This window comes from Schistocerca gregaria, unplaced genomic scaffold, assembly GCF_023897955.1.
Source record: "Schistocerca gregaria isolate iqSchGreg1 unplaced genomic scaffold, iqSchGreg1.2 ptg000244l, whole genome shotgun sequence".
Taxonomy (NCBI): domain Eukaryota; kingdom Metazoa; phylum Arthropoda; class Insecta; order Orthoptera; family Acrididae; genus Schistocerca; species Schistocerca gregaria.
Window position 1 is genome coordinate 1,670,605 of NW_026061753.1, and position 144,179 is coordinate 1,814,783.

Genomic DNA, 144,179 nt, shown 5'->3' on the forward strand with positions numbered 1-144,179 from the left:
ACCAGATGACCCTGCTGTAAACAACAAACATTTACCCACATTTCACGAATCAAATACATTACTCCACTGTGAAATTGACGAATATAAGTGATAAAGGTATCAATCAAAGGAAGCACCTAGCAAAAGAAAACAGTATTTCTAATAACTCCAATCGTCAGAACGCTCGGAGTGGTGATTTCCATCCAACATAGTCACACTTGATGTTTGAATAAACATAGCAGTCATGAAACGGAATCTCCCTGTTGAGAGAGAAGAAACATGTACCACAATTTGTGCAGCACATTGATTATTTTTAGTGTCCACTGGAATATTATTCTTAATAATTTAAAGCAATCGAAGGAGATACGAAAACAAGAATAATTATCAAATTCCTAACATTTGTTATTCAGTAAAATGCAAGTGGTGTCCAATCTGCAGTAAAAACCCATTCAATGGAGAATCTGCTTTCTCGTCATACAACCAGATGACCCTGCTCTAAACAAAAAACATTTACACACATTTAACGATTCAAATACATTACTCCACTGCAAAACAGATGAATATAAGTTATAAGGGTAACAATCAAAAGAAGCACCTAGGAAAAGAAAGAGCTCTTTACTAATAACTCCAATGCTCAGGATACTTGGAGTGGTAGTTCCCATCCAACAAAATCACACTCCATGTTTGAGCAAACATAGCAAACATGAAAGAGAATCTCCCTGTTGAGAGGCAAGAAACATGTACCACAATTTGTGCATGTGGTGTCAAATATGCACTAAAAGACGACTGAATGGGGAATCTGCTTTCTGGCCATACAACCAGATGACCCTGCTGTAATCAACAAATATTTAAACACATTTCATTATTCAACTATATTATTCCACTGTGAATTTGATGAATATATGTGATGAGGGTAACAATCAAAACAAGGACTCAGCAAAAGAAAGAAGTCTTTCCTAATAACTCGAATTGTCAGAATGCTCGGAGTAGTGCTTCCATCCAACAAAATTACACTCGAAAGTAGAACATAGCAGGCATTAAACAGAATCTCCCTGTTGAGAGGGAAGAAACACGTACCACAATTTGTGCAGCCCATTTATTATTTTTAGTGACCATTGCATTAATATTTTAAAAAATATAAAGCAAATGAAGGAGATACCTCAACAAGAAGATTTATCAAATTCCGAACATTTGTTATTCAGTAAGGTGCATGTGGTGTCCAATCTGCACCAAAAGACCATTGAATAGAGAATCTGCTTTCTGGCCATACAACCAGATGACCCTGCTCTATACAACAAACATTTACCCACATTTCACTAATCAAATACATTACTCCACTGTGAAATTGACAAATATAAGTGATAAAGGTATCAATCAAAGGAAGCACCTAGCAAAAGAAAACAGTATTTCTAATAACTCCAATCGTCAGAACGCTCGGAGTGGTGATTTCCATCCAACATAATCACACTTGATGTTTGAATAAACATAGCAGTCATGAAACGGAATCTCCCTGTTGAGAGAGAAGAAACATGTACCACAATTTGTGCAGCACATTGATTATTTTTAGTGACCATTGCAATAAGATTTTTAAAAATTTAAAGCAATTGAAGGAGATACGAAAAGAAGAATAATTATCAAATTCGTAACATTTGTTATTCAGTAAAATGCAAGTGGTGTCCGATCTGCACTAAAAACCCATTCAATGGAGAATCTGCTTTCTGGTCATACAACCAGATGACCCTGCTCTAAACAAAAAACATTTACACACATTCAACGATTCAAATACATTACTCCACTGCGAAACAGATGAATATAAGTTATAAGGGTAACAATCAAAAGAACCACCTAGGAAAAGAAAGAGGTCTTTCCTAATAACTCCAATACTCAGGATGCTTGGAGTGGTAGTTCCCATCCAACATAATCACACTCGATGTTTGAATAAACATAGCAGTCATGAAACGGAATCTCCCTGTTGAGAGAGAAGAAACATGTACCACAATTTGTGCAGCACATTGATTATTTTTAATGACCATTGCAATAAGATTTTTAAAAATAAAAAACAAATGAAGGAGATTCCTAAACAAGAAGATTTATCAAATTCCGAACATTCGTTATTCAGTAAAGTGCATGTGGTGTCCTATCTGCACCAAAAGACCATTGCATAGAGAATCTGCTTTCTGGCCATACAACCAGATGACCCTGCTGTAAACAACAAACATTTACCCACATTTCAGGAATCAAATACATTACTCCACTGTGAAATTGACGAATATAACTGATAAAGGTATCAATCAAAGGAAGCACCTAGCAAAAGAAACCAGTATTTCTAATAACTCCAATCGTCAGAACTCTCGGTGTGGTGATTTTCATCCAACATAATCACACTCGATGTTTGAATAAACATAGCAGTCATGAAACAGAATCTCGTTGTTGAGAGAGAAGAAACATGTACCACAATTTGTGCATGTGGTGTCAAATATGCACCAAAAGACGATTGAATGAGGAATCTGCTTTCTGGCCATACAACCAGATGACCCTGCTCTAAACAACAAACATTTACCCACATTTCACTAATCAAATACATTACTCCACTGTGAAATTGACGAATATAAGTGATAAAGGTATCAATCAAAGGAAGCACCAAGCAAAAGAAAACAGTACTTCTAATAACTCCAATCGTCAGAACGCTCGGAGTGGTGATTTCCATCCAACATAGTCACACTTGATGTTTGAATAAACATAGCAGTCATGAAACGGAATCTCCCTGTTGACAGAGAAGAAACATGTACCACAATTTGTGCAGCACATTGATTATTTTTAGTGTCCATTGGAATATTATTCTTAATAATTTAAAGCAACTGAAGGAGATACGAAAACAAGAATAATTATCAAATTCCTAACACTTGTTATTCAGTACAATGCAAGAGGTGTCCAATCTGCACTAAAAACCCATTCAATGGAGAATCTGCTTTCTGGTCATACAACCAGATGACCCTGCTCTAAACAAAAAACATTTACACACATTTAAAAACTCAAATACATTACTCCACTGTGAAACAGATGAATATAAGTTATAAGAGTAACAATCAAAAGAAGCACCTAGGAAAAGAAAGAGGTCTTTCCTAATAACTCCAATACTCAGGATGGTTGGAGTGGTAGTTCCCATCCAACAAAATCACACTCCATGTTTGAACAAACATAGCAGTCATGAAATAGAATCTCCCTGTTGAGAGGCAAGAAACATGTACCACAATTTGTGCATGTGGTGTCAAATATGCACTAAAAGACGACTGAATGGGGAATCTGCTTTCTGGCCATACAACCAGATGACCCTGCTGTAATCAACAAATATTTAAACACATTTCATTATTCAACTATATTATTCCACTGTGAATTTGATGAATATATGTGATGAGGGTAACAATCAAAACAAGGACTCAGCAAAAGAAAGAAGTCTTTCCTAATAACTCGAATTGTCAGAATGCTCGGAGTAGTGCTTCCATCCAACAAAATTACACTCGAAAGTAGAACATAGCAGGCATTAAACAGAATCTCCCTGTTGAGAGGGAAGAAACACGTACCACAATTTGTGCAGCCCATTTATTATTTTTAGTGACCATTGCAATAATATTTTAAAAAATATAAAGCAAATGAAGGAGATACCTCAACAAGAAGATTTATCAAATTCCGAACATTTGTTATTCAGTAAGGTGCATGTGGTGTCCAATCTGCACCAAAAGACCATTGAATAGAGAATCTGCTTTCTGGCCATACAACCAGATGACCCTGCTGTAAACAACAAACATTTACCCACATTTCACGAATCAAATACATTACTCCACTGTGAAATTGACAAATATAAGTGATAAAGGTATCAATCAAAGGAAGCACCTAGCAAAAGAAAACAGTATTTCTAATAACTCCAATCGTCAGAACGCTCGGAGTGGTGATTTCCATCCAACATAATCACACTTGATGTTTGAATAAACATAGCAGTCATGAAACGGAATCTCCCTGTTGAGAGAGAAGAAACATGTACCACAATTTGTGCAGCACATTGATTATTTTTAGTGACCATTGCAATAAGATTTTTAAAAATTTAAAGCAATTGAAGGAGATACGAAAAGAAGAATAATTATCAAATTCGTAACATTTGTTATTCAGTAAAATGCAAGTGGTGTCCGATCTGCACTAAAAACCCATTCAATGGAGAATCTGCTTTCTGGTCATACAACCAGATGACCCTGCTCTAAACAAAAAACATTTACACACATTCAACGATTCAAATACATTACTCCACTGCGAAACAGATGAATATAAGTTATAAGGGTAACAATCAAAAGAACCACCTAGGAAAAGAAAGAGGTCTTTCCTAATAACTCCAATACTCAGGATGCTTGGAGTGGTAGTTCCCATCCAACATAATCACACTCGATGTTTGAATAAACATAGCAGTCATGAAACGGAATCTCCCTGTTGAGAGAGAAGAAACATGTACCACAATTTGTGCAGCACATTGATTATTTTTAATGACCATTGCAATAAGATTTTTAAAAATAAAAAACAAATGAAGGAGATTCCTAAACAAGAAGATTTATCAAATTCCGAACATTCGTTATTCAGTAAAGTGCATGTGGTGTCCTATCTGCACCAAAAGACCATTGCATAGAGAATCTGCTTTCTGGCCATACAACCAGATGACCCTGCTGTAAACAACAAACATTTACCCACATTTCAGGAATCAAATACATTACTCCACTGTGAAATTGACGAATATAACTGATAAAGGTATCAATCAAAGGAAGCACCTAGCAAAAGAAACCAGTATTTCTAATAACTCCAATCGTCAGAACTCTCGGTGTGGTGATTTTCATCCAACATAATCACACTCGATGTTTGAATAAACATAGCAGTCATGAAACAGAATCTCGTTGTTGAGAGAGAAGAAACATGTACCACAATTTGTGCATGTGGTGTCAAATATGCACCAAAAGACGATTGAATGAGGAATCTGCTTTCTGGTCATACAACCAGATGACCCTGCTCTAAACAACAAACATTTACCCACATTTCACTAATCAAATACATTACTCCACTGTGAAATTGACGAATATAAGTGATAAAGGTATCAATCAAAGGAAGCACCAAGCAAAAGAAAACAGTACTTCTAATAACTCCAATCGTCAGAACGCTCGGAGTGGTGATTTCCATCCAACATAGTCACACTTGATGTTTGAATAAACATAGCAGTCATGAAACGGAATCTCCCTGTTGACAGAGAAGAAACATGTACCACAATTTGTGCAGCACATTGATTATTTTTAGTGTCCATTGGAATATTATTCTTAATAATTTAAAGCAACTGAAGGAGATACGAAAACAAGAATAATTATCAAATTCCTAACACTTGTTATTCAGTACAATGCAAGAGGTGTCCAATCTGCACTAAAAACCCATTCAATGGAGAATCTGCTTTCTGGTCATACAACCAGATGACCCTGCTCTAAACAAAAAACATTTACACACATTTAACGACTCAAATACATTACTCCACTGCGAAACAGATGAATATAAGTTATAAGAGTAACAATCAAAAGAAGCACCTAGGAAAAGAAAGAGGTCTTTCCTAATAACTCCAATACTCAGGATGGTTGGAGTGGTAGTTCCCATCCAACAAAATCACACTCCATGTTTGAACAAACATAGCAGTCATGAAATAGAATCTCCCTGTTGAGAGGCAAGAAACATGTACCACAATTTGTGCATGTGGTGTCAAATATGCACCAAAAGACAATTGAATGGGGAATCTGCTTTCTGGCCATACAACCAAATGACCCTGCTGTAATCAACAAATATTAAAACACATTTCATTATTCAACTATATTATTCCACTGTGAAATTGATGAATATATGTGATGAGGGTAACAATCAAAACAAGGACTCAGCAAAAGAAAGAAGTCTTTCCTAATAACTCCAATTGTCAGAATGCTCGGAGTAGTGCTTCCATCCAACAAAATTACACTCTAAAGTAGAACATAGCAGGCATTAAACGGAATCTCCCTGTTGAGAGGGAAGAAACACGTACTACAATTTGTGCAGCACATTTATTATTCTTAATGACCATTGCAATAATATTTTATAAAATATAAAGCAAATGAAGGAGATACCTCAACAAGAAGATTTATCAAATTCCGAATATTTGTTATTCAGTAAGGTGCATGTGGTGTCCAATCTGCACCAAAAGACCATTGAATAGAGTATCTGCTTTCTGGCCATACAACCAGATGACCCTCCTGTAAACAACAAACATTTACCCACATTTCACGAATCAAATACATTACTCCACTGTGAAATTGACAAATATAAGTGATAAAGGTATCAATCAAAGGAAGCACCTAGCAAAAGAAAGCAGTATTTCTAATAACTCCAATCGTCAGAACGCTCGGAGTGGTGATTTCCATCCAACATAATCACACTTGATGTTTGAATAAACATAGCTGTCATGAAACGGAATCTCCCTGTTGAGAGAGAAGAAACATGTACCACAACTTGTGAAGCACATTTATTATTTTTAGTGTCCATTGGAATATTATTCTTAATAATTTAAAGCAATTGAAGGAGATACGAAAACAAGAATAATTATCCAATTCCTAACATTTGTTATTCAGTAAAATGCAAGTGGTGTCCAATCTGCACTAAAAACCCTTTCAATGGAGAATCTCCTTTCTGGTCATACAACCAGATGACACTGCTCTAAACAACAAACATTTACCTACATTTCACGAATCAGATACATTACCCCACTGTGAAATTGACGAATATAAGTGATAAAGGTATCAATCAAAGGAAGCACCTAGCAAAAGAAAACAGTATTTCTAATAACTACAATCGTCAGAACGCTCGGAGTGGTGATTTCCATCCAACATAATCACACTTGATGTTTGAATAAACATAGCAGTCATGAAACGGAATCTCCCTGTTCAGAGAGAAGAAACATGTACCACAATTTGTGCAGCACATTGATTATTTTTAGTGACCATTGCAATAAGATTTTTAAAAATTTAAAGCAATTGAAGGAGATACGAAAACAAGAATAATTATCAAATTCGTAACATTTGTTATTCAGTAAAATGCAAGTGGTGTCCGATCTGCACTAAAAACCCATTCAATGGAGAATCTGCTTTCTGGTCATACAACCAGATGACCCTGCTCTAAACAAAAAACATTTACACACATTCAACGATTCAAATACATTACTCCACTGCGAAACAGATGAATATAAGTTATAAGGGTAACAATCAAAAGAACCACCTAGGAAAAGAAAGAGGTCTTTCCTAATAACTCCAATACTCAGGATGCTTGGAGTGGTAGTTCCCATCCAACATAATCACACTCGATGTTTGAATAAACATAGCAGTCATGAAACGGAATCTCCCTGTTGAGAGAGAAGAAACATGTACCACAATTTGTGCAGCACATTGATTATTTTTAATGACCATTGCAATAAGATTTTTGAAAATAAAAAACGAATGAGGGAGATACCTAAACAAGAAGATTTATCAAATTCCGAACATTCGTTATTCAGTAAAGTGCATTTGGTGTCCTATCTGCACCAAAAGACCATTGCATAGAGAATCTGCTTTCCGGCCATACAACCAGATGACCCTGCTGTAAACAACAAACATTTACCCACATTTCAGGAATCAAATACATTACTCCACTGTGAAATTGACGAATATAACTGATAAAGGTATCAATCAAAGGAAGCACCTAGCAAAAGAAACCAGTATTTCTAATAACTCCAATCGTCAGAACGCTCGGTGTGGTGATTTTCATCCAACATAATCACACTCGATGTTTGAATAAACATAGCAGTCATGAAACGGAATCTCCTTGTTGAGAGAGAAGAAACATGTACCACAATTTGTGCATGTGGTGTCAAATATGCACCAGAAGACGATTGAATGAGGAATCTGCTTTCTGGCCATACAACCAGATGACCCTGCTCTAAACAACAAACATTTACCCACATTTCACTAATCAAATACATTACTCCACTGTGAAATTGATGAATATAAGTGATAAAGGTATCAATCAAAGGAAGCACCAAGCAAAAGAAAACAGTACTTCTAATAACTCCAATCGTCATAACGCTCGGAGTGGTGATTTCCATCCAACATAGTCACACTTGATGTTTGAATAAACATAGCAGTCATGAAACGGAATCTCCCTGTTGACAGAGAAGAAACATGTACCACAATTTGTGCAGCACATTGATTATTTTTAGTGTCCATTGGAATATTATTCTTAATAATTTAAAGCAATTGAAGGAGATACGAAAACAAGAATAATTATCAAATTCCTAACACTTGTTATTCAGTACAATGCAAGTGGTGTCCAATCTGCACTAAAAACCCATTCAATGGAGAATCTGCTTTCTGGTCATACAACCAGATGACCCTGCTCTAAACAAAAAACATTTACACACATTTAACGATTCAAATACATTACTCCACTGCGAAACAGATGAATATAAGTTATAAGAGTAACAATCAAAAGAAGCACCTAGGAAAAGAAAGAGGTCTTTCCTAATAACTCCAATACTCAGGATGGTTGGAGTGGTAGTTCCCATCCAACAAAATCACACTCCATGTTTGAACAAACATAGCAGTCATGAAATAGAATCTCCCTGTTGAGAGGCAAGAAACATGTACCACAATTTGTGCATGTGGTGTCAAATGTGCACCAAAAGACGATTGAATGGGGAATCTGCTTTCTGGCCATACAACCAAATGACCCTGCTGTAATCAACAAATATTTAAACACATTTCATTATTCAACTATATTATTCCACTGTGAAATTGATGAATATATGTGATGAGGGTAACAATCAAAACAAGGACTCAGCAAAAGAAAGAAGTCTTTCCTAATAACTCCAATTGTCAGAATGCTCGGAGTAGTGCTTCCATCCAACAAAATTACACTCGAAAGTAGAACATAGCAGGCATTAAACAGAATCTCCCTGTTGAGAGGGAAGAAACACGTACCACAATTTGTACAGCACATTTATTATTCTTAGTGACCATTGCAATAATATTTTAAAAAATATAAAGCAAATGAAGGAGATACCTCAACAAGAAGATTTATCAAATTCCGAATATTTGTTATTCAGTAAGGTGCATGTGGTGTCCAATCTGCACCAAAAGACCATTGAATAGAGTATCTGCTTTCTGGCCATACAACCAGATGACCCTCCTGTAAACAACAAACATTTACCCACATTTCACGAATCAAATACATTACTCCACTGTGAAATTGACAAATATAAGTGATAAAGGTATCAATCAAAGGAAGCACCTAGCAAAAGAAAGCAGTATTTCTAATAACTCCAATCGCCAGAACGCTCGGAGTGGTGATTTCCATCCAACATAATCACACTTGATGTTTGAATAAACATAGCTGTCATGAAACGGAATCTCCCTGTTGAGAGAGAAGAAACATGTACCACAATTTGTGAAGCACATTTATTATTTTTAGTGTCCATTGGAATATTATTCTTAATAATTTAAAGCAATTGAAGGAGATACGAAAACAAGAATAATTATCCAATTCCTAACAATTGTTATTCAGTAAAATGCAAGTGGTGTCCAATCTGCACTAAAAACCCTTTCAATGGAGAATCTCCTTTCTGGTCATACAACCAGATGACACTGCTCTAAACAACAAACATTTACCTACATTTCACGAATCAGATACATTACCCCACTGTGAAATTGACGAATATAAGTGATAAAGGTATCAATCAAAGGAAGCACCTAGCAAAAGAAAACAGTATTTCTAATAACTCCAATCGTCAGAACGCTCGGAGTAGTGATTTCCATCCAACACTTGATGTTTGAATAAACATAGCAGTCATGAAACGGAATCTCCCTGTTCAGAGAGAAGAAACATGTACCACAATTTGTGCAGCACATTGATTATTTTTAGTGACCATTGCAATAAGATTTTTAAAAATTTAAAGCAATTGAAGGAGATACGAAAACAAGAATAATTATCAAATTCGTAACATTTGTTATTCAGTAAAATGCAAGTGGTGTCCGATCTGCACTAAAAACCCATTCAATGGAGAATCTGCTTTCTGGTCATACAACCAGATGACCCTGCTCTAAACAAAAAACATTTACACACATTCAACGATTCAAATACATTACTCCACTGTGAAACAGATGAATATAAGTTATAAGGGTAACAATCAAAAGAACCACCTAGGAAAAGAAAGAGGTCTTTCCTAATAACTCCAATACTCAGGATGCTTGGAGTGGTAGTTCCCATCCAACATAATCACACTCGATGTTTGAATAAACATAGCAGTCATGAAACGGAATCTCCTTGTTGAGAGAGAAGAAACATGTACCACAATTTGTGCATGTGGTGTCAAATATGCACCAAAAGACGATTGAATGGGGAATCTGCTTTCTGGCCATACAACCAGATGACCCTGCTGTAATCAACAAATATTTACCAACATTTCATGATTCAAATATATTATTCCACTGTGAAATTGATGAATATATGTGATGAGGGTAACAATCAAAACAAGGACTCAGCAAAAGACAGAAGTCTTTCCTAATAACTCCAATTGTCAGAATGCTCGGAGTAGTGCTTCCATCCAACACAATTACACTCGAAAGTAGAACATAGCAGGCATTAAACGGAATCTCCCTGTTGAGAGGGAAGAAACATGTACCACAATTTGTGCAGCACATTTATTATTTTTAGTGACCATTGCAATAATATTTTAAAAAATATAAAGCAAATGAAGGAGATACCTCAACAAGAAGATTTATCAAATTTCGAACATTTGTTATTCAGTAAGGTGCATGTGGTGTCCAATCTGCACCAAAAGACCATTGAATAGAGAATCTGCTTTCTGGCCATACAACCAGGTGACCCTGCTCTAAACATCATACATTTACCCACATTTCACGAATCAAATACATTACTCCACTGTGAAATTGACAAATATAAGTGATAAAGGTATCAATCAAAGGAAGCACCAAGCAAAAGAAAACAGTACTTCTAATAACTCCAATCGTCAGAACGCTCGGAGTGGTGATTTCCATCAAACATAGTCACACTTGATGTTTGAATAAACATAGCAGTCATGAAACGGAATCTCCCTGTTGAGAGAGAAGAAACATGTACCACAATTTGTGCAGCACATTGATTATTTTTAGTGACCATTGCAATAAGATTTTTAAAAATTTAAAGCAATTGAAGGAGATACGAAAACAAGAATAATTATCAAATTCCTAACATTTGTTATTCTGTAAAATGCAAGTGGTGTCCAAACTGCACCAAAAAGCCATTGAATGGATAATCTGCTTTCTGGCCATACAACCAGATGACCTTGCTGTAATCAACAATCATTTACCCACATTTCACGATTCAAATATATTATTCCACTGTGAAATTGATGAATATATGTGATGAGGGTAACAATCAAAACTTGGACTTAGCATAAGAAAGAAGTCTTTCCTAATAACTCCAATTGTCAGAATGCTCGGAGTAGTGCTTCCATCAAACAAAATTACACTCGAAAGTAGAACATAGCAGGCATTAAACGGAATCTCCCTGTTGAGAGGGAAGAAACATGTACCACAATTTGTGCAGCACATTGATTATTTTTAGTGACCATTGCAATAATATTTTAAAAAATATAAAGCAAATGAAGGAGATACCTCAACAAGAAGATTCATCAAATTCCGAACATTCGTAATTCAGTAAGGTGCATGTCGTGTCCAATCTGCACCAAAAGACCATTGAATAGAGAATCTGCTTACTGGCCATACAACCACATGACCCTGTTGTAAACAACAAACATAAACCCACATTTCACGTATCAAATACATTACTCCACTGTGAAATTGACGAATATAAAAGATAAAGGTATCAATCAAAGGAAGCACCAAGCAAAAGAAAACAGTACTTCTAATAACTCCAATCGTCAGAACGCTCGGAGTGGTGATTTCCATCCAACATAATCACACTTGATGTTTGAATAAACATAGCAGTCATGAAACGGAATCTCCCTGTTGAGAGAGAAGGAACATGTTCCACAATTTGTGCAGCACATTGATTATTTTTAGTGTCCATTGGAATATTATTCTTAATAATTTAAAGCAATTGAATGAGATACGAAGACAAGAATAATTATCAAATTCCTAACATTTGTTATTCAGTAAAATGCAGGTGGTGTCCAATCTGCACCAAAAACCCATTGAATGGAGAATCTGCTTTCAGGTCATACAACCAGATGACATTGCTGTAATCAACAAATATTTACCCACATTTCACGATTCAAATATATTATTCCACTGTGAAATTGATGAATATATGTGATGAGGGTAACAATCAAAACAAGGACTCAGCAAAAGAAAGAAGTCATTGCTAATAACTCCAATTGTCAGAATGCTCGAAGTAGTACTTCCTATCCAACAAAATCACACTCAAAGGTAGAACAAACTTAGCAGGCATTAAACAGAATTTCCCTGTTGAGAGGGAAGAAACATGTTCCACAATTTGTGCAGCACATTGATTATTTTTAGTGACCATTGCAATAAGATTTTTAAAAATTTAAAGCAATTGAAGGAGATACGAAAACAAGAATAATTATCAAATTCCTAACATTTGTTATTCAGTAAAGTGCACGTGGTGTCCAATCTGCACCAAAAGACCATTGAATAGAGAATCTTATTTCTGTCCATACAACCAGATGACCCTGCTGTAAACAACAAACATATACCCACATTTCACGAATCAAATACATTACTCCACTGGGAAATTGACAAATATAAGTGATAAAGGTATCAATCAAAGGAAGCACCTAGCAAAAGAAAACAGGATTTCTAATAACTATAATCGTCAGAACGCTCGGAGTGGTGATTTCCATCCAACATAATCAAACTTGATGTTTGAATAAACATAGCAGTCATGAAACGGAATCTCCCTGTTGAGAGAGAAGAAACATGTACCACAATTTGTGCAGCACATTGATTATTTTTAGTGACCATTGCAATAAGATTCTTAAAAATTTAAAGCAATTGAAGGAGATACGAAAACAAGAATAATTATCAAATTCCTAACATTTGTTATTCAGTAAAATGCAAGTGGTGTCCAATCTGCTCTAAAAACCCATTCAATGGAGAATCTGCTTTCTCGTCATACAACCAGATGACCCTGCTCTAAACAAAAAACATTTACACACATTTAACGATTCAAATACATTACTCCACTGCGAAACAGATGAATATAAGTTATAAGGGTAACAATCAAAAGAACCACCTAGGAAAAGAAAGAGGTCTTTCCTAATAACTCCAATACTCAGGATGCTTGGAGTGGTAGTTCCCATCCAACAAAATCACACTCCATGTTTGAACAAACATAGCAGTCATGAAACGGAATCTCCCGGTTGAGAGAGAAGAAACATGTACCACAATTTGTGCAGCACATTGATTATTCTTAGTGTCCATTGGAATATTATTCTTAATAATTTAAAGCAATTGAAGGAGATACGAAAACAAGAATAATTATCCAATTCCTAACATTTGTTATTCAGTAAAATGCAAGTGGTGTCCAATCTGCACTAAAAACCCATTCAATGGAGAATCTGCTTTATGGTCGTACTACCAGATGACCCTGCTCTAAACAAAAAACATTTACACACATTTAACGATTCTAACACATTACTCCACTGGGAAATAGATGAGTATAAGTTATAAGGGTAAAAATCAAAGAAGCACCTAGGAAAAGAAGGAGGTCTTTACCAATAACTCCTATACTCAGGTTGCTTGGAGTGGTAGTTCCCATCCAGCAAAATCACACTCCATGTTTGAACAAACATAGCAGTCATGAAAGAGAATCTCCCTGTTGAGAGGCAAGAAACATGTACCACAATTTGTGCATGTGCTGTCAAATATGCACCATAAGACGATTGAATGGGGAATCTGATTTCTGGCCATACAACCAGATGACCCTGCTGTAAACAACAAACATTTACCCACATTTCACGATTCAAATATATTATTCCACTGTGAAATTGATAAATATATGTGATGAGGGTAACAATCAAAACAAGGACTCAGCAAAAGAAAGATGTCTTTCCTAATAACTACAATTGTCAGAATGCTCGGAGTAGTGCTTCCCATCCAACAAAATCACACTCGAAATTACAACAAGCAGTCATTAAACGGAATCTCCCTGTTGAGAGGGAAGAAACATGTACCACAATTTGTGCAGCACATTTATTGTTTTAGTGACCATTGCAATAAGATTTTTAAAAATTTAAAGCAATTGAAGGAGATACGAAAACAAGAATAATTATCAAATTCCTAACATTTGTTATTCAGTAAAGTGCATGTGGTGTCCAATCTGCACCAAAAGACCATTGAATAGAGAATCTTATTTCTGTCCATACAACCAGATGACCCTGCTGTAAACAACAAACATATACCCACATTTCACGAATCAAATACATTACTCCACTGGGAAATTGACAAATATAAGTGATAAAGGTATCAATCAAAGGAAGCACCTAGCAAAAGAAAACAGGATTTCTAATAACTATAATCGTCAGAACGCTCGGAGTGGTGATTTCCATCCAACATAATCACACTTGATGTTTGAATAAACATAGCAGTCATGAAACGGAATCTCCCTGTTGAGAGAGAAGAAACATGTACCACAATTTGTGCAGCACATTGATTATTTTTAGTGACCATTGCAATAAGATTTTTAAAAATTTAAAGCAATTGAAGGAGATACGAAAACAAGAATAATTATCAAATTCCTAACATTTGTTATTCAGTAAAATGCAAGTGGTGTCCAATCTGCTCTAAAAACCCATTCAATGGAGAATCTGCTTTCTCGTCATACAACCAGATGACCCTGCTCTAAACAAAAAACATTTACACACATTTAACGATTCAAATACATTACTCCACTGCGAAACAGATGAATATAAGTTATAAGGGTAACAATCAAAAGAACCACCTAGGAAAAGAAAGAGGTCTTTCCTAATAACTCCAATACTCAGGATGCTTGGAGTGGTAGTTCCCATCCAACAAAATCACACTCCATGTTTGAACAAACATAGCAGTCATGAAACAGAATCTCCCTGTTGAGAGGCAAGAAACATGTACCACAATTTGTGCATGTGGTGTCAAATATGCACCAAAAGACGATTGAATGGGGAATCTGCTTTCTGGCCATACAACCAGATGACCCAGCTGTAATCAACAAATATTTAAACACATTTCACGATTCAAATATATTATTCCACTGTGAAATTGATGAATATATGTGATGAGGGTAACAATCAAAAGAGGGACTCAGCAAAAGAAAGAAGTCTTTCCTAATAACTCCAATTGTCAGAATGCTCGGAGTAGTGCCTCCATCCAACAAAATTACACTCGAATGTAGAACATAGCAGGCATTAAACGGAATCTCCCTGTTGAGAGGGAAGAAACATGTACCACAATTTGTGCAGCACATTGATTATTTTTAGTGCCCATTGCAATAATATTTTAAAAAATATAAAGCAAATGAAGGAGATACCTCAACAAGAAGATTTATCAAATTCTGAACATTCGTTAATCAGTAAGGTGCATGTCGTGTCCAATCTGCACGAAAAGACCATTGAATAGAGAATCTGCTTTCTGGCCATACAACCACATGCCCGTGCAGTAAACAACAAACATATACCCACATTTCACGTACCAAATACATTACTCCACTGTGAAATTGACGAATATAAAAGATAAAGGTATCAATCAAAGGAACCACCTAGCAAAAGAAAGCAGTATTTCTAATAACTCCAATCGTCAGAACGCTCGGAGTGGTGATTTCCATCCAACATAATCACACTCAATGTTCTAATAAACATAGCAGTCATGAAACGGAATCTCCCTGTTGAGAGAGAAAAAACATGGACCACAATTTGTGCAGCACATTGATTATTTTTAGTGACCACTGCAATAAGATTTTTAAAAATTTAAAGCAATTGAAGTAGATACGAAAACAAGACTATTCATCAAATTCCTAACATTTGTTATTCGGTAAAATTCAAGTGGTGTCCAATCTCCACTAAAAACTCATTGAACGGAGAATCTGCTTTCTGGTCATACAACCAGATGACCCTGCTCTAAACAAAAAACATTTACACACATTTAACAATTTAAATACATTACTGCCCTGCGAAACAGATGAATATAAGTTATAAGGGTAACAATCAAACGAAGCACCTAGGAAGAGAAAGAGGTCTTTCCTAATAACTCCAATACTCAGGGTGCTTGGAGTGGTAGTTCCCATCCAACAAAATCACAATCCTTGTTTGAACAAACATAGCAGTCATGAAACAGAATCTCCCTGTTGAGAGGCAAGAAACATGTACCACAATTTGTGCATGTGGTGACAAATATGCATCAAAAGACGACTGATTGGGGAATCTGCTTTCTGGCCATAGAACCAGATGACCTTGCTGTAATCAACAATCATTTACCCATATTTCACGATTCAAATATATTATTCCACTGTGAAACTGATGAATATATGTGACGAGGGTAACAATCAAAACTAGGACTTAGCAAAAGAAAGAAGTCTTTCCTAATAACTCCAATTGTCAGAATGCTCGGAGTAGTGCTTCCATCCAACAAAATTACACTCGAAAGTAGAACATAGCAGGCATTAAACGGAATCTCCCTGTTGAGAGGGAAGAAACATGTACCACAATTTGCGCAGCACATTGATTATTTTTAGTGACCATTGCAATAATATTTTAAAAAATATAAAGCAAATAAAGGAGATACCTACACAAGAAGATTTATCAAATTCCGAACATTTGTTATTCAGTTAGGTGCATGTGGTGTCCAATCTGCACCAAAAGACCATTGAATAGAGAATCTGCTTTCTGGCCATACAACCAGATAACCCTGCTGTAAACAACAAACATTTACCCACATTTCACTAATCAAATACATTACTCCACTGTGAAATTGACGAATATAAGTGATAAAGGTATCAATCAAAGGAAGCACCTAGCAAAAGAAAACAGTATTTCAATAACTCCAATCGTCAGAACCCTCGGAGTGGTGATTTCCATCCAACATAGTCACACTTGATGTTTGAATAAACATAGCAGTCATGAAACGGAATCTCCCTGTTGAGAGAGAAGAAACATGTACCACAATTTGTGCAGCACATTGATTATTTTTAGTGTCCATTGGAATATTATTCTTAATAATTTAAAGCAATTGAACGAGATACGAAAACAAGTATAATTATCAAATTCCTAACATTTGTCATTCAGTAAAATGCAAGTGGTGTCCAATCTGCACTAAAAACCCATTCAATGGAGAATCTGCTTTCTGGTCATACAACCAGATGACCCTCCTCTAAACAAAAAACATTTACACACATTTAACGATTCAAATACATTACTCCACTGCGAAACAGATGAGTATAAGTTATAAGGGTAAAAATTAAAAGAAGCACCTAGGAAAAGAAGGAGATCTTTCCCAATAACTCCTATACTCAGGATGCTTGGAGTGGTAGTTCCCATCCAACAAAATCACACTCCATGTTTGAACAAACATAGCAGTCATGAAACAGAATCTCCCTGTTGAGAGGCAAGAAACATGTACCACAATTTGTGCATGTGGTGACAAATATGCATCAAAAGACGATTGAATGGGGAATCTGCTTTCTGGGCATACAACCGGATGACCTTGCTGTAATCAACAATCATTTACCCATATTTCGGGATTCAAATATATTATTCCACTGTCAAACTGATGAATATATGTGATGAGGGTAACAATCAAAACTAGGACTTTGCAAAACAAAGAAGTCTTTCCTAATAACTCCAATTGTCAGAATGCTCGGAGTAGTGCTTCCATCCAACAAAATTACACTCGAAAGTAGAACATAGCAGGCATTAAACGGAATCTCCCTGTTGAGAGGGAAGTAACATGTACCACAATTTGTGCAGCACATTTATTATTTTTAGTGACCATTGCAATAATATTTTAAAAAATATAAAGCAAATGAAGGAGATACCTCAACAAGAAGATTTATCAAATTCCGAACATTTGTTATTCAGTAAGGTGCATGTGGTGTCCAATCTGCACCAAAAGACCATTGAATACAGAATCTGCTTTCTGGCCATACAACCAGATGACCCTGCTCTAAACAACAAACATTTACCCACATTTCACGAATCAAATACATTACTCCACTGTGAAATTGACGAATATAAGTGATAAAGGTATCAATCAAAGGAAGCACCAAGCAAAAGAAAACAGTACTTCTAATAACTCCAATCGTCGGAACGCTCGGAGTGGTGATTTCCATCCAACATAATCACACTTGATGTTTGAATAAACATAGCAGTCATGAAACGGAATCTCCCTGTTGACAGAGAAGAAACATGTACCACAATTTGTGCAGCACATTGATTATTTTTAGTGTCCATTGGAATATTATTCTTAATAATTTAAAGTAATTGAAGGAGATACGAAAACAAGAATAATTATCAAATTCCTAACACTTGTTCTTCAGTGAAATGCAAGTGGTGTCCAATCTGCACTAAAAACCCATTCAATGGAGAATCTGCTTTCTGGTCATACAATCAAATGACCGTGCTCTAAACAAAAAACATTTACACACATTTAACGATTCAAATACATTACTCCACCGCGAAACAGATGAATATAAGTTATAAGAGTAACAATCAAAAGAAGCACCTAGGAAAAGAAAGAGGTCTTTCCTAATAACTCCAATACTCAGGATGCTTGGAGTGGTGGTTCCCATCCAACAAAATCAAACTTGATGTTTGAATAAACATAGCAGTCATGAAACGGAATCTCCCTGTTGAGAGAGAAGAAACATGTACCACAATTTGTGCAGCACATTTATTATTTTTAGTGACCATTGCAATAATATTTTAAAAAATATAAAGCAAATGAAGGAGATACCTCCACAAGAAGATTTATCAAATTCCAAACATTTGTTATTCAGTAAGGTGCATGTGGTGTCCTATCTGCACCAAAAGACCATTGAATAGAGATTCTGCTTTCTGGCCATACAACCAGATGACCCTGCTATAAACAACAAACATTTACCCACATTTCACTAATCAAATACATTACTCCACAGCGAAATTGACGAATATAACTGATAAAGGTATCAATCAAAGGGAGCACCTAGCAAAAGAAAACAAAATTTCTAATAACTCCAATCGTCAGAACGCTCGGAGTGGTGATTTCCATTCAACATAATCACACTTGATGTTTGAATAAACATAGTAGTCATGAAACGGAATCTCCCGGTTGAGAGAGAAGAAACATGTACCACAATTTGTGCAGCACATTGATTATTTTTAGTGTCCATTGGAATATTATTCTTAATAATTTAAAGCAATTGAAGGAGATACGGAAACAAGAATAATTATCAAATTCCTAACATTTGTTATTCAGTAAAATGCAAGTGGTGTCCAATCTGCACTAAAAACCCAGTCAATGGAGAATCTGCTTTCAGGTCATACAAGCAGATGAACCTGCTCTAAACAAAAAACATTTACACACAATTAACGATTCAAATACATTACTCCACTGCAAAACAGATGAATATAAGTTCTAAGGGTAACAATCAAAAGAAGCACCAAGGAAAAGAAAGAGGTCTTATCTAATAACTATAATGCTCAGGATACTTGGAGTGGTAGTTCCCATCCAACAAAATCACACTCTATGTTTGAGCAAACATAGCAAACATGAAAGAGAATCTCCCTGTTGAGAGGCAAGAAACATGTACCACAATTTGTGCATGTGGTGTCAAATATGCACTAAAAGACGAGTGAATGGGGAATCTGCTTTCTGGCCATACAACCAGACGACCATGCTGTAATCAACAAATATTTACCCACATTTCACGATTCAAATATATTATTCCACTGTGAAATTGATGAATATATGTGATGAGGGTAACAATCAAAACAAGGACTCAGCAAAAGAAAGAAGTCATTGCTAATAACTCCAATTGTCAGAATGCTCGAAGTAGTACTTCCCATCCAACAAAATCACACTCAAAAGTAGAACAAACATAGCAGGCATTAAACAGAATTTCCCTGTTGAGAGGGAAGAAACATGTTCCACAATTTGTGCAGCACATTGATTTTTTTTAGTGACCATTGCAATAAAATTTTTAAAAATAAAAAGCAAATGAAAGAGATACCTAAACAAGAAGATTTATCAAATTCTGAACATTCGTTATTCAGTAAAGTGCATGTGGTGTCCAATCTGCACCAAAGACCATTGAATAGAGAACCTGCTTTCTGGCCATACAAAAAAAAAATGACCCTGCTGTAAACAACAAACATTTACCTACATTTCACGAATCAAATACCTTACTCCACTGTGAAATTGACGAATATAAGTGATAAAGGTATCAATCAAAGGAAGCACCTAGCAAAAGAAAACAGCATATCTAATAACTCCAATCGTCAGAACGCTCGGAGAGGTGATTTCCATCCAACATAATCACACTCGATGTTTGAAAAAACATAGCAGTCATGAATCGGAATCTCCCGGTTGAGAGAGAAGAAACAAGTACCACAATTTGTGCAGCACATTGATTATTTTTAGTGACCATTGCAAAAGGATTTTTAAAAATTTAAAGCAATTGAAGGAGATACGAAAACAAGAATAATTATCAAATTCCTAACATTTGTTATTCAGTAAAATGCAAGTGGTGTCCAAACTGCACCAAAAACCCATTGAATGGATAATCTGCTTTCTGGTCATACAACCAGATGACCCTGCTCTAAACCAAAAACATTTACACACATCTAACGATTCAAATACATTACTCCACTGCGAAACAGATGAATATAAGTTATAAGGGTAACAATCAAAAGAACCACCTAGGAAAAGAATGAGGTCTTTCCTAATAACTCCAATACTCAGGATGCTTGGAGTGGTAGTTCCCATCCAACAAAATCACACTCCATGTTTGAACAAACATAGCAGTCATGAAACAGAATCTCCCTGTTGAGAGGCAAGAAACATGTACCACAATTTGTGCATGTGGTGTCAAATATGCACCAAAAGACGATTGAATGGGGAATCTGCTTTCTGGCCATACAACCAGATGACCCTGCTGTAATCAACAAATATTTACCAACATTTCATGATTCAAATATATTATTCCACTGTGAAGTTGATGAATATATGTGATGAGGGTAACAATCAAAACAAGGACTCAGCAAAAGACAGAAGTCTTTCCTAATAACTCCAATTGTCAGAATGCTCGGAGTAGTGCTTCCATCCAACAAAATTACACTCGAAAGTAGAACATAGCAGGCATTAAACGGAATCTCCCTGTTGAGAGGGAAGAAACATGTACCACAATTTGTGCAGCACATTTATTATTTTTAGTGACCATTGCAATAATATTTTAAAAAATATAAAGCAAATGAAGGAGATACCTCAACAAGAAGATTTATCAAATTCCGAACATTTGTTATTCAGTAAGGTGCATGTGGTGTCCAATCTGCACCAAAAGACCATTGAATAGAGAATCTGCTTTCTGGCCATACAACCAGATGACCCTGCTCTATACAACAAACATTTACCCACATTTCACTAATCAAATACATTACTCCACTGTGAAATTGACGAATATAACTGATAAAGGTATCAATCAAAGGAAGCACCAAGCAAAAAAAAAAAAGAGTACTTCTAATAACTCCAATCGTCAGAACGCTTGGAGTGGTGATTTCCATCCAACATAATCACACTTGATGTTTGAATAAACATAGCAGTCATGAAACGGAATCTCCCTGTTGAGAGAGAAGAAACATGTACCACAATTTGTGCAGCACATTGATTATTTTTAGTGTCCACTGGAATATTATTCTTAATAATTTAAAGCAATTGAAGGAGATACGAAAACAAGAATAATTATCCAATTCCTAACATTTGTTATTCAGTAAAATGCAAGTGGTGTCCAATCTGCAGTAAAAACCCATTCAATGGAGAATCTGCTTTCTGGTCGTACAACCAGATGACCCTGCTCTAAACAAAAAACATTTACACACATTTAACGATTCTAATACATTACTCCACTGCGAAACAGATGAGTATAAGTTATAAGGGTAAAAATCAAAAGAAGCACCTAGGAAAAGAAGGAGGTCTTTCCCAATAACTCCTATACTCAGGATGCTTGGAGTGGTAGTTCCCATCCAACAAAATCACACTCCATGTTTGAACAAACATAGCAGTCATGAAACAGAATCTCCCTGTTGAGAGGCAAGAAATATGTACCACAATTTGTGCATGTGGTGTCAAATATGCACCAAAAGATGACTGAATGGGGAATCTGCTTTCTGGCCATACAACCAGATGACATTGCTGTAATCAACAAATATTTACCCACATTTCACGATTCAAATATATTATTCCCCTGTGAAATTGATGAATATATGTGATGAGGGTAACAATCAAAACAAGGACTCAGGAAAAGAGAGAAGTCATTGCTAATAACTCCAATTGTCAGAATGCTCGAAGTAGTACTTCCTATCCAACAAAATCACACTCAAAGGTAGAACAAACTTAGCAGGCATTAAACAGAATTTCCCTGTTGAGAGGGAAGAAACATGTTCCACAATTTGTGCAGCACATTGATTATTTTTAGTGACCATTGCATTAATATTTTTAAAAATAAAAAGCAAATGACGGAGATACCTCAACAAGACGGCTTATCAAATTCCGAACATTCGTTATTCAGTAATGTGCATGTGGTGTCCAATCTGCATCAAAACACCATTGAATAGAGAATCTGCATTCTTGCCATAAAACCAGATGACCCTGCTGTAAACAACAAACATTTACCCACATTTCACGAATCAAATACATTACTCCACTGTGAAATTGACGAATATAAGTGATAAAGGTATCAATCAAAGGAAGCACCTAGCAAAAGAAAACAGTATTTCTAATAACTCCAATCGACAGAATGCTCGGAGTGGTGATTTCCATCCAACATAATCACACTCGATGTTTGAATAAACATAGCAGTCATGAAACGGAATCTCCCTGTTGAGAGAGAAGAAACATGTACCACAATTTGTGCAGCACATTGATTATTTTTAGTGACCATTGCAATAAGATTTTTAAAAATTTAAAGCAATTGAAGGAGATACGAAAACAAGAATAATTATCAAATTCCTAACATTTGTTATTCAGTAAAATGCAGGTGGTGTCCAATCTGCACCAAAAACCCATTGAATGGAGAATCTGCTTTCAGGTCATACAACCAGATGACCCTGCTCTAAACAAAAAACTTTTACACACATTTAACGATTCATAAACGTTACTCCACTGCAAAACAGATGAACATAAGTTATAACGGTAACAATCAAAAGAACCACCTAGGAAAAGAAAGAGGTCTTTCCTAATAACACCAATACTCAGGACGAATGGAGTGGTAGTTCCCATCCAACAAAATCACTCTCCATGTTTGAACAAACATAGCAGTCATGAAACGGAATCTCCTTGTTGAGAGAGAAGAAACATGTACCACAATTTGTGCATGTGGTGTCAAATATGCACCAAAAGACGATTGAATGGGGAATCTGCTTTCTGGCCATACAACCAGATGACCCTGCAGTAATCAACAAACATTTAAACACATTTCATTATTCAACTATATTATTCCACTGTGAAATTGATGAATATATGTGATGAGGGTAACAATCAAAACAAGGACTCAGCAAAAGACAGAAGTCTTTCCTAATAACTCCAATTGTCAGAATGCTCGGAGTAGTGCTTCCATCCAACAAAATTACACTCGAAAGTAGAACATAGCAGGCATTAAACGGAATCTCCCTGTTGAGAGGGAAGTAACATGTACCACAATTTGTGCAGCACATTTATTATTTTTAGTGACCATTGCAATAATATTTTAAAAATATAAAGCAAATGAAGGAGATACCTCAACAAGAAGATTTATCAAATTCCGAACATTTGTTATTCAGTAAGGTGCATGTGGTGTCCAATCTGCACCAAAAGACCATTGAATACAGAATCTGCTTTCTGGCCATACAACCAGATGACCCTGCTCTAAACAACAAACATTTACCCACATTTCACGAATCAAATACTTTACTCCACTGTGAAATTGACGAATATAAGTGATAAAGGTATCAATCAAAGGAAGCACCAAGCAAAAGAAAACAGTACTTCTAATAACTCCAATCGTCGGAACGCTCGGAGTGGTGATTTCCATCCAACATAATCACACTTGATGTTTGAATAAACATAGCAGTCATGAAACGGAATCTCCCTGTTGAGAGAGAAGAAACATGTACCACAATTTGTGCAGCACATTGATTATTTTTAGTGACCATTGCAATAAGATTTTTAAAAATTTAAAGCAATTGAAGGAGATACGAAAACAAGAATAATTATCAAATTCCTAACATTTGTTATTCAGTAAAAGGCAAGTGGTGTCCAATCTGCTCTAAAAACCCATTCAATGGAGAATCTGCTTTCTGGTCATACAACCAGATGACCCTGCTCTAAACAAAAAACATTTACACACATTTAACGATTCAAATACATTACTCCACTGCGAAACAGATGAATATAAGTTATAAGGGTAACAATCAAAAGAACCACCTAGGAAAAGAAAGAGGTCTTTCCTAATAACTCCAATACTCAGGATGCTTGGAGTGGTAGTTCCCATCCAACAAAATCACACTCCATGTTTGAACAAACATAGCAGTCATGAAACAAAATCTCCCTGTTGAGAGGCAAGAAACATGTACCACAATTCGTGCATGTGGTGTCAAATATGCACCAAAAGACGATTGAATGGGGAATCTGCTTTCTGGCCATACAACCAGATGACCCAGCTGTAATCAACAAATATTTAAACACATTTCACGATTCAATTATATTATTCCACTGTGAAATTGATGAATATATGTGATGAGGGTAACAATCAAAAGAAGGACTCAGCAAAAGAAAGAAGTCTTTCCTAATAACTCCAATTGTCAGAATGCTCGGAGTAGTGCCTCCATCCAACAAAATTACACTCGAATGTAGAACATAGCAGGCATTTAAACGGAATCTCCCTGTTGAGGGGGAAGAAAGATGTACCACAATCTGTGCAGCACATTTATTATTTTTACTGAGCACTGCAATATGATTTTTAAAATTATAAAGCAATTGAAGTAGATACGAAAACAAGACTATTTATCAAATTCCTAACATTTGTTATTCGGTAAAATTCAAGTGGTGTCCAATCTGCACGAAAAACTCATTGAATGGAGAATCTGCTTTCTGGTCATACAACCAGATGACCCTGCTCTAAACAAAAAACATTTACACACATTTAACAATTTAAATACATTACTGCCCTGCGAAACAGATGAATATAAGTTATAAGGGTAACAATCAAAAGAAGCACCTAGGAAGAGAAAGAGGTCTTTCCTAATAACTCCAATACTCAGGGTGCTTGGAGTGGTAGTTCCCATCCAACAAAATCACAATCCATGTTTGAACAAACATAGCAGTCATGAAACAGAATCTCCCTGTTGAGAGGCAAGAAACATGTACCACAATCTGTGCATGTGGTGTCAAATATGCACCAAAAGACAATTGAATGGGGAATCAGCTTTCTGGTCATACAACCAGATGACCCTGCTGTAATCAACAAACATTTACCCACATTTCACGATTCAAATATATTATTCCACTGTGAAATTGGTGAATATATGTGATGAGGGTAACAAACAAAACAAGGACTCATCAAAAGAAAGAAGTCTTTATTAATAACTCCAATTGTCAGAAGGCTCGAGTAGTGCTTCCCATTCAAAAAAATCACACTCAAAAGTAGAACAAACATAGCTGGCATTAAACAGAATCTCCCTGTTGAGCGGGAGGAAACATGTTCCACAATTTGTGCAGCACATTTATTATTTTTAGTGACCATTGCAGTAAGAGTTTTAAAAATAAAAAACAAATGAAGGAGATACCTAAACAAGAAGATTTATCAAATTCCGAACATTCGTTATTCGGTAAAGTGCATGTGGTGTCCAATCTGCACCAAAGACCAATGAATAGAGAATCTGCTTTCTGGCCATACAACCAAATGACCCTGCTGTAAACAACAAACATTTACTCACATTTCACGAATCAAATACATTACTCCACTGTGAAATTGACGAATATAAGTGATAAAGGTATCAATCAAAGGAAGCACCTAGCAAAAGAAAACAGTATTTCTAATAACTCCAATCGTCAGAACGCTCGGAGTGGTGATTTCCATCCAACATAATCACACTCGATGTTTGAATAAACATAGCAGTCATGAAACGGAATCTCCCTGTTGAGAGAGAAGAAACATGTACCACAATTTGTGCAGCACATTGATTATTTTTAGTGTCCATTGGAATATTATTCTTAATAATTTAAAGCAATTGAAGGAGATACGGAAAAATGAATATTTATCAAATTCCTAACATTTGTTATTCAGTAAAATGCAAGTGGTGCCCAATATGCACTAACAAACCCTTTGAATTAAGAATCCGTTTCTGGTCATAAAACCAGATGACCCTGCTCTAAACAAAAAACATTTACACACATTTAACGATTCAAATACATTACTCCACTGCGAAAGAGATGAATATAAGTTATAAGGGTAACAATCAAAAGAAGCACCTAGGAAGAGAAAGAGGTCTTTCCTAATAACTCAAATACCCAGGGTGCTTGAAGTGGTAGTTCCCATCCAACAAAATCACACTCCATGTTTGAGCAAACATAGCAAACATGAAACAGAATCTCCCTGTTGAGAGGCAAGAAACATGTACCACAATTTCTGCATGTGGTGTCAAATATGCACCAAAAGACGATTGAATAGGGAATCTGCTTTCTGGCCATACAACCAGATGACCCTGCTGTAAACAACAAACATTTAAATACATTTCATTATTCAAAGATATTATTCCACTGTGAAACTGATGAATATATGTGATGAGGGTAACAATTAAACTAGGACTTAGAAAAAGAAAGATGTCTTTCCTAATAACTCCAATTGTCAGAATGCTCGGAGTAGTGCTTACCATCAAACAAAATCACACTCAAAAGTAGAACAAACATAGCAGGCATTTAAACGGAATCTCCCTGTTGAGGGGGAAGAAAGATGTACCACAATCTGTGCAGCACATTTATTATTTTTACTGAGCACTGCAATATGATTTTTAAAATTATAAAGCAATTGAAGTAGATACGAAAACAAGACTATTTATCAAATTCCTAACATTTGTTATTCGGTAAAATTCAAGTGGTGTCCAATCTGCACTAAAAACTCATTGAATGGAGAATCTGCTTTCTGGTCATACAACCAGATGACCCTGCTCTAAACAAAAAACATTTACCCACATTTCACGAATCAAATACATTACTCCACAGTGAAATTGACGAATATAAGTGATAAAGATATCAATCAAAGGAAGCACCTGGCAAAAGAAATAGCATATCTAATAACTCGAATCGTCAGAACGCTCATAGTGGTGATTTCCATCCAACATAATCACACTCGATGTTTGAATAAACATAGCAGTCATGAAACGGAATCTCCCTGTTGAGAGGCAAGAAACATGTACCACAATTTGTGCATGTGGTGTCAAATATGCACCAAAAGACGATTGAATGGGGAATCTGCTTTCTGCCCATACAACCAGATGACCTTGCTGTAATCAACAATCATTTACCCACATTTCACGATTCAAATATATTATTCCACTGTGAAATTGATGAATATATGTGATGAGGGTAACAATCAAAACCAGGACACAGCAAAAGAAAGAAGTCTTTCCTAATAACTCCAATTGTCAGAATGCTCGGATTAGTGCTTCCATCCAAGAAAATTACACTCGAAAGTAGAACATAGCAGGCATTAAACGGAATCTACCTGTTGAGAGGGAAGAAACATGTACCATAATTTGTGCAGCACATTTATTATTTTTAGTAACCATAGCAATAATATTTTTAAAAATATAAAGCAAATGAAGGACATACCTCATAAGAAGATTTATCATATTCCAAACATTCGTTATTCAGTAAAGTGCATGTGGTGTCCAATCTGCACCAAAAGACCATTGAATAGAAAATCTGCTTTCTGGCCATACAACCACATGACCCTGCTGTAATCAACAATCATTTACCCACATTTCACGATTCAAATATATTATTCCACTGTGCAATTGAGGAATATATGTGATGAGGGTAACAATCATAACAAGGACTGAGCAAAAGAAAGAAGTCTTCTCTAATAACTCTGATTGTCAGAATGCAAGAAGTAGTGCTTAGCATCCAACAAAATCACACTCAAAAGTAGAACAAACATAGCAGGCATTAAACAGAATCTCCCTGTTGAGAGGGAAGAAACATGTTCCACAATTTGTGCAGCACATTGATTATTTTTAGTGACCATTGCAATAAAATTTTTAAATATAAAAAGCAAATGAAGGATATACCTAAACAAGAGGATTTATCAAATTCCGAACATTCGTTATTCAGTAAAGTGCATGTGGTGTCCAATCTGCACCAAAAGACCATTGAATAGAGAATCTGCTTTCTGGCCATACAACCATATGACCCTGCTGTAAACAACAAATATTTACCCACATTTCACGAATCAAATAAATTACTCCACTGTGAAATTGACCAATATATGTGAAAAAGGTAACAATCAAAGGAAGCTCCTAGCAAAAGAAAACAGTATTTCTAATAACTCAAATCGTCAGAATGCTCGGAGTAGTGCTTCCCATCCAACAAAATCACACTCGAAATTAGAACATAGCAGGCATTAAACGGAATCTCCCTGTTGAGAGGGAAGAAACATGTACCACAATTTGTGCAGCACATTTATTATTTTTAGTGACCATTGCAATAATATTTTTAAAAATATAAAGCAAATGAAGGAGATACCTAAACAAGAAGATTTATCAAATTCCGAACATTCGTTATTCAGTAATGTGCATGTGGTGTCCAATCTGCACCAAAAGACCATTGAATAGAGAATCTGCTTTCTGGCCATACAACCACATGACCCTGCTGTAATCAAGAATCATTTACCCACATTTCACGATTCAAATATAATATTACACTGTGAAATTGATGAATATATGTGATGAGGATAACAATCATAATAAGGACTGAGCAAAAGAAAGAAGTCTTCTCTAATAACTCTGATTGTCAGAATGCAAGAAGTAGTGCTTCCCATCCAACAAAATCACACTCAAAAGTAGAACAAACATAGCAGGCATTAAACAGAATCTCCCTGTTGAGAGGGAAGAAACATGTTCCACAATTTGTGCAGCACATTGATTATTTTTAGTGACCATTGCAATAAAATTTTTAAAAATAAAAAGCAAATGAAGGATATACATAAACAAGAGGATTTTACAAATTCGGAACATTCAATATTCAGTAAAGTGCATGTGGTGTCCAATCTGCACCAAAAGACCATTGAATAGAGAATCTGCTTTCTGGCCATACAACCAGATGACCTAGCTGTAAACTATAAACATTTACACATATTTCACGAATCAAATACATTACTCCACTGTGAAATTGAATAATATAAGTGATGAAGGTATCAATCAAAGGAAACACCTAGCAAATGAAAGCAGTATTTCTAATAACTCCGATCGTCAGAACGCTCGGAGTGGTGAATTCCATCCAACATAATCACACTCGACGTTTGGATAAACATAGCAGTCATGAAACGGAATCTCCCTGTAGAGAGAGAAGAAACATGTACCACAATTTGTGCAGACATTGATTATTTTTAGTGACCATTGCAATAAGATTTTTAAAAATAAAAAGCAAATGAAGGATATACCTAAACAAGACGATTTATCAAATTCCGAACATTCGTTATTCAGTAAAGTGCATGTGGTGTCCAATCTGCACCAAAGGACCATTGAATAGCGAATCTGCTTTTTGGCCATACAACCAGATGACCCTGCTGTAAACAACAAACATTTACCCACATTTCACGAATCAAATACATTACTCCACTGTGAAATTGACGAATATAAAAGATAAAGGTACGAATCAAAGGAAACACCTAGCAAATGAAAGCAGTATTTCTAATAACTCCGATCGTCAGAACGCTCGGAGTGGTGAATTCCATCCAACATAATCACACTCGATGTTCTAATAAACATAGCAGTCATGAAACGGAATCTCCCTGTTGAGAGAGAAAAAACATGTACCACAATTTGTGCAGCACATTGATTATTTTTAGTGACCATTGCAATAAGATTTTAAAAAATTTAAAGCAATTGAAGGAGATACGGAAAAATGAATATTTATCAAATTCCTAACATTTGTTATTCAGTAAAATGCAAGTGGTGTCCAATCTGCACTAAAAACCCTTTGAATGGAGAATCTGTTTCTGGTCATACAACCAGATGACCCTGCTATAAACAAAAAACATCTACACACATTTAACGGTTCAAATACATTACTCCACTGCGAAACAGATGAATATAAGTTATAAGGGTAACAATCAAAAGAAGCACCTAGGAAAAGAAAGTGGTCTTTCCTAATAACTCCAATACTCGGGATGCTTGGAGTGGTAGTTCCCATCCAACAAAATCACACTCCATGTTTGAACAAACATAGCAGTCATGAAACAGAATCTCCCTGTTGAGAGGCAAGAAACATGTACCACAATTTGTGCATGTGGTGTCAAATATGCACCAAAAGACGATTGAATGGGGAATCTGCTTTCTGGCCATAAAATCAGATGACCCTGCTGTAATCAACAAACATTTACCCACATTTCACGAATCAAATACATTACTCCACTGTGAAATTGACCAATATAAGTGATAAAGGTTTCAATCAAAGGAAACACCTAGCAAAAGAAAACAGTATTTCTAATAACTCAAATCGTCAGAACGCTCGGAGTGGTGATTTCCATCCAACATAATCACACTCGCTGTTTGAATAAACATAGCAGTAATGAAACGGAATCTCCCTGTTGAGAGAAGAAACATGTACTACAATTTGTGCAGCACATTGATTATTTTTAGTGACCAATGCAATAAGATTTTTAAAAATTCAAAGCAAATTTGAGAGGCAAGAAACATGTACCACAATTTGTGCATGTGGTGTCAAATATGCACCAAAAGACGATTGAATGGGGAATCTGCTTTCTGGCCATACAACCAGATGACCCTGCTGTAATCAATAAACAATTACCCACACATTAGGATTCAAATATATTATTCCACTGTGAAATTGATGAATATATGTGATGAGGGTAACAATCAAAACAAGGACTCATCAAAAGAAAGAAGTATTTCCTAATAACTCCAATTGTCAGAATGCTCGGAGTAGTGCTTCCCATCCAACAAAATCACACTCGAAAGTACACTCCTGGAAATGGAAAAAAGAACACATTGACACCTGTGTGTCAGACCCACCATACTTGGTCCGGACACTGCGAGAGGGCTGTACAAGCAATGATCACACGCACGGCACACCGGACACACCACGAACCGCGGTGTTGGCCGTTGAATGGCACTAGCTGCGTAGCATTTGTGCACCGCCGCCGTCAGTGTCAGCCAGTTTGCAGTGGCATACGGAGCTCCATCGCAGTCTTTAACACTGGTAGTATGCCGCGACAGCTTGGACGTGAACCGTATGTGCAGTTGACGGACTTTGAGCGAGGGCGTATAGTGGGCATGCGGGAGGCTGGGTGCACGTACCGAAGAATTGCTCAACACGTGGGGCGTGACGTCTCCACAGTACATCGAAGTTGTCGTCAGTGGTCGGCGGAAGGTGCACGTGCCCGTCAACCTGGGACCGGACCGCAGCGACGCACGGATACACGCCAAGACCATATCAGATTCCGAACATTCGTTATTCAGTCAAGTGCATGTGGTGTCCAATCTGCACCAAAAGACCATTGAATTGAGAATCTGCTTTCTGGCCATACAACCAGATGAACCTGCTGTAAACAAAAAACATTTACACACATTTAACGATTCCAATACATTACCTGCGAAACAGATGAATATAAGTTATAAGGGTAACAATCAAAAGAAGCACCTAGGAAAAGAAAGAGGTCTTTCCTAATAACTCCAATACTCAGGATGCTTGGAGTAGTGCTTCCCATTAAACAAAATCACACTCAAAAGTAGAACAAACATAGCAGTTATTAAACGGTATCTCCCTGTTGAGAGGGCAGAAACATGTTCCACTATTTGTGCAGATATTGATTATTTTTAGTGACCATTGCAATAATATTTTTAAAAATATAAAGCAAATGAAGGAGATACCTAAACAAGAAGATTTACCAAATTCTGAATATTCGTTATTTAGTAAAGTGCATGTGGTGTCCAATCTGCACCAAAAGACCATTGAATAGAGAATCTGCATTCTGGCCATACAACCACATGACCCTGCTGTAAACAACAAACATTTACCCACATCTCACGAATCAAATACATTACTCCACTGTGAAATTGACCAATATAAGTGATAAAGGTTTCAATCAAAGGAAACACCTAGCAAAAGAAAACAGTATTTCTAATAACTCCAATCGTCAGAACGCTCGGAGTGTGATTTCCATCCAACATAATCACACTCGATGTTTGGATAAACATAGCAGACATGAAACGGAATCTCCCTGTAGAGAGAGAAGAAATATGTACCACAATTTGTGCAGCACATTGATTATTTTTAGAGACCATTGCAATAAGATTTTTAAACATTTAAAGCAATTGAAGGAGATACGGAAACAAGAATATTTATCAAATTCCTAACATTTGTTATTCAGTAAAATGCAAGTGGTGCCCAATATGCACTAAAAACCCTTTGAATTAAGAATCTGTTTCTGGTCATACAACCAGATGACCCTGCTCTAAACAAAAAACATTTACACACATTTAACGATTCAAATACATTACTCCACTGCGAAACAGATGAATATAAGTTATAAGGGTAACAATCAAAAGAAGCACCAAGGGAAAAGAAAAAGGTCTTTCCTAATAACTCCAATACTCAGGATGCTTGGAGTGGTAGTTCCCATCAGACAAAATCACACTCCATGTTTGAACAAACATAGCAGTCATGAAACAGAATCTCCCTGTTGAGAAGCAAGAAACATGTACCACAATTTGTGCATGTGGTGTCACATATGCACCAAAACACGATTGAATAGGGAATCTGCATTCTGGCCATACAACCACATGACCCTGCTGTAATCAACAATCATTTACCCACATTTCACGATTCAAATATATTACTCCACTGTGAAATTGACGAATACAAGTGATTAAGGTATCAATCAAAGGAAGCACTAAGCAAAAGAAAACAGTATTTCTAATAACTCCAATCGTCAGAAAGCTCTGAGTGGTGATTTCCATCCAACATAATCACACTCGATGTTTCAATAAACATACCAGTCATGAAACGGAATCTCCCTGTTGAGAGAGAAGAAACATGGACCACAATTTGTGCAGCACATTAATTATTTTTAGTGACCATTGCAATAAGTTTTTTAAAAATTTAAAGCAATTGAAGGAGATACGAAAACAAGAATATTTATCACATTCCTAACATTTGTTATTCAGTAAAATGCAAGTGGTGTCCAATCTGCACAAAAACCCCATTGAATGGAGAATCTGCTTTCTGGTCATACAAAAAGATGACCCTGCTCTAAACAAAAAACATTTACACACATTTAACGACTCAAATACGTTACTCCACTGCGAAACAGATGAATATATGTTATAAGGGTAACAATCAAAAGAAGCACCTAGGAAAAGAAAGAGGTCTTTCCTAATAACTCCAATACTCAGGATGCTTGGAGTAGTGCTTCCCATCCAACAAAATCACACTCAAAAGTAGAACAAACATAGCAGTTATTAAACGGTATCTCCCTGTTGAGAGGGCAGAAACATGTTCCACAATTTGTGCAGACATTGATTATTTTTAGTGACCATTGCAATAATATTTTTAAAAATATAAAGCAAATGAAGGAGATACCTAAACAAGAAGATTTATCAAATTCTGAATATTCGTTATTTAGTAAAGTGCATGTGGTGTCCAATCTGCACCAAAAGACCATTGAATAGAGAATCTGCATTCTGGCCATACAACCACATGACCCTGCTGTAAACAACAAACATTTACCCACATTTCACGAATCAAATACATTACTCCACTGTGAAATTGACCAATATAAGTGATAAAGGTTTCAATCAAAGGAAACACCTAGCAAAAGAAAACAGTATTTCTAATAACTCCAATCGTCAAAACGCTCGGAGTGGTGATTTCCATCCAACATAATCACACTCGATGTTTGGATAAACATAGCAGACATGAAACGGAATCTCCCTGTAGAGAGAGAAGAAATATGTACCACAATTTGTGCAGCACATTGATTATTTTTAGTGACCATTGCAATAAGATTTTTAAACATTTAAAGCAATTGAAGGAGATACAGAAACAAGAATATTTATCAAATTCCTAACATTTGTTATACAGTAAAATGCAAGTGGTGCCCAATATGCACTAAAAACCCTTTGAATTAAGAATCTGTTTCTGGTCATACAACCAGATGACCCTGCTCCAAACAAAAAACATTTACACACAATTAACGTTTCAAATACATTACTCCACTGCGAAAGAGATTAATATAAGTTATAAGGGTAACAATCAAAAGAAGCACCTAGGAAGAGAAACAGGTCTTTCCTAATAACTCCAATACTCAGGATGCTTGGAGTAGTGCTTCCCATCCAACAAAATCACACTCAAAAGTAGAACAAACATAGCAGGCATTAAACGGAATCTCCCTGTTGAGAGGGAAGAAATATGTTCCACAATTTGTGCAGACATTGATTATTTTTAGTGACCATTGCAATAAGATATTTAAAAATAAAAAGAAAATGAAGGAGATACTTAAACAGGAAGATTTATCAAATTCCGAACATTCGTTATTCAGTAAAGTGCATGTGGTGTCCAATCTGCACCAAAAGACCATTGAATAGAGAATCTGCTTTTTGGCCATACAACCAGATGACCCTGCTCTAAACAAAAAACATTTACACACAATTAACGATTCAAATACATTACTCCACAGCGAAACAGATGAATATAAGTTATAAGGGTAAAAATCAAAAGAAGCACCTAGGAAAAGAAGGAGGTCTTTCCCAATAACACATATACTCAGGATGCTTGGAGTGGTAGTTCCCATCCAACAAAATCACACTCCATGTTTGAACAAACATAGCAGTCATGAAAATGAATTTCCCTGTTGAGAGGCAAGAAACATGTACCACAATCTGTGCATGTGGTGTCAAATATGCACCAAAAGACGATTGAATGGGGAATCTGCTTTCTGGCCATACAACCAGATGACCCTGCTGTAATTAACAAACATTTACAAACATTTCACGATTCAAATATATTATTCCACTATGAAATTGATGATTATATGTGATGAGGGTAACAATCAAAACAAGGACTTAGCAAAAGAAATATGTCTTTCCTAATAACTACAATTGTCAGAATGCTCGGAGTAGTGCTTCCCATCCAAAATCACACTCGAAATTAGAACATAGCAGGCATTAAACGGAATCTCACTGTTGAGAGGGAAGAAACATGTACCACAATTTGTGCAGCACATTTATTATTTTTAGTGACCATTGCAATAATATTTTAAAAAATACAAAGCAAATGAAGGAGATACCAAAACAAGAAGATTTATCAAATTCCGAACATTCGTTATTCAGTAAAGTGCATGTGGTGTCCAATCTGCACCAAAGGACCATTGAATAGCGAATCTGCTTTTTGGCCATACAACCAGATGACCCTGCTGTAAACAACAAACATTTACCCACATTTCACGAATCAAATACATTACTCCACTGTGAAATTGACGAAAATAAAAGATAAAGGTACGAATCAAAGGAAACACCTAGCAAATGAAAGCAGTATTTCTAATAACTCCGATCGTCAGAACGCTCGGAGTGGTGAATTCCATCCAACATAATCACACTCGATGTTTGAATAAACATAGCAGTCATGAAACGGAATCCCCCTGCTGAGAGGAAATAAACATGTCCCACAATTTGTGCAGCACATTTATTAACTTTTGGGACCATTGGAATAAAATTTTTAAAAATATAAAGCAAATGAAGGAGATACCTAAACAAGAAGATTTATCAAATTCCGTATAGCCGTTATTCAGTAAGCTGCATGTGGTGTCCAATCTGCACCAGAAACCGATTGAATGCAGAATCTGCATTTTGGCCATACAACCAGATGACCCTGCTGTAAACAACAAACACTTACACACATTTCACGATTCAAATACATAACTCCACTGTGAAATTTATGAATATAAGGGATAAAGGTATCAATCAATGGAATCACCTAGCAATACAATGAAGTCTTTCCCAATAACTCGAATGGTCAGAATGCTCAGAATGGTAGTTCCCATCCAACACAATGACACTCAATGGTAGAACAAACGTAGTCATAAAAAGAAATCTCCCTATTGAGAGCGGGGAAACGTACCACAATTTGTGCAGCACATTGATTATTTTTTGTGACCATTGCAAGAAGATTTGTAAAAATTTAAAGTAATTGAAGGAGATACGAAAACAAGAAGATTTATCAAATTCCGAAGATTCGTTATTCAGTGAAATGCATGTGGTGTCCAATCTGCACCAAAAACCCACTGAATGGAGATTCTGCTTTCTGGCCATACAACCAGATGACCCTGCTCCAAAAAACAAACATTTACACACATTTAACTATTCAAATACATTACTCCACTGTAAATTTGATGAATATAAGTGATAAAGGTATCAAAGGAAGCACCTAGCAGAAGAAAAAAGATTTTCTAATAACTCCCATCGACAGAACGCTCGGAGTGGTGATCCCCATCCAACAAAATCACACTCGATGTTTGAACAAACATAGCAGCCATGAAACGGAATCTCTCTTTTGAGAGGGAAGAAACATGTACTACAATTTGTGCAGCACATTGTCTATTTTTAGTGACGATTGAAATAAGATTTTTAAAAATATAAATCAAATCAAGGAGCTAGCTAAACTAGAAGATTTATCAAATTGTGAACATCCGGTGTTCAGTAAGGAGCATATGGTGTCCAATCTGCACCAAAAACCGATTGAATGCAGAATCTGCTTTCTGGCCATACAAACAGATAACCCTGCTGTAAACAAATAACCCATAACCGCATTTCACGATTCAAATATATTATTCCACTGTGAAATTGATGAATATATGTGATAAGGGTAACAAAAAAACAAGCACCTAACAAAACAATGAAGTCTTTCCTAATAAAACTCCAATACTCAGGATCCTCGGAGTGGTGGTTCCCATCCAACAAAATCACACTCGATGGTAGAACAACCTTAGCAGTCATGAAACGGAATCTCCATGTTGGGAGGGAAGAAACATATACCACAATTTGTGCAGCACATTGATTGTTTTTAGTGACCATTGAAATAAGATATTTAAAAATATAAAGCAAATGAAGGTGATGCCTAAACAAGAAGATTTATCAAATTCTTAACAATAGATATTCAGTAAAGTGCATGTGGTGTCCAACCTGAACCAAAAACCCATTGAATGGAGAATCTGCTTTCTGCCCATACAACCAGATGACCCTGCTGTAATCGACAAATATTTACCCACATTTCACGATTCAAATATATTATTCCACTGAGAAACTGATGAATAAAAGTGAAAAGGGGAAGAATCAAAATAAGCACCTAGCAAAACATTGAATTCTTTCCTAAAAACTCCTATATTCAGGATGCTCAGAGTGATGGTTCTCATCCAAAAAAAATCACACTCGATGGTTGAACAAACTTAGCAGTCATGAAACGGAATCTCCATGTTGAGAGGGAACAAACATGTACCACAATTTGTGCAGCACATTGATTATTTTTAGTGAACATCGGAATAAGATTTTTAAAAATATAAAGCAAATGAAGGAGATACCTAAACAAGAAGATTTATCAAATTCTTAACAATAGATATTCAGTAAAGTGCATGTGGTGTCCAACCTGACCCAAAAACCCATTGAATGGAGAATCTGCTTTCTGGCCATACGACCAGATGACCCTGCTGTAATCGACAAATATTTACCCACATTTCACGATTCAAATATATTATTCCACTGTGAAATTGATGAATATATGTGATAAGTTGAAGAATAAAAATAAGCACCTAGCAAAACAATGAAGCCTTACTAAAAACTAATACTCAGGATGCTTGGAGTGATACTTCCCATCGAACAAAATCACACTCGATGGAAGAACAAGCATAGCAGTCACGAAACGAATCTCCTTGCTGAGAGGGAATAAACATGTCCCACAATTTGTGCAGCACATTGATTACTTTTTGGGACCATTGGAATAACATTTTTACACATATAAAGCAAATGAAGGAGATACCTAAACAAGAAGATTTATCAAATTCCGTACAGCCATTATTCAGTAGGGTGTAAGTGGTCTCCAATCTGCAACAAAAACCCACTGAGTGGTAAATCTGCTTTCTGGCCATACAACCAGATGATGCTGCTGTAAACAACAAACACATAACCACATTTCAAGATTCAAATATATTAACCCACTGTGAAATTTATGAATATATGTCATAAGGGTAACAATCAAAACAAGCACCTAGCAAAACAATGAAATCTTTCTTAATAACTCCAATACTCAGGATGCTCGGAGTGGTGGTTCAAATCCAACAAAATCACACTCGATGTTTGAACAAACATAGCAGTCCTGAAACAGAATGTCCCTGTTGAGAGGGAAGAAACATGTACCACAATGTGTGCAGCACATTGATAATTTTTAGTGACCATTGCAACAAGATTTTTAAAAATATAAAGCAAATGAAGCAGATACCTAAAAACGAAGATATATCAAAATCCGAACATTCGTTATTCAGTAAAGTACATGTGGTGTCCAATCTGCACCAACAGACCATTGAATAGAGAATCTGCTTTCTGGCCATACAACCAGATGACCCTGCTGTAAACAACAAACATTTACGAACATTTCACGAATCAAATACATTACTCCACTGTGAAATTGATGAATATAAGTGATAAAGGTATCAATCAAAGGAAGCACCTTGCAAAAGAAAACAAAATTTCTAATAACTCCAATCGTCAGAACGCTGGGAGTGGTGATTTCCATTCAACATAATCACACTCGATGTTTGAATAAACATAGCAGTCATGAAACGGAATCTCCCTGCTGAGAGGAAATAAACATGTCCCACAATTTGTGCAGCACATTTATTAACTTTTGGGACCATTGGAATAAAATTTTTAAAAATATAAAGCAAATGAAGGAGATACCTAAACAAGAAGATTTATCAAATTCCGTATAGCCGTTATTCAGTAAGCTGCATGTAGTGTCCAATCTGCACCAGAAACCGATTGATTGCAGAATCTGCATTTTGGCCATACAACCAGATGACCCTGCTGTAAACAACAAACACTTACACACATTTCACGATTCAAATACATAACTCCACTGTGAAATTTATGAATATAAGGGATAAAGGTACCAATCAATGGAATCACCTAGCAATACAATGAAGTCTTTCCCAATAACTCGAATGATCAGAATGCTCAGAATGGTAGTTCCCATCCAACACAATGACACTCAATGGTAGAAACAACGTAGTCATGAAACGAAATCTCCCTATTGAGAGCGGGGAAACGTACCACAATTTGTGCAGCACATTGATTATTTTTTGTGACCATTGCAAGAAGATTTCTAAAAATTTAAAGTAATTGAAGGAGATACGAAAACAAGAAGATTTATCAAATTCCGAAGATTCGTTATTCAGTGAAATGCATGTGGTGTCCAATATGCACCAAAAACCCACTGAATGGAGATTCTGCTTTCTGGCCATACAACCAGATGACCCTGCTCCAAAAAACAAACATTTACACACATTTAACTATTCAAATACATTACTCCACTGTAAATTTGATGAATATAAGTGATAAAGGTATCAAAGGAAGCACCTAGCAGAAGAAAAAAGATTTTCTAATAACTCCCATCGACAGAACGCTCGGAGTGGTGATCCCCATCCAACAAAATCACACTCGATGTTTGAACAAACATAGCAGCCATGAAACGGAATCTCTCTTTTGAGAGGGAAGAAACATGTACTACAATTTGTGCAGCACATTGTCTATTTTTAGTGACGATTGAAATAAGATTTTTAAAAATATAAATCAAATCAAGGAGCTAGCTAAACTAGAAGATTTATCAAATTGTGAACATCCGGTGTTCAGTAAGGAGCATATGGTGTCCAATCTGCACCAAAAACCGATTGAATGCAGAATCTGCTTTCTGGCCATACAAACAGATAACCCTGCTGTAAACAAATAACCCATAACCGCATTTCACGATTCAAATATATTATTCCACTGTGAAATTGATGAATATATGTGATAAGGGTAACAAAAAAACAAGCACCTAACAAAACAATGAAGTCTTTCCTAATAAAACTCCAATACTCAGGATCCTCGGAGTGGTGGTTCCCATCCAACAAAATCACACTCGATGGTAGAACAACCTTAGCAGTCATGAAACGGAATCTCCATGTTGGGAGGGAAGAAACATATACCACAATTTGTGCAGCACATTGATTGTTTTTAGTGACCATTGAAATAAGATATTTAAAAATATAAAGCAAATGAAGGTGATACCTAAACAAGAAGATTTATCAAATTCTTAACAATAGATATTCAGTAAAGTGCATGTGGTGTCCAACCTGAACCAAAAACCCATTGAATGGAGAATCTGCTTTCTGCCCATACAACCAGATGACCCTGCTGTAATCGACAAATATTTACCCACATTTCACGATTCAAATATATTATTCCACTGTGAAATTGATGAATATATGTGATAAGTTGAAGAATAAAAATAAGCACCTAGCAAAACAATGAAGCCTTACTAAAAACTAATACACAGGATGCTTGGAGTGATACTTCCCATCGAACAAAATCACACTCGATGGAAGAACAAGCATAGCAGTCACGAAACGAATCTCCTTGCTGAGAGGGAATAAACATGTCCCACAATTTGTGCAGCACATTGATTACTTTTTGGGACCATTGGAATAACATTTTTACAAATATAAAGCAAATGAAGGAGATACCTAAACAAGAAGATTTATCAAATTCCGTACAGCCATTATTCAGTAAGGTGTAAGTGGTCTCCAATCTGCAACAAAAACCCACTGAGTGGTAAATCTGCTTTCTGGCCAAACAACCAGATGATGCTGCTGTAAACAACAAACACATAACCACATTTCAAGATTCAAATATATTAACCCACTGTGAAATTTATGAATATATGTCATAAGGGTAACAATCAAAACAAGCACCTAGCAAAACAATGAAATCTTTCTTAATAACTCCAATACTCAGGATGCTCGGAGTGGTGGTTCAAATCCAACAAAATCACACTCGATGTTTGAACAAACATAGCAGTCCTGAAACAGAATGTCCCTGTTGAGAGGGAAGAAACATGTACCACAATGTGTGCAGCACATTGATAATTTTTAGTGACCATTGCAACAAGATTTTTAAAAATATAAAGCAAATGAAGCAGATACCTAAAAACGAAGATATATCAAAATCCGAACATTCGTTATTCAGTAAAGTACATGTGGTGTCCAATCTGCACCAACAGACCATTGAATAGAGAATCTGCTTTCTGGCCATACAACCAGATGACCCTGCTGTAAACAACAAACATTTACGAACATTTCACGAAAGAAATACATTACTCCACTGTGAAACTGATGAATATAAGTGATAAAGGTATCTATGGAAGCACCTAGAAAAGAAAAAAGTCTTTCTAATAACTCCAATCGTCAGAACGCTCCGAGTGGTGATTCCCATCCAACAAAATCACACTTGATGTTTGAACAAACATAGCAGTCATGAAATGGAATCTCCGTGATGAGAAGTACGAAACATGTACTACAATTTGTGCAGCACATTGTCTATTTTTAGTGACCATTGAAATAAGATTTTTAAAAATTTAAAGCAATTGAAGGAGATACCTAAAAACGAAGATATATCAAAATCCGAACATTCGTTTTTCAGTAAAGTGCATGTGGTGTCCAATCTGCACCAAAAGACCATTGAATAGAGAATCAGCTTTCTGGCCATACAATCAGATGACCCTGCTGTAAACAACAAACATTTAAAGAACCAAATACATCACTCCACTGTGAAATTGATGAATATAAGTGATAAAGGTATCAAAGGAAGCACCTAGCAAAAGAAAAAAGTCTTTCTAATGACTCCAATAGTCAGAATGCTCGGAGTTGTGGTTCCCATCCTACACAATCACACTCGATGGTGGAACAAACATAGCAGTCATTAAACGGAATCTCCCTGTTGAGAGGGAAGGAACATGTACCACAATTTGTGCAGCACCTTGATTATTTTTTGTGACCATCGAATAACTTTTTTAAAAATATAAAGCAAATGAAGGAACTACCTCAATTGTGATATTCTGAACAATCGTTATTCAGTAAAGAGTATGTCGTGTCCAATATGCAGCAATAACCCATTGAATGGAGAAACTGCTTTCTGGCCATACAACCAGATGACCATGCTGTAAACAACAAACTCTTAACCACATTTCACTATTCAAATTCATTACTCCACTGTGAAATTGATGAATATAAAGTAACAATCAAAAGAAGCACTAGCATAACAATTAAGTATTTCCCTATAACTCCAATAGTCAAAATCATCGGAGTGGTGATCCCATCCAACAAAATCACACTCAATGGTTAAACAAACATAGCACTCATGAAACAGAATCTCCCTGCTGAGAGGGAAGAATCATGTACCACAATTTGTGCAGGACATTGATTATTTTTCGTGACCATGGAGTAACATTTTTAAAAACATAACACACATGAAAGAGATACCAAAATAAGAAGATTTATCAAATTCCTAACATTCGGTGGTCAGTAATGTGCATGTGGTACTCACTCTGCACCAAAACAAGAAGATTTATCAAATTCTGAACATTCGGTGTTCAGTAAGGTGCATGTGTTGTCCAATGTGCACCAAAAATGCATTGAATGCAGAATCTGCTTTATGGCCATACAACCAGATGACCCTCCTGTAAACAACAAACACATAACCACATTTAATGATTCAAATATATTAACCCATTGTGCAATTGATGAATATATGTGATAAGGGTAGCAATCAAAAGAAGCACCTAGCAAAACAATGAAGTCATTCCTCATAATTCCAACACTCAAGATGCTCGGAGTGGTGGTTCCCATCCAAAAAAATCACACTCGATGGTTGAACAAACATAGCAGTCATGAAAAGGAATCTCCCTGTTGAGAGGGAACAAACATGTACCACAATTTGTGCAGCACATTGATTATTTTTAGTGAACATTGGAATAAGATTTTTAAAAATATAAAGCAAATGAAGGGGACACCTAAACAAGAAGATTTATCAAATTCTGAACAGCCGTTATTCAGTAAGGTGCATGTGGTATCCAATCTGCACCAAAAACACATTTAATGGAGAATCTGCTTTGTGGCCATACAACCAGATGACCCTGCTGTAAACAACAAATACGTAACCTCATGTCACAATTCTAATACATTAATCCATAGTGGAATTGGTGAATATAAGTGATATGGGTAACAATCAAAGAAGCACCTAGCAAAACAATGAAGTCATTCCTAATAACTCCAATACTCAGGATGCTCAGAGTGGTGGTTCCCATCCAACAAAATCACACTCGATGCTAGAACAAACATAGCAGTCTTGAAACGGAATCTCCCTGCAGAGAAGGAAGAACCATGTACCACAAGTTGTGCAGCACTCCGATTACTTTTAGTGACCATGGAATAATTTTTTTTTTTTTTAAATATACAGCAAATGAAGGAGATACCAAAACAAAAACATTTATCAAATTCCGAACATTCGATGTTCAGTAAGGTGCATGTGGTGTCCAATCTGCAGCAAAAATCTATTGAATGTAGACTCTGCTTTCTGGCCATACAACCAGATGACCCTGCGGTAAACAACAAACACATAACCACATTTAATGATTCAAGTATATTAACCCACTGTGAAATTGATGAATGTATGTGATAAGGGTAACAATCATAAGAAGCACCTAGCAAAACAATGAAGTTTTTCGTAATAACTCCAACACTCAAGATGCTCGGAGTGGAGGTTCCCATTCAACAAAATCACACTCGATGTTTGAACAAACATAGCAGTCATGAAACGGAATCTCCCTGTAGAGAGGGAACAAACATGTACCACAATTTGTGCAGCACATTGATTATTTTTAGTGAACATTGGAATAAGATTTTTTAAAATATAAAGCAAATGAAGGAGATACCTAAACAAGAAGATTTATCAAATTCTAGACATTAGTTATTCAGTAAAGAGCATGTGGTGTCCAATTTGCACCAAAAACCCATTGAATGGAGAATCTGCATTCTGGCCATACAACCAGATGACCCTGCTGTAAACAACAAACTCTTAACCACATTTCACGATTCAAATACATTACTCCACTGTGAAATTGATGAATGTAAGTGAGAAGGGTAACAATCAAAAGAAGCAATTAGCATATCGTCGGATTGTAGATTATTCAAACTTATTTGTTCATAGACTTTCCATTTGGCATTTGTTTACTTTCAGGTAACGATTGTTTAAATTCACGTAGCTCGTTAGATTACATCCATTGTAGGTTCATTATCTTACTGATTTAAGAATATAGTTTGTTGTATTAAGAGATCATTGTTTAAATTTTATTACTGTACATTGCCATGAGTACTAAGTGTGGAAGCTGCCGTAAGGAGATAGAATCGGGTGTGGTATGTGGAGGATGTGGGGGTGTTTTTCATTGGGGCTCATGTAGCGGGAAATTTGACGAGATTATGCTTTTGGCTCTTCCATGGAACTGTAGGTTCTGTAGTATAGAAAAAAGATTCGTACAACAGGAGGAAAAGATGTGTGCCCTTCAGGCTGAACTAGATTCGGTAAAAACTGAATTAACTAAGTTAAAGGGGGAAAAAGCCTGCGGGAAATGGGAATTGGTAACAAGGAAATCGCAAAAAGGGACCAGCCATGTAGATGTTGTCGAAGTTCCAGTTATGAATAAATTCTCCTTGTTACCTGGAGTAGGAAGGGAGGAGCCAAAAACAGGAGTAGTTGAAAGTAGGGTGCAGCAGACTACTAAAATTGGTAACAGCAAATCTAGTAATAGGAAAAGAAAAGTCTTGCTGCCATGGAGCAGTCATGGGAGGGGTGTAGGCCAACTAGTGCAGGAGAAATTAGGAGCAGATTACCAGGTCACGAGTTTGTTTAAGCCAAGTGCTAGGCTTAGCCAGGTGATAGCAGAAATAGGACCACTCTGTAGGGACTTTGACAAGAATGATGAGGTGATAGTAATAGGTGGGGCAGGAAACAGCCTGGCTAAGGATAGGAATTATGATATTAAGAGTGACCTGGATAAAATATGAGCTGCAACAGGATGTGCGAATGTGGGTTTTGTTGAGGTATTGCAGCGTTACGATCAGCACTCGGTTAACCCTTCTGTGTGGCGAGTTAACAGAGAGTTGTGCGAGCAGCTGCTGGACGGTGCAAAAACACACATTTATACAGTGCCTGTTGGTAGCATTGGGAGATGGGGATACACTCGACATGGCCTGCACCTAAATAGTCTAGGGAAGGATAGATTAGCTGATTTAATTGTAGGTCGTCTAAAGGGGGCCACTAGCACTCAAGGCAAAACCCCTGTGACCCAAAAGGGCATAGGAGCACCTTTTTTTAGGTTGAACAAAATGTCCAGACGGGCAGCTCTTAAAGGTAAAAAAAATAAATGGTTCGAATAAAGGTAGAGGAAACAGTTATGTTAATATATTTCACCAAAATATCAGGGGATTAAGGAACAAAACAGACGAACTAATAATTTGTTTTGAGAATATTAAAAATACAACAGAAGTTGATGTACTGTGCCTGTCTGAACATCATATAACTACACAAATGGAAAATGGAAATATTAATGGGTATAAACTAGCAACTTATTTTTGTAGAGACAATATGGAGAAAGGAGGAGCTGCCATTTATGTTAAGGGGGAACATAGTTTTAAAAACAGAGAAACCGCAAAATTCTGTGTAGAACAGCACATTGAAGTATGCGCTTGTGAGCTTAAATTGGACAGTGGTAAATTCATAATTGTGACTGTGTATAGGTCCCCACTTGGAAATTTTCAAATGTTTCTTAAAAACCTAGATCTCTTGCTGTGTTATCTGTCAGAAAAGGGAAAACACATTATCATTTGTGGAGATTTTAACGTAGATTTTCTTAAACACTCAAGCAAGAAGAACGACCTTGAACTATTACTTTGCTCTTACAATCTGACATCAGTCATTGATCTTCCTACTCGTATTGTACAAGACAGTAGCACCCTGATAGATAACATTTTCATAGACCAAGATAAATTAAAAGAAGTAAGCACCTATCCTATTAAGAACGGGCTTTCTGATCACGATGCACAGCTACTTTCAATTCATGACTTTGCTCCATACAGTAATGTGAAAACAAACAAACAAAATAATACGCCCAATTAACCATATAACAATTCAACAATTTAAGGAAAGCTTGAAAAGGGTAGACTGGGAGGATGTTTATCGGGAACCTGATGCAAATGTTAAATTTAACTTATTCCATGATAAACTTGTGGGCATATTTGAAAACAGTTTTCCTAAGAAATTAGTGAATCATAATTCAAATAAACTTGATAAAAAACCATGGCTGACTAAAGGGATTAAAATTTCTTGTAGCCGGAAATGGGAACTATACCAAGACACTAGAATAAGTCGAGATGAAGAAAAGCTCAACCATTATAAGAAATATTGTAATATATTAAGGAAAGTTATAAAAAAATCCAGAAGTATGTGTATCAAGTCTGAGATTAGCACCTCTGATGACAAAACAATATGGAATATAGTTAAAAGGGAAACAGAGCAACCAAGGTCACAGGACAACAGTATTACTGTTAAGCACAATGAAAAGCTTATAAATGAAAAATCACTGGTTGAAAATATTTTTAATAATCATTTTATAAATGTAGTGGAAAATATAGGCACCAGCTGCTCACCAGATAGGGCAGAACTCCATATGAAAGAGGCATTCCCGGTGCAAACAAATGAAATTGAAATCCTACCCACCTCACCGTCTGAAATTAAGAAAAAAATAAATTCACTTAAGAATAAAAACTCACATAGAACTGATGGTATCTCCAATAGAATACTAAAATCTTGTCCACACCTGATAAGTCGAGTTCTTAGCCACATATGTAATAGCTCATTGAATCAGGGAATATTTCCTGACAGATTGAAATAGGCCATAGTTAAACCCTTGTATAAAAAAGGTGACAAGACAGACGTCAACAATTATCGTCCTATTTCGCTTCTGATATCCTTCTCAAAAGTGTTTGGAAAAGTAATGTACTCAAGAGTAACTTTACACATTAGTGGGAATAACGTTTCAACAAAATGTCAGTTCGGTTTTCAGAAAGGTGTTTCAACAGATAGTGCTATACACGCTTTCACTGATCAAATTTTAAATGCTCTGGATAGTAGAACATCACCAATTGGGATTTTCTGTGATCTCTCTAAGGCTTTTGATTGTGTGGGTCATGAAATCCTCTTAGATAAGCTAAAGTACTAAGGAATGAATGGTTCAGTACACAGACGGTTCACTTCATATTTAACTGGTAGAATGCAGAAGGTTGAAACAGTAAACCCACATAGTACACAAAGGGCAGCAGATTATTCAGACTGGGGATGTATCAAGAATGGGGTACCACAGGGTTCTGTCTTGGGGAATTTATTGTTTTTAATATATGTTAATGACTTGCCTAATTATATTCATGAAGATGCAAACTTGGTCCTCTTTGCAGATGACACAAGTATTGTAATCAAGCCTAGAAAGCAAGAATCAGCTGAGGAAAATGCAAATAATGTTTTTCAAAGAGTTATTAGGTGGTTTTCCGCAAATGGACTTTCATTGAACTTTGGAAAAACACTGTACATACAGTTCAGTACAGGGAAAGGCATACCACCGGAAATAAATATAGAGTGTGGGGGAAAATCTTTAGCTAAAGCAGATCGTTCAAAATTTCTGGGTGTCTGTATTGATCAGAATTTAAAGTGGAAGACACACATTGACAATCTACTGAAACGATTGAGCTCAGCTACCTATGCTATTAGTGTCATTGCAAATTTTGGAGACAAGCGCATCAGTAAGTTAGCTTACCACGCATATTTTCATTCGTTGCTTTCTTACAGAATCATCTTTTGGGGCAATTCATCACTAAGAATGAAGGTATTTATTGCACAAAAACACGTGTTATCAGAATAATGTCTGGGGCTCATCCAAGATCATCTCGTAGACAATTATTTAAAGAATTAGGGATATTGCCAGTAGCTTCACAATATATATACAGCCTAATGAAATTTGTTGTTAGTAACCCAGATCACTTCAGAATTAATAGCACACTCCACAGCTACAATACTAGGAGACAGGGTGACCTTCACTACAGTTCATTGAACTTGACAATGGCACAAAAGGGGGTCAATTCTACTGCCACAAAGATTTTTGGTCAATTGCTAAACAATATCAAAAGTCTGACAGACAAACAATCGGCATTCAAGAGTAAGTTAAGAGAATTCCTGAATGACAACTCCTTCTCCTCCATAGATGAATTTTTTGACATAGGCCAAAGAAATACAGTAAGCTTTAACAATTGTACCGTATATAAGACTAACAATGATTACTTGGGATAAATGAATCTTGTGTACCTTGACACGTTCCACATCATTACGAAAGAATCGTGTTCATGACCCATGGAACAAGTAATATAACTAACTAAAACAGAATCTCCCTGATGAGAGGTACGAAACATGTACCACAATTTCTGCACCACATTGATTATTTTTAAACACCATTGAAATAAGGTATTTCAAAATATAAAGCAAACGAAGGAGCTAGCTAAACAAAAACATTTATCAAATTCCGAACATTCGGTGTTCAGTAAGGTGCATGTGGTGTCCAATCTGCACCAAAATTCCATTGAATGTAGAATCTGCTTTCTGGCCATACAACCAGATGACCCTGCGGTAAACAACAAACACATAACCACATTTAATGATTCAAGTATATTAACCCACTGTGAAATTGATGAATGTATGTGATAAGGGTAACAATCAAAAGAAGCACCTAGCAAAACAATGAAGTTTTTCGTAATAACTCCAACACTCAAGATGCTCGGAGTGGAGGTTCCCATTCAACAAAATCACACTCGATGTTTGAACAAACATAGCAGTCATGAAACGGAATCTCCCTGTAGAGAGGGAACAAACATGTACCACAATTTGTGCAGCACATTGATTATTTTTAGTGAACATTAGAATAAGATTTTTTAAAATATAAAGCAAATGAAGGAGATACCTAAACAAGAAGATTTATCAAATTCTAGACATTAGTTATTCAGTAAAGAGCATGTGGTGTCCAATTTGCACCAAAAACCCATTGAATGGAGAATCTGCATTCTGGCCATACAACCAGATGACCCTGCTGTAAACAACAAACTCTCAACCACATTTCATGATTCAAATACATTACTCCACTGTGAAATTGATGAATGTAAGTGAGAAGGGTAACAATCAAAAGAAGCAATTAGCATATCGTCGGATTGTAGATTATTCAAACTTATTTGTTCATAGACTTTCCATTTGGCATTTGTTTACTTTCAGGTAACGATTGTTTAAATTCACGTAGCTCGTTAGATTACATCCATTGTAGGTTCATTATCTTACTGATTTAAGAATATAGTTTGTTGTATTAAGAGATCATTGTTTAAATTTTATTACTGTACATTGCCATGAGTACTAAGTGTGGAAGCTGCTGTAAGGAGATAGAATCGGGTGTGGTATGTGGAGGATGTGGGGGTGTTTTTCATTGGGGCTCATGTAGCGGGAAATTTGACGAGATTATGCTTTTGGCTCTTCCATGGAACTGTAGGTTCTGTAGTATAGAAAAAAGATTCGTACAACAGGAGGAAAAGATGTGTGCCCTTCAGGCTGAACTAGATTCGGTAAAAACTGAATTAACTAAGTTAAAGGGGGAAAAAGCCTGCGGGAAATGGGAATTGGTAACAAGGAAATCGCAAAAAGGGACCAGCCATGTAGATGTTGTCGAAGTTCCAGTTATGAATAAATTCTCCTTGTTACCTGGAGTAGGAAGGGAGGAGCCAAAAACAGGAGTAGTTGAAAGTAGGGTGCAGCAGACTACTAAAATTGGTAACAGCATTAGGTCGGGAAAATCTAGTAATAGGAAAAGAAAAGTCTTGCTGCCAGGGAGGGGTGTAGGCCAACTAGTGCAGGAGAAATTAGGAGCAGATTACCAGGTCACGAGTTTGTTTAAGCCAAGTGCTAGGCTTAGCCAGGTGATAGCAGAAATAGGACCACTCTGTAGGGACTTTGACAAGAATGATGAGGTGATAGTAATAGGTGGGGCAGGAAACAGCCTGGCTAAGGATAGGAATTATGATATTAAGAGTGACCTGGATAAAATATGAGCTGCAACAGGATGTGCGAATGTGGGTTTTGTTGAGGTATTGCAGCGTTACGATCAGCACTCGGTTAACCCTTCTGTGTGGCGAGTTAACAGAGAGTTGTGCGAGCAGCTGCTGGACGGTGCAAAAACACACATTTATACAGTGCCTGTTGGTAGCATTGGGAGATGGGGATACACTCGACATGGCCTGCACCTAAATAGTCTAGGGAAGGATAGATTAGCTGATTTAATTGTAGGTCGTCTAAAGGGGGCCACTAGCACTCAAGGCAAAACCCCTGTGACCCAAAAGGGCATAGGAGCACCTTTTTTTAGGTTGAACAAAATGTCCAGACGGGCAGCTCTTAAAGGTAAAAAAAATAAATGGTTCGAATAAAGGTAGAGGAAACAGTTATGTTAATATATTTCACCAAAATATCAGGGGATTAAGGAACAAAACAGACGAACTAATAATTTGTTTTGAGAATATTAAAAATACAACAGAAGTTGATGTACTGTGCCTGTCTGAACATCATATAACTACACAAATGGAAAATGGAAATATTAATGGGTATAAACTAGCAACTTATTTTTGTAGAGACAATATGGAGAAAGGAGGAGCTGCCATTTATGTTAAGGGGGAACATAGTTTTAAAAACAGAGAAACCGCAAAATTCTGTGTAGAACAGCACATTGAAGTATGCGCTTGTGAGCTTAAATTGGACAGTGGTAAATTCATAATTGTGACTGTGTATAGGTCCCCACTTGGAAATTTTCAAATGTTTCTTAAAAACCTAGATCTCTTGCTGTGTTATCTGTCAGAAAAGGGAAAACACATTATCATTTGTGGAGATTTTAACGTAGATTTTCTTAAACACTCAAGCAAGAAGAACGACCTTGAACTATTACTTTGCTCTTACAATCTGACATCAGTCATTGATCTTCCTACTCGTATTGTACAAGACAGTAGCACCCTGATAGATAACATTTTCATAGACCAAGATAAATTAAAAGAAGTAAGCACCTATCCTATTAAGAACGGGCTTTCTGATCACGATGCACAGCTACTTTCAATTCATGACTTTGCTCCATACAGTAATGTGAAAAAAAACAAACAAAATAATACGCCCAATTAACCATATAACAATTCAACAATTTAAGGAAAGCTTGAAAAGGGTAGACTGGGAGGATGTTTATCGGGAACCTGATGCAAATGTTAAATTTAACTTATTCCATGATAAACTTGTGGGCATATTTGAAAACAGTTTTCCTAAGAAATTAGTGAATCATAATTCAAATAAACTTGATAAAAAACCATGGCTGACTAAAGGGATTAAAATTTCTTGTAGCCGGAAATGGGAACTATACCAAGACACTAGAATAAGTCGAGATGAAGAAAAGCTCAACCATTATAAGAAATATTGTAATATATTAAGGAAAGTTATAAAAAAATCCAGAAGTATGTGTATCAAGTCTGAGATTAGCACCTCTGATGACAAAACAATATGGAATATAGTTAAAAGGGAAACAGAGCAACCAAGGTCACAGGACAATAGTATTACTGTTAAGCACAATGAAAAGCTTATAAATGAAAAATCACTGGTTGAAAATATTTTTAATAATCATTTTATAAATGTAGTGGAAAATATAGGCACCAGCTGCTCACCAGATAGGGCAGAACTCCATATGAAAGAGGCATTCCCGGTGCAAACAAATGAAATTGAAATCCTACCCACCTCACCGTCTGAAATTAAGAAAAAAATAAATTCACTTAAGAATAAAAACTCACATAGAACTGATGGTATCTCCAATAGAATACTAAAATCTTGTCCACACCTGATAAGTCGAGTTCTTAGCCACATATGTAATAGCTCATTGAATCAGGGAATATTTCCTGACAGATTGAAATAGGCCATAGTTAAACCCTTGTATAAAAAAGGTGACAAGACAGACGTCAACAATTATCGTCCTATTTCGCTTCTGATATCCTTCTCAAAAGTGTTTGGAAAAGTAATGTACTCAAGAGTAACTTTACACATTAGTGGGAATAACGTTTCAACAAAATGTCAGTTCGGTTTTCAGAAAGGTGTTTCAACAGATAGTGCTATACACGCTTTCACTGATCAAATTTTAAATGCTCTGGATAGTAGAACATCACCAATTGGGATTTTCTGTGATCTCTCTAAGGCTTTTGATTGTGTGGGTCATGAAATCCTCTTAGATAAGCTAAAGTACTATGGAATGAATGGTTCAGTACACAGACGGTTCACTTCATATTTAACTGGTAGAATGCAGAAGGTTGAAACAGTAAACCCACATAGTACACAAAGGGCAGCAGATTATTCAGACTGGGGATGTATCAAGAATGGGGTACCACAGGGTTCTGTCTTGGGGAATTTATTGTTTTTAATATATGTTAATGACTTGCCTAATTATATTCATGAAGATGCAAACTTGGTCCTCTTTGCAGATGACACAAGTATTGTAATCAAGCCTAAAAAGCAAGAATCAGCTGAGGAAAATGCAAATAATGTTTTTCAAAGAGTTATTAGGTGGTTTTCCGCAAATGGACTTTCATTGAACTTTGGAAAAACACTGTACATACAGTTCAGTACAGGGAAAGGCATACCACCGGAAATAAATATAGAGTGTGGGGGAAAATCTTTAGCTAAAGCAGATCGTTCAAAATTTCTGGGTGTCTGTATTGATCAGAATTTAAAGTGGAAGACACACATTGACAATCTACTGAAACGATTGAGCTCAGCTACCTATGCTATTAGTGTCATTGCAAATTTTGGAGACAAGCACATCAGTAAGTTAGCTTACCACGCATATTTTCATTCGTTGCTTTCTTACAGAATCATCTTTTGGGGCAATTCATCACTAAGAAAGAAGGTATTTATTGCACAAAAACACGTGTTATCAGAATAATGTCTGGGGCTCATCCAAGATCATCTCGTAGACAATTATTTAAAGAATTAGGGATATTGCCAGTAGCTTCACAATATATATACAGCCTAATGAAATTTGTTGTTAGTAACCCAGATCACTTCAGAATTAATAGCACACTCCACAGCTACAATACTAGGAGACAGGGTGACCTTCACTACCGTTCATTGAATTTGACATTGGCACAAAAGGGGGTCAATTCTACTGCCACAAAGATTTTTGGTCAATTGCTAAACAATATCAAAAGTCTGACAGACAAACAATCAGCATTCAAAAGTAAGTTAAGAGAATTCCTGAATGACAACTCCTTCTCCTCCATAGATGAATTTTTTGACATAGGCCAAAGAAATACAGTAAGCTTTAACAATTGTACCGTATATAAGACTAACAATGATTACTTGGGATAAATGAATCTTGTGTACCTTGACACGTTCCACATCATTACGAAAGAATCGTGTTCATGACCCATGGAACACGTAATATAACTAACTAAAATAGTATCTCCCTGATGAGTGGTATGAAACATGTACCACAATTTCTGCACCACATTGATTATTTTTAAACACCATTGAAATAAGGTATTTCAAAACATAAAGCAAACGAAGGAGCTAGCTAAACAAAAACATTTATCAAATTCCGAACATTCGGTGTTCAGTAAGGTGCATGTGGTGTCCAATCTACACCAAAAATCCATTGAATGTAGAATCCGCTTTCTGGCCATACAACCAGATGACCCTGCGGTAAACAACAAACACATAACCACATTTAATGATTCAAGTATATTAACCCACTGTGAAATTGATGAATGTATGTGATAAGGGTAACAATCAAAAGAAGCACCCAGCAAAACAATGAAGTTTTTCGTAATAACTCCAACACTCAAGATGCTCGGAGTGGAGGTTCCCATTCAACAAAATCACACTCGATGTTTGAACAAACATAGCAGTCATGAAACGGAATCTCCCTGTAGAGAGGGAACAAACATGTACCACAATTTGTGCAGCACATTGATTATTTTTAGTGAACATTGGAATAAGATTTTTTAAAATATAAAGCAAATGAAGGAGATACCTAAACAAGAAGATTTATCAAATTCTTAACAATAGATATTCAGTAAAGTGCATGTGGTGTCCAACCTGAACCAAAAAACCCATTGAATGGAGAATCTGCTTTCTGCCCATACAACCAGATGACCCTGCTGTAATCGACAAATATTTACCCACATTTCACGATTCAAATATATTATTCCACTGTGAAATTGATGAATATATGTGATAAGTTGAAGAATAAAAATAAGTACCTAGCAAAACAATGAAGCCTTACTAAAAACTAATACTCAGGATGCTTGGAGTGATACTTCCCATCGAACAAAATCACACTCGATGGAAGAACAAGCATAGCAGTCACGAAACGAATCTCCTTGCTGAGAGGGAATAAACATGTCCCACAATTTGTGCAGCACATTGATTACTTTTTGGGACCATTGGAATAACATTTTTACAAATATAAAGCAAATGAAGGAGATACCTAAACAAGAAGATTTATCAAATTCCGTACAGCCATTATTCAGTAAGGTGTAAGTGGTCTCCAATCTGCAACAAAAACCCACTGAGTGGTAAATCTGCTTTCTGGCCATACAACCAGATGATGCTGCTGTAAACAACAAACACATAACCACATTTCAAGATTCAAATATATTAACCCACTGTGAAATTTATGAATATATGTCATAAGGGTAACAATCAAAACAAGCACCTAGCAAAACATTGAAATCTTTCTTAATAACTCCAATACTCAGGATGCTCGGAGTGGTGGTTCAAATCCAACAAAATCACACTCGATGTTTGAACAAACATAGCAGTCCTGAAACAGAATGTCCCTGTTGAGAGGGAAGAAACATGTACCACAATGTGTGCAGCACATTGATAATTTTTAGTGACCATTGCAACAAGATTTTTAAAAATATAAAGCAAATGAAGCAGATACCTAAAAACGAAGATATATCAAAATCCGAACATTCGTTATTCAGTAAAGTACATGTGGTGTCCAATCTGCACCAACAGACCATTGAATAGAGAATCTGCTTTCTGGCCATACAACCAGATGACCCTGCTGTAAACAACAAACATTTAAGAACATTTCACGAAAGAAATACATTACTCCACTGTGAAACTGATGAATATAAGTGATAAAGGTATCTATGGAAGCACCTAGCAAAAGAAAAAAGTCTTTCTAATAACTCCAATCGTCAGAACGCTACGAGTGGTGATTCCCATCCAACAAAATCACACTTGATGTTCTAACAAACATAGCAGTCATGAAATGGAATCTCCCTGATGAGAAGTACGAAACATGTACTACAATTTGTGCAGCACATTGTCTATTTTTAGTGACCATTGAAATAAGATTTTTAAAAATTTAAAGCAATTGAAGGAGATACCTAAAAACGAAGATATATCAAAATCCGAACATTCGTTTTTCAGTAAAGTGCATGTGGTGTCCAATCTGCACCAAAAGACCATTGAATAGAGAATCAGCTTTCTGGCCATACAATCAGATGACCCTGCTGTAAACAACAAACATTTAAAGAACCAAATACATCACTCCACTGTGAAATTGATGAATATAAGTGATAAAGGTATCAAAGGAAGCACCTAGCAAAAGAAAAAAGTCTTTCTAATGACTCCAATAGTCAGAATGCTCGGAGTTGTGGTTCCCATCCTACACAATCACACTCGATGGTGGAACAAACATAGCAGTCATTAAACGGAATCTCCCTGTTGAGAGGGAAGGAACATGTACCACAATTTGTGCAGCACCTTGATTATTTTTTGTGACCATCGAATAACATTTTTAAAAATATAAAGCAAACGAAGGAGCTACCTCAATTGTGATATTCTGAACAATCGTTATTCAGTAAAGAGTATGTCGTGTCCAATATGCAGCAATAACCCATTGAATGGAGAAACTGCTTTCTGGCCATACAACCAGATGACCATGCTGTAAACAACAAACTCTTAACCACATTTCACTATTCAAATTCATTACTCCACTGTGAAATTGATGAATATAAAGTAACAATCAAAAGAAGCACTAGCATAACAATTAAGTATTTCCCTATAACTCCAATAGTCAAAATCATCGGAGTGGTGATCCCATCCAACAAAATCACACTCAATGGTTAAACAAACATAGCACTCATGAAACAGAATCTCCCTGCTGAGAGGGAAGAATCATGTACCACAATTTGTGCAGCACATTGATTATTTTTCGTGACCATGGAGTAACATTTTTAAAAACATAACACACATGAAAGAGATACCAAAATAAGAAGATTTATCAAATTCCTAACATTCGGTGGTCAGTAATGTGCATGTGGTACTCACTCTGCACCAGAACAAGAAGATTTATCAAATTCTGAACATTCGGTGTTCAGTAAGGTGCATGTGTTGTCCAATGTGCACCAAAAATGCATTGAATGCAGAATCTGCTTTATGGCCATACAACCAGATGACCCTGCTGTAAACAACAAACACATAACCACATTTAATGATTCAAATATATTAACCCACTGTGCAATTGATGAATATATGTGATAAGGGTAGCAATCAAAAGAAGCACCTAGCAAAACAATGAAGTCATTCCTAATAATTCCAACACTCAAGATGCTCGGAGTGGTGGTTCCCATCCAAAAAAATCACACTCGATGGTTGAACAAACATAGCAGTCATGAAAAGGAATCTCCCTGTTGAGAGGGAACAAACATGTACCACAATTTGTGCAGCACATTGATTATTTTTAGTGAACATTGGAATAAGATTTTTAAAAATATAAAGCAAATGAAGGGGACACCTAAACAAGAAGATTTATCAAATTCTGAACAGCCGTTATTCAGTAAGGTGCATGTGGTATCCAATCTGCACCAAAAACACATTTAATGGAGAATCTGCTTTGTGGCCATACAACCAGATGACCCTGCTGTAAACAACAAATACGTAACCTCATGTCACAATTCTAATACATTAATCCATAGTGGAATTGGTGAATATAAGTGATATGGGTAACAATCAAAGAAGCACCTAGCAAAACAATGAAGTCATTCCTAATAACTCCAATACTCAGGATGCTCAGAGTGGTGGTTCCCATCCAACAAAATCACACTCGATGCTAGAACAAACATAGCAGTCTTGAAACGGAATCTCATTGCAGAGAAGGAAGAACCATGTACCACAAGTTGTGCAGCACTCCGATTACTTTTAGTGACCATGGAATAATTTTTTTTTTTAAATATACAGCAAATGAAGGAGATACCAAAACAAAAACATTTATCAAATTCCGAACATTCGATGTTCAGTAAGGTGCATGTGGTGTCCAATCTGCAGCAAAAATCCATTGAATGTAGAATCTGCTTTCTGGCCATACAACCAGATGACCCTGCGGTAAACAACAAACACATAACCACATTTAATGATTCAAGTATATTAACCCACTGTGAAATTGATGAATGTATGTGATAAGGGTAACAATCATAAGAAGCACCTAGCAAAACAATGAAGTTTTTCGTAATAACTCCAACACTCAAGATGCTCGGAGTGGAGGTTCCCATTCAACAAAATCACACTCGATGTTTGAACAAACATAGCAGTCATGAAACGGAATCTCCCTGTAGAGAGGGAACAAACATGTACCACAATTTGTGCAGCACATTGATTATTTTTAGTGAACATTGGAATAAGATTTTTTAAAATATAAAGCAAATGAAGGAGATACCTAAACAAGAAGATTTATCAAATTCTAGACATTAGTTATTCAGTAAAGAGCATGTGGTGTCCAATTTGCACCAAAAACCCATTGAATGGAGAATCTGCATTCTGGCCATACAACCAGATGACCCTGCTGTAAACAACAAACTCTTAACCACATTTCATGATTCAAATACATTACTCCACTGTGAAATTGATGAATGTAAGTGAGAAGGGTAACAATCAAAAGAAGCAATTAGCATATCGTCGGATTGTAGATTATTCAAACTTATTTGTTCATGGACTTTCCATTTGGCATTTGTTTACTTTCAGGTAACGATTGTTTAAATTCACGTAGCTCGTTAGATTACATCCATTGTAGGTTCATTATCTTACTGATTTAAGAATATAGTTTGTTGTATTAAGAGATCATTGTTTAAATTTTATTACTGTACATTGCCATGAGTACTAAGTGTGGAGGCTGCCGTAAGGAGATAGAATCGGGTGTGGTATGTGGAGGATGTGGGGGTGTTTTTCATTGGGGCTCATGTAGGGGGAAATTTGACGAGATTATGCTTTTGGCTCTTCCATGGAACTGTAGGTTCTGTAGTATAGAAAAAAGATTCGTACAACAGGAGGAAAAGATGTGTGCCCTTCAGGCTGAACTAGATTCGGTAAAAACTGAATTAACTAAGTTAAAGGGGGAAAAAGCCTGCGGGAAATGGGAATTGGTAACAAGGAAATCGCAAAAAGGGACCAGCCATGTAGATGTTGTCGAAGTTCCAGTTATGAATAAATTCTCCTTGTTACCTGGAGTAGGAAGGGAGGAACCAAAAACAGGAGTAGTTGAAAGTAGGGTGCAGCAGACTACTAAAATTGGTAACAGCATTAGGTCGGGAAAATCTAGTAATAGGAAAAGAAAAGTCTTGCTGCCAGGGAGGGGTGTAGGCCAACTAGTGCAGGAGAAATTAGGAGCAGATTACCAGGTCACGAGTTTGTTTAAGCCAAGTGCTAGGCTTAGCCAGGTGATAGCAGAAATAGGACCACTCTGTAGGGACTTTGACAAGAATGATGAGGTGATAGTAATAGGTGGGGCAGGAAACAGCCTGGCTAAGGATAGGAATTATGATATTAAGAGTGACCTGGATAAAATATGAGCTGCAACAGGATGTGCGAATGTGGGTTTTGTTGAGGTATTGCAGCGTTACGATCAGCACTCGGTTAACCCTTCTGTGTGGCGAGTTAACAGAGAGTTGTGCGAGCAGCTGCTGGACGGTGCAAAAACACACATTTATACAGTGCCTGTTGGTAGCATTGGGAGATGGGGATACACTCGACATGGCCTGCACCTAAATAGTCTAGGGAAGGATAGATTAGCTGATTTAATTGTAGGTCGTCTAAAGGGGGCCACTAGCACTCAAGGCAAAACCCCTGTGACCCAAAAGGGCATAGGAGCACCTTTTTTTAGGTTGAACAAAATGTCCAGACGGGCAGCTCTTAAAGGTAAAAAAAATAAATGGTTCGAATAAAGGTAGAGGAAACAGTTATGTTAATATATTTCACCAAAATATCAGGGGATTAAGGAACAAAACAGACGAACTAATAATTTGTTTTGAGAATATTAAAAATACAACAGAAGTTGATGTACTGTGCCTGTCTGAACATCATATAACTACACAAATGGAAAATGGAAATATTAATGGGTATAAACTAGCAACTTATTTTTGTAGAGACAATATGGAGAAAGGAGGAGCTGCCATTTATGTTAAGGGGGAACATAGTTTTAAAAACAGAGAAACCGCAAAATTCTGTGTAGAACAGCACATTGAAGTATGCGCTTGTGAGCTTAAATTGGACAGTGGTAAATTCATAATTGTGACTGTGTATAGGTCCCCACTTGGAAATTTTCAAATGTTTCTTAAAAACCTAGATCTCTTGCTGTGTTATCTGTCAGAAAAGGGAAAACACATTATCATTTGTGGAGATTTTAACGTAGATTTTCTTAAACACTCAAGCAAGAAGAACGACCTTGAACTATTACTTTGCTCTTACAATCTGACATCAGTCATTGATCTTCCTACTCGTATTGTACAAGACAGTAGCACCCTGATAGATAACATTTTCATAGACCAAGATAAATTAAAAGAAGTAAGCACCTATCCTATTAAGAACGGGCTTTCTGATCACGATGCACAGCTACTTTCAATTCATGACTTTGCTCCATACAGTAATGTGAAAACAAACAAACAAAATAATACGCCCAATTAACCATATAACAATTCAACAATTTAAGGAAAGCTTGAAAAGGGTAGACTGGGAGGATGTTTATCGGGAACCTGATGCAAATGTTAAATTTAACTTATTCCATGATAAACTTGTGGGCATATTTGAAAACAGTTTTCCTAAGAAATTAGTGAATCATAATTCAAATAAACTTGATAAAAAACCATGGCTGACTAAAGGGATTAAAATTTCTTGTAGCCGGAAATGGGAACTATACCAAGACACTAGAATAAGTCGAGATGAAGAAAAGCTCAACCATTATAAGAAATATTGTAATATATTAAGGAAAGTTATAAAAAAATCCAGAAGTATGTGTATCAAGTCTGAGATTAGCACCTCTGATGACAAAACAATATGGAATATAGTTAAAAGGGAAACAGAGCAACCAAGGTCACAGGACAACAGTATTACTGTTAAGCACAATGAAAAGCTTATAAATGAAAAATCACTGGTTGAAAATATTTTTAATAATCATTTTATAAATGTAGTGGAAAATATAGGCACCAGCTGCTCACCAGATAGGGCAGAACTCCATATGAAAGAGGCATTCCCGGTGCAAACAAATGAAATTGAAATCCTACCCACCTCACCGTCTGAAATTAAGAAAAAAATAAATTCACTTAAGAATAAAAACTCACATAGAACTGATGGTATCTCCAATAGAATACTAAAATCTTGTCCACACCTGATAAGTCGAGTTCTTAGCCACATATGTAATAGCTCATTGAATCAGGGAATATTTCCTGACAGATTGAAATAGGCCATAGTTAAACCCTTGTATAAAAAAGGTGACAAGACAGACGTCAACAATTATCGTCCTATTTCGCTTCTGACATCCTTCTCAAAAGTGTTTGGAAAAGTAATGTACTCAAGAGTAACTTTACACATTAGTGGGAATAACGTTTCAACAAAATGTCAGTTCGGTTTTCAGAAAGGTGTTTCAACAGATAGTGCTATACACACTTTCACTGATCAAATTTTAAATGCTCTGGATAGTAGAACATCACCAATTGGGATTTTCTGTGATCTCTCTAAGGCTTTTGATTGTGTGGGTCATGAAATCCTCTTAGATAAGCTGAAGTACTATGGAATGAATGGTTCAGTACACAGACGGTTCACTTCATATTTAACTGGTAGAATGCAGAAGGTTGAAACAGTAAACCCACATAGTACACAAAGGGCAGCAGATTATTCAGACTGGGGATGTATCAAGAATGGGGTACCACAGGGTTCTGTCTTGGGGAATTTATTGTTTTTAATATATGTTAATGACTTGCCTAATTATATTCATGAAGATGCAAACTTGGTCCTCTTTGCAGATGACACAAGTATTGTAATCAAGCCTAAAAAGCAAGAATCAGCTGAGGAAAATGCAAATAATGTTTTTCAAAGAGTTATTAGGTGGTTTTCCGCAAATGGACTTTCATTGAACTTTGGAAAAACACTGTACATACAGTTCAGTACAGGGAAAGGCATACCACCGGAAATAAATATAGAGTGTGGGGGAAAATCTTTAGCTAAAGCAGATCGTTCAAAATTTCTGGGTGTCTGTATTGATCAGAATTTAAAGTGGAAGACACACATTGACAATCTACTGAAACGATTGAGCTCAGCTACCTATGCTATTAGTGTCATTGCAAATTTTGGAGACAAGCACATCAGTAAGTTAGCTTACCACGCATATTTTCATTCGTTGCTTTCTTACAGAATCATCTTTTGGGGCAATTCATCACTAAGAAAGAAGGTATTTATTGCACAAAAACACGTGTTATCAGAATAATGTCTGGGGCTCATCCAAGATCATCTCGTAGACAATTATTTAAAGAATTAGGGATATTGCCAGTAGCTTCACAATATATATACAGCCTAATGAAATTTGTTGTTAGTAACCCAGATCACTTCAGAATTAATAGCACACTCCACAGCTACAATACTAGGAGACAGGGTGACCTTCACTACCGTTCATTGAATTTGACATTGGCACAAAAGGGGGTCAATTCTACTGCCACAAAGATTTTTGGTCAATTGCTAAACAATATCAAAAGTCTGACAGACAAACAATCGGCATTCAAAAGTAAGTTAAGAGAATTCCTGAATGACAACTCCTTCTCCTCCATAGATGAATTTTTTGACATAGGCCAAAGAAATACAGTAAGCTTTAACAATTGTACCGTATATAAGACTAACAATGATTACTTGGGATAAATGAATCTTGTGTACCTTGACACGTTCCACATCATTACGAAAGAATCGTGTTCATGACCCATGGAACACGTAATATAACTAACTAAAACAGAATCTCCCTGATGAGTGGTATGAAACATGTACCACAATTTCTGCACCACATTGATTATTTTTAAACACCATTGAAATAAGTTATTTCAAAATATAAAGCAAACGAAGGAGCTAGCTAAACAAAAACATTTATCAAATTCCGAACATTCGGTGTTCAGTAAGGTGCATGTGGTGTCCAATCTGCACCAAAAATCCATTGAATGTAGAATCTGCTTTCTGGCCATACAACCAGATGACCCTGCGGTAAACAACAAACACATAACCACATTTAATGATTCAAGTATATTAACCCACTGTGAAATTGATGAATGTATGTGATAAGGGTAACAATCAAAAGAAGCACCCAGCAAAACAATGAAGTTTTTCGTAATAACTCCAACACTCAAGATGCTCGGAGTGGAGGTTCCCATTCAACAAAATCACACTCGATGTTTGAACAAACATAGCAGTCATGAAACGGAATCTCCCTGTAGAGAGGGAACAAACATGTACCACAATTTGTGCAGCACATTGATTATTTTTAGTGAACATTGGAATAAGATTTTTTAAAATATAAAGCAAATGAAGGAGATACCTAAACAAGAAGATTTATCAAATTCTTAACAATAGATATTCAGTAAAGTGCATGTGGTGTCCAACCTGAACCAAAAACCCATTGAATGGAGAATCTGCTTTCTGCCCATACAACCAGATGACCCTGCTGTAATCGACAAATATTTACCCACATTTCACGATTCAAATATATTATTCCACTGTGAAATTGATGAATATATGTGATAAGTTGAAGAATAAAAATAAGCACCTAGCAAAACAATGAAGCCTTACTAAAAACTAATACTCAGGATGCTTGGAGTGATACTTCCCATCGAACAAAATCACACTCGATGGAAGAACAAGCATAGCAGTCACGAAACGAATCTCCTTGCTGAGAGGGAATAAACATGTCCCACAATTTGCGCAGCACATTGATTACTTTTTGGGACCATTGGAATAACATTTTTACACATATAAAGCAAATGAAGGAGATACCTAAACAAGAAGATTTATCAAATTCCGTACAGCCATTATTCAGTAAGGTGTAAGTGGTCTCCAATCTGCAACAAAAACCCACTGAGTGGTAAATCTGCTTTCTGGCCATACAACCAGATGATGCTGCTGTAAACAACAAACACATAACCACATTTCAAGATTCAAATATATTAACCCACTGTGAAATTTATGAATATATGTCATAAGGGTAACAATCAAAACAAGCACCTAGCAAAACAATGAAATCTTTCTTAATAACTCCAATACTCAGGATGCTCGGAGTGGTGGTTCAAATCCAACAAAATCACACTCGATGTTTGAACAAACATAGCAGTCCTGAAACAGAATGTCCCTGTTGAGAGGGAAGAAACATGTACCACAATGTGTGCAGCACATTGATAATTTTTAGTGACCATTGCAACAAGATTTTTAAAAATATAAAGCAAATGAAGCAGATACCTAAAAACGAAGATATACCAAAATCCGAACATTCGTTATTCAGTAAAGTACATGTGGTGTCCAATCTGCACCAACAGACCATTGAATAGAGAATCTGCTTTCTGGCCATACAACCAGATGACCCTGCTGTAAACAACAAACATTTAAAGAACCAAATACATCACTCCACTGTGAAATTGATGAATATAAGTGATAAAGGTATCAAAGGAAGCACCTAGCAAAAGAAAAAAGTCTTTCTAATGACTCCAATAGTCAGAATGCTCGGAGTTGTGGTTCCCATCCTACACAATCACACTCGATAGTGGAACAAACATAGCAGTCATTAAACGGAATCTCCCTGTTGAGAGGGAAGGAACATGTACCACAATTTGTGCAGCACCTTGATTATTTTTTGTGACCATCGAATAACATTTTTAAAAATATAAAGCAAACGAAGGAGCTACCTCAATTGTGATATTCTGAACAATCGTTATTCAGTAAAGAGTATGTCGTGTCCAATATGCAGCAATAACCCATTGAATGGAGAAACTGCTTTCTGGCCATACAACCAGATGACCATGCTGTAAACAACAAACTCTTAACCACATTTCACTATTCAAATTCATTACTCCACTGTGAAATTGATGAATATAAAGTAACAATCAAAAGAAGCACTAGCATAACAATTAAGTAATTCCCTATAACTCCAATAGTCAAAATCATCGGAGTGGTGATCCCATCCAACAAAATCACACTCAATGGTTAAACAAACATAGCACTCATGAAACAGAATCTCCCTGCTGAGAGGGAAGAATCATGTACCACAATTTGTGCAGGACATTGATTATTTTTCGTGACCATGGAGTAACATTTTTAAAAACATAACACACATGAAAGAGATACCAAAATAAGAAGATTTATCAAATTCCTAACATTCGGTGGTCAGTAATGTGCATGTGGTACTCACTCTGCACCAGAACAAGAAGATTTATCAAATTCTGAACATTCGGTGTTCAGTAAGGTGCATGTGTTGTCCAATGTGCACCAAAAATGCATTGAATGCAGAATCTGCTTTATGGCCATACAACCAGATGACCCTGCTGTAAACAACAAACACATAACCACATTTAATGATTCAAATATATTAACCCACTGTGCAATTGATGAATATATGTGATAAGGGTAGCAATCAAAAGAAGCACCTAGCAAAACAATGAAGTCATTCCTAATAATTCCAACACTCAAGATGCTCGGAGTGGTGGTTCCCATCCAAAAAAATCACACTCGATGGTTGAACAAACATAGCAGTCATGAAAAGGAATCTCCCTGTTGAGAGGGAACAAACATGTACCACAATTTGTGCAGCACATTGATTATTTTTAGTGAACATTGGAATAAGATTTTTAAAAATATAAAGCAAATGAAGGGGACACCTAAACAAGAAGATTTATCAAATTCTGAACAGCCGTTATTCAGTAAGGTGCATGTGGTATCCAATCTGCACCAAAAACACATTTAATGGAGAATCTGCTTTGTGGCCATACAACCAGATGACCCTGCTGTAAACAACAAATACGTAACCTCATGTCACAATTCTAATACATTAATCCATAGTGGAATTGGTGAATATAAGTGATATGGGTAACAATCAAAGAAGCACCTAGCAAAACAATGAAGTCATTCCTAATAACTCCAATACTCAGGATGCTCAGAGTGGTGGTTCCCATCCAACAAAATCACACTCGATGCTAGAACAAACATAGCAGTCTTGAAACGGAATCTCCCTGCAGAGAAGGAAGAACCATGTACCACAAGTTGTGCAGCACTCCGATTACTTTTAGTGACCATGGAATAATTTTTTTTTAAATATACAGCAAATGAAGGAGATAACAAAACAAAAACATTTATCAAATTCCGAACATTCGATGTTCAGTAAGGTGCATGTGGTGTCCAATCTGCAGCAAAAATCTATTGAATGTAGACTCTGCTTTCTGGCCATACAACCAGATGACCCTGCGGTAAACAACAAACACATAACCACATTTAATGATTCAAGTATATTAACCCACTGTGAAATTGATGAATGTATGTGATAAGGGTAACAATCATAAGAAGCACCTAGCAAAACAATGAAGTTTTTCGTAATAACTCCAACACTCAAGATGCTCGGAGTGGAGGTTCCCATTCAACAAAATCACACTCGATGTTTGAACAAACATAGCAGTCATGAAACGGAATCTCCCTGTAGAGAGGGAACAAACATGTACCACAATTTGTGCAGCACATTGATTATTTTTAGTGAACATTGGAATAAGATTTTTTAAAATATAAAGCAAATGAAGGAGATACCTAAACAAGAAGATTTATCAAATTCTAGACATTAGTTATTCAGTAAAGAGCATGTGGTGTCCAATTTGCACCAAAAACCCATTGAATGGAGAATCTGCATTCTGGCCATACAACCAGATGACCCTGCTGTAAACAACAAACTCTTAACCACATTTCATGATTCAAATACATTACTCCACTGTGAAATTGATGAATGTAAGTGAGAAGGGTAACAATCAAAAGAAGCAATTAGCATATCGTCGGATTGTAGATTATTCAAACTTATTTGTTCATAGACTTTCCATTTGGCATTTGTTTACTTTCAGGTAACGATTGTTTAAATTCACGTAGCTCGTTAGATTACATCCATTGTAGGTTCATTATCTTACTGATTTAAGAATATAGTTTGTTGTATTAAGAGATCATTGTTTAAATTTTATTACTGTACATTGCCATGAGTACTAAGTGTGGAAGCTGCCGTAAGGAGATAGAATCGGGTGTGGTATGTGGAGGATGTGGGGGTGTTTTTCATTGGGGCTCATGTAGCGGGAAATTTGACGAGATTATGCTTTTGGCTCTTCCATGGAACTGTAGGTTCTGTAGTATAGAAAAAAGATTCGTACAACAGGAGGAAAAGATGTGTGCCCTTCAGGCTGAACTAGATTCGGTAAAAACTGAATTAACTAAGTTAAAGGGGGAAAAAGCCTGCGGGAAATGGGAATTGGTAACAAGGAAATCGCAAAAAGGGACCAGCCATGTAGATGTTGTCGAAGTTCCAGTTATGAATAAATTCTCCTTGTTACCTGGAGTAGGAAGGGAGGAGCCAAAAACAGGAGTAGTTGAAAGTAGGGTGCAGCAGACTACTAAAATTGGTAACAGCATTAGGTCGGGAAAATCTAGTAATAGGAAAAGAAAAGTCTTGCTGCCAGGGAGGGGTGTAGGCCAACTAGTGCAGGAGAAATTAGGAGCAGATTACCAGGTCACGAGTTTGTTTAAGCCAAGTGCTAGGCTTAGCCAGGTGATAGCAGAAATAGGACCACTCTGTAGGGACTTTGACAAGAATGATGAGGTGATAGTAATAGGTGGGGCAGGAAACAGCCTGGCTAAGGATAGGAATTATGATATTAAGAGTGACCTGGATAAAATATGAGCTGCAACAGGATGTGCGAATGTGGGTTTTGTTGAGGTATTGCAGCGTTACGATCAGCACTCGGTTAACCCTTCTGTGTGGCGAGTTAACAGAGAGTTGTGCGAGCAGCTGCTGGACGGTGCAAAAACACACATTTATACAGTGCCTGTTGGTAGCATTGGGAGATGGGGATACACTCGACATGGCCTGCACCTAAATAGTCTAGGGAAGGATAGATTAGCTGATTTAATTGTAGGTCGTCTAAAGGGGGCCACTAGCACTCAAGGCAAAACCCCTGTGACCCAAAAGGGCATAGGAGCACCTTTTTTTAGGTTGAACAAAATGTCCAGACGGGCAGCTCTTAAAGGTAAAAAAAATAAATGGTTCGAATAAAGGTAGAGGAAACAGTTATGTTAATATATTTCACCAAAATATCAGGGGATTAAGGAACAAAACAGACGAACTAATAATTTGTTTTGAGAATATTAAAAATACAACAGAAGTTGATGTACTGTGCCTGTCTGAACATCATATAACTACACAAATGGAAAATGGAAATATTAATGGGTATAAACTAGCAACTTATTTTTGTAGAGACAATATGGAGAAAGGAGGAGCTGCCATTTATGTTAAGGGGGAACATAGTTTTAAAAACAGAGAAACCGCAAAATTCTGTGTAGAACAGCACATTGAAGTATGCGCTTGTGAGCTTAAATTGGACAGTGGTAAATTCATAATTGTGACTGTGTATAGGTCCCCACTTGGAAATTTTCAAATGTTTCTTAAAAACCTAGATCTCTTGCTGTGTTATCTGTCAGAAAAGGGAAAACACATTATCATTTGTGGAGATTTTAACGTAGATTTTCTTAAACACTCAAGCAAGAAGAACGACCTTGAACTATTACTTTGCTCTTACAATCTGACATCAGTCATTGATCTTCCTACTCGTATTGTACAAGACAGTAGCACCCTGATAGATAACATTTTCATAGACCAAGATAAATTAAAAGAAGTAAGCACCTATCCTATTAAGAACGGGCTTTCTGATCACGATGCACAGCTACTTTCAATTCATGACTTTGCTCCATACAGTAATGTGAAAACAAACAAACAAAATAATACGCCCAATTAACCATATAACAATTCAACAATTTAAGGAAAGCTTGAAAAGGGTAGACTGGGAGGATGTTTATCGGGAACCTGATGCAAATGTTAAATTTAACTTATTCCATGATAAACTTGTGGGCATATTTGAAAACAGTTTTCCTAAGAAATTAGTGAATCATAATTCAAATAAACTTGATAAAAAACCATGGCTGACTAAAGGGATTAAAATTTCTTGTAGCCGGAAATGGGAACTATACCAAGACACTAGAATAAGTCGAGATGAAGAAAAGCTCAACCATTATAAGAAATATTGTAATATATTAAGGAAAGTTATAAAAAAATCCAGAAGTATGTGTATCAAGTCTGAGATTAGCACCTCTGATGACAAAACAATATGGAATATAGTTAAAAGGGAAACAGAGCAACCAAGGTCACAGGACAACAGTATTACTGTTAAGCACAATGAAAAGCTTATAAATGAAAAATCACTGGTTGAAAATATTTTTAATAATCATTTTATAAATGTAGTGGAAAATATAGGCACCAGCTGCTCACCAGATAGGGCAGAACTCCATATGAAAGAGGCATTCCCGGTGCAAACAAATGAAATTGAAATCCTACCCACCTCACCGTCTGAAATTAAGAAAAAAATAAATTCACTTAAGAATAAAAACTCACATAGAACTGATGGTATCTCCAATAGAATACTAAAATCTTGTCCACACCTGATAAGTCGAGTTCTTAGCCACATATGTAATAGCTCATTGAATCAGGGAATATTTCCTGACAGATTGAAATAGGCCATAGTTAAACCCTTGTATAAAAAAGGTGACAAGACAGACGTCAACAATTATCGTCCTATTTCGCTTCTGACATCCTTCTCAAAAGTGTTTGGAAAAGTAATGTACTCAAGAGTAACTTTACACATTAGTGGGAATAACGTTTCAACAAAATGTCAGTTCGGTTTTCAGAAAGGTGTTTCAACAGATAGTGCTATACACACTTTCACTGATCAAATTTTAAATGCTCTGGATAGTAGAACATCACCAATTGGGATTTTCTGTGATCTCTCTAAGGCTTTTGATTGTGTGGGTCATGAAATCCCCTTAGATAAGCTGAAGTACTATGGAATGAATGGTTCAGTACACAGACGGTTCACTTCATATTTAACTGGTAGAATGCAGAAGGTTGAAACAGTAAACCCACATAGTACACAAAGGGCAGCAGATTATTCAGACTGGGGATGTATCAAGAATGGGGTACCACAGGGTTCTGTCTTGGGGAATTTATTGTTTTTAATATATGTTAATGACTTGCCTAATTATATTCATGAAGATGCAAACTTGGTCCTCTTTGCAGATGACACAAGTATTGTAATCAAGCCTAAAAAGCAAGAATCAGCTGAGGAAAATGCAAATAATGTTTTTCAAAGAGTTATTAGGTGGTTTTCCGCAAATGGACTTTCATTGAACTTTGGAAAAACACTGTACATACAGTTCAGTACAGGGAAAGGCATACCACCGGAAATAAATATAGAGTGTGGGGGAAAATCTTTAGCTAAAGCAGATCGTTCAAAATTTCTGGGTGTCTGTATTGATCAGAATTTAAAGTGGAAGACACACATTGACAATCTACTGAAACGATTGAGCTCAGCTACCTATGCTATTAGTGTCATTGCAAATTTTGGAGACAAGCACATCAGTAAGTTAGCTTACCACGCATATTTTCATTCGTTGCTTTCTTACAGAATCATCTTTTGGGGCAATTCATCACTAAGAAAGAAGGTATTTATTGCACAAAAACACGTGTTATCAGAATAATGTCTGGGGCTCATCCAAGATCATCTCGTAGACAATTATTTAAAGAATTAGGGATATTGCCAGTAGCTTCACAATATATATACAGCCTAATGAAATTTGTTGTTAGTAACCCAGATCACTTCAGAATTAATAGCACACTCCACAGCTACAATACTAGGAGACAGGGTGACCTTCACTACCGTTCATTGAATTTGACATTGGCACAAAAGGGGGTCAATTCTACTGCCACAAAGATTTTTGGTCAATTGCTAAACAATATCAAAAGTCTGACAGACAAACAATCGGCATTCAAAAGTAAGTTAAGAGAATTCCTGAATGACAACTCCTTCTCCTCCATAGATGAATTTTTTGACATAGGCCAAAGAAATACAGTAAGCTTTAACAATTGTACCGTATATAAGACTAACAATGATTACTTGGGATAAATGAATCTTGTGTACCTTGACACGTTCCACATCATTACGAAAGAATCGTGTTCATGACCCATGGAACACGTAATATAACTAACTAAAACAGAATCTCCCTGATGAGTGGTATGAAACATGTACCACAATTTCTGCACCACATTGACTATTTTTAAACACCATTGAAATAAGTTATTTCAAAATATAAAGCAAACGAAGGAGCTAGCTAAACAAAAACATTTATCAAATTCCGAACATTCGGTGTTCAGTAAGGTGCATGTGGTGTCCAATCTGCACCAAAAATCCATTGAATGTAGAATCTGCTTTCTGGTCATACAACCAGATGACCCTGCGGTAAACAACAAACACATAACCACATTTAATGATTCAAGTATATTAACCCACTGTGAAATTGATGAATGTATGTGATAAGGGTAACAATCAAAAGAAGCACCTAGCAAAACAATGAAGTTTTTCGTAATAACTCCAACACTCAAGATGCTCGGAGTGGAGGTTCCCATTCAACAAAATCACACTCGATGTTTGAACAAACATAGCAGTCATGAAACGGAATCTCCCTGTAGAGAGGGAACAAACATGTACCACAATTTGTGCAGCACATTGATTATTTTTAGTGAACATTGGAATAAGATTTTTTAAAATATAAAGCAAATGAAGGAGATACCTAAACAAGAAGATTTATCAAATTCTAGACATTAGTTATTCAGTAAAGAGCATGTGGTGTCCAATTTGCACCAAAAACCCATTGAATGGAGAATCTGCATTCTGGCCATACAACCAGATGACCCTGCTGTAAACAACAAACTCTTAACCACATTTCATGATTCAAATACATTACTCCACTGTGAAATTGATGAATGTAAGTGAGAAGGGTAACAATCAAAAGAAGCAATTAGCATATCGTCGGATTGTAGATTATTCAAACTTATTTGTTCATAGACTTTCCATTTGGCGTTTGTTTGCTTTCAGGTAACGATTGTTTAAATTCACGTAGCTCGTTAGATTACATCCATTGTAGGTTCATTATCTTACTGATTTAAGAATATAGTTTGTTGTATTAAGAGATCATTGTTTAAATTTTATTACTGTACATTGCCATGAGTACTAAGTGTGGAAGCTGCCGTAAGGAGATAGAATCGGGTGTGGTATGTGGAGGATGTGGGGGTGTTTTTCATTGGGGCTCATGTAGCGGGAAATTTGACGAGATTATGCTTTTGGCTCTTCCATGGAACTGTAGGTTCTGTAGTATAGAAAAAAGATTCGTACAACAGGAGGAAAAGATGTGTGCCCTTCAGGCTGAACTAGATTCGGTAAAAACTGAATTAACTAAGTTAAAGGGGGAAAAAGCCTGCGGGAAATGGGAATTGGTAACAAGGAAATCGCAAAAAGGGACCAGCCATGTAGATGTTGTCGAAGTTCCAGTTATGAATAAATTCTCCTTGTTACCTGGAGTAGGAAGGGAGGAGCCAAAAACAGGAGTAGTTGAAAGTAGGGTGCAGCAGACTACTAAAATTGGTAACAGCATTAGGTCGGGAAAATCTAGTAATAGGAAAAGAAAAGTCTTGCTGCCAGTGAGGGGTGTAGGCCAACTAGTGCAGGAGAAATTAGGAGCAGATTACCAGGTCACGAGTTTGTTTAAGCCAAGCGCTAGGCTTAGCCAGGTGATAGCAGAAATAGGACCACTCTGTAGGGACTTTGACAAGAATGATGAGGTGATAGTAATAGGTGGGGCAGGAAACAGCCTGGCTAAGGATAGGAATTATGATATTAAGAGTGACCTGGATAAAATATGAGCTGCAACAGGATGTGCGAATGTGGGTTTTGTTGAGGTATTGCAGCGTTACGATCAGCACTCGGTTAACCCTTCTGTGTGGCGAGTTAACAGAGAGTTGTGCGAGCAGCTGCTGGACGGTGCAAAAACACACATTTATACAGTGCCTGTTGGTAGCATTGGGAGATGGGGATGCACTCGACATGGCCTGCACCTAAATAGTCTAGGGAAGGATAGATTAGCTGATTTAATTGTAGGTCGTCTAAAGGGGGCCACTAGCACTCAAGGCAAAACCCCTGTGACCCAAAAGGGCATAGGAGCACCTTTTTTTAGGTTGAACAAAATGTCCAGACGGGCAGCTCTTAAAGGTAAAAAAAATAAATGGTTCGAATAAAGGTAGAGGAAACAGTTATGTTAATATATTTCACCAAAATATCAGGGGATTAAGGAACAAAACAGACGAACTAATAATTTGTTTTGAGAATATTAAAAATACAACAGAAGTTGATGTACTGTGCCTGTCTGAACATCATATAACTACACAAATGGAAAATGGAAATATTAATGGGTATAAACTAGCAACTTATTTTTGCAGAGACAATATGGAGAAAGGAGGAGCTGCCATTTATGTTAAGGGGGAACATAGTTTTAAAAACAGAGAAACCGCAAAATTCTGTGTAGAACAGCACATTGAAGTATGCGCTTGTGAGCTTAAATTGGACAGTGGTAAATTCATAATTGTGACTGTGTATAGGTCCCCACTTGGAAATTTTCAAATGTTTCTTAAAAACCTAGATCTCTTGCTGTGTTATCTGTCAGAAAAGGGAAAACACATTATCATTTGTGGAGATTTTAACGTAGATTTTCTTAAACACTCAAGCAAGAAGAACGACCTTGAACTATTACTTTGCTCTTACAATCTGACATCAGTCATTGATCTTCCTACTCGTATTGTACAAGACAGTAGCACCCTGATAGATAACATTTTCATAGACCAAGATAAATTAAAAGAAGTAAGCACCTATCCTATTAAGAACGGGCTTTCTGATCACGATGCACAGCTACTTTCAATTCATGACTTTGCTCCATACAGTAATGTGAAAACAAACAAACAAAATAATACGCCCAATTAACCATATAACAATTCAACAATTTAAGGAAAGCTTGAAAAGGGTAGACTGGGAGGATGTTTATCGGGAACCTGATGCAAATGTTAAATTTAACTTATTCCATGATAAACTTGTGGGCATATTTGAAAACAGTTTTCCTAAGAAATTAGTGAATCATAATTCAAATAAACTTGATAAAAAACCATGGCTGACTAAAGGGATTAAAATTTCTTGTAGCCGGAAATGGGAACTATACCAAGACACTAGAATAAGTCGAGATGAAGAAAAGCTCAACCATTATAAGAAATATTGTAATATATTAAGGAAAGTTATAAAAAAATCCAGAAGTATGTGTATCAAGTCTGAGATTAGCACCTCTGATGACAAAACAATATGGAATATAGTTAAAAGGGAAACAGAGCAACCAAGGTCACAGGACAACAGTATTACTGTTAAGCACAATGAAAAGCTTATAAATGAAAAATCACTGGTTGAAAATATTTTTAATAATCATTTTATAAATGTAGTGGAAAATATAGGCACCAGCTGCTCACCAGATAGGGCAGAACTCCATATGAAAGAGGCATTCCCGGTGCAAACAAATGAAATTGAAATCCTACCCACCTCACCGTCTGAAATTAAGAAAAAAATAAATTCACTTAAGAATAAAAACTCACATAGAACTGATGGTATCTCCAATAGAATACTAAAATCTTGTCCACACCTGATAAGTCGAGTTCTTAGCCACATATGTAATAGCTCATTGAATCAGGGAATATTTCCTGACAGATTGAAATAGGCCATAGTTAAACCCTTGTATAAAAAAGGTGACAAGACAGACGTCAACAATTATCGTCCTATTTCGCTTCTGACATCCTTCTCAAAAGTGTTTGGAAAAGTAATGTACTCAAGAGTAACTTTACACATTAGTGGGAATAACGTTTCAACAAAATGTCAGTTCGGTTTTCAGAAAGGTGTTTCAACAGATAGTGCTATACACGCTTTCACTGATCAAATTTTAAATGCTCTGGATAGTAGAACATCACCAATTGGGATTTTCTGTGATCTCTCTAAGGCTTTTGATTGTGTGGGTCATGAAATCCTCTTAGATAAGCTAAAGTACTATGGAATGAATGGTTCAGTACACAGACGGTTCACTTCATATTTAACTGGTAGAATGCAGAAGGTTGAAACAGTAAACCCACATAGTACACAAAGGGCAGCAGATTATTCAGACTGGGGATGTATCAAGAATGGGGTACCACAGGGTTCTGTCTTGGGGAATTTATTGTTTTTAATATATGTTAATGACTTGCCTAATTATATTCATGAAGATGCAAACTTGGTCCTCTTTGCAGATGACACAAGTATTGTAATCAAGCCTAAAAAGCAAGAATCAGCTGAGGAAAATGCAAATAATGTTTTTCAAAGAGTTATTAGGTGGTTTTCCGCAAATGGACTTTCATTGAACTTTGGAAAAACACTGTACATACAGTTCAGTACAGGGAAAGGCATACCACCGGAAATAAATATAGAGTGTGGGGGAAAATCTTTAGCTAAAGCAGATCGTTCAAAATTTCTGGGTGTCTGTATTGAACAGAATTTAAAGTGGAAGACACACATTGACAATCTACTGAAACGATTGAGCTCAGCTACCTATGCTATTAGTGTCATTGCAAATTTTGGAGACAAGCACATCAGTAAGTTAGCTTACCACGCATATTTTCATTCGTTGCTTTCTTACAGAATCATCTTTTGGGGCAATTCATCACTAAGAAAGAAGGTATTTATTGCACAAAAACACGTGTTATCAGAATAATGTCTGGGGCTCATCCAAGATCATCTCGTAGACAATTATTTAAAGAATTAGGGATATTGCCAGTAGCTTCACAATATATATACAGCCTAATGAAATTTGTTGTTAGTAACCCAGATCACTTCAGAATTAATAGCACACTCCACAGCTACAATACTAGGAGACAGGGTGACCTTCACTACCGTTCATTGAATTTGACATTGGCACAAAAGGGGGTCAATTCTACTGCCACAAAGATTTTTGGTCAATTGCTAAACAATATCAAAAGTCTGACAGACAAACAATCGGCATTCAAAAGTAAGTTAAGAGAATTCCTGAATGACAACTCCTTCTCCTCCATAGATGAATTTTTTGACATAGGCCAAAGAAATACAGTAAGCTTTAACAATTGTACCGTATATAAGACTAACAATGATTACTTGGGATAAATGAATCTTGTGTACCTTGACACGTTCCACATCATTACGAAAGAATCGTGTTCATGACCCATGGAACACGTAATATAACTAACTAAAACAGAATCTCCCTGATGAGTGGTATGAAACATGTACCACAATTTCTGCACCACATTGATTATTTTTAAACACCATTGAAATAAGGTATTTCAAAACATAAAGCAAACGAAGGAGCTAGCTAAACAAAAACATTTATCAAATTCCGAACATTCGGTGTTCAGTAAGGTGCATGTGGTGTCCAATCTGCACCAAAAATCCATTGAATGTAGAATCTGCTTTCTGGCCATACAACCAGATGACCCTGCGGTAAACAACAAACACATAACCACATTTAATGATTCAAGTATATTAACCCACTGTGAAATTGATGAATGTATGTGATAAGGGTAACAATCAAAAGAAGCACCTAGCAAAACAATGAAGTTTTTCGTAATAACTCCAACACTCAAGATGCTCGGAGTGGAGGTTCCCATTCAACAAAATCACACTCGATGTTTGAACAAACATAGCAGTCATGAAACGGAATCTCCCTGTAGAGAGGGAACAAACATGTACCACAATTTGTGCAGCACATTGATTATTTTTAGTGAACATTGGAATAAGATTTTTTAAAATATAAAGCAAATGAAGGAGATACCTAAACAAGAAGATTTATCAAATTCTAGACATTAGTTATTCAGTAAAGAGCATGTGGTGTCCAATTTGCACCAAAAACCCATTGAATGGAGAATCTGCATTCTGGCCATACAACCAGATGACCCTGCTGTAAACAACAAACTCTTAACCACATTTCATGATTCAAATACATTACTCCACTGTGAAATTGATGAATGTAAGTGAGAAGGGTAACAATCAAAAGAAGCAATTAGCATATCGTCGGATTGTAGATTATTCAAACTTATTTGTTCATAGACTTTCCATTTGGCGTTTGTTTGCTTTCAGGTAACGATTGTTTAAATTCACGTAGCTCGTTAGATTACATCCATTGTAGGTTCATTATCTTACTGATTTAAGAATATAGTTTGTTGTATTAAGAGATCATTGTTTAAATTTTATTACTGTACATTGCCATGAGTACTAAGTGTGGAAGCTGCCGTAAGGAGATAGAATCGGGTGTGGTATGTGGAGGATGTGGGGGTGTTTTTCATTGGGGCTCATGTAGGGGGAAATTTGACGAGATTATGCTTTTGGCTCTTCCATGGAACTGTAGGTTCTGTAGTATAGAAAAAAGATTCGTACAACAGGAGGAAAAGATGTGTGCCCTTCAGGCTGAACTAGATTCGGTAAAAACTGAATTAACTAAGTTAAAGGGGGAAAAAGCCTGCGGGAAATGGGAATTGGTAACAAGGAAATCGCAAAAAGGGACCAGCCATGTAGATGTTGTCGAAGTTCCAGTTATGAATAAATTCTCCTTGTTACCTGGAGTAGGAAGGGAGGAGCCAAAAACAGGAGTAGTTGAAAGTAGGGTGCAGCAGACTACTAAAATTGGTAACAGCATTAGGTCGGGAAAATCTAGTAATAGGAAAAGAAAAGTCTTGCTGCCAGGGAGGGGTGTAGGCCAACTAGTGCAGGAGAAATTAGGAGCAGATTACCAGGTCACGAGTTTGTTTAAGCCAAGTGCTAGGCTTAGCCAGGTGATAGCAGAAATAGGACCACTCTGTAGGGACTTTGACAAGAATGATGAGGTGATAGTAATAGGTGGGACAGGAAACAGCCTGGCTAAGGATAGGAATTATGATATTAAGAGTGACCTGGATAAAATATGAGCTGCAACAGGATGTGCGAATGTGGGTTTTGTTGAGGTATTGCAGCGTTACGATCAGCACTCGGTTAACCCTTCTGTGTGGCGAGTTAACAGAGAGTTGTGCGAGCAGCTGCTGGACGGTGCAAAAACACACATTTATACAGTGCCTGTTGGTAGCATTGGGAGATGGGGATGCACTCGACATGGCCTGCACCTAAATAGTCTAGGGAAGGATAGATTAGCTGATTTAATTGTAGGTCGTCTAAAGGGGGCCACTAGCACTCAAGGCAAAACCCCTGTGACCCAAAAGGGCATAGGAGCACCTTTTTTTAGGTTGAACAAAATGTCCAGACGGGCAGCTCTTAAAGGTAAAAAAAATAAATGGTTCGAATAAAGGTAGAGGAAACAGTTATGTTAATATATTTCACCAAAATATCAGGGGATTAAGGAACAAAACAGACGAACTAATAATTTGTTTTGAGAATATTAAAAATACAACAGAAGTTGATGTACTGTGCCTGTCTGAACATCATATAACTACACAAATGGAAAATGGAAATATTAATGGGTATAAACTAGCAACTTATTTTTGTAGAGACAATATGGAGAAAGGAGGAGCTGCCATTTATGTTAAGGGGGAACATAGTTTTAAAAACAGAGAAACCGCAAAATTCTGTGTAGAACAGCACATTGAAGTATGCGCTTGTGAGCTTAAATTGGACAGTGGTAAATTCATAATTGTGACTGTGTATAGGTCCCCACTTGGAAATTTTCAAATGTTTCTTAAAAACCTAGATCTCTTGCTGTGTTATCTGTCAGAAAAGGGAAAACACATTATCATTTGTGGAGATTTTAACGTAGATTTTCTTAAACACTCAAGCAAGAAGAACGACCTTGAACTATTACTTTGCTCTTACAATCTGACATCAGTCATTGATCTTCCTACTCGTATTGTACAAGACAGTAGCACTCTGATAGATAACATTTTCATAGACCAAGATAAATTAAAAGAAGTAAGCACCTATCCTATTAAGAACGGGCTTTCTGATCACGATGCACAGCTACTTTCAATTCATGACTTTGCTCCATACAGTAATGTGAAAACAAACAAACAAAATAATACGCCCAATTAACCATATAACAATTCAACAATTTAAGGAAAGCTTGAAAAGGGTAGACTGGGAGGATGTTTATCGGGAACCTGATGCAAATGTTAAATTTAACTTATTCCATGATAAACTTGTGGGCATATTTGAAAACAGTTTTCCTAAGAAATTAGTGAATCATAATTCAAATAAACTTGATAAAAAACCATGGCTGACTAAAGGGATTAAAATTTCTTGTAGCCGGAAATGGGAACTATACCAAGACACTAGAATAAGTCGAGATGAAGAAAAGCTCAACCATTATAAGAAATATTGTAATATATTAAGGAAAGTTATAAAAAAATCCAGAAGTATATGTATCAAGTCTGAGATTAGCACCTCTGATGACAAAACAATATGGAATATAGTTAAAAGGGAAACAGAGCAACCAAGGTCACAGGACAACAGTATTACTGTTAAGCACAATGAAAAGCTTATAAATGAAAAATCACTGGTTGAAAATATTTTTAATAATCATTTTATAAATGTAGTGGAAAATATAGGCACCAGCTGCTCACCAGATAGGGCAGAACTCCATATGAAAGAGGCATTCCCGGTGCAAACAAATGAAATTGAAATCCTACCCACCTCACCGTCTGAAATTAAGAAAAAAATAAATTCACTTAAGAATAAAAACTCACATAGAACTGATGGTATCTCCAATAGAATACTAAAATCTCGTCCACACCTGATAAGTCGAGTTCTTAGCCACATATGTAATAGCTCATTGAATCAGGGAATATTTCCTGACAGATTGAAATAGGCCATAGTTAAACCCTTGTATAAAAAAGGTGACAAGACAGACGTCAACAATTATCGTCCTATTTCGCTTCTGACATCCTTCTCAAAAGTGTTTGGAAAAGTAATGTACTCAAGAGTAACTTTACACATTAGTGGGAATAACGTTTCAACAAAATGTCAGTTCGGTTTTCAGAAAGGTGTTTCAACAGATAGTGCTATACACACTTTCACTGATCAAATTTTAAATGCTCTGGATAGTAGAACATCACCAATTGGGATTTTCTGTGATCTCTCTAAGGCTTTTGATTGTGTGGGTCATGAAATCCCCTTAGATAAGCTGAAGTACTATGGAATGAATGGTTCAGTACACAGACGGTTCACTTCATATTTAACTGGTAGAATGCAGAAGGTTGAAACAGTAAACCCACATAGTACACAAAGGGCAGCAGATTATTCAGACTGGGGATGTATCAAGAATGGGGTACCACAGGGTTCTGTCTTGGGGAATTTATTGTTTTTAATATATGTTAATGACTTGCCTAATTATATTCATGAAGATGCAAACTTGGTCCTCTTTGCAGATGACACAAGTATTGTAATCAAGCCTAAAAAGCAAGAATCAGCTGAGGAAAATGCAAATAATGTTTTTCAAAGAGTTATTAGGTGGTTTTCCGCAAATGGACTTTCATTGAACTTTGGAAAAACACTGTACATACAGTTCAGTACAGGGAAAGGCATACCACCGGAAATAAATATAGAGTGTGGGGGAAAATCTTTAGCTAAAGCAGATCGTTCAAAATTTCTGGGTGTCTGTATTGATCAGAATTTAAAGTGGAAGACACACATTGACAATCTACTGAAACGATTGAGCTCAGCTACCTATGCTATTAGTGTCATTGCAAATTTTGGAGACAAGCACATCAGTAAGTTAGCTTACCACGCATATTTTCATTCGTTGCTTTCTTACAGAATCATCTTTTGGGGCAATTCATCACTAAGAAAGAAGGTATTTATTGCACAAAAACACGTGTTATCAGAATAATGTCTGGGGCTCATCCAAGATCATCTCGTAGACAATTATTTAAAGAATTAGGGATATTGCCAGTAGCTTCACAATATATATACAGCCTAATGAAATTTGTTGTTAGTAACCCAGATCACTTCAGAATTAATAGCACACTCCACAGCTACAATACTAGGAGACAGGGTGACCTTCACTACCGTTCATTGAATTTGACATTGGCACAAAAGGGGGTCAATTCTACTGCCACAAAGATTTTTGGTCAATTGCTAAACAATATCAAAAGTCTGACAGACAAACAATCGGCATTCAAAAGTAAGTTAAGAGAATTCCTGAATGACAACTCCTTCTCCTCCATAGATGAATTTTTTGACATAGGCCAAAGAAATACAGTAAGCTTTAACAATTGTACCGTATATAAGACTAACAATGATTACTTGGGATAAATGAATCTTGTGTACCTTGACACGTTCCACATCATTACGAAAGAATCGTGTTCATGACCCATGGAACACGTAATATAACTAACTAAAACAGAATCTCCCTGATGAGTGGTATGAAACATGTACCACAATTTCTGCACCACATTGATTATTTTTAAACACCATTGAAATAAGGTATTTCAAAACATAAAGCAAACGAAGGAGCTAGCTAAACAAAAACATTTATCAAATTCCGAACATTCGGTGTTCAGTAAGGTGCATGTGGTGTCCAATCTGCACCAAAAATCCATTGAATGTAGAATCTGCTTTCTGGCCATACAACCAGATGACCCTGCGGTAAACAACAAACACATAACCACATTTAATGATTCAAGTATATTAACCCACTGTGAAATTGATGAATGTATGTGATAAGGGTAACAATCAAAAGAAGCACCTAGCAAAACAATGAAGTTTTTCGTAATAACTCCAACACTCAAGATGCTCGGAGTGGAGGTTCCCATTCAACAAAATCACACTCGATGTTTGAACAAACATAGCAGTCATGAAACGGAATCTCCCTGTAGAGAGGGAACAAACATGTACCACAATTTGTGCAGCACATTGATTATTTTTAGTGAACATTGGAATAAGATTTTTTAAAATATAAAGCAAATGAAGGAGATACCTAAACAAGAAGATTTATCAAATTCTAGACATTAGTTATTCAGTAAAGAGCATGTGGTGTCCAATTTGCACCAAAAACCCATTGAATGGAGAATCTGCATTCTGGCCATACAACCAGATGACCCTGCTGTAAACAACAAACTCTTAACCACATTTCATGATTCAAATACATTACTCCACTGTGAAATTGATGAATGTAAGTGAGAAGGGTAACAATCAAAAGAAGCAATTAGCATATCGTCGGATTGTAGATTATTCAAACTTATTTGTTCATAGACTTTCCATTTGGCGTTTGTTTGCTTTCAGGTAACGATTGTTTAAATTCACGTAGCTCGTTAGATTACATCCATTGTAGGTTCATTATCTTACTGATTTAAGAATATAGTTTGTTGTATTAAGAGATCATTGTTTAAATTTTATTACTGTACATTGCCATGAGTACTAAGTGTGGAAGCTGCCGTAAGGAGATAGAATCGGGTGTGGTATGTGGAGGATGTGGGGGTGTTTTTCATTGGGGCTCATGTAGCGGGAAATTTGACGAGATTATGCTTTTGGCTCTTCCATGGAACTGTAGGTTCTGTAGTATAGAAAAAAGATTCGTACAACAGGAGGAAAAGATGTGTGCCCTTCAGGCTGAACTAGATTCGGTAAAAACTGAATTAACTAAGTTAAAGGGGGAAAAAGCCTGCGGGAAATGGGAATTGGTAACAAGGAAATCGCAAAAAGGGACCAGCCATGTAGATGTTGTCGAAGTTCCAGTTATGAATAAATTCTCCTTGTTACCTGGAGTAGGAAGGGAGGAGCCAAAAACAGGAGTAGTTGAAAGTAGGGTGCAGCAGACTACTAAAATTGGTAACAGCATTAGGTCGGGAAAATCTAGTAATAGGAAAAGAAAAGTCTTGCTGCCAGGGAGGGGTGTAGGCCAACTAGTGCAGGAGAAATTAGGAGCAGATTACCAGGTCACGAGTTTGTTTAAGCCAAGTGCTAGGCTTAGCCAGGTGATAGCAGAAATAGGACCACTCTGTAGGGACTTTGACAAGAATGATGAGGTGATAGTAATAGGTGGGGCAGGAAACAGCCTGGCTAAGGATAGGAATTATGATATTAAGAGTGACCTGGATAAAATATGAGCTGCAACAGGATGTGCGAATGTGGGTTTTGTTGAGGTATTGCAGCGTTACGATCAGCACTCGGTTAACCCTTCTGTGTGGCGAGTTAACAGAGAGTTGTGCGAGCAGCTGCTGGACGGTGCAAAAACAAACATTTATACATTGCCTGTTGGTAGCATTGGGAGATGGGGATGCACTCGACATGGCCTGCACCTAAATAGTCTAGGGAAGGATAGATTAGCTGATTTAATTGTAGGTCGTCTAAAGGGGGCCACTAGCACTCAAGGCAAAACCCCTGTGACCCAAAAGGGCATAGGAGCACCTTTTTTTAGGTTGAACAAAATGTCCAGACGGGCAGCTCTTAAAGGTAAAAAAAATAAATGGTTCGAATAAAGGTAGAGGAAACAGTTATGTTAATATATTTCACCAAAATATCAGGGGATTAAGGAACAAAACAGACGAACTAATAATTTGTTTTGAGAATATTAAAAATACAACAGAAGTTGATGTACTGTGCCTGTCTGAACATCATATAACTACACAAATGGAAAATGGAAATATTAATGGGTATAAACTAGCAACTTATTTTTGTAGAGACAATATGGAGAAAGGAGGAGCTGCCATTTATGTTAAGGGGGAACATAGTTTTAAAAACAGAGAAACCGCAAAATTCTGTGTAGAACAGCACATTGAAGTATGCGCTTGTGAGCTTAAATTGGACAGTGGTAAATTCATAATTGTGACTGTGTATAGGTCCCCACTTGGAAATTTTCAAATGTTTCTTAAAAACCTAGATCTCTTGCTGTGTTATCTGTCAGAAAAGGGAAAACACATTATCATTTGTGGAGATTTTAACGTAGATTTTCTTAAACACTCAAGCAAGAAGAACGACCTTGAACTATTACTTTGCTCTTACAATCTGACATCAGTCATTGATCTTCCTACTCGTATTGTACAAGACAGTAGCACCCTGATAGATAACATTTTCATAGACCAAGATAAATTAAAAGAAGTAAGCACCTATCCTATTAAGAACAGGCTTTCTGATCACGATGCACAGCTACTTTCAATTCATGACTTTGCTCCATACAGTAATGTGAAAAAAAACAAACAAAATAATACGCCCAATTAACCATATAACAATTCAACAATTTAAGGAAAGCTTGAAAAGGGTAGACTGGGAGGATGTTTATCGGGAACCTGATGCAAATGTTAAATTTAACTTATTCCATGATAAACTTGTGGACATATTTGAAAACAGTTTTCCTAAGAAATTAGTGAATCATAATTCAAATAAACTTGATAAAAAACCATGGCTGACTAAAGGGATTAAAATTTCTTGTAGCCGGAAATGGGAACTATACCAAGACACTAGAATAAGTCGAGATGAAGAAAAGCTCAACCATTATAAGAAATATTGTAATATATTAAGGAAAGTTATAAAAAAATCCAGAAGTATGTGTATCAAGTCTGAGATTAGCACCTCTGATGACAAAACAATATGGAATATAGTTAAAAGGGAAACAGAGCAACCAAGGTCACAGGACAACAGTATTACTGTTAAGCACAATGAAAAGCTTATAAATGAAAAATCACTGGTTGAAAATATTTTTAATAATCATTTTATAAATGTAGTGGAAAATATAGGCACCAGCTGCTCACCAGATAGGGCAGAACTCCATATGAAAGAGGCATTCCCGGTGCAAACAAATGAAATTGAAATCCTACCCACCTCACCGTCTGAAATTAAGAAAAAAATAAATTCACTTAAGAATAAAAACTCACATAGAACTGATGGTATCTCCAATAGAATACTAAAATCTTGTCCACACCTGATAAGTCGAGTTCTTAGCCACATATGTAATAGCTCATTGAATCAGGGAATATTTCCTGACAGATTGAAATAGGCCATAGTTAAACCCTTGTATAAAAAAGGTGACAAGACAGACGTCAACAATTATCGTCCTATTTCGCTTCTGACATCCTTCTCAAAAGTGTTTGGAAAAGTAATGTACTCAAGAGTAACTTTACACATTAGTGGGAATAACGTTTCAACAAAATGTCAGTTCGGTTTTCAGAAAGGTGTTTCAACAGATAGTGCTATACACGCTTTCACTGATCAAATTTTAAATGCTCTGGATAGTAGAACATTACCAATTGGGATTTTCTGTGATCTCTCTAAGGCTTTTGATTGTGTGGGTCATGAAATCCTCTTAGATAAGCTAAAGTACTATGGAATGAATGGTTCAGTACACAGACGGTTCACTTCATATTTAACTGGTAGAATGCAGAAGGTTGAAACAGTAAACCCACATAGTACACAAAGGGCAGCAGATTATTCAGACTGGGGATGTATCAAGAATGGGGTACCACAGGGTTCTGTCTTGGGGAATTTATTGTTTTTAATATATGTTAATGACTTGCCTAATTATATTCATGAAGATGCAAACTTGGTCCTCTTTGCAGATGACACAAGTATTGTAATCAAGCCTAAAAAGCAAGAATCAGCTGAGGAAAATGCAAATAATGTTTTTCAAAGAGTTATTAGGTGGTTTTCCGCAAATGGACTTTCATTGAACTTTGGAAAAACACTGTACATACAGTTCAGTACAGGGAAAGGCATACCACCGGAAATAAATATAGAGTGTGGGGGAAAATCTTTAGCTAAAGCAGATCGTTCAAAATTTCTGGGTGTCTGTATTGAACAGAATTTAAAGTGGAAGACACACATTGACAATCTACTGAAACGATTGAGCTCAGCTACCTATGCTATTAGTGTCATTGCAAATTTTGGAGACAAGCACATCAGTAAGTTAGCTTACCACGCATATTTTCATTCGTTGCTTTCTTACAGAATCATCTTTTGGGGCAATTCATCACTAAGAAAGAAGGTATTTATTGCACAAAAACACGTGTTATCAGAATAATGTCTGGGGCTCATCCAAGATCATCTCGTAGACAATTATTTAAAGAATTAGGGATATTGCCAGTAGCTTCACAATATATATACAGCCTAATGAAATTTGTTGTTAGTAACCCAGATCACTTCAGAATTAATAGCACACTCCACAGCTACAATACTAGGAGACAGGGTGACCTTCACTACCGTTCATTGAATTTGACATTGGCACAAAAGGGGGTCAATTCTACTGCCACAAAGATTTTTGGTCAATTGCTAAACAATATCAAAAGTCTGACAGACAAACAATCGGCATTCAAAAGTAAGTTAAGAGAATTCCTGAATGACAACTCCTTCTCCTCCATAGATGAATTTTTTGACATAGGCCAAAGAAATACAGTAAGCTTTAACAATTGTACCGTATATAAGACTAACAATGATTACTTGGGATAAATGAATCTTGTGTACCTTGACACGTTCCACATCATTACGAAAGAATCGTGTTCATGACCCATGGAACACGTAATATAACTAACTAAAACAGAATCTCCCTGATGAGTGGTATGAAACATGTACCACAATTTCTGCACCACATTGATTATTTTTAAACACCATTGAAATAAGGTATTTCAAAACATAAAGCAAACGAAGGAGCTAGCTAAACAAAAACATTTATCAAATTCCGAACATTCGGTGTTCAGTAAGGTGCATGTGGTGTCCAATCTGCACCAAAAATCCATTGAATGTAGAATCTGCTTTCTGGCCATACAACCAGATGACCCTGCGGTAAACAACAAACACATAACCACATTTAATGATTCAAGTATATTAACCCACTGTGAAATTGATGAATGTATGTGATAAGGGTAACAATCAAAAGAAGCACCTAGCAAAACAATGAAGTTTTTCGTAATAACTCCAACACTCAAGATGCTCGGAGTGGAGGTTCCCATTCAACAAAATCACACTCGATGTTTGAACAAACATAGCAGTCATGAAACGGAATCTCCCTGTAGAGAGGGAACAAACATGTACCACAATTTGTGCAGCACATTGATTATTTTTAGTGAACATTGGAATAAGATTTTTTAAAATATAAAGCAAATGAAGGAGATACCTAAACAAGAAGATTTATCAAATTCTAGACATTAGTTATTCAGTAAAGAGCATGTGGTGTCCAATTTGCACCAAAAACCCATTGAATGGAGAATCTGCATTCTGGCCATACAACCAGATGACCCTGCTGTAAACAACAAACTCTTAACCACATTTCATGATTCAAATACATTACTCCACTGTGAAATTGATGAATGTAAGTGAGAAGGGTAACAATCAAAAGAAGCAATTAGCATATCGTCGGATTGTAGATTATTCAAACTTATTTGTTCATAGACTTTCCATTTGGCATTTGTTTACTTTCAGGTAACGATTGTTTAAATTCACTTAACTCGTTAGATTACATCCATTGTAGGTTCATTATCTTACTGATTTAAGAATATAGTTTGTTGTATTAAGAGATCATTGTTTAAATTTTATTACTGTACATTGCCATGAGTACTAAGTGTGGAAGCTGCCGTAAGGAGATAGAATCGGGTGTGGTATGTGGAGGATGTGGGGGTGTTTTTCATTGGGGCTCATGTAGCGGGAAATTTGACGAGATTATGCTTTTGGCTCTTCCATGGAACTGTAGGTTCTGTAGTATAGAAAAAAGATTCGTACAACAGGAGGAAAAGATGTGTGCCCTTCAGGCTGAACTAGATTCGGTAAAAACTGAATTAACTAAGTTAAAGGGGGAAAAAGCCTGCGGGAAATGGGAATTGGTAACAAGGAAATCGCAAAAAGGGACCAGCCATGTAGATGTTGTCGAAGTTCCAGTTATGAATAAATTCTCCTTGTTACCTGGAGTAGGAAGGGAGGAGCCAAAAACAGGAGTAGTTGAAAGTAGGGTGCAGCAGACTACTAAAATTGGTAACAGCATTAGGTCGGGAAAATCTAGTAATAGGAAAAGAAAAGTCTTGCTGCCAGGGAGGGGTGTAGGCCAACTAGTGCAGGAGAAATTAGGAGCAGATTACCAGGTCACGAGTTTGTTTAAGCCAAGTGCTAGGCTTAGCCAGGTGATAGCAGAAATAGGACCACTCTGTAGGGACTTTGACAAGAATGATGAGGTGATAGTAATAGGTGGGGCAGGAAACAGCCTGGCTAAGGATAGGAATTATGATATTAAGAGTGACCTGGATAAAATATGAGCTGCAACAGGATGTGTGAATGTGGGTTTTGTTGAGGTATTGCAGCGTTACGATCAGCACTCGGTTAACCCTTCTGTGTGGCGAGTTAACAGAGAGTTGTGCGAGCAGCTGCTGGACGGTGCAAAAACACACATTTATACAGTGCCTGTTGGTAGCATTGGGAGATGGGGATACACTCGACATGGCCTGCACCTAAATAGTCTAGGGAAGGATAGATTAGCTGATTTAATTGTAGGTCGTCTAAAGGGGGCCACTAGCACTCAAGGCAAAACCCCTGTGACCCAAAAGGGCATAGGAGCACCATTTTTTAGGTTGAACAAAATGTCCAGACGGGCAGCTCTTAAAGGTAAAAAAAATAAATGGTTCGAATAAAGGTAGAGGAAACAGTTATGTTAATATATTTCACCAAAATATCAGGGGATTAAGGAACAAAACAGACGAACTAATAATTTGTTTTGAGAATATTAAAAATACAACAGAAGTTGATGTACTGTGCCTGTCTGAACATCATATAACTACACAAATGGAAAATGGAAATATTAATGGGTATAAACTAGCAACTTATTTTTGTAGAGACAATATGGAGAAAGGAGGAGCTGCCATTTATGTTAAGGGGGAACATAGTTTTAAAAACAGAGAAACCGCAAAATTCTGTGTAGAACAGCACATTGAAGTATGCGCTTGTGAGCTTAAATTGGACAGTGGTAAATTCATAATTGTGACTGTGTATAGGTCCCCACTTGGAAATTTTCAAATGTTTCTTAAAAACCTAGATCTCTTGCTGTGTTATCTGTCAGAAAAGGGAAAACACATTATCATTTGTGGAGATTTTAACGTAGATTTTCTTAAACACTCAAGCAAGAAGAACGACCTTGAACTATTACTTTGCTCTTACAATCTGACATCAGTCATTGATCTTCCTACTCGTATTGTACAAGACAGTAGCACCCTGATAGATAACATTTTCATAGACCAAGATAAATTAAAAGAAGTAAGCACCTATCCTATTAAGAACGGGCTTTCTGATCACGATGCACAGCTACTTTCAATTCATGACTTTGCTCCATACAGTAATGTGAAAAAAAAAAAAAAACAAAATAATACGCCCAATTAACCATATAACAATTCAACAATTTAAGGAAAGCTTGAAAAGGGTAGACTGGGAGGGTGTTTATCGGGAACCTGATGCAAATGTTAAATTTAACTTATTCCATGATAAACTTGTGGGCATATTTGAAAACAGTTTTCCTAAGAAATTAGTGAATCATAATTCAAATAAACTTGATAAAAAACCATGGCTGACTAAAGGGATTAAAATTTCTTGTAGCCGGAAATGGGAACTATACCAAGACACTAGAATAAGTCGAGATGAAGAAAAGCTCAACAATTATAAGAAATGTTGTAATATATTAAGGAAAGTTATAAAAAAATCCAGAAGTATGTGTATCAAGTCTGAGATTAGCACCTCTGATGACAAAACAATATGGAATATAGTTAAAAGGGAAACAGGGCAACCAAGGTCACAGGACAACAGTATTACTGTTAAGCACAATGAAAAGCTTATAAATGAAAAATCACTGGTTGAAAATAGTTTTAATAATCATTTTATAAATGTAGTGGAAAATATAGGCACCAGCTGCTCACCAGATAGTGCAGAACTCCATATGAAAGAGGCATTCCCAGTGCAAACAAATGAAATTGAAATCCTACCCATCTCACCGTCTGAAATTAAGAAAAAAATAAATTCACTTAAGAATAAAAACTCACATAGAACTGATGGTATCTCCAATAGAATACTAAAATCTTGTCCACACCTGATAAGTCGAGTTCTTAGCCACATATGTAATAGCTCATTGAATCAGGGAATATTTCCTGACAGATTGAAATAGGCCATAGTTAAACCCTTGTATAAAAAAAGTGACAAGACAGACGTCAACAATTATCGTCCTATTTCGCTTCTGACATCCTTCTCAAAAGTGTTTGGAAAAGTAATGTACTCAAGAGTAACTTTACACATTAGTGGGAATAACGTTTCAACAAAATGTCAGTTCGGTTTTCAGAAAGGTGTTTCAACAGATAGTGCTATACACACTTTCACTGATCAAATTTTAAATGCTCTGGATAGTAGAACATCACCAATTGGGATTTTCTGTGATCTCTCTAAGGCTTTTGATTGTGGGGGTCACGAAATCCTCTTAGATAAGCTGAAGTACTATGGAATGAATGGTTCAGTACACAGACGGTTCACTTCATATTTAACTGGTAGAATGCAGAAGGTTGAAACAGTAAACCCACATAGTACACAAAGGGCAGCAGATTATTCAGACTGGGGATGTATCAAGAATGGGGTACCACAGGGTTCTGTCTTGGGGAATTTATTGTTTTTAATATATGTTGCAAATAATGTTTTTCAAAGAGTTATTAGGTGGTTTTCCGCAAATGGACTTTCATTGAACTTTGGAAAAACACTGTACATACAGTTCAGTACAGGGAAAGGCATACCACCAGAAATAAATATAGAGTGTTGGGGAAAATCTTTAGCTAAAGCAGATCGTTCTAATTTCTGGGTGTCTGTATTGATCAGAATTTAAAGTGGAAGACACACATTGACAATCTACTGAAACGATTGAGCTCAGCTACCTATGCTATTAGTGTCATTGCAAATTTTGGAGACAAGCACATCAGTAAGTTAGCTTACCACGCATATTTTCATTCGTTGCTTTCTTACAGAATCATCTTTTGGGGCAATTCATCACTAAGAAAGAAGGTATTTATTGCACAAAAACACGTGTTATCAGAATAATGTCTGGGGCTCATCCAAGATCATCTCGTAGACAATTATTTAAAGAATTAGGGATATTGCCAGTAGCTTCACAATATATATATACAGCCTAATGAAATTTGTTGTTAGTAACCCAGATCACTTCAGAATTAATAGCACACTCCACAGCTACAATACTAGGAGACAGGGTTACCTTCACTACCGTTCATTGAATTTGACATTGGCACAAAAGGGGGTCAATTATACTGCCACAAAGATTTTTGGTCAATTGCTAAACAATATCAAAAGTCTGACAGACAAACAATCGGCATTCAAAAGTAAGTTAAGGGAATTCCTGAATGACAACTCCTTCTCCTCCATAGATGAATTTTTAGACATAGACCAAAGAAATACAGTAAGCATTAACAATTGTACCGTATATAAGACTAACAATGATTACTTGGGATAAATGAATCTTGTGTACTTTGATACGTTCCACATCATTACGAAAGAATCGTGTTCATGATCCATGGAACAAGTAATATAACTAACTAAAACAGAATCTCCCTGATGAGAGGTACGAAACATGTACCACAATTTCTGCACCACATTGATTATTTTTAAACACCATTCAAATAAGATATTTAAAAATATAAAGCAAATGAAGGAGCTAGCTAAACAAGAACATTTATCAAAGTCCGAACATTCGTTATTCAGTAAAATGCATGTGGTGTCCAATCTGCACCAAAAACCCATTAATGGAGAATCTGTTTTCTGGCCATACAACAAGATGATCCTGCTCTATACAACAAACATTTACACACATTTAACGATTCAAATACATTACCCCACTGCGAAATACATGAATATAAGTTATAATCGTAACAATCCAATGAAGGTCCTAGCAAAAGAAACAGGACTTTCCTAATAACTCCGATACTCAGGATGCTCTGAGTGGTGGTTCCCATCCAACAAAATCACACTCGATGTTTGAACAAACATAGCAGTCACGAAACAGAATCTCTCTGCTGAGAGGGAAGAAACATGTACTACAATTTGTGCAGCACATTGATTATTTTTAATTACCACTGCAATAAGATTTTTGAAAATATAAAGCAAATTAAGGAGATACCTAAAAACGAAGATATATCAAATTCCGAACATCTGTTATTGAGTAAAGTGCATGTGGTGTCTAATCTGCACCAAAAACCCATTTAATGGAGAATCTGCTTTCTGGCCTTACAACCAGATGACCCTGCTGTAAACAACAAACATTTACCCACATTTCACGATTCAAATAAATTACTCCACTGTGAAATCAATGAATATAGGTGATAAAAGTATCAATCAAAGGAAGCACCTAGCAAAACAATGAAGTCTTTCCTAATAATTCGATGGTCAAAATACTCGGAGTGGTGGTTCCCATCCAACAAAATCACACTTGATGTTTGAACAAACATAGCAGTCATGAAACGGAATATCCCTGATGAGAGGTACGAAACATGTACTACAATTTGTGCAGCGCAATGTTTATTTTTAGTGACCATTGAAATAAGATTTTTAAAAATATAAAGCAAATGAAGGAGATACCAAAACAAGAAGATTTATCAAATTCCGAATATTCGGTGTTCAGTAAGGTGCATGTGGTGTAAAATATCACCAAAAACCCATTGAATGGACAATCTGCTTTCTGGCCATACAACCAGATGACCCTGCTGTAAACAACAACCATTTACCCACATTTCACGATTCAAATAAATTACTCCACTGTGAAATTGATGAATATAAGTGATAAAGGTATTAATCAAAGGAAGAAACTAGCAAAAGAAAAAAAGTCTTTCTAATAACTCCAATCGTCAGAACGTTCGGAGATGTGATTCACATCCAACAAAATCACACTCGATGTTTGAACAAACGTAGCAGTCATGAAACGGAATCTCCCTGATGAGAGGGAATAAACATGTACTACAATTTGTGCAGCACATTGTCTACTTTTTGTGACCATTGAAATAAGATTTTTAAAAATATAAAGCAAATGAAGGAAATATCAAAACGACAAGATTTATCAAATTCTCAACATCCGGTGTCCAGTAAGGTGCATGTGGTGTCCAATATGCACCATGACCCTGCTGTAAACAAAAAACACATAACCTCATTTCACGATTCAAATATATTATTCCACTGTGAAATTGATGAATATATGTGATAAGGGGAAGAATCAAAATAAGCACCTAGCAAAACAATGAAGTCTGACTAAAAGCTCTAATACTCAGGATGCTCGGAGTGATACTTCCCATCAAACAAAATCACACTCTATGGAAGAACAAGCATAGCAGTCATGAAACGAATCTCCTTGCTGAGAGGGAATAAACATGTCCCACAATTTGTGCAGCACATTGATTACTTTTTGGGACCATTGGAATAGCATTTTTACAAATATAAAGAAAATGAAGGAGATACCTAAACAAGAAGATTTATCAAATTCCGTACAGCCATTATTCAGTAAGGTGCATGTGGTGTCCAATCTGCAAAAAAAACCCATTGAGTGGAAAATCTGCTTTCTGGCCATACAACCAGATGATGCTGCTGTAAACAACAAACACATAACCACATTTCACGATTCAAATATATTAATCCACTGTGAAATTTATGAATATATGTCATAAGGGTAACAATCAAAACAAGCACCTAGCAAAACAATGAAATCGTTCCTAATAACTCCAATACTCGGGATGTTCGGAGTGGTGGTTCAAATCCAACAAAATCACACTCGATTTTTGAACAAACACAGCAGTCCTGAAACAGAATGTCCCTGTTGAGAGGGAAGAAACATGTACCACAATGTGTGCAGCACATTGATAATTTTTAGTGACCATTGCAATAAGATTTTTAAAAATATAAAGCAAATGAAGAAGATACCTAAAAACGAAGATATATCAAAATCCGAACATTCGTTATCCAGTAAAGTGCATGTGGAGTCCAATCAGCACCAATAGACCATTCAATAGAGAATCTGCTTTCTGGCCATACAACCAGATGACCCTGCTGTAAACAACAAACATTTACGAACATTTCACGAAAGAAATACATTACTCCACTGTGAAATTGATGAATATAAGTGATAAAGGTAACAATCAAAAGAAGCAATTAGCATAACAATTAAGTCTTTCCTAATAACACCAATAGTCAGAATGCTCGGAGTGCTGGTTCGAATCCAACAAATTCACACTCAATGTTTGAACAAACATAGCAGTCATAAAACAGATTCTCCCTGTTGAGAGGGAAGAAACATGTATCATAAGTTGTGCAGCACATTGATTATTTTTAGTGACCATTGCAATACGATTTTTACAAATATAAAGCAAATGAAGGAGATACCTAAACAAGAAGATTTATCAAATTCAGAACATTAGATATTCAGTAAAGTGCACGTGGTGTCCAATCTGCAGCAAAAACGCATTGAATGGAGAATCTGCTTTCTGGCCATGCAACCAGATGACCCTACTGTAAACACCAAACTCTTAACCACATTTCACGATTCAAATACATTACTCAACAGTGAAATCGATGAATATAAGTGATAAGGGTAACAATGCAAACCAGCACCTAGTAAAAAGAAGTCTTTCCTAATAAATCCAATACTCAGGATGCTCGGAGTGGTTGTTCGCATCCAACAAAATCACACTCGATGGTAAAACAAACATAGCAATCATGAAACGGAATCTCCCTGTTGAGAGGGAAGAAACTTGTACTACAATTTGTGCAGCACATTGTATATTTTTAGGGACCATTGAAATAAGATTTTTTAAAATATAAAGTAAATGAAGGAAATACCAAAACAAGGAGATTTATCAAATTCCGAACAGCCATTACTCAGTAAGGTGCATGTTGTGTCCAATCTGCACCAAAACACATAGAATGGAGAATCTGCTTTGTGGCCATACAACCAGATGACCCTGCTGTAAACAAAAAGCACATAACTACATTTAATGATTCTAATATATTAACATACTGTGAAATTGATGAATATAAGTGATAAGGATGACAATCAAGAGAAGCACCTAGCAAAATAATGAAGTCGTTCCTATTAACTGCAACACTCAAGATGCTCGGAGTGGTGGTTTCCATCCAATAAATATCACACTCGATGCTAGAACAAACATTAGCAGTCATTAAACGGAATCACACTACTGAGACGGAAGGAACATGTACCACAATTTGTGCAGGACATTGATTATTTTTAGTGACCATTGCAATACGATTTTTAAAAATATAAAGCAAATCAAAGAGCTACCTAAACAAGAGGATTTATCAAATTCTGAACATTTGTTATTCATTAAAGAGCATGTGGTGTCCAATCTGCACCAAAAACCAACTGAATTGAGAATTCTGCTTTCTGGCCAAACAACCAGTTGATGCTGATGTAAACAACAATCACTGAACCACATTTCATTAATCAAATACAATACTCCACTGTGAAATTGATGAATATAAGTGTTAAAGATAACAATCAAAAGAAGCATCTAGCAAAAGAACAAACTCTTTCCTAATAACTCAAATAGTCAGAATGCTCGGAGAGGTGGTTCCCATCCAACAATATCACACAGTAAAGTAGAACAAACACAGCAGTCATTAAACTGAATCTTCCTGTTGAGAGGGAAGAAACATGTACCACAATTTGAGCAGCACGTTGAATATTTCTAATGACCATTGCAAGAAGATTTTTAAAAATTTAAAGCAGTTGAAGGAGATACCAAAACAAGAAGATTTATTAATCTGCAAACATTCGTTATTCAGTAAAATGCATGTGTTGTGCAATCTGCACCAAAAACACATTGAATGGAGAATCTGCTTTCTGGCCATACAACCAGATGACCCTGCTGTAAACAACAAACATTTACCCACATTTCACAATGGAAATACATTACTCCACTGTGAAATTGATGAATATAAGTGATAAGAATAACAATTAAAAGAAATACCTAGCAAAAAAAAAAAAAAAAAAAAAAAAAAGGCTTTCCTAATAACTCCAATACTCAAGATCTCAGAGTGGTGGTTCCCATCCTACAAAAACACACTCGATGGCAGAACAAGGATAGCAGTCATGAAACGGAATCTCCCAGCTGAGAGGAAAGAAACATGTACCACAATTTATGCAGCATCATTGATTACTTTCAGTGACCATAGAATAACATTTTTTAAAATATAAAGGAAATAAAGGAAATACCGAAACTAGACGATTTATCAAATTCCGAACATTCATTATTCAGTAAGGGGCATATGGTTTCCAATCTGCACGAAAAACCCATTGAATGGAGAATTTGCTTTCTGGCCATACAAGCTGATGATGCTGATGTAAAGAACTACTTAACCACATTCCATGATTCAAATACGTTACTCCACTGTGAATTTTATGATTATAAATGTTAAGGGTAACAATCAAAAGCAGCACCTACCAGAAGAAAGAAGTCTTTCCTTATAACTCCAATAGTCAAAATGCTCGCAGTGGTGGTTCCCATCCAACAAAATCACACTTAATGGTTGAACAAACATAGCACTCATGAAACGGAATCTCCCTGCCCGGAGGGAAGAAACATGTACCACAATATGTGCAACACATTGATTACTTTTAGTGACCACTGGAATAAGATTTTTTAAAACATAAAGCAAATTAAGGAGATACCAAAACAAGAAGATTTATAAAATTCCGAACAACCCTTATTCAAAAAAGTGGATGTGGTGTCCCATCGGCACAAAAACCCATTGATAGTATAAAATGCTTTCTGGCAATACCACTAGATGACCCTGCTGTAATGAAGAAACTCTTAACCACATTTCACGATTCAAATACATTACTCCACTGTGAAATTGATGAATGTAAGTGATAAGGGTATCAATCAAAAGAAGCACCTAGCAAAAGAAAGAAGTCTTTCCTTATAACTCCAATAGTCAAGATGCTCGGAGTGGAAATACCTAAACAAGAAGATTTATCAAATTCCAAACATTCGTTATTCAGTAAAGAGGACTTGTGGTGTCCAATCTGCACCCTAAACCCATTGAATGGAGAATCTGCTTTCTCGCCACACAACGAAATGACACTGATGTAAACAACAAACATTTACCCTGCTGTAAACAACAAACACATAACCACATTTCACGATTCAAATATATATTAACCCACAGTGAAATTGATGAATATAAGTGACAAGTGTAACAATCAAAACAAGCACCTAGCAAAACAATGAAGTCATGTCATGGTTCAAATACATTACTCCACTGCGTATTTCATGAATATAAGTGACAAGGGTAACAATCAAAATAAGCACCTAGCAAAAGAAAGAAGTCATTCCTAATAACTACAATCTTCAAGATGCTCGGAGTGGTGGTTCCCATTCAATGAAATCACACTCGATGGTTGAACAAACATAGCAGTCATGAAACGGAATCTCCCTAATGAGAGGGAAGAAACATGTACTGCAATTTGTGCAGCACATTGATTATTTTTTGTGACCATTGAAATAAGATATTTAAAAATACAAAGCAAATGAAGGAGATACGAAAACAAGGAGATTTATCAAATTCCGAACATTCGGTGTTCAGTAAGGTGCATGTGGCGTCCAATGTGCACCAAAAACCCATTGAATGCAGAATCTGCTTTCTGACCATACAACCAAATGACTCTCTGCTCTAAACAACAAACTCTTAACCACATATCACAATTCAAATACATTACTCTACTGTGAAATTGATGAATATAAGTGATAAGGGTAACAATCAAAAGAAGCACCTAGCAAAAGAATGAAGTCTTTCCTTATAACTCCAATAGTCAAATTGCTCGCAGTGGTGGTTCCCATCCACCAAAATCACACTTGATGGTGGAACAAACATAGCAATCATGAAACGGAATCTCCCTCCAGAGAGGGAAGAACCTTGTACCACATCTTGACCAGCATTTTGATTATTTTAGCTACCATGGAATAAAATTTTTAAAAATATACAGCAAATGAAGGAGATACCAAAAAAGAAGATTTATCAAATTCCAAACATTCGGTGTTCAGTAAAATGCAAGTGGTGTCCAATCTGCACCAAAAACCCATTGAATGAAGAATCTGCTTTCTGGCCATACAAGCAGATGATGCTGATGTAAGGAACTACTTAACCACATTCCATGATTCAAATACATTACTTCACTGTGAATTTAATGATTATAAGTGTTAAGGGTAACAATCAAAAGAAGCACCCAGCAAAAGAAAGAAGTCTTTCCTTGTAACTCCAATATTCAAGATGCTTGGAGTGGTGGGTCCCATCCAACAAAATCACACTCAATGGTTGAACAAACATAGCACTCATGAAACGGAATCTCCCTGCTGAGAGGGTAGGACCATGTGGCACAAATTGTGCAGCAAATTGATTATTTATAATGAACATGGAATAATATTTTAAAAAAATAAATTAAATGAAGGAGATACCTAAACACGAAGATTTATCAAATTCCGAACATTCGTTAATCAGTAAGGGGCATGTGGTGTCCAATCTGCACCAAAAACCCATTGAATGGAGAATCTGCTTTCTGGCCATAAAACCAGATGACCCTGCTTTAAACAAAAAATACTTAACCATATATTGCAATTTAAATAAATTCTTCCACTGTGAATGTGATGAATTAAACTGATAAGAATTTCAATAAAAAGAAGCACCTACTGCTCTACCATCAACAGCCTCTTCCTCAGAATCCTTCAATACCTCAACACATGACTCAAGTTCCCTAACGTCATCCATTTCAACATTATCTCTCACATCATGAGCACAACCTCCTGCCTTGAATTCTACAACTCTATTATGCAGTATTTTTTTCTCATTCTCACTGACAGAAGCCTCCACATCATTCAGATGTCAATTTACTACAATTTTATCACAATACATTAATTCCATAAGTATCACAGGTGTCATTAGTATTATTAACATAGCAACAGCCCCCCACATCACCTCTTATAACATTTTCTTCCTCCGTAAACAAATTCTTCATTACATCTCCACAGATTCCTGAATACTAATGTGTCTACAATTATCTTTGCTTGTCCCCCTTCACTTATTTGTGCCAAAATTGTTTATCAAATGGTCTCTTACAACTTCCGGTGCCCTACTTGTATAATCATGACAGTAATAAACCTATATATTTATTATGTTTTAATCTACACAAAAAAGAACTTACCTAAAGTATAACGCAGAGCAAATATACATTGTTACAGCACTAGGACAAACAGCTCTATCTATATGCCCTACCACAGACTGTCAAAATCAGTTAACAGTTATGAACTTATGGGCCACAAATTATTTAACAAACTTCCACAAGCTACACAAAATTTATCATAGCAACATTACAAACAAACACTTTGTGACTTGTTAGTTGTAAGCCCATTTTACAATATAAAGGATTTCATGACCTGTGATATAAACACTGTAACGTTCTTAACAATTCTGTTCTTTTAAAGCATTTACTGTCATGTATTGTATTATGTGTATGACTTTGTCTATTGCTGTAATGGCTTAAAGACAATAAAATTATATTATTATTATTAACCACCTGTCTTTTTCCATAATTAGTATGTAGATGGCGTCAGTTACGGAAGTATTGAATATAGGAGTTCGCAAAAATAGTGTTATACAGTGTCAATCTTGCAAAAAGTGCACGAGACCTGTTAAAAGTGGCTTCGTCTGTGTCCAGTGTAACCATAACTTTAATTTTCGTTGGGGAAAGGTTGACCCTTCCCTGAGATGCGACGATAATTGTGCGACTATGTGGAACTGTGCAGATTGTAAACAAAAGGCTGTGTCCCTTAATGATCAAGAAATGTGTATGTGTGATGCAGCAAGGAAGACCGACAGTATCAAAAAGGAAAACCTATCATATATTACAATTATTGGACTCTTACAGGACGAATTAAAAAAACAGTACGAGAAATATGAATTAAATCCACACAAGTCAGAGCAATGCCGTGGTAAAACAAAAATCAAAGATGTGAAAATCGAGGCTTCATCCTCCGAAAATGATCTGTTGTTAATTATTGCTGAGCTATGAGAGGGCACAAAAATCCTGAGTGATGAAAACAGAAGACTCAAGCTTAAATTGGAAGAGAGTGGTCATCAGGTATGTCTTCATATCTCTAAACCTATGGAAGGATTGCCTGAAAGTGAAGCTATGACTAAAACGGCTTACAACAGGCCTAGTAGTAGATGGGTAACTGTAAAATCGAAGGGGAGCGCTTACAAACATATTAACAATAAACATAGGCAGGACTTTGTGTTACCATTAAATAACAAATATAATTCGCTTCAAAACACAGATGACATAGAAATGGTATCAGCACACTCATCTGATAAGGTGGTGCATGACTCTCACAACTTAGCGAACAGCCAAGTAAGGTATAAGAAAAAATGCAAAATCAAGATTTATTCAGACAGTTACGCCAGAGGACTGGCAGCTATGTTAACAGAAAGCGGACCTCGTGTGATTAACGAGTTCGAAATAGAAGGTACCGTTAAATCAGGAGCTGGTTTACGAGATGTTTCAACATCAATCAAGAAAGAAAGCACAGTCCTCTCGGACAGAGACTTTGTAGTGGTAATGGCCGGAGCGAACGACGTCAGCACAAATGAAAGGAAGATTGCTACTTCGACACTGAAGGAGACTCTCGGAATGTTAACCCACACCAACGTGATTGTTGTTAATGTGCCACATTGACATGATTTGCCCCAGTGGTCATGTGTGAATAAGGAAGTGGAGCAGACAAACAAGGAGTACAAAGCTATCTGTAAGCACTTTTAAGAATGTTTCCTTAATTAACACCAGTAGTTGTAGCAGAGAATGGCGTACCAAGCATGGTCAACATTTCTGTTATCTAGGTAAACGTGTTTTAAGTGATACAATTATCGGAATAGTATTGGATAAGCTAGAGAAGGAAAAAAGACCAGTAATGTGTTTGGATTATGTTTCAACTGAGATGACAAAAAACTTGTATGCATAGACCAGGTTGGGTGTCCTAGTGACATAAGGACACAATCTGGTCAACTTTCATGCAGTAACAGTACGTCATGTCAACTAAGAGAATATGCAAAAAAAGAAATGCCTAAAGTAGAGTTCAAAATATGCTACCTCAATATTCAGGGCATGGCAGACAAAAACTTAATTGTCAACAAATTTTCAAATGAAAACGTGATAGACGTTCTACGTTTAAGTCAATATTGGTGTAAAGAGGATGAGCTTGGGTACAAAGTATTGGATGATTACACAGTACTTAGTTGCTGTTGCAGAAAACAGCACTTACGTGGTGGTGTAGGAATATATGCAAAAACACCTCTTGCACCAAACTGAGGCAGGATAGATCTCAATACCCTTTGTAATGAAATGCATTTTGAAATATCAGGTCTAGTAATTGAGAGCCTTAAGGTAATGGTAGTAGTAGCGTACAGGGCACCTAGTGGTGACCCCCATATCTTTCTGGAGGAACTTGAGGAACTCTTAATGTACATATGTATACCGAAATGGAAACAGTACAATGTTGTCATTGAGGAGATATCAATTCAAGTTTTGATGTCCTGCAGGACAGAAAAACTGTGACAGAGCTCAAAAATGTGATTCGACAATTTAACCTGTACTGTGTTAACTGCAAACCTACCAGAGGCTCATCCTGTCTAGACAATATATTTACAAATATTAAGAGAACTTGTATGTCCACTGATGTAATTAGTGTGGTGTCACCGCCAGACACCACACTTGCTGGGTGGTAGCCTTTAAATCGGCCGCGGTCCATTAGTATACGTCGGACACGCATGTCGCCACTATCAGTGATTGCAGACCGAGCGCCGCCACACGGCAGGTCTAGAGAGACTCCCTAGCACTCGCCCCAGTCGCACAGCCGACTTTGCTAGCGATGGATCACTGACTTGTACGCTCTCATTTGCCGAGACGATAGTTAGCATAGCCTTCAGCTACGTCATTTGCTACGATCTAGCAAGGCGCCAGTATCCTTACTATTGATATTGTGAATCATGTACCATAAAGAGTGATGTTCGTCATTAATGGATTAAAGTTAAGTATTCCACCAGCTACATCGGTTTTTCTCAATTCTAATTCCCTTGTCATGTTCCAGACCTCACGGCAGCCTGCGTGAGCTGAGACGAGTGCATTTCGGCCTGCTTTAGCAATACGGTGTTGGCTCTCCTGCCAACCACAACAATTAGTTTCCCTTTCTCAGACCACGATGCAGTATATCTTAGTCTTAATAATGTAACTTCGGACTGCACCAAACCAGAATCTACAACTGTGATTAGTAGACCAGTGAGCAGAGAGAGGATGGATAGGATTAATCAGGCCCTCACTTATTTCAGTTGGGACACATGTTTTATTAGGCTTCAACACTGTTCAGCTGATATTGTATTCACAAAGTTTTTCTCTGTCTTTTTAAATGTATTTGAAAATAACATCCCTCTAAAAAAATGTACTGTGAATATTAGTAGTAATTACAAGAAAAGGAAAACGAAGGAATGGTATACTCCACAGTTAGGGCAACTGAAAAATACTGTTATGCTGTATTCTAGTCTATACAAAACTGGTAAATCAGAACTGTATAAAGAACTGTATGATAAAGCTAAATGCAAGTATAGGAAGACAATAAATGAAGCAAAGAAACTGCATAACATAGTACACATTGAAAAATCTAACAATAAATGCAAGAAGGCCTGGAGGGTAATAAACTCCATTGCACACGCTAAACACAAAGAGGAAATTGCCATTACTCCAGAAGAATTTAATAAATATTGCAGTCAGTCCATTGAAGAAATTAGTAGTTCAATAATCAAACCACCTGAAAATGCACTTAGTATTATGGACAGCTGGTTTAAAAAGCTTCCCTCAGGCACCCTCACTTTCACAGGAGCCCAAATAACATCCTAAAAATAGTGAAAAATTTCAAACCTTCAGTTAGCGTTGATTTCTATGATATGTCATGAAATTTGTTGAAAGATGTTATTGATTGTGTGATTTATCCTTTAACCTTTTGTGTTAACAAATGCCTAGTTGAAAGTTCCCCGACATACTAAAAATTTCTAGAGTTGTGCCCATATACAAAAAAGGGGAAAAGAACTGTCCCGCTAGTTACAGACCTATATCCATAACCACAGTTTTAAAAAAAATAATTTAGAAATGATTATGTATGAACAAGTTAGTGCCTACTTGGGTAAACTAAATATAATTAGTGATAAACAGTTTGGATTTAGGAAAGGTAAATCCACAACGGATTCAATGGACTCCCTCGTAAAATTAGTCCTAGATGTGTTCGAGGCTAGGGACTATACCCAGGCTACATTTTGTGACCTGATCAGACCCTTTGACTGTGTATAGCACGACACTGTGCTCAATAAGCTAGTTTGCTATGGTTTCGATGACAACAGTATAAATATGTTCAGGTCTTTTCTAGAGAACCGTCAACAAGTTGTGTGCATTGGTAGGGAGAAATCAAATTTGGTTAATGTTAGGTACGGAGTGCCCCAAGGGTCGGTGCTTGGACCTTTACTGTTTGTACTAATGATTATTGACCTGCCATAATTCATAAATTCTCATACAATATTGTATGCCGATGACACAACTTTTCTACATAAAAGCTCTGATCTAGGTACACTGAAAACACTGACCGAAAATACCCTTGCTCAGTCCTCATTATGGTTCAAAGATAATGGCTTCTTCATAAATGAAAACAAAACCCAGACACTTTACTTTAGCCTCAAAGAGATTCCCAACTACCAGGAATTAGAAACTGTTAAATTTTTAGGTGTTACTACTGACAATAAATTGACGTGGGAAGCACACATTAAAAATATACTGGCTAGGCTTTCAAGAGTTATTTATCTAATTAGAAATTTACAAAGACATGTACCCAATGACTATGTGAGATCAGCATATTTTGCCTTCTTCCAAAGCATCATCTCTTATGGAATTTTACTGTGGGGTAGTAGCTGTCATGTAAATGACATTTTACTTTTACAGAAGAAAATAACAACAGATTCTGATAAAACAGAACATTGTAAACCTCTGTTTATTAAATTGCAATGTCTTACAGTAGTAAACTTATTCATCTACAATGTTTTAATGTACATGAGAAACAATGTGTCTAATTTTGAGTTGAGAAATGATATTCATAGCCATAATACTAGAAACAGAACATCTGTAGACGTATCATATCATAGATTATCAAAACCGCATAACTCTTACCTAGTTCTTGAACTAAGGATGTTTAATAGATTAAGTGCTGACTTTAAAGAACTGCCTGTTAATATCTTTAAAGCTAAATTATACAAGCTACTAGTGAACAATCCATTTTATACCATTTATGAATTCTTTGAAGATGAAAATACTGTATTCTAACGTGTACCTATTTTATGTTAACCAAATTACATCAATATAGTAGTTTATATAGAAATATATGCTCTTGACTTTGCTATTGCTGTAATCAGCCGAACGACAATAAAATTATTATTATTATATGCCTACTTTGGTTTCTAATAGCCGGATTTCTGAAGTTATATCTGTTCGTCCCAAACTGACGGGCCCTCATCGGAATGGCTCGTAGTTTAACCACCCTTGCACAATCCCATCTTGTCTTCTCTCTGAATTTTCCCATTGTCTATTCCCGTTCCACCCATAATTATTTCTTGCCCTGTTCTCATTTCGTCTCCAGTTGCCCTTGTTTTCAGTATTGGAATTTCCCTGGCAGTTATAATGTTGATTTTGCTGATAATTTTGATTGTTCCCATTATAATTACTTCGATAATTTCCACTCTTTCATTTCATACCAAAATTGTCACTACTATTCACAATCAAGTCAACCGGGTGTAATTTTTCGACCCTGGAAAATTACGCACGTCAACACCTGGCCAAAATCCGCTAAAAGGAGTCACCACCGATTTCATTGCTACATTATCCCGAATCTCAGTTGTTTCTGTAATCGTGCTACCTCATTCTCATTGTCTTTAATTACGGCGTGACAACACTCTACATGATTCCCGACAGTCTTTACTTTTTCCACAACATTGTTTTCAAGTATTGACAATTTGCCATAGAAATTTTTCGTATCCAACTCCATTCTGGTAACCATTTCCCCCTCTGTAAGTTTAGAAATTTTTCGTATGCAAGTCAATTCCGGTAATCATTACCCCCCTATCTAATTTTCCTTTAATTTGCAAATACTTCGAAATTTTTTACGGTTTCTTCCGCTTACCGTTTGATCGTTAGTTTGACTATATTGAGCGTAACTTCTACGTCGACACCCTATCTTCAATCTTATTTGCACGTTATTCTAAATTAATTTTCATTAATTCCATGTCAGATCTGATACCTTCACTTCCTTTAACGAATTGCTGAGCCACTTGGCTATTTTCTTTCGAAAGTTTTACTTCTACACGTTTTGCATTTGCTAACAATTCGAGACACTTTTATTTTCAATTACGTTCTTCAATTCAGATTTTTTTTAAAAAAGTAATCGCAACATCGTGGATGTATCTAATTCTTCAACAACATTTTTTGATAACTCTATTCCTGTACTGGTACTAACCTCGCCACTTGCATTCGAATTTGCCTACCCAATCCCAGCCAGCAACAAGATAGTATGTCATATCCTCCGTTAACGTCATTTTAAAGCAAGAAATTTTTAAACTTATTAACCCACAAAATACGCCTAAAAACAGCCAACAATATGAACAAATCAATATATGCACTTACCTTGTTTTTCGCGTGGTCTTGCCGTTAAGTGTAGGCCTAATTTTGTTGTTTCTTAATTGCTTCCGTACTTTAATACATGTTATTTGCCTTCGTCATTGGATTCCTTTTCCTCTTCCCCTTTATTGGCTGATTTACTGTTACTGTACCTATTATTATCTGTGAACATAGAACAAGTATCAGTTCGAACAATTCAATTTGAATCCCGGACAGGAAGTTCCCATATGTATTGTACCTCTCTCGTCCGGGGAAGAAATATTGAGTATCATCAATTATTTTATATCAAATTATGACAAGTGTTCAAAAACCTGTGAGGTCTTCCTGGTTTCAATAGTGGACCACAAGTCCCCGTCAGTCTGTTCACTCTATTAACAGAGCATAAGAGACTTAAAGAGAAGGTAACTTCACAGTACGAACATGAAATAATTTAATTACCTCACCATGAATACTCGTTGTCTACGGGTAACTTCTGGATTTGCTGTAATTGTTACTACAATGGGTCCTTGGGTTTGTAATATGCTACGTAACTGATGCTGTTTAAAGGCTTCTATATTATATATTTTCGTAATATCATCTTCATAACAATCAGTACTTCACCAAAATAAGCTTTCCCAACATAAGTCGTTGTCTCAAAATGTTCAACAACACGAATTTTCTCAAAATTTTCCATTTCTCACGACTTCTCATGACACTGCCTCTTGGACTTAGTATAACGTAACTGCTTCTGCCTCAACAATCCACGACCTTACAAAGTACGCAGGTGTGCCAACATGAAATGAGCATACATAATTTTTACATCGCACGTATACACCTATGAAAACAGTGCGAAAATTGAATAGAGTTCTCAAATAGTTCTGCAGCCATACTTAATATTATTGTCCTGCAAATTATTAGTTTTTATAATAGAGCGATAATATATCTGTCTATGTTGACATAATTAAAGTTCACTGTAATTTTATATATAATTGTTCTTTCATGTCGATTCACAGCAACGCGTAGCTACCCTGTGGATTGTATCGATAGTTTCAGTCGTTCATTAAGCCGGGTTCACACACGCAACGAAAGTACCGCCACAAGTCAAGTCATTCTCGAGTGGCGCATTGAGTTACCGTTCACACAGGAAGCCACAAATTATTCGTAATTGCGCAGTTCGCAAAATGGCGTCACCTGTCTCGGCTGATTAAACGGCTGTACATATTACTAAATAAGATGTTTTGGAAACTTAATAAATATAAAATATTACTTACCAAAGTGTTTCACATCTCTCTTCTCTCGACTACACGTTTTAAGAACCGGTCTGCAGCTTCAAACCAAGCAAGGCTGGGTTTATAAATACCGTCTGTAGAAGCACCACTCTTAAGTGATTTCAGTACTTCTTTATGTTCATTCATGTAAGCATTTCGAATTTTTAATTTTGTTGTAGCTACATCAATTCCAGGTACATATTCACGCATACTGTTTACTATTTCAATTAAAGCAGCATCTCTCAAAGTGATTTCAGTACTTCTGTATGTTCATTCATGTAAGCATTTCGAATTTTTAATTTTGTTGTAGCTACATCAATTCCAGGTACATATTCACACATACTGTTTACTATTTCAATTAAAGCAGCATCTCTCAAATTTCTGTCTTTGTATGATTCGCTTTTGTGGTTCCAAAGGCATTCTCGTTCTTGATACACTTCCAAGAATCTCATAATTGTCGCTGTTGACCACTTTTTCGGCATATTAATAGCAAACTCCCAAACAAAAGCACTATCTACGAACGAATACGCACTAGAATGGTTTGAATCCAGCCGCGAGGTAGCAATGGAATGACGTTATTCGACTGTGGAGAAGGCAAAATGGTGCAACAAAGTAGAACCAACTTAAACTTTTTGTGGCGTGACAAAAGTTGCGCTTCTTAAATGGCGTCACCGAAAACTAAGAGTTCACACATGCAACTACAAAGCAGCAGCAGTTCGCCCATAGCAGTGGCGATACTTTTGTTGCCTGTTTGAACATTACAACTTTGTGACACATTTGCACAAAAACACGTTGAATGGAGAATAATTTTTGTAGTAACTCAAACAAGTATATTTATTACAATCTGAAGATCTGTTAGTTGGTAGGTGCACGTTGAGGCTCATTTGCACCCAAAACACATTGAATGGAGAGTAACCTTTGTAGCCACACAACCACATCACCCTGCTGTCTTTTTTTTTTTTTTTTTTTAACTTTACAACATTTCGCAATTCGAACAAACTATTCAGCTGTGAACTTGAGAAATAAGAATCTGATAAGAATAAAATTTAAAATAAGGGCAAACGAAAAGGATGAAGGCTTTCTAGTATCTCCCATATTCAGTATGCTGCAAGTGGTGGTTCCCTTCCACCAGATTTCAGGATGTATGCTAGCGTCCTACATCTGCAGAGTAGATATGGATGGAGGAGGAGTTGCCACATTCATTAAAAACTGCCATAAATTCAAGAATACTGACATTAATAAATTCTGTTTAGAGCAGCATCTAGAAGCATGTGCAACAGATGTAGAGTTCCATAACAGATCCTATATAATAGTGACTATTTACCAAGCACCTGCAGGAAATTATAATCTATTCATATCAACAAAGTTAATTATGGCAAATTCTTGTGAGCTTAGTACAATTCGAAATTACTTGTGTAACCAGTCTATTATAACTGGGACATTTCCTGATTGGCTAAAATATGCAGATGTTAAGCCTCTATTCAAAAGTGGGGATAAAGAGATAACATCAAACTACAGACTGATTTCACTTTTGCCAGCATTCTCAAAAATTTTAGAAAAAGTAATGTATAGGCAGCTTCTCAACCATCTGACCACAAATAACATATAAGCAAGAACACACTTTGGATTTCTGAAGGGTTCTGATATCGAGATGGCTATTTACACCTACATTGAAAATGTCCTTAATTCATTAAATAACAAATTATAAGCAGCAGGTATTTTCTGTGATTTGTCAAAGGCATTTGACTGTGTGAACCACAACATCCTTTTAAATGAATTAGAATTCTATGTTGTCACGGCAGTGCTGCAAAATGGTTGAAGTCATACCTTGGTAACAGGAAACAAAGGGTGTCAGTGCAAGGGACTAGTGAATTAAGTCATCAGTCATCAGAATGGGAAGAAATTACATGTGATATCCCACAAGGATTCATCTTAGGGCCATTGCTTTTTCCTGTGCACATTAATGATCTCTCATCAGTTACACTGCCAGAAGCAGAGTTCATTTTGTTTGCAGATAACACAAGTACTGCAATAAATAGCATGTTGAGTGTAGTTCTAGAAAGATCTGTTAATGATATTCTCATGGATAATAATAAATGGTTTAAAGCCAACATTAAACTTCGAAAAGACTCACTATATCCAATTCAGAACCTGTAAGAGGTTTCCACCCAGTATATGCATAAAGTATGAAGAAGAGCAGACAGAAGATGTTGACAGTCTTAAAATCCTGGGATTACAACTTGATAATAAATTCAGTTGGGAGGAGCACACCACAGAACTGCAATAACACCTCAATAAATCTGTGGTTGTCATTCGAGTGGTAGCAGACATAGGTTACATAAAAATGAAAGAGCTTCAAGTCAAACAAAAGTTTTTAGAGTACAAAAGCATGTAATATGTATTATTTGTGGAGTAAATTCATGGACGTCCTGTACATACCTCTTCAGAGAACTGGGTACACTAACTACTGCCTCTCTGTATATTTACTCCTTAATGAAATTTGTCTTAAGTAATATATATCTTTTTCCAACAAACAGCTCAGTTCATACATACAATACCAAGAACAAAAATGATCTGCACAAAGTCTTAAAAGCAATTACTTTAGATCAAAAAGGGGGTCAACTACTCAGGAAGACTTATCTTCAATAATTTGCCAGCAAAAATAAAAAAAATTTAGTTACAAATGAGAATCAGTTTTTAAACGAGCCTGAAAGACTTACTAGTGGCCAACTCTTTCAATTCCATTGACAAATTTTTTAATAGAAACAAATGATGTTTCGTATATACTCACACTATTAGCATTGTTATTTCAGCTTAAGAATAGGATGTATTGTATATACTCATGCTATTATTATTGTTATTACAGCTTTAAATAAAATAAAAATATAAAAAAAAATAATTGACATGTTCCACATCCATGAGGATCTCCTCAGCATGGATCTATGGATTGGAAAACTAATCTAATCTAAGATTTCCAGTTGATGGGAAAATAAACATTGCATCTGTACAATGGAATCTCCCTGCTGTAAGGAAATAAAGCTTTACTACTTATTGAAATGTACATTGATTGTTCCTAGTAAATCATTTTTATATGGTTTGTAAATATATAGAGTAAATGAAGGACATACTAGTCCCACCCATGAACCATGGACCTAGCCGTTAGTGGGGAGGCTTGCATGCCTCAATGCCTCAGTGATGCAGATGGCCATACCGTAGGTGCAACCACAATGGAAGGGTATATATTGAGAGGCCAGACATACGTGTGGTTCCTCAAGAGGGGCAGCAGACTTTTCAGTAGTTGCAGGGGCAACAGTCTGTATGATTGACTGAACTGGCCTTGTAACATTAACCAAAACGGCCTTGCTGTTCTGCTACTGCAAATGGCAGAAAGCAAGGGGAAACTACAGCAATAATTTTTCCTGCGGACGTGCAGCTGTACTGTATGGTTAAATGATGATGGCGTCCTCCTGGGTAAAATATTCCAGAGGTAAAATAGTCCCATATTTGGGTCTCTAAATGGGGACTACTCAAGAGGACGTCATTATCAGGAGAAATAAAACTGGCATTCTATGGATCGGAGCTTCGAATGTCAGATCCCTTAACCGGGCAGATAGGTTAGAAAATTTAAAGAGGGAAATGGATAGGTTAAAGTTAGATATGGTGGGAATTAGTGAAGTTCGGTGGCAGGAGGAACAACACTTTTGGTCAGGTGAATACGGGGCTGTAAATACAAAGTGAAATAGTGGTAATGCAGGAGTAGGTTTACTAATAAATAAAAAAATAGGAGTGTGGGTAAGCTACTACAAACAGCATAGTAAACACATTATTGTGGCCAAGATAGATATGAAAGACCACACCTACAACAGTAGTACAAGTTTATATGCCAACTTGCTCTGCAGATGATGAAGAAATTGATGAAATGTATAATGAGATAAAAGATATTATTCAACTAGCGAAGGGGCGAAAATTTAATAGTCATGGGTGACTGGAATTGGACAGCAGGAAAAGGAAGAGAAGGAAACATAGTGGGTGAATATGGATTGGGGGTGAGAAGTGAAAGAGGAAGCCGTCTGGTAGAATTTTGCACAGATCATAACTTAATCATAGCTAACACTTGGTTCAAGAATCATTAAAGAAGGTTGTATACATGGAAGAATCCTGGAGATACTATAAGGTTTCAGATAGCTTATATAATGGTAAGACAGAGATTTAGGAACCAGGTTTGAAATTGTAAGACATTTCTAGAGGCAGATGTGGACACTGACCACAATCTATTAGTTATGAACTGTAGATTAAAACTGAAGAAACTGCAAAAAGGTGAGAATTTAAGGAGATGGGACCTGGATAAACTGACTAAACCAAGGGTTTTAAGTTTCAGGGAAAGCATAAGGGAACAATTGACAGGAATGGAGGAAAGAAATACAGTAGATGAAGAATGTGTAGCTCTGAGGGATGAAGTAGTGAAGGCAGCAGAGGATCAACTAGGAAAAAAGATGAGGGCTAGTAGAAATCCTTGGGTAACAGAAGAAATATTGAATTTAATTGATAAAAGTAGAAAATATAATAACGCAGTAAATGAAACAGGCAAAAAGGAATACAAACGTCTCAAAAATGAGATCGACAGGAAGTGCAAAATGGCTAAAAAGAATGGCTAGAGGAAAAATGTAAGGATGTAGAGGCTTATCTCACTACGGGAAAATTAAAGACACCTTTGGATAAAGGAGAGCCACTTGTATGAATATCAAGAGCTCAGATGCAAACCCAGTCTTAAGCAAAGAAGGGATAGCAGAAAGGTGGAAGGAGTATATAGAGGGCAATGTACTTGAGGACAATATTATGGAAATGGAAGAGGATGAAGATGAAGATGAAATGGGAGATATGATACTGCGTGAAGAGTTTGACAGAGCACTGAAAGACCTGAGTCGTAACAAGGCCCCAAGAGTAGACAACATTCCATTGAAACTACTGACAGCCTTGGGAGAGCCAGTCCTGACAAAACTCTACCATCTGGTGACCAAGATGTATGAGACAGGCGAGATAACCTCAGACTTCAAGAAGAATGTAATAGTTCCAATCCCAAAGAAAGCAGATGTTGACAGATGTGAAAATTACTGAACTATCAGTTTAATAAGTCACAGCTTCAAAATACTAACACGAATTCTCTACAGACAAATGGAAAAACGGGTAGAAGCTGACCTTGGGGTCAGTTTGGATTCCGTAGGAATGTTGGAACACGTGAGGCAATACTAACCCTACGACGTATCTTAGAAGAAAGAGTAAGGAAAGGCTAACCTGTGTTTATAGCATGTGTGGACATAGAGAAAGCTTTTAACGAAGTTGACTGGCATACTCTCTTTCAAATTTTAAAGGTGGCAGGGTAAAAAAAAAAGGAAGCGAAAGGCTATTTACAATTTGTACAAAAAGCAGATGGTAGTTATAACAGTTAGGGGCATGAAAGGGAAGTAGTGGTTGGGAAGGGAGTGAGGCAGGGTGGTAACCTTTATCTGATGTTATTCAATCTGCATTTTGAGCAAGCAGTAAAGGAAACAAAAGAAAAATTCGGAGTAGTCATTAAAATCCATGGAGAGGAAATAAAAACATTGAGGTTCGCCGATGACATTGTAATTCTGTCAGAGACAGCAAAGGACTTGGAAGAGGAGTTGAACAGAATGGACAGTGTCTTGAAAGGAGGGTATAAGATGAACATCAACAAAAGAAAAACAAGGATAATGGAATGTAGTCGAATTAAGTCAGGTGATGATGAGGGAATTAGATTAGGAAATGAGACACTTAAAGTAGTGAAGGAGTTTTGCTATTTGGGGATCAAAATAACTGATGATGGTTGAAGTAGAGAGGATATGAAGTGTAGACTGGCAATGGCAAGTAAAGCACTTCTGAAGAAGAGAAATTTGTTAACATCGAGTATAGATTTTAGTGTCAGGAAGTTGTTCTTGAAAGCATTTGTATGGAGTGTAGCCATGTATGGAAGTGAAACGTGGACGATAAATAGTTTGGACAAGAAGAGAATAGAAGCTTTCGAAATGTGGTGCTACAGAAGAATGCTGAAGATTAGATGGGTAGATCACATAACTAATGTGGAGGTATTGAATAGAATTGGGGAGAAGAGGAGTTTGTGGCACAACTTGACAAGAAGAAGGGACCAGTTGGTAGGACATGTCCTGAGGCATCAAGGGATCACAAATTTGGTATTGGGGGGCAGCGTGGAGGGTAAAAATCGTAGAGGGAGACCAAGAGATGAATACACTAAGCAGATTCAGAAGGATGTAGGTTGCAGTAGGTACTGGGAGGTGAAGAAGCTTTCACAGGATAGAGTAGCATGGAGAGCTGCATCAAACCAGTCTCAGGACTGAAGACCACAACAAAAACAACAACAATACAACAACTTAAAAAAGTATATTTATTAAGATCAAAAAATCTGTTAGTTGCTAAGGTGCACATTGTGACTCATTTGCACCAAATACAAATTGAATGGAAAATAATCTTCGTAGCAACACAACCACATCACTCCACTGTAATGAATAAATTATTTAAATGTGAACTTGAGACATATATATCCAATTAGAATAAAATTTAAAAGAGTGTCACACCAAAAGAAAGAAGGCATTCTAGTGTCTCCCATAACCAGTATTCTGCATGTGGTGGTTCCCTCCCACCAGATTCCCAGTCGATGGGAAGTTAAACATGCACACCATGTCTCACTTGCATAAAACATTATTGAATGGAGAACAATATTTGTAACAAAACAAGCACAAGAATAAAATTTAATAGAAGGGCATACCAAAAGAAATAAGGCTTTCTAGTATCTCCCATAGTCAGTATGGTGCATATTTTAGTTCCCTTCCACCAGATTGCCAGACGATGGTAAAATAAACATACCAGTACAGTGGAATCTCCCTGTTGTGAGGAAAGTTAGACATACAACATTTTTTAGATATACAACATTTTGTAATGTACATTGACCATTCTGACATGATTTTTAAATATATAAAGTAAATGAAAGACATATCTAAAAAAATATATTTATTAAGATCCAAAGATCTGTAAGTTGGTAAGATGCAGGTTTTGTCTCATTTGCACCAAAAACACATTGAATGGAGAATAATCTTTGTAGCATCACAACCACATCACCCTGCTGTAAAGAACAAAATCTTTACTACATTTTGCAATTAGAATAAATTACTTAACTGAGAACATGAGAAATATATCTGATAAGAATAAAATTTAAAAGAAGGGCATACTAAACAAAACAAGGATTTCTAGTTTGTCCCATAGTCAGTATGATGCATGTGGCTGTTCCATTCCACAAGGTACCCAGTCAATGGGAAAATAAACATTGCACTCGTACAATGGAATCTCCATGCTGGGAGAAATAAAGATTTGCTACATATTGTAATGTACATTGATTGTTCATAGTGACCATTGGGATATGATTTTTAAATATTTAAAGTAAATGAAGGACATTCCTAAAAAATGTATTTATTAAGATCCGAGAATCTGTTAATTGGTAAGGTGCACATTATGTCTTATTTGAACCGAAAACACATTGAATGGAGAATAAACTTTCTTGCCACACAACATGATAACTCTGCTGTAAATAACAAAACCTTCCCACATTTCACAATTCAAATAAATTATTACACTGTGAACTTGATGAATATAACTGATATGATTATAATTCAAAAGAAGGACATACCAAAAAAGAAGACTTTCCCAGTATCTCCCATGTTCAGTATGCTGGATGTGGTGGTTCCCTTTCACCAAAATCCCATTCTATGGTATAATAAACATTGCAACCATGCAATGTAATCTCGCTTCTGTGAGGAGAGATAGATTTACTCCAGCATCTCAAGCAAATAAATTTTTCTTTGTGAACATACTGATACAACATCTAACAATATAAAGCAATAGAAGGACATACACAATTAAGAAGATTTAGAAGTTTGGAATATCTGTTGGTTAATATTGTACATGCGGTGTCTCATTATAAAGATATACCAAAAGAAAGAAGATTTTCCTAGTTACTCCCATAGGATTTGGTGGTTCCCTTCCACCAAAAACCCAGTCGATGGAAAAAAAAAATTGCAGACATACAATGTAATTTCCCTGCTCCGAGGAGAGAAATATTTTCTTCTTAGTGAATATTGGGATATGAATATGTAAAATATAATGCAAAGGAAGGACATTCTTAAACAAAGCACAGTCTTTCTTGGTGTATTCCACTGACGCATGCTTCTTGCGTTATCACCTGAGTGGTGGCGTTGTCTTGTCGCAATGTTTCAATGAGTTTCATACCCATCATTTTCTGGTGAAGTGTTGGGATGCTTTGTTCTGCATATCTATATGTCGAGGAAGCCACATGTGGACTCCCGCTGAGATCATCCGAGGAAGTGAGGAGGGAGACCAGCAGGGTACTCGAGAAAGCAAGAATGCCTGAGAACAACATTACAGCAGAAGAGCACAAGGCACTGATGAACCTTCACGACGACAGGGGTATAGCGGTCTTAGCAGCAGACAAAAGCAATGCGACAGTCCTACTGAAGTCGGAAGATTACTGGTAGAAGATCTACATCTTACTGCAAGGTCCAGCATACAAAGAAGTGGGGAAAGACACAATTGCTTCTGTTACAGGCAAGACCATCAATCTTCTCAATAGCACAGGACTTGACAGAAACACCATCAGGAAGCTTTACCCTTGGGCACCGGTTCCACCACAACAGTATGCGCTCCCAAAGAACCTTAAGGAGAATGTCCCACTACATCCTATATTGAACACCATAAATTCTCTGATGTATGGTGTAGCCAAGCACCTAGCACACCTGTTAATACCACTCGTGGGTCATTGCCCTCCCCATGTCAAGAACTCGACCGAATTTGTTAAGGTACTCCAAGGGTTACACCTGGACGAGAAGGATCTACTAGCTGGCTTTGATGTCACTTCTGTTTTCACCCGTGTGCCTCTGGATGATTCCGTAGCTCTACTTGAAGATCACTTCGATGAGGACACACTCAGACTCTTTTGTCTTGTGTTAACCACAATGTACTTCAAATGTGGTGGGAAATCAACAAATAGATGGTGTTACCATGGGTTCCCCTCTTTCCCCAGGTATGCCAACTTGTGCATGGAGCACTTTGAAAATGTGGCATTGAACACTATCTGCCATAAACCAAAGGTGTTCTACAGATACATAGATGACACTTTTGTAGTGTGGCCCCATGGTATGAAAAAACTATAGGAGTTCCTACACCATCTCAATGATGTACATGATAGCATCAAATTTAGCATGGAGGTAGAAGAGAATGGCTGCCTTCCCTTCTTGGATATTTTGACCAGGAAAAATCCAGACAGTACAATGGGACATTTGGTCTACAGCAAGAAGATGCACACGGACTTATATCTCAATGCTTGGAGTTGCCACCATCGAGCAAAATGTAACACAGTAATGAACACCTTAGTACAAAGAACCTGGTCAATCTGTGACAGCGAGAGTTTGCCATGTGAGTTAGCACATCTCTGGGAAACCTTCTTTAAGAGCTACACTGTGACACAAATAAGATACGCCTTGCATGCAGACAAGGAGAAACAAGAAGAAGATGAAGCAAAACGTGTGGCGTTTCTGCCATGTGCTGGACTGCCAACAGCCAAGATCATAAAAATATTAAAGAAACAAAATAACGACCATCTTTTGTGCACCAAAAAAGTCAAAGATATTCTTGGCTCAACCAAAGACCAGCTGGGGTTGCAGACACTGCACATTTACAGTATTGAGTGCGAATGTGGGATGGAATATATCAGGTAGATACAATGATACATCAGAAACGTATGACTAGGACAGACAAACAAGTCTGCAGTAGCAAAACATAGCATTATCAAGGGACAATCAGGTAGATACAATGATACATCAGAAATGTATGACTAGGACAGACAAACAAGTCTGCGGTAGCAAAACATAGCATTATCAAGGGACACATCTTCGAAGAAGCTGTGCAGCATCAACAGTTTCTGGGGCTCGATCTTCAAAGAGGCAGTGGAGATATGTCTGCACAACAATTTAGTAAACAGCGGTAGCGGTTTTCAGCTCAGTGCAGCTTGGAATTCCACAATTGACATAATACATCAGGAACACTCTGATCTGAAGGCAGTGGCATCCGCAGACAGATTGGATAGCCACCTGGTCTAGATACTGGGCAGGGCCGCAGCCCCTGCTCCCACTAATACCCACACGGTACTCCCTGAAACGTTGTGACAAGATGACACCACCACTCAGCTGATAACCAGAGAATAATTCATCAGAGCTTGTTTATCAAACTCTGATAATCTGTTAGTTAGTAAGGTGAATCTGGTATGTCATTTCCACCACAAAACCCATTCAAGGGATAATAATCAACTTAGCCACACAACCACATCACCCAGCTGTAAAGTAAAAAAAATTGAACATTTCACAAATCAAATACATTTTTCCACTGTGGACTGGAAGAATGTAACTGATAAGAATGCAAAGCAAAAGAAGAACATACCAGAAGAAAGAAGATTTTTCCAATTATCTCCAGTAGTCAGTATGGTGGATGTGGTGGTTCCCTTCACCAAAACACAGTGGATGAGAAAATAAACATTGCACCCATGCAATGAAATCTCCCTGCTGTGAGGAAAGAACCATTTACTATGTTTTGTATTGCAAATAGATTGTTCTTGGTGAACATAGGGATATGACTATCAAAAATACAATACAAAGTAAGGACATACCTAAACAAAGCCGATTTATCAGTTTAAAAAAATCTGTTAGTATGGTACATGTGGTGTCTCATTTCCACTGAAAACCTGTTGAAGTGAGAATAAACATTGTAGCCAAACAACAACATTACCCAGCTGTAAAGGATAAAAAATTTACAACATTTCAAAGAACAAATAAATTATTCTACTGTGAAATTGATGAATATAACTGATAAGAATGTAGGTAAATGAGAACATACAAGAAGAAAGAAGAATTTCCCAGTCTCTCCAGTAGTCAGTATGCTGGATGTGATAGTTCCCTTACACCAAACACCCAGTGGATGTGAAAATAAACATTGCCACCTGTTGTAACCTCTACAGGAATGCCACGGATTACCGCTAACCAAAATGTGGTGGTATCGACTGGAGCAGCTGTGAACAAACAAGAATGGAATGGAAGGACAGTCAAGATGACAGACAACCAAGCAAGGTACCAAGATCAACAACAAAGTATTAAGCAACAGGGTCATAAGAGATAACCTCACGAAATCAAACTATGCCCCCTCGTAAACGGGAAGCAAGCACACACAATGTGAACACGATGTCTGTAAGCGAGATGTCTACTGACTCAATGCAAGCACCAGGCTGCCTCACTGAGTGAGAGGCAGGGTATTTTGCTACTGTCCACTGGGCCACATGCTCCACAGTGGCGCCCCCACATTAGACTCAGGGTCAGTAGCACATGCAGCCACAGCATTCGGGGTGATTGCTCCAGAGACCTCTAGTGGTCATCAAGTTCCATGCGGTCTCCTGTGGATTTGAAACTCATGGAGCTTGGTACCAGATCCTTCTCCCCCCCTGCATTGGGGTGAAAATGCCCCTGTCTGTGCTGCGGTGTTCGGCAGATGGGAGAAGACCCAGGCTTGTCAACTGCCATTGTCGGGGAGGAAGGGACACCCGAGGTGTCCATGTCAGCCAAGCCAGAAGCCAGGGTGTTGCAAGGAGCTTCCGATCCAGCTCAGGATGGGAATGGTTGGCGGTAGGCTTGTGGGGATGTAGCAACCGAGGGCAGTGACAACGACTCAATGACCATGTCTGTACCTGAAGGAGGTAGTGTAGGAGGAGGTGGCAGCGGTAGTCCGACAGGGGTACATGGATGGAGCTGGTTATGATGGTGGGGCTAGAATCCTTTCGACACGTGCACTGACGTCACACACTGACCATGGGCCATGACGACCATGGCAGACGCACAGCCCACCTTGCTCCCTTACATGCGGGCCCACAAGGCCATGCTCGGGGTGTAACGCTGAGATGGCTAAGAGTGGGGTGGGAAGTTGACAGCTTCAGCAAATGGAGCAGGGTCTGCAACTGTCGCCCAAGGAGGAGCTCTGTCAGACTATGTCCGTCAGTTGGTGTGTTGGGATATGTGCTCAAGAACAGGGTGAGGGCTGATGTGGTTAGAGATGTTTCCACTACCTTTGTCAACTGTTGTTTAAATGTGCTGTTCTGAGCCATTGGTATTCCGATGTGTGAGGGCTGCCCCAGTGCCGTAGGCCGACGCATCCACCACCACAACCAAGGTGCGATCTAGAGATGAGGGAGTAACTCAAGGGGCACACTTCAGCATCGCCTTTAAATGAAGAAAAGCCTGGTCACAGGCAGGAGTCCTATCAAAAGGTACCCCTTTGTGATGCAAGTGATTGAAGGGTTGAGCAACAGAGGCAGCTTGGGGCAAGAACTTTAAGTAATAAGTAACCTTGCCCAAAAACACCTGGAGTTCAGATAAGTCCTTGAGATGAGGAAGGGCCTCAATGGCCATGACATTTCAATCTGAAGGGTGAATGCCATCTTTGCTAAGCCAGTGGCCTAAGTATTCCACTTCTAGTTGAAAAAAAAACAACACTCGTCCAGGTGACAGCGTATACCCACTTATTGCAGAGCGTGAAACAAGGTGCTGAGGTTGTGCAAATGTTCCTGGCAGGAACGCCCGGTGACTGATATGTCATCTAGATAATTAACGTAGGCTGGGATAGGCTGTGGCATAAGCTGCTCCAGGAACCATTTTCAAATTAGCTGGCACTGAAGAGACACCAAATGGAAGGCGCTTGTACTTGTATAAGCCAAAAGGTGTGTTGATAACCAAGATGTTCAAGGAATTGGAATCCAAAGGTAACTGGTGGTATGCCTCAGCCAGGTTGATCTTAGAAAAGTACTCGTCCCCACAAGCTTGGCGGGAAGGTCTTCCTGTCAGGAAATGGGGTAAGTGTCTACTAAGGACTGAGCACTGACAGTAGCACTGAAGTCCCAAAACAGCTTAAGGGACCCATTGGGTTTCCATATAACCACCAATGGTGTCACCCAAGCACTGTATGTCACAGACTTGAGGACGCCAGCAGCCTGGAGCCGATGAAGTTCCTGCATGACTGCTAGCTGTGAGGCCACCAGAATGGGTCTGGCCTGGAAAAAGCAAGGCTGCACATCTGGCTGAAGTGTGATGTGTGCCTCAAAATGTGAAGCACACCCGAGATATGTCACAAACAATGATGCAAAACCCGAGCACAGATCGTCCAGGTTCTGAAAAGGAACAGCCATGGAAATGACCATAACTTCATCGGAAATTGAAAAGCCAAACAGTTGAAATGCATCTAGTCCAAAAATATTTGAAGCCGACGGATGGTCGATGACAAATAGGGTAAAGAGGCAGGGAACATGTTCGTAGGTGGACTGTTCACAAAGGGGAACGGAACTGTCGCCACAGGCAACCAAACATCAAGAGGGCGGCAACAATGCAGGAGAGTCCAGGCGACTATACAATGCAATATTTATCCGGGAGATGGTGGCCCCAGTGCCAACCAGAAAACTGACATCCTCAGTAAAAAGGCGGAGCGTGAGGAATAGCCTCCGTACTGATGGGTCCCCCAGTGGGACGACTGATTGCAGAGCATGTACTGTATCCTGAGGCCCATTAGGGGAAGGACAGGGGTGAGTAGAACGAGTATGAGAAACAGATCACATGTGGCCCTCCTTCTTACACAGCATGCACGTTTTCCAGCAATGGGGGCAATCAGCTCGAGCATGTGCGGTAAAGCACTGTGGGCAAGATGGAAGCTGGCCACACGACTAGCTCTGATACCATAGAGACATCAGACAAAGAGGAGTCCCAATGCCACTGGCCTCTGTTGGCTGGGCCACATCGACGTTGCAAGGGTGGAACCCACAGAGATGCGTCGATCGCCGCCACTTGCAGCTGAGCCTTGAGACACTCATTAGCCACCTCAGCAATTTCAGATGAGTGGGCAATTCAGAGAATCTCTTCCAATGAGGGATTATTGAGTTTCAATGCCTCAGTGTGGACCTCAGTATCGGGAGCCAGCTGAACCACCACATCCTGGACCAGGAAGTCCACATACGAAGCGTTACATTGCTGATTGGTGCATTTAAAATCACATTGATGGCTGAGATCCTGCAAGTCCATGGCCCAGGAACGATATGATTGTCCAGGCTGTTTATGGCACTGGTGGAACTCCTGCTGAGGGGCGACCACATAGTAGCACTAGGAATAATAGTTTGACAGCAAAAGGCATATCTCCTGGAAGAGCTACAGGATCAGACAAGGGTGCCAACTTGCAGAGAAGAAAGAATGTGTCTGGGGTGGCCCAAGACAAAAACAATGGCCACTGCAGTAGGTCATCCGTGATTTGAAAAGCCGTGAAATGTTGTTTCACACTATGTAAGTATGTTTTACAGTCTTCTTTAGCGTCATCAAAAGTTGGGAATGACAGCGGATGTGGGGAAAGCATCGGACACCCGAGGACTTGAAGCTGTTGTGGTAATGCGTCCCGGGCATCAACTGTACCCATTAGCAACCACATCGACTTTTGTAATTTGTCTAACTGGAGGCTGCTGCTGCTGCACGAGCTGCTGTTGTTGTTATTGCAACAGACAGACCAACTTAGCCTCCATGCGAACAACTATCACCGTTTACCTTGTCACCAAAATGTTGTAACGACGGCAGGAACGGTCGGGGGATTGCCACTAACGAAAATGCGGCGGGACCGAATGGTAGCGGCCGGCGAACAAACAAGTCAGACGAATGGGAATGGAAGGACAAGCACAATGACAGACAACCAAGAAGACACCAAGATCAACAAGAAAGTATTAAACAATGGGGTCCCAAGAGAGAACCTCAAGAAATTAAAACAACATCCCCTCATAAACAGGAAGAAAGCACACGCAATGTAAACATGATGTCTGTAAGCGAGATATCAACCAACTCAATGCGAACACCAGACTGCCTCACCATTTTTTTTCTTTATTGTTATTTTAACACTTCATACAAAAGGTGGGCTGGCAGCGGCAATATTACGCCGCTCTTCGGTCACAGATAGTACAAATAGAAACAAGAAAGATACAGAAAAACAAAATATAATGGTGGACAAAAAACAGTAGACACATGAGTAAAAAACATGGAGCCATTTACAGGTGTAGCAAAATAAAAAACGTTTAGCACTTGTACACAAACACTGATGACTGAAATGACACACGTGAACGATGGAGCATGGGCGGTGAAAACACTGAGGAACTAACACGACGGTACACACAAAGAACTGATGGTAATGATCTCCAGTGCGCGAATGTTCACTTGACGTGTACGGGTCCAGGGACCTGCCAAAAGGGGAAAAGGTGGGGGAGGAAGGGGAGGGGAGGGTGTAGATGCCAGTGGCAGAGGATATGGAAGGTGGAGGAAAGAAGGTACGGGGGGGGGGCGGTAGGGGAAGCCCAGGGGGAGGAGGGGGGAAGGAAGGGAGGAGGAAGAGAAGGCAGAGAGGGTGCCCTAAGGAAAAAACACAGGATGTGGAAGGGGAGGATCAAAATTGGTAGGAGGGGGAGATGGAGGGGAGAAGGACATCATCAGGGAGGGGAAGTTGGTGGAAGCCACTATGGGTGAGGGTATGGAGAATGGAGAGATGGAGAGCAGGTGGAAGGTGGGAATACAGGCGCGGCAGCGGACGGGGGTGGGAGACAAGCGAGTGAGGGGGATCAAGTTTACGGGAGTTGTAAAGGATCTGCATCCGTAGCTAGCCGAGTGAGAGGCAGGTGCATAAATAGACGACAGCATATGTCGCCAATGGCCGCTGGGACCACGTACTTCACAGTGGCGTCCTCACGTTAGACTCGAGGCCAGGAGCTCACGCAGCCACAGCTTATGGCGCGACTGCTACAGAGACCTCTAGTGGTCATCGAGTTCCATGCCGTCTGATGCGGATTCGAAACCCACAGCACTCGGTACCAGACACCCATACAATGGAATCTCTCTACTATGAGGAAAGTAAGATTTACATTTTGTAAAGCAAATAGATCGTTCCTAGTGTCCTTAGGAATATGACTTTTAAAAATATAAAGCAAACTTAGGAGATACCTAAACAAAGCAGATTTATCTAGTTCAGAAAATCTATTATTGAGTGTGGTGCGTGTGGTGTCTTATTTCCAGCAAAAACACACTGAAGGGAGAATAAACATTCTACACCTACATCTACATGGTTACTCTGCATTTCACACTTAAGTGCCTGACAGAGGGTTCATTGAACCATTTTCATACTACTTCCCTACCCTTCCACTCTCGAATGGCGCATGGGAAAAAGGAACTCCTAAATCTTTCCGTTCGAGCGCTAATTTCTCTTATTTTATTATGATGATCATTTCTCTCTAGACAAGTGGGTGTCAACAAAATATTTTCGCATTCGGAAGAGAAAGTTGGTGATTGAAATTTCGTAAATAGATCTCGCCGCAATGAAAACTGCCTTTGTTTCAGTGACTGCTACCCCAACTCGCGTATCATATCAGTGACACTCTCACCCCTATTGCGCGGTAACACGAAACGCGCTGCCCTTCTTTGCACTTTTTCGATGTTCACCTGATGATGGCGACATGTTTGATCGCCGAAATATTGTGCCCGTTGAACACTATAGACCGGCAGTACACCCGTGGATAGTTTGATTGGTGATTCATAATGTTCGAGTACCGTACATGCTCCAAAATCCTACTGCAAATTGAGGTCAGTGATATGGGTCTGTAATTCAATGGGTTACTCCTATTTCATTTTTTGAATATCGCTGTGATCTGTGCTACTTTCCAGTCTTTAGGAACAGACCTTTCATCAAGTGAGCAGTTGTATAGAATTGCTAGGAAAGGCGCTCTTGTGTCTGCATACGCTGAAAGGAACCTGAATGGTTATCATCTGGGCCAAGAAGACTTGCCTTTCTTAAGCAATCTGAGTTCTTTCGCAACACCTAAGACATCTACTTTTATGTCACTCATGCTAACAGCTGTTCTGGTTCCGAATTGTGGAATATTTCCTTCGTCTTCTTACGTGAAGGGATTATGGAAAACTGTGTTTAGTAACTCCGCTTTAGTAGCACCATCTTTGCGACTGGTGTACTTTACATACATCCAGAATCTCTTCGGGTTTTCTACCATATTTTGAGACAATGTTTCATTGTGGAAACTATTAAAAGCATCTCGCATTGACGTCCACACTAAATTTCAAGGTTCCGTGAAACTTAGCCAGTCATGAGGATTTTTCGTGCTTCTGAATTTGGCATGCTTTTTTCGTTGCTTCTGCAACAGTGTTCTGACGCGTTTTGTGTACCATGGTGGATCACTCCCGTCTCTTATTAACTTATGCGGTATGAATCTATCTCTTGCTGTCGATTCTGTACCTTTGAATTTGGGTCATATCTGGTCTATACTTACATAATTAGCTTGGAAAGAATGGAGACTTTCCCATGTGGGCTCATGAAGTAATTGTTCAAAGTAATTCTCAGAGAAAGCATTTAGTACAATTTCGGAAGATGTTTTCTGTCTGCCACTGGCTTTGAACATGTATTTTCGCCAACCAATTATAACTGTATGAGTGGGGTACTTACTTGTAATGTGATTCAAGTTTTCCTAGATCCATTCAGCTATTATATCGTCTGACTCGGGGGCGTCGTTAGAAGAAGCCAATTATTTATTTTGGCATGGCTGTTGAGTATAACCTTTACCCATAGTAATTTGCAGGAACTACTTATTTCAGCTTCATTACAAGATAAACTACTACAAACAGGCACAAACAGACCACCACCTACTTTATTTAATCTATCCTTTCTGAGCACACTTTGCGCCTCTGTAAAAATTTTGGCAGAATTTATCTCCGGCTTTAGCCAGCTTTCTGTTCCTATAACGATTTCAGCTTCAGTGCTTTCTATCAGCACTTGAAACGCTGGTACTTTTCCTACACAGCTACGACAATTTACAGCTACAATACCGACTGTTGCTTGGTCAATTCTTGTCGTTCCTTTGCCCTGTACCCTTTGAGTCTGGAGCCCTTTTTGATCTTTCCCGAGACGGTCTAACTTAAAAAAACCGCCCTGTCCCTGCCACACAGCCCGTGCTACACGTGTAGCCGCCTCCTGTGTGTAGTGGACACCTGACCTATTTAGCGGAACCCGAAACCCCACCACCCTATGGCGCAAGTCGAGGATTCTACAGCCTACATGGTCGCAGAACCGTCTGAGCCTCTGATTCAGACCCTCCACTCGGCTCTGTACCAAAGGTCCACAAGTGGTCCTGACGACGATGCTGCAGATGATGGTGAGCTCTGCCTTCATCTCGCTATCAATACTGGCAGTCTTTACCAACTCAGATAGCCGCCGGAAACCAGAGAAAATCTCTTCCGATCCATAGCGACACACTTCATTAATGCCGACATGAGCCACCATCCACAGTTGGCTGCGCCCTGTACCCTTCATGGCATCCGGAAGGACCCTTTCCACATCTTGGATGACTCCCCGCAGTATGCACACAGAGTGCACATTGGCTCTCTTCCCGTCCTTAGCTGCCATATCCCTGAGGGGCTCCATCACTCGCCCCTTCCCCATGACAAGCAATCCGACCCTCTGCACTTGTCCGGACCTCTCAGGAAGACAGGCTACTGACTCAGCAGGTGTGGCCGCCCTTGCTGGCTCGGAAGTACTTTCAGCACTGGGCAGAACCTCAAACCTGTCACGGAGGCATAAGCGTACAGCCTTGCGACCAGCACCAACTTTCGCCTTCCGCCCAGGTATCCGTGACCCCGCCACGGTTCGCCAATCACCGTCAGGCAAGTGTCGACCTGCAGGGCGCAGTGGCACCAGAGATTCCAGGCAATGCTACAGGTTCCACAAGCGCCAAAGCGCTCGCCTTGGTTGTCCTAATGTCACCACGGCCCAAGGCAACAGCCTGGAACCTGTCGACCATGGCCAACACATCTTCCAGCTGTTTACAGACGGTGGACAATACCCCTGAATCCGTACGCAACAGGCGCAGTCCCTATCCATCATTAACATCTTTTTTCCTCTCTTTTATCTCACAAGCTGTTTAAAACAAACAGATGACTGGCGATTACGCGAATTTACACTACACAGGTACTAAAATGTGATGCTACAACTCTAAAATACTATAATACACACGAAAATTACGACTTAAACTATGTAAGCACACAAAAACACGCAAAGAAATTAAGAATTAAACTATAAAACAAATAAGTGAGCTAAGAGTATGACTTGCTGCTGGCTGCTGCTTATCCATTGGCGGCAGGGTAGCAACACAACCAGATAACCCTGCTGTAAAGGACAAAACATTTACATTTCACATATTAAATAAATTATTCCACTGTTAACTTGATGAATGTAACTATAAGAATATATAACAAAAGATGGACGTACCAAAAGAAAGTCCCTTTGCCCATACACTCCTGTAGTCAGTATGCTGGATGTGGTGGTTCCCTTCCAACAAAAACTGTCAATGCCAATAGCGAGTTCTTAGTGAACACAGGGATATAGCTATGAAAAATATAAAGCAAAGGAAGGACATACCTAAACTAACCAGATTTATCAAGATCCAAAAACCAGTTAGTTAGTGTGGTAAATGTGGTGTCTCATTTCCACCAAAAACCCGTTGAAGGGAGAATAAATATTACACCCACAAAACCGGGTGACCCTACTGTAAAGGACAAGAAATTTAGTACATTTCGCAAGTCAAATAAATTATTCCACAGTGAACTTGATTAATATAACTGATAAGAACGTAAGGCAAAAGAAGGATATACCAAAAGAAAGAAGATTTTCCCAGTGTCTCCTGTAGTCAGTACGTTGGACGTGGTGGTTCCCTTCCACCAAAAACCCAGTCGATGAGAAAATAAACATTGCACCAATAAACATTGCACCAATAAAATGGGATCTCCCTGCTGTGTGGAAACAACGACTTCCTACATTTTGTAATCTAAATAGATTGTAGAATGAGATTTTCACTCTGCAGCGGAGTGTGCGCTGATATGAAACTTCCTGGCAGATTAAAACTGTGTGCCCGACGGAGACTCGAACTCTTTTCTTTCAGGGGTGCTAGTTCTGCCCAACAGTATGTGGACCACATCGACAGAGAGGTGGGTCCTCGTAGCGCAATAAATATCTGTGTGTCAGCCAAGTGTGGGCAATGCGAAGGCAGCAGAGGACCACAGAGACCCTGTGAGAAGCCCGCAGAGAAGACGACCACTCATTTGATCTCTCCATGATGGCGCGGATTTTATTGGGCGTAACTAAGCTGTGTCATTCAGCATCCCGAATCTTGAGAACTTTGTGGCATAACACTGATTAGAGGTCAGATTCGGGTACTCCAATCTCCAGAAGTGGTTTACGAGTGGCCTGTTTGGCCAGCCTGTCAACGAGCTCATTTCCCGGGATTCGAACGTGCCCTGGGGTCCATAGAATGACCACTGGACGACCAGATCATTTGAGGGCTTAAACTGACTCCTGGATACTTGCTATCAGAGGATGGCGTGGGTAGCACTGATCAATGGCCTGTAAACCATTCAGAGAATCACTGCGGACCAGGTAGGACACAATGGGCAAGAACGAATATGCTCAAGGGCGCGAGAGGTGGCCACCAGCTCGGCAGTGAAGACACTGCAGCCATCCAGTATGGAGTGCTGTTCGATATGCTCTGAGTGAGCATAGGCAAAGCCTACGCGACCATCAACCAGCGAGATGTCGGGATAAATGACTTGAGAATCGTGGGATTCGTCAAGGATCGATAAGAATTGACTGTGGAGTGCCTCAGGAGGATTGGAGTCCTTATAGAAATGCGATAGGTCCAGCCATAGTTTCGGCTGAAGCATACACCATTGAGGTGTATGTGATGGACCCACACCAGACGCTGTAAGGGAAAGGAATCGAGTTCAAACAATAGGAAATGGATACGTACAGCGATCGTTATCCCTGACTGAGGCCGCCATTCTGGGAGATGAATCACTGCATTCAGGAACAAAAGACAGCTATGGACGTGCGATGCATATTGGGCAAGCAGTTGGCGGCGCCTGATGTGCAATGGAGGGACTCCAGCCTCCACTAGTAGACTGGCCACTGGACTCGTTCGAAAAGCGCCCATCCCCAGATGGACCCTGCAGTGGTGCACAGGATCAAACAACTTCAATGCTGAAGGCACTGACGAACCATACACTTCACTCCCATCGTCAAGTCGTGACTGAACTAGGGCTTTCTAGAGGTGCAGTAATGTAGGGCGATCTGCTCCCCCTCCCCACCCCCCTTTCCAGTGGTGTTTCTCAGCCAGCGGATTGCGTTAAGATACCGTCAGAACTTTCGCTTAAGCTGGCGAATGTGGGGGAGCCATCTTAGCTGGGCGTCGAAAACCAGTGCTAAAAAGCGATACGTTTCGACTACCTGTAGTGGATGGCCATCAAGAAAAAGTGCAGGGTCAGGATGGACTGCCTGTCGCCGACAGAAGTGCAAAACGCAAGTCTTGTCGGCAGAGAAGTGAAACCCATGGGAGAGAGCCCAAGACTGTTCATTCTGAATGGCTCCCTGTAGTTGGCTTTCAGCAACACTGATGGTTGAGAAACTGAAGCAAAGGCAGAAATCGTCAGCATATATGGAGGGCGACACTGACGGTCCTAAAGCTGCTGCTAGGCCATTTATAGCGATTGAAAACAGGGGAACGCTCAACAGATAGCCATGTGGGACCCCCTTCTCTTGGATATGGGAGGAACTAAAGGAGCCTCCGACTTGATCACGGAAGGTAAAAAGGGAGAGAAAGTTCCATATAAAAATCGGCAGTGTGGCAAGGATGTGGTGGCGCCAGGTCGTGTCGTAGGCCCCCCGCAAATCAAAAATGACGACTACCAGATGTTGACAACTGGAAAAAGATGTTTGGATGGCAGACTCAAGGCACACCAAATTATGTGTCGTTGAGCGGCGTCGGCGGGAACGACCCTGGGATGGAGCCAGATGCCCCCGAGACTCCAGGAGCCAACACAACCTCCGGCTTACCATTCATTCGAATAATTTGCAGAGAACGTTGATGAGGCTAATGAGATGGTAGCTGTCCAATGCTGCATGGTTCTTCCCAGTTTTCAAGACTGGGAAGATGATGCTGTTTTCTCACTGGGACGGGAACACTTCCTCACCCCAGGTGCAATTCAAGATAGACATAATCTGACACAGTGAGGCCAGAGACAGATGTTTGAGAAACTGGGAGTGAATTCGGTTAGCTGTGTCAGGACAATGGGCAAGGGCACTGAGGAATTCCCACTCAGTAAAAGTAGCATATTATGGCTCAGGGCGGGGCGATGTAAAAGACAAATGTTGTCGTTCTGCCATCTCTTTCAAGGAACAAAAAGCTGGGTGATAATTGGCAGGTGCACAACTTTGAGCAAAATGCTCAGAAAAATGCTCGGTGATTTCACATGAGTCGTTGCACACTGCCCCATTGACTGAAACCCCATGTACCCCCAGCGGGGTCAGGTAACCATAAATGTGGCGAACCTGAGTCCACACCCGGGAGGCAGGGGTACGAGAACCAATGGAGGAAACATATCGTTCCCAGCACTCTTGCTTCCGTCATTGTATCAGGTGGCAGGCATGGGCACAGAGCTGCTTAAAAAAAATGAGAGTCTCCAATGATGGATGCCGCTTGTGTAGTTGGAGGGCCCGCCTACGCACTTTGATGGCCTCAGCGATTTCCAGCGACCACCAAGGCACAGTTTTACGCCGAGGGCACCCAGAAGGAAGAGGAACCGTGCGTTCTGCAGCTGATACGATCTACGCAGTGACCTGCTCGACCACCACATTAATAGCGCCATGAGTGGGAGTGTCAACAGTGACAGCAGATTTGAAAGCCAGCCAATTGGCCCTATTAAGGGCCCATCGCAGAAGACGTCCAGAACTGTGACGCTGGGGTAGTGACAGGAAGATCGGAAAGTGGTCACGACCACACAAGTTGCTGTGAACCCTCCAATGGATGGATGGTGAAAATACTAGGCTGCAAAGCGAGAGATCAATGGTCGTATTTGTGCCACGAACCACACTGAAGTGTGTGGGGTCTCCATTATTTAAGAGGCACAGGTCGAGCTGAGAGAGAAGATTCTCAACATCTCTAACCCGGCCAGTAATCACGGCCCCACCTTCCAAGGGTTTATAGGCATTGAAGTCCTCCAAAAGTAGGAATGGTGGAGGGAGTTGGGAAATCATAAGAGCCAATTCATTAAGAGGTACTTCACCATCTGGAGGAACGTAGACATTGCAGACGGTAATATCCAAGATTGTCCTTATCCTCTAAAGCCTCTAAAGCCTCTAAAGCTGTGTGAAGAGGCACTGATTCAGAGTAAACAGAGATAAGGACACACAGACATATGCCACCTGACGCCCTGTTACAGTCAGTCTGATTTTTATAAAAACCCCGATAGCCACAAAGGGCATGGGTCTGCATTGCTGGGAACCAGGTTTCTTGGAGGGAAATACAGAGAGCAGGAGTTGAGCTCAAAATCTGTCTTAGTTCAGCCAAGTGGTTGAAAAAAAAAACACTGAAATTCCACTGGAGGATGATGTCATGATTAGGCTGGAAAGACAGGAAGCGCTCAAGGAGGCAGGTCACGACTCAGGGTCACTTGCTGCCATCGATTGAGTACCTGTGAGAGTGACATCCATTGTGTCTGAGGGTCCAGCGAGATCTAGGTCCTCAGCAGACGCCAGAATCTCCACTTCTTCCTCAGATGCAGAGCTTGTAGGGAGCAGTGGAATGGGTGCCACCGCAAGGTCAGGATTCCTGTTGGCCTTCTTCTTGTCTCCTGCTGGTCCTTCGACAGATCCAGATGAGAGGGCTTCACTGGGTCAGTCTCAGGGAATGGGGAGGACCGTGAAACTCTATGACCAGCCACCTGTGTGTGGTTGCTTCAGACACTGGTGGGCATCCACTTTTCCACTGGTCAGAACTCAGGAAGGGAGTGACCCAAGGGACCCCTTCCTGGTGAGAAGAGCCAAAGAAGACGCACGCTTCTCTGAGTGAGAAGTGGGGACTGGTGTCCCCGATGATTGGGGAAGGGGGCGTTGCTCCTGAAGTATGTGGTGCAGGAGCAACAGGGAGGGTAATGTCCCCCACCATCAAGGGGGCGGGTGGAGTCGGACAGCTCTGAGAGCCAACTGTACACAATGAAATGGGAGATGGTAGAACCACTGTCGCAACAGCAGTGTAGGTTGATGTCATATGCACAGGATGGAGTCTCTCGTATTTCAGTTTAGCCTCAGTGTATCAGTGTAGGTCAGGCGATCCAGAGTCTTATATTCCATAATCCTCCATTCTTTCTGTAAAATCCGATAGTCCAGAGAGCAAGGGGAACGGTGTTCTCCGCTGTTAATACAGATGGGAGGCGGGACACAGGGGGTATTGGGAAGCAAAGGACGTCCACAATATCAACACGTGACGCTGGAAGTACACCAGGATGACATATGCCCAAACTTCCAGTGTGGTGTCACCGCCAGACACCACACTTGCTAGGTGGTAGCCTTTAAATCGGCTGCGGTCCGGTAGTATACGTCGGACCCGCGTGTCGCCACTATCAGTGATTGCAGACCGAGCGCCGCCAATCGGCAGATCTAGACAGACTCCCTAGCACTCGCCCCAGTTGTACAGCCGACTTTGCTAGCGATGGTTCACTGACAAAATACGCTCTCATTTGCCGAGATGATAGTTAGCATAGCCTTCAGCTACGTTATTTGCTACGACCTAGCAAGGCGCCATTATCAGTTACGATTGATACTGTGAATCATATAATGTCAAGAGCGAAGTTCGTCATTAATGGATTAAAGTTAAGTATTCCACCAGGTACGTCCGTTTTTCTCAATTCTAATTCCCTTGTCATGTTCTAGACCTCACGCCAGCCTGCGTGAGCTAAAACACGTGCATTTCGGCCTCCTGTAGTAACGGTGTTGGCTCTCCTGCCAACCACAACATTGGCGACGAGAGTAAAAGTGTTCTTACCGATATTGCCCTGATTTACTTGCGTAATGGCTTCGCCACAATCTCCAGATGTACTGTCCCAATTTCATCGCTTACAGAATCAGCAGACGCAGGCATTACTTGGTGCCTCTGGACAGCTCGTCCAGGGTCAACGTGCGATGCAAAACTATGCGGCAGCAGCCGCTTCACCGCTAACTCAGCTACAACACGCTGTTGCACCGACTTTTCGACCTTTTGATGCTGCACTGGAAAGCTGGACGGAGTGGTCACGCCAATTTGGATTCCATCTCGCCGCCTACAGAATTCAAGGTAACGAGCGGCAGCCTTTTTTGTTATCTTCCGTCGGGGTGACCATGTACCGTGTGATAGTCAAATTATTTCCCCGACGCAACGTAGCAACTCTGTCCTACGAAGAAATGTTGTCTGCATTAGGTGCATATGTCAAAGAATCAGTCAATGTAGTTGCAAAAAGGTATACCTTCTTTCGTACAAAACGCACGGCAGGTCAGACTAATCGTGAGTGGTTTGCAACCTCGCAAGGCCTTACTAGGGATTGTGCTTATGAGTGTCAATGTGGACTCCCTTATTCAGATACTATGGTGCGTGATGCAATTGCACAGAAGTTTCTGATGTTCGTATAAGGGAACAGATTTTGAAACTAGTAAATCCCTCCCTTCAACAAGTGATGGTCATATTGGATCGGCAGGACACACTTGTCTTTGCTCAGGAATCATCTGAAACTTCGCGAGCAGTGTGTCAGGTTAACCGGCCCGCCGGGCGAGCTGCACGGAGCAGTAAACAGCCCTCCGCGCCCGGCCGCGCTGCTGCCGCCAGGGTCTCAGCCACATGTGCCGCGCAGGCAGTGATCAAATCATGCCCGCGGTGTCCTACTAAACATTCGCGTGAGAATTGCCCGTCACGCCAAGCTATTTGCTTTTATTGTAATAAAAAAGGACATGTTCAGAGTGTTTGCCAGAAATAGCACAGATCGGAAGCTCAAAACCGTTCCAGGCCCTTTGCTTCGCGCCGGAATCGGAATCGAACCATGGATACTCAGGCTCGCGAAACTTCGCCCATGGAAATTCATGTAGTTCATTCCACTCCGCCCAGTGCCACTCTCTCTAACAGTGACTGTGTTCGTCCCAAAAATAGTGTGCGTCGTCATCGCCGGAATTCCCGTCAAGTCGCAAGTGATTATGTACCAGTGTCAGTTCACGTTGCACGAGACAGTCGCTCTTGTCGTCAGCAGGACAATAAACTTTTTGTAGACTTGGACATTAACGCAAAGTGATACCATTCCAGCTCAATACCGGAGCTGCAGTTTCACTGGTCAATCAAGACACTTACAAACTGCTGGGCACACCTCCTTTGCGTGCCGCAAATGTTAAGTTAACTAGCTATTCAGGGCAAGGTATCCCTGTGTTCGGACAGTGCAGCCTTCTTGCAACATACAAAGGACAAACAAAACTTGTGTCATTTTACATCCTTCGTTCTTCTTCTGCAGTGAACTTGTTTGGTTTCGATTTATTTCAGTTGTTTTACTTGTCTATAGTAAATCAGGTCCTATCAGTGAACCAGACTGTGCCTTCAGACAGTGTTTCTCGTCTATGTGAAGAATTTGCAGACATTTTTGCACCGGGCCTCAGTGGCGCTAAGAACTATAAAGCACATTTGGAACTGAAAGTAAACGCGAAACCGAAATTTTTCAGAGCGTGCATTGCGTGATGAGGTCGCAAAAACATTACACGATTTGGAATCGCCAGGTGTAATTGAACGTGTGCAGGCTTCTCTCTGGGCATCACCCTTAGTAATTTTGCCAAAACCTTCCAGAAAGTTGAGACTTTGTGTGGACTTCAAGGCAACGGTGAATCTACAACTAGTGATTGCAACTTTTCCTTTACCCCGCCCGGAAGATCTTTTTGACAAACTGTGCCCGGGGAAATATTTTTCGAAGTTGGACCTCGCAGATGTGTACTTGCAAATACCGGTGGACAAGAATCCCAGCGCGTTTTGGTGGTTAACACGCATCTTGGTTTGTATCGATTTAAACGACTGCCATTCGGGTGTGCATCCGCCCCTGCATTGTTTCAGCAATATCTACAAACTGTTTGTGCGTCGGTCCCTACTGCAGCAAATTATCTGGACGATATTGTGAACCGGCCGTGGTGGTCTAGCGGTTCAGGCGCTCAGTCCGGAACCGCGCGACTGCTACGGTCGCAGGTTCGAATCCTGCCTCGGGCATGGATGTGTGTGATGTCCTTAGGTTAGTTAGGTTTAATTAGTTCTGTTCTAAGGGACTGATGATCACAGATGTTAAGTCCTATAGTGCTCAGAGCCATTTTTCGATATTGTGATCTCCGGAAAAACGGAAGAAGAACATTTGGCCAATCTCCGAACATTATTTCAGGTCTTGCGACAAAATGGTCTTCGCTTGCGGAAGGACAAATGTGTATTTTTTACTCGGGACTTGCCATACTTGGGACATGTACTCAATGCCCAAGGCATACATCCCTGTTCCACACACCTTCGTGCCATACAAGACTTGCCATCGCCGCAGAATTTGAAGCAGCTACAGAGTGTGCTGGGAAAAATTAATTATTATCACCGTTATATACCGCATGCCTCTTCTATTTCAGCTCCGCTTCATCGCTTACGCCGTAAGGGTGTTCCGTTCGTCTGGACGACGGAATGCGAATGCGCCTTTCGCTAGTTGAAATCGGCGTTGCTTTCCAATACTTGCCTTACGCCATTCGACAACCGGCAGCCCATTTTGTTGATGGTGGATGCATCGGATTTCGGGATCGGTGCTGTGCTTGCGCACAAAGATGGATCGCACGATCGCCCTATTGCCTTTGCGTCCAAATTGCTCTCGTCTGCGCAAAGAAATTATTCACAGATCGAGAAAGAAGCATTGGCTATCGTATTTGGTGTTACAAAGTTTCATGATTTCTTGTATGGTCGTCACTTTACCATAATCACAGACCATAAACCTTTGACATCGCTTTTTCATCATCCGACCAAGCCTGTACCTCCACGTACAGCGCAGAAATTCATTCGCTGGTCTATTTTCCTCTCGCAGTACGCTACGATATCTTGCATCGGTCCACTGCTAAGCACGGAAACGCCGATGCGTTGTCCCGCTTGCCTGTTGCTGAGGATAGGGCATTCGATTCCTCCGAACTTGCTTGCATATTCATTGATGCGGAAACCGATGTCGTGGTCGAATCGTTTCAGATTGATTTTCGTCGTGTAGCTACAGCCACAGCTGCCGACCCTGTCCTTGCTACCGTTCTGCGTTTTGTTGCTACGCAATGTCCCTTGTCAAATTCAAGGATCGGGGACCCCTTCGTTCGCCGATTTTTTGCTCACAAGGAGAGACTTTTTGTACGACGTGGTGTTTTGCTGTTGCGTTCTGATAATGATCAGTCCAGGGTCGTGGTACCACGTTCGTTACAGTCCTCTGTCTTACAGCTTCTCCACCAAGGACATTGGGGTATAGTGAGAACGAAACAACTTGCTCGTCAGCGCTGTACATGGTTCGGAATCGATGCCGCGATTACGAATATGTGCTCTTCTTGCAGGGTGTGTGCCGAACAACAATCAGCACCACCGCGGGAGTTCTTTGCATGGCCAAAAGCCACATCCCCTTGGCAACGCTTACACATCGATTTTGCTGGTCCATTCTGGAATGCTCGATGGTTGGTTGTGGTAGATTTATTCAGTAATCTTCCTTTTGTTGTCCGGATGTCTTCCACGACGACATCTGCCACCATCCAAGTGTTGTCCGCTATCTTTTGCATTGAAGGTCTTCCACAGACAATTGTTTCCGACAATGGCCCACAATTCATGTCCGCGGAATTTCAGTCATTCTGCAAGGCCAATGGTATTCAACATCTGACGTCCGCGCCGTTTTCGCCACAGTCAAACGGTGCAGCTGAACGATTGGTCAGAACTTTCAAGCCACAGATGTTGAAGTTGAAAGAGCCGCATTCTCGGGAAGACGCGTTATTGCTCTTTTTGTCCTCGTGTCGCTCTCAGCCCCGAGATGGTCGCTCGCCGGCTGAGTTGCTTCACGGTCGCCCTCATCAAACCTTGATGTCTTTGCTACATCCGCCGCATCAAGTTCCTGTGCAGCGACAGACACCTGCTTTTGCTCCAGGCGACGTTATCTACTATCGCCACTACCAAGGTTCACGGCGTTGGCTCAAAGGGCGCATTCTTCGCTGCCTCGAACGCGCTACGTATCTGGTTTTGGGGGCCTCTGGTGAGGTGCGTCGGCATCTCAATCAGCTGCGCCTCTGTCGTCGCACGGGATCTGTCGCTCACCGTCTGCTTTCAGCGACGGTGCCGCCCGGTCAGCGCCCCGGGGACCCCTCTACTGGCTCGCCTCAGCCCCAGGTGTTACCGACGCTGCCTTCCATTTTGCCCCATGGCGACGCGCCGCCGACGCGGCCGCCAACGCGGCCGCCGCCGCCTGTTCTCCCGCCGACGACGCCCGCAGTGGTCGCGTCGCTGCAACCGCCGGGCGCCTCCCTGAGTCACGTGCCGCCGATCGCTTCCCGTGACCAGTTGTCCTCCGCCATGGAACTGTTGCCCGCTCCGGACCATATGTCGTCTTCGCCCGTCGGGTGCCCCGGCCCGATGGAGGTCGACCCTTCGGCCCCTCCTGTCTCTCTACGGGCGCATACACCGCATATTGGCGTACACCCTGGAGCAGGTTTTCAGGCGTTTCCTAGCTCCCCGCGCTCCGAATAGCAGGATGCGGGTGGCACAGCCTCGCCTGTTGTATCCCCACCTCGTCGCATACGTCAACATGGAATCCTCCCCACGGTGGGCGGAAGCCTTATGCCACAACCGTACGCCGATTTGCGGGGGAGGAATGTGGTGTCACTGCCAGACACCACACTTGCTAGATGGTAGCCTATAAATCGGCCGCGGTCCGGTAGTATACGTCGGACCCGCGTGTCGCCACTATCAGTGATTGCAGACCGAGCGCCGCCACTCGGCAGGTCTAGACAGACTTCCTAGCACTCGCCCCAGTTGTACAGCCGACTTTGCTAGCGATGGTTCACTGACAAAATACGCTCTCATTTGCCGAGAGAATAGTTAGCATAGCCTTCAGCTACGTTATTTGCTACGACCTAGCAAGGCGCCATTATCAGTTACGATTGATACTGTGAATCATGTAATGTCAAGAGCGACGTTCGTCATTAATGGATTAAAGTTAATTATTCCACCAGGTACGTCCGTTTTTCTCAATTCTAATTCCCTTGTCATGTTCCAGACCTCACGCCAGCCTGCGTGAGTTAAAACACGTGCATTTCGGCCTCCTGTAGTAACGGTGTTGGCTCTCCTGCCAACCACAACCTCCAGCATTTAAAACACCGCATCGGGGGAGAGATATACGCTTCACAACACAGCAGTAAACCATCACCTTGACCTTTTCGGGTAATGCATCATCCTCGAAGGCCAAGACGAAGACAGTGGTGACTTCCTGATTATCCCTCAGATCTCAATGGATGCGCCAGAGAAAGTGAACATCTTATTGTTCTAGCTTGGTGGGAGTTCATTGTCAGACTGCAAAAGAAGATCCTTGTGGAATATAATGCCCTAGACCATATTTAAACTCTTATGGGGCGCTATGGTAACTGAAACATCCCCCAACTTTACACAAGCAAGTAACCGTCATGACTGGACAAAGGATGCTGTTTCTTTCAAAACTGCCCCAGAGCACATTTTCGACAAGCCCTCACCTCCCCAAACTTGTCCTCTAAATGCTCCACAAAAAACTGAGGCTTTGTTGATATTAATGATTGCCCATCAACTTATGTACAGGTGAGGTACTGGGGTGAATAACCTTCGCTGCCATCTTTAGCCATTTGTTCCTCTCATGGAGTGGCCAGGGAAGGGAACGCTCTTGGGTCGTATTTTCTTCGGTTGAGGTTTGACCTAGATCGCTTAGAGACTGCTGCTGGAGACCCCCTACTGAGAGATGATATACCACGCTTCATTGCATGTCTTCCGCCCTGATGCAACCCACTCCAACCAAGGGCCCTCCCCATGGGCGCCACCCAGCCTCAGTAAGGGCCACCTGGCAGGATGGCCATTGCTGGGAGTTCCGATGCCCCAGGGAGATAGGCATCTACTACTTGGCATATGTGGGGAGTTAACGGCTCAGGCATCAGCAGAGCAATCCCTGTGTTGCAGGGCCACTGTGCTGGATATTAGGTACCAGGAAGTCCATGATCGTCAGATCCGCACAAAGTGACACTGCACAGTGCATGGCGGAAACCAAACCCAGGAATGTATCCACGCCCAAGAGATGGAGAACGAGTGGGACTGCAATGCAACGATGAGTAAGCAGGCAAAATTTCTCAATGCACGAGGGACACAATCCACCATGTAAGGTGCCCTTCCGTAATTGGCTCGCTCTTTTGAAAAATGTTTGAATATGGAGGTAAAACCCGAGGGGGGACCATCACACAAAGGTCGAAATGTGTGAGACTCATTTTAGTCACCTCTTATGGCAGACAGGAATACCACAGGCATATTCTAACCCCTGGACTCACATGGGGGGAGGGGGGAGGAACCCAGTTGATGGGAAAGTAAATATTGCACGCATACAATGGAATCTCCCACCTGTGAGGAAAGAATGATTCACTACATTCTGTAAAGCAAATAGACCATTCTTAGAAACCATAAGAATGTAATCCAAAAGAAGGACACTGTGTGGAAAGGCAGTAGAACGTTGTGTGTCTCAGAAAATGGGGATCTTGGTTTCACTGCCCACATTGCAAAGATGAAATAAACCTCTATAAAAAAAAAAAAGCAATCTCAAGGTGTGCTGCATACTAAGGAGATGCATGAGTGTTGAGATGGAACAGTCATTAGCAGGCAAACTCTGAGGAATCTGCCGCACCTCAGTTGTATAAGGCTTACTCAGGCACATGGGACTCTGTCTGAGAGGACGCTTATTTCCCTAGCTACTCGTGGGACCGAGATGGAACCCTCAAAATCTTCTTCCCTTCACTGGAAAGGGTGTACTGCCTGGGAGTTCTCACGCTCCTTCATCAAAAATAATGCAGGAGGCTAGTCATTGTGATAATCAACTTGTTATCAGTAACGGGCCTCAAGGAGTCATGAATTATAATGGCTTTGTAGTGATCAAGAGGAAAGTGGGGACGTTTTAAAAAATGTCTCCCTCGTATATACATAAAGGCTTAGAACGACTGGCTGGTTCCCTAAAGTCTGTTAAGCAGTTGCAAATTGGCTCCTTTCTTGTCGAGACTAACTGTGCAAAGCAGGTGGAACTTCTTATTAAGTCACAGAAATTGGGTGAGTACAACACTATTGTAGAGTTGCATAACTCCCAGAACTCCAGCAAAAGTGTGGCAACCTGCCGTTGTATTATGGACATTGACGTTGCTGAACTGAGACAAGAATGGACCCCACAGGGGATCATAGATGTGGAAAAAAAAGGACACACAAGACCAATGGACAGACTGAGAAGGACGCCACTTTTGTTGTGGCTTTCAATTCTCCAACACTACCTGAACACATTATGGCAGGTTCCCTCCGACTTAGGGCTCTGCCCTATGTACCTAACCCTATTTGATCCTTCAAATGCCAGCATTTTGGCCATGTGACTCTAAGTTGCGGAGGTGAAGCGAATTGTGGGAAGTGTGGAAAGGCAGGCAGTGAAGTTGAGACTGACTGTCCGTCTCCAGCAGTCTGCATTAGCTGCTCTGAAAGCCATCCAATCTGGAGCTGAGCCTGCCCTGTTTTTGCAGAGGATCGCAGAATTCAAGAAATCGAAGTGACCAAGCGGATCCCCTATGCAGAAGCCAAAAAGGAGTATCAGGATATGAAACGCGCCGTCTTTGCCACTTCTTATGCTTCCTTGGTGCAAGAACCTGTCATTAAGATTGACGCTTTGAGTCAGACGATGTCCAGTGAGCCATTCTTTACTACTAGCACCTGTACTTGCACCTGCATGTGCCAAAGCCGATTGAAAGACATAGCACACCAGCCAGCTTCGATGGAAGACGCCAATAATGCTTCTGCAGCTTACAGCCCAAAGGCACCCAAAAGCAGAGTGCCTCTCAACACCAACTTTCTTCAAAGACAGGTGGCTCTCACTGCCCTCATTCTGCCTCATCCTTGCTGGGAAAGGGAGCAGGAAAAGAAACTCAACATTCGTATCGAAAGCTGACCCAGGTACCATAAGACGTCATTCTGGCACGTCTGACTGATGATGAGGACATCCTGGATTTTTATGCCTCGTCACCAGACCCAGTCAGCCCCACCACTATGCCTTGCTCTACAAGCGCCTCACCACTTTGGTGCAAAGACAGGGCTAAATCGAGATCACATTAATGAAATGGCTATCATACTCCAATGGAATATCAATGGATACAGAACTCATCTGGAGGAATTGAGAGTCCTTGTACTGGAGAGAGCGTTTTGCCTTTGCCGTTTTGCCTTTGCCTACAAGGGACATACGTGTACTTGGAGGCTATCACCTTTACAGAAAAGATGATCTTACTGGTGATACGGCAAAAGGTGGGGTTTCAGTGTTCGTAAAGGACACTTTTCACTCCTCACTCCTTAAAAACAACACTACAAACAGTTGCTGTTCGGATAGTGGCCCACGTTGACTTTACAGTGTGCTCTTTGTACCTACCACTTCATGAGCCTCTTAAAAGTGCGGTTCACACTCATCCTTTTGACGAACTCCCCTGTCCCTTCCTCCTTTTGGTGGACTTCAATGCACACAGCGCACTATGGTGTTCTCACACCACTCACCCCAAGTGTCGGGTGCTTGCGGATCTACTGCACACAACAGATCTCATACTATTGAACATGGGTCAAGCTGCTAAAATGTCAGGTTTGTCTACCACCATAGATCTCTCCTTCAGCTCGCCTGCTATTGGGGACACTGCTCAGTGGCTAGTGGACGATGACCTTCATGGTAGTGACCATTTTCCTATATGGATCCATCTGCCTGATCGAACAGATCCTGAAATAAAGGCACCGAGATGGTTGTTCAAAAAGGTTAACTGGATACTTTACAGGCGGTTAGTTGTTTTCTAGCAATGTGATGCCATCCAGGACTGGGTGGATCACATTACAGCTGTGATTCACCATGCCACTGATGCATCCATCCCAAAGTCTGTGGAAATGCCTAGGAACCGACCTGTCCCTTGGTGGAACGATGAGTGTCGTTTTGCAATCAGGAACAGGATAGCAGCAATGTGCAGATTCAGTCGATGCCATGCAGATGAGGATCTTGCAAACTTTTGAATGGCATGTGCAAAGGTGAAGAGAATAATTTGGCAGAGTATGCAGAGGTCTTTGCAAGGGTTCCTGAAATCCATGAATAAATTGACACCCACACGTAAAGTATGGGAAGCCTTTAGAAGGCTCTCAAGGCACAGCTCTCGACCACCAATAGCAGCTGTACGAATACAGGGGTCTCTTGTAACATCGACGAGGGATATAGCTCAGAAATGGCTGAATCATATAAATCCATTATGGCCGATTCCAGCCAGGATACCAGCTTCTGTCAATATCGGGAGGAACAGGAGAATGCTCATCTTGGTTTCTGTTCCACCAACATCGATGAATACAAACAGCCTTTCTCTCTGTGGGAGCTGGATTCAGCATTGCCATTTGCTTGTGATACGTCCCCTGGAAATGACCTTACAACCTACATCATGCTGCAACAGTTGGACAGACAGCCAAAGGAAGTCCTCATTCAGCTCTTCAACAAAATTTGGATAACTGCCAGCTTTCCCAAGTCATGGAAGTATTCTATTTTAATCCCAATTTTAAAATCAGGACCCTGGTAGTTATCATAGTATTAGCCTGACAAGCTACGTAGACATATGGTCAATTGGCGCCTAGTGTGGGTACTGGAAACCAGGTCCCTACTCAGTCGCTACCACTGTGAGTTCAGGAGGTACCACTCCACTCCCGATAACTTGACCCTGCTCGAGGCTGCAGTTCAACAAGCTTTCCTTCGTAAGCAACACCTTATCGGTGTTTTCTCCGATTTGGAATAGGCCTATGACACTACCTGGGGGCATAATATTTTGTTGCAGCTCCATCAGTGGGGATTCCGTGGACGTCTACTGACCATCATACAGTCCTTTCTCTTGGACATATATTTTAGACAAAGGGTTGGGAATGTCCTGTCTCACCATTTTAAGCAGGAGAATGGTGTCCCTGAATGGAGTGTCTTAAGTGCCACCACTGCAAGCAGTAGTGTTACAACAACGATGCCCAGTACTATGTTCCTTGTCTGTGGATGATTTCTCCACCTTCCGTTCATCCTCCAGCCTCACCACAGCTACTCGGCAACTGCAGCTGACGATCAGGTGGTTGGAGGATTGATCTTGTACCACAGGTTTTAAATTCTCATCAGAGAAAACAGTTTGTGTCGATTTTAATCATTCCTGCTGTCTGTTTAATTTCCCCATTTTAAAACTAGGGGACACTGTTCTCACTTTTAAGGAAATGGTGAAGTATCTGGGTCTTATATTTGATGAGACGTTACCATGGTTGTCACACATTAAAGAAGTGAAACAGAGATGTCTCGAGGTCTTAAACACCCTTAAATGTGTCAGTTGAAGGTCTCGGGGAGCTGACAGAGTACGTCTGCTCCAACTTTATAAGCCCTTTGTGTGACACCGGCTTGAATATGGATGCCAGATTTATGGGTCAGCAAGGCCTTAATACCTTAAAATGCTGGATGCAGTTCACCTGAAGCGTATTTGGGTGTCAACAGTGGCCTATCGCACGAACCCTGTTGCTAGTTTGTGTGTGCAGGCTGGTGAGACTCCACTGTCTATTCGACGTCTTCTTCTCGTGGTACGCCAAGCATATAGAGCATTCTCCATTCCTATATCACTAGCATCCAGTTACATTATTCAGCCACCACTGTAATGGCTGTTCGATCATCGACCACAAGCAACATGGCCATTTGGGATCCGTGGAAAAGAGAGCTTTGGGTTATTACAGGTGGTCCAAAGCCAGGAGTGGAGTAGGGCACACCCTGGCAACTACCAAGGCCCAGATCGCTTTCAGAACTGACTGCTCACAAGAAGCATTGTGCCCCAGACTCTGTTTTTAATATTAAATTTAATGAAATTTTACGTAGCCACCCAGATTTTATTTCTGTCTACACGGATGATTCTAAGCAGGGATATGTTTTCGGTTGTTCCGTCGTGTTCCCCGACATTGTCCTCAAAATGCTGTTTTCAGTGTATTTCATGGAACTGTCTGCTATCCTGAGGGCAATGGAGCAGGTGATATGGTGTTGTGACGAAAAATTATCGTCTGCTCCGACTCTCAAAGTGGCCTTCTCTCTGTTAGACAGATGTATGATGGTGCAACAAGTGCAGGATGCTCTCCTACTCTTGTGAAGGCAAAACAACGAAGTCATTTTTGGCTGGGTTCCACGACACACAAGACACCCAGGGAAACAAACTCGCTGCTGCTGCTGCTAAGGAGGCTCGCTCCCTTCCTCCTCCTGCCCACTGCTCAGTCTCTCTACGGGCTGCCACTTCATTTGTGACTAGCAGGACCCATATGTTGGCGGGAGTCCCAGTGGCTGGAGCTGAGGAACAACAAACTACGTTCCACCAAGACTTAAGTGCGACCATGGATCACCTCCTTCGACTCGCAATGGCGTGAAGAAGCAGCCCTTACTCGGCTTAGAGTGGGACATCGTCCATTGAGGCATGGCTTCCTTTCATGTCGCGAGGAGCCCCCAGTATGTCAAAGATGCAGGATATAGCTGCCAGTGTGACATCTTTTAAATGAACGTGTTGTATATGTAGACATGAGAGTTGAACTGGACCTCCCACAGGAT